Below are 144,179 nucleotides of genomic sequence, written 5' to 3'. Positions count from 1 at the left end.
TGTATACTGTGGGGGGCCTGTATACTGTGGGGGGGGGGCTGTATAGTGTGGGGGGCTGTATAGTGTGGGGGGCTCTATACTGTGGGGGGCTCTATACTGTGTGGGGCTGTATACTGTGTGGGGGGGCTATATACTGTGTGGGGGGCCTGTATACTGTGGGGGGCGTATACTGTGGGAGGGCCTGTATAGTGTGGGGGGCCTGTATAGTGTGGGGGGCCTGTATAGTCTGTGGGGGCTGTATAGTGTGGGGGGCTGTATACTGTGTGGGGCTGTATACTGTGTGGGGGGCTGTATACTGTGTGGGGCTGTATACTGTGTGGGGGCCTGTATAGTGTGGGGGGCCTGTATAGTGTGGGGGGGCCTGTATAGTGTGGGGGCCTGTATACTGTGGGTGCTGTATAGTGTGGAGTGCTATACTGCTGTACTGTATAGTGTGGGGGGCTGCATCGTGTATAGTTTGGGGTGCTGTATACGGTGAGGTACTATACTGCTCTACTGTATACTGTGAGGTGCTGTATACTGTGGGGTGCTGTATACTGTGGGGTGCTGTATACTGTGGGCTGCTATAGTGCTCTACTATATACTGTGGGGTACTGTATAGTGTGGGGTGCTATACTGCATACTGTGTGGTGCTGTATACTATAGGGTGCTATACTGCATACTGTGGGGTGCTGGGGTGCACTGTAACACTAGGGTGAGCCAAGCCCTGGTCTCCTTCCTGCAGAGCGGTGCCCACTTCCAGTCTGAGCCCAGAGCACTGATTCTGAGCCGCTGGAGTCTTCAGAACTGGAAGTATTTACAGTCATTCACTGTACTCTACCAGATGTGTGGATTTTTTGTGTGTGTGTTGTGGTGGAGGGCGTGATTGCTTGCTAGGGTGTGGGAAGGCGGGATCCAGGGGGCCCAAGAAAATTTTTGCCCAGGTTCCAATCAATATTAAAGACGGCCCTGCCTCTCAGCTCCACTCTCTGCCCAATGGGGATAAAGATGAACAATTGGGAACATTTCTTTGACACAATTTGGGGATCTGATCAACATTGGGTTCTGTTCCACTTTCCTCCTGTCCCTGAAACCAGAATGAACTCTGACCACACAATTCGTTGAGTAAGAACCTTTCTGCTTTTTATCCTTTATATTTTTATACTGTTTTGTGCCTGTTTATATATGACTTATTTCTTTTAACTTTTTGTAAATAAGTACTGTACCTTTTTAGTACATTAAAGCACATCTTTGTACCTTTTTAGTACATTAAAGCACATCTTTAATGGTTTTGCCTTGTGCCCTGAATGAGCCCAGTAACCTCCAGTCTATGAGTGCGGTTTGCGTTACCGTGTATTTGCTATACGCGTGACCCTGTGCCACTGTGGGCCTGCTTGCGAGTGGGGAGCTGTGGGGTTTTTCTATGAGCCCTTAATTAATCGGTGTATTGATTTAAATGTCATAGATGGTGGCGTGTTGGGGTGCATGAGAGGCTGTCAGGGTGTGATCGAAGCTCAATCTAAGGCCTGTGTGTAGGGGCGCGAGAGATTGAGTGCGCACCGGGTCACGTGACAGGGCCTTGGCAGTCGCACCCGGATCACGTGACAGGGTGGTTCCCGTACGTGACAATCCTCCTCTGTTAAACTAAAACCCAGGAACTGTGGGATTTGTGATAAGCGGTTACTGGTATCTTACGTCAAGCCTTTATGCAAGGAAAGTAAAAGAAGAATAAATGCTGTCTTTTTTTGTTTTGTTTACCCAATATCTGGGTCATGGTAAGAGAATCGATATAGCAAGACAGTGATATAAAGTTGAAAAGAGAGAAATCAGCAATGGAGGAATGTAAATATACAGCCACCTCTTGGAAAATAGCCCAGTACACAAGCTAACCGTAATATAATGTCAACTTAGATATTCGGTTACATAATGCACAAAGTGAGAGAGTAACCTAAGAGCCACATTGTTAGTAATGAAAACTTATCTAATTCCCAGCCACCAAGAGCCACATCAAGTGGTGAGTACATTTTCCAGCTGGGTCCTTACCCAAGAATTGAGTACTGAATAAAAGAGTCACCAGAGTAGGAAACTCATGGTTATATTAGTGAGTGTAACTTTAGCCAAAGGAAGTTTCCCAATGAAACTAGAAGAGCTAGTCGTGGGGATCTCTGGGGGAACCAAGCAGCAGAGGCACCACAGCCAAGTAGCCTAACCAAAAAGAAATTTCAACTCAACCGACAGTCATGGCCAATTCCGCCGTAGACTCCCCTGCTCATCTTTCTGGGGTGAGATGTCAAAGGGTTCATACAGCCTCACCACCCCACAAAGTCACGGGGCAGTGTACAGTGGTGGGCATAGTTTTAGCAAACGGCCCCCACTGGAAGATTGCAGATAATGAAAAGAAGGAAGCCTAACGTGAAATTTATCCTGCAATTCTCAGAGATAGTAGTTGTTTTTGTGAGGAAATCAATATAGATTCCATGGAGGCTATACTACAATGTTTCCAATCCAGAAATTTTTGGTGTGAGGTTCCCTGCTGAAACTGTCGATTTAATGTCAGGGTAAGGAAGGAAAAATATAGATTAATTTGTTTGAGAGTGTATATTTTATGCCACTTGTGCCAATTTGTAATAAGTAAAATGTTCAGCTGAAATGTTTTCTGTAAAGAGGAATGCAGCATATGTAGCAAATATGTCAAGGAGATATCGGGGATAAATAGTTGTTCCAGAGCCACATGTGGTCTGTAGTAGATTTCAGCAAATCAAAGATACCAAGCCCGAGCAGCGGGATTGTAACATGTTAGAAAAGTTAGGACCCCCCCACGCTTGAATGTGGATTGTTGTAGAACGTGGTAATGGATTCTTGCTTTGCCACCTCCCCAATTAAACAACCTGTACAAGAAGTTAATGTGTTTATCATCTCATGGGTATAGGTAGAGGGAAAGGCACTGAAATAGGTAGAGCAACCTAGGGAATTTAACCATTTTTAGAATTTTCCCTCTGTCCATGAAATATACACTGACATGCTGAGACATGCTTAAATCTGAACTAGAAAAACAAAGGTGGATTTACAAAATAATAAAAATGTTAAGTTAGAATTTTTAGGAGCAAAACAGTAACAATGCAATTGCATAACTATTCATATGCTAAATAGTTGCAAGTCCAATTTATGTATAAGATAGCCAAGACGATATATAGCGAGAGATATGATTATATAAATTTATCAGTGACCGTGTAATGTCTACTCCCAAGTATTAAATGGATTTTATGTTCCATTGTAGGGGAGTAGACAGGTCCCATGTGGAGACAGGTGGGTCCTTTAACTCCTTAACGACCCAGGACGAGAATGCTCGTCCTAAATGGCCGGTACTTTGTACCCCAGGACGAGCATTCTCGTCCTGCGGTCCTTCCTCCCCCCATATGCGCTGCTGCGATCAGCCGGATCAGTAACAGCCGGATCCGTGCTGCATCCACCAGCATCGGTGATAACGCCGATGCCGGTGGATTAACCCCTCATATGCCGCTGGCATATGGGAGGTTTGCGCTCCCTCTCCTTACTACTAAGACGCTGACAGAATGTATTGTACTGAATTGAAACAGGGATCAAACCCTGAAAAGGTAAGGTCCCACAGTGGGACAAATGTAAAAAGTTAAAAAAAAGTGTTTTTTTTAATAAAAAAATGTAAAGTTTCAAGTTAAAAAAAAAGCGTCCTTTTCCCCCAAAAAAAATATATATTTTTTTTAAATAGAGAAAAAAGAAAAGTAGACATATTAAGTATCGCCGTGTCCGTATCGACCGGCTCTATAAAAATATCACATGACCTAACCCCTCAAATGAACACCGTCAAAAAAATAAAATAAAAACTGTCATAAAAAATGGCTCAGACTATAGAGACACTAAAACATGATTTTTTTTTGTTTCCAACATGCTTTTATTCTGTTAAATATAAAAAATAAATAAAAAAAGTATACATATTAGGTATCGCTGCGTCAGTAACAACCTGCTTTATAAAAATACCACATGACCTAACACCTCAGGTTAATACTGTAAAAAAAATTAAACGATGTCAAAAAAGCCATTTTTTGTCTCCTTACATCACAAAAAGTGTAATAGCAAGCGATCAAAAAGTCATACACACCCCATAATAGTACCAATCAAACCGTCATCTCATCCCGCAAAAAATGAGACCCTACTTAAGACAATCGCCCCAAAAATAAAAATAAACTAGGGCTCTCAGTATTTGTAGACACTGAAAAATGTTTTTTTTTTTATTAAACAAATGCTTTTATTGTGTAAAACTTAAATAAAAAAAGTATACATATTAGGTATCGCTGTGTCCGCAAGAACCTGCTATATAAAAATATCACATGACCTAACCCCTCAGGTGAACACCGTAAAAAAAATATATATAAAAGTGTCAAAAAAGCTATTTTTTGTCACCTTACATTACAAAAAGTATAATACCAAGCGATCAAAAAGTCATACGCACCCTAAAATAGTACCAAACCATCATCTCATACTAAAAAAAATTAGACCCTACATAAGACAGTCGTACAAAAAGAAAAAAAAAAACTATGGCTTTCAGAATATGGAGACACCAAAAAAATTATTTGTTTCTAAATGCTTTATTATATAAAACTGATTTAAAGCATTATTGAACCTGTCAGATGAACATTGTAAATAACAAAAAAAACAGTGCCAAAACAGCTGTTTTTTGTTACCTTGCCTCACAAAAAGTGTAATATAGAGCAAACCTAAAATAGTACCAACAAAACTGCCACCAAATTTCCAAAATGGGATAATTTTTTGGGAGTTTCTATTCTAGGGGTGCATCAGGGGGTCTTCAAATGTTACATGGCAGCTTAAAATTATACCAGTGAAATCTGCCTTCCAAAAACCATATGGCGTTCCTTTTCTTCTGCACCCTGCCGTGTGCCTATACAGCAGTTTACAACCACATATGGGGTATTTCTGTAAACTACAGAATCAGGGCAATAAATATTGAGTATTGGAATATGGTATTAGGGTGGCTTACCCCCATCACTCTGGATAGGTGCTAAAACCCTGAAATTGAATCATCTTATTCAATACATGCAAAATAAATACAATAAAACTGGATGGGCAAACACTCAAAACATCATAGGACAGGCACAATATTTAATACTAACATAATTAAAAAAGACGTCAATAAAATGGACAACAATAAAATAAGCAGCAATGATAAAAAAAAAGCAGCAATGATAAAAATATCACAACAATAGATATCAACAATAGATATCACTCTGGAATAAGGTGCAAGGTACAGTGGGATGCGAAAGTTTGGGCAACCTTGTTAATCGTCATGATTTTCCTGTATAAATCGTTGGTTGTTACGATAAAAAATGTCAGTTAAATATATCATATAGGAGACACACACAGTGATATTTGAGAAGTGAAATGAAATTTATTGGATTTACAGAAAGTGTGCTATAATTGTTTAAATAAAATTAGGCAGGTGCATAAATTTGGGCACCACAAAAAAGAAATGAAATCAATATTTAGTAGATCCTCCTTTTGCAGAAATTACAGCCTCTAAACGGTTCCAATGAGAGTCTGGATTCTGGTTGAAGGTATTTTGGACCATTCCTCTTTACAAAACATCTTTAGTTCATTCAGGTTTGATGGCTTCCGAGCATGGACAGCTCTCTTTAAGTCACACCACAGATTTTAAATTATATTCAGGTCTGGGGACTGAGATGGCCATTCCAGAATGTTGTACTTGTTCCTCTGCATAAATGCCTTAGTGGATTTTGAGCAGTGTTTAGGGTCGTTGTCTTGTTGAAAGATCCAGCCCCGGCGCAGCTTCAGCTTTGTCACTGATTCCTGGACATTGGTCTCCAGAATCTGCTGATACTGAGTGGAATCCATGCGTCCCTCAACTTTGACAAGATTCCCAGTCCCTGCACTGGCCACACAGCCCCACAGCATGATGGAACCACCACTATATTTTGCTGTAGGTAGCAGGTGTTTTTCTTGGAATGCTGTGTTCTTTTTTCTCCATGCATAACGCCCCTTGTTATGGCCAAATAACTAAATTTTAGTTTCATCAGTCCCCAGCACCTTATTCCAAAATGAAGCTGGCTTGTCCTAATGTGCTTTAGCCCATCTCAAGCGGCACTTTTTGTGCTGTGGGCAGAGAAAAGGCTTCCTGTGCATCACTCTCACATACAGCATCTCCTTGTGTAAAGTGCGCCGAATGCTTAAACGATGCACAGTGACTCCATCTGCAGCAAGATGATGTTGTAGGTCTTTGGTGCTGGTCTGTGGGTTGACTCTGACTGTTCTCACCATTCGTCGCTTCTGTCTATCCGAGATATTTCTTGGTCTGCCACTTCGAGCCTTAACTTGAACTGAGCCTGTGGTCTTCCATTTCCTCAATATGTTCCTAACTGTGGAAACAGACAGCTGAAATCTCTGAGACAGCTTTCTGTATCTTTCCCCTAAACCATGATGGTGAACAATCTTTGTCTTCAGGTCATTTGAGAGTTGTTTTGAGACCCCCATGTTGCTACTCTTTAGAGAAAATTAAAAGAGGAGGGAAACTTACAATTGACCCCCTTAAATACTGTTTCTCATAATTGGATTCACCTGTGTATCTAGGTCAGGGGTCACTGAGCTTACCAAGCCAATTTGAGTTCCAATAATTAGTTCTAAAGGTTTTGGAATCAATAAAATGACAACAGTGCCCAAATGTATGCACCTGCCTAGTTTTGTTAAAACTATTATAGCACATTTTCTGTAAATCCAATAAACTTCATTTCACTTCTCAAATATCACTGTGTGTGTCTCCTATATGATATATTTAACTGACATTTTTTATCGTAACAACCAACGATTTATACAGGAAAATTATGACGATTAACAAGGTTGCCCAAACTTTCGCATCCCACTGTATGTTCCTGTCGGAATGAAATAGGTATTTCAAATTGTGTTCTTATTAGCGCATCTGATGTTACCGCTAAATTGGTAGCAGCCTATATGTCGTACACACTTTGGTCTAGCGTTGTATTGGAACCGCAAGCTAGGAAGTTTTTATGACTGCAGTATGGTGTTAATATGCGGATAAATTGTTGCTCAGTGCGCAACAATTTATCCGCATATTGACACTATACTGCGGTCATAAAAACTTCCTAGCTTGCGGTTCTGATACAAACTTGGCATTTTTTTAATAAATAAAAAAGACATTTTTGTACTCGGTTTTACCACTGTCATGAAGTACAATATGTGATGAGAAAACAATCTCAGAATGGCCTGGATAAGTGAAAGTGTTTTAAAGTTATCACCAAATAAACTGACACATGTCATATTTGCTAAAAATGGCCTGGTTCTTAAGGTGAAAAATGGCAGGGCCCTGAAGGTGTTAATATAAGGGCTTTGCATTTGCCTAGGTTAAAATAAATAATAAGGTACAGGTAGCAGATTAGAAAATCATGAGAAGGAGCTCATCCGCAAAAACAGTGATCTACAGTTCTGTGCGTTCTAGTTAAATTCCAATTAAAGTAGTAGTACAAAGTAGGCGAAATATAAAGGGGTCAGTAGACAATTAATGTGGAGAGGTGGATAGCCTTGATGGTTTTACAAAAGAGGTCAATGGGCAGGAAAATAATTTACCATTTATTATAAGAAGTGTAAGTTTATTCTCGTATGTGGGTCAAAAATGGGAAAAAGGTAGGGTTAATTCCCTATTTTGCCAAGCAGATAGTGAAAAAGGCCAAGAGACTGTGTCAAACTCCGTTTTGGTTTTTAGACTAAGCAGGTGAGCCGGGTCCTTTGCTGCCATTACAGTTTGTATTTTTGTTTGTTTTTTTGTGGAATAACAGTTAGTACTAAAACCTAGTTGACATGGATTAATGAGAAACGGGGAACAAGAATATTTTTAATTAGATCCAATTATTATTATTTTTACCTAATTTAGTCATTAGCCTTTTGGCAGGTTCGAGTTCAGGGTTTAAGTGAATTACGTAATGGATTCTATTCTCTCGAAATCCAGAGCGTAATTCAATGCCGGCATGCCAAACGGAATGCCTTTAGAGGCATTCTGTCATAATACAAGTGTATGGCCAGCAGAACGGAACACTAGGGGCTGGCCATACACTTGTATTATGCAGCAAGCCGGCATTGAATTACATGATGGATTCCATGAGAACAGACTCAATTACGTAATTCACTTAAACCCCAAACTTGAACCTGCCAAAAGGTACGTTCGCTCAACTCTAATATACCGCCACAGAGCAGTCTTTTCTGAGAAACATATTCAAAATACAGTGCAAGCTACATGCAAAAATCTGATCCAGCAGGATCAGATTTCATCAGCCCAAGAGGTGGCCACTGGTATATAAAGGGCCCTTAAAAAATTAGGCGGATCTGAGTTCTGAACAAAGAATGCCAGTCTAATGCCAGTTTTTAAGCTTATTGTTACTTCCAGAAATAATAAATTCTCAACCGTCATGATCTCTTTACTCCAGGCTCAATAGATCTCAGGACATCCGGAAAGATCTAGAGTATGGAGATTAGAGGACAGCTAGTAACACTAGAAGGAAAAGACCTGATTACAGATACTATAGAATAATCCTTTGGAGTAAAGTCTGGCAATACCATTAGCAAAGTATAGATCCACTGTTGACGAGACTAGGATCTCTGTCTTGGTAGATGTCATGGCCAGATGGAAAGCATTAGATGGAAAGCATTATTCAACATATGGGCAATTCTCTGCCCTTGAACACTATATATAAGGTGCCCCATTTTGCACAACGGAACACAACAACGGTCGTGTGCATGAGGCCTTACTGAGAAGTATTTCCTGAATAGTTGTCACCATGTAGAAGTGAAAGGAGATCAGCTGATTAATATTACCAAGGAAGCATCCATATGAGCTGAAAAATGGTAGAGACCTTAGCCTAACGGATTCCAGAAGCAATTTAAGGATCTCAATAATCCAGTACCTGAAACATAACTGCTATTTGACCACATTGTAGAGAGCTACCTAAAGTAGTCCTCCAAGGGCTCAGAGGCTAATATATATTTTTGTTTTGGTGGGTTTTCCACAGAGAAACAGGTTAGAATGACTCTGGAGAATAACTCGTTAGAGTATATGAACCAATACTGAGAGGAAGCAGATAATTCAGTAAACTGGGTTTTAAATGTAAAAGGGCTAGCAATATTCTCAACCCTTGTGTCAATTGAGAGGTGTACACCATCCAGAAAACTTTATTTCTGGAGGAAGAAAAATTTTTTAACAGACCATCTGGTCTGACTTAGGGCTCATTGACACGACTGTGGTTTAGTTCTGCATCCGAGCCGCTTTTTTTGCAGCTCGGGTGCGGACCCATTTACTTCAATGGGGCCACAAAAGAAGCGGACAGCACTGTGTGTGCTGTCAGCATCCGTTGCTCCATTCCGTGGCCCCGCAAAAATTATGAGTTATGTCCTATTCTTGTCCGTTTTAAGCACAAGAATAGGCATTTCTATAAAAGGCCGTCCGTTCCGTTAATTGCGGAAGAGACACGGGCGGCATCCGTGTTTTGCGGATCTGCAAAATACGGCACGTTTGTGTGAACAAGCCCTTAAGTTTTTTTTTTTTTGATGCATGAGACCATCCTTGTAATAATGGTAGTAGTATGAACCACCTACTGAAGGTTGACATGGTTGGTTTACTGAAACAACAAGATTTTTCCATAATTTATCTACATGAGTATAATAACCCACACACTGTTGGGTCAAATAAAATTATGGCTATGAGAGATGTATTGCTTTTAGTACTAGAGGAAAAACAGTCACCAGACTGATCCTCCATGGCAATGGCATCACATATAGCAGCATAAACTATGCTCCTTATATAGTCATGCACTAGAAGCTTGCCATACCACTCTTCTGAGTGTCCTTAAAAGATTTGCTGGTTAGCCTCTGATCAGGATTTTAAGGCCCCTTTCACACGGGCGAGTTTTCGGCACGGGTGCAATGCGTGAGGTGAACGCATTGCACCCGTACTGAATCCGGACCCATTCATTTCTATGGGGCTGTGCACGACCGGTAATTTTCACGCATCATTTGTGCGTAGCGTGAAAATTGCAGCATGCTCTATATTGTGTGTTTTTCACGCAACGCAGGCCCCATAGAAGTGAATGGGGCTGCGTGAAAATCGCAAGCATCCGCAAGCAAGTGCGGATGCGGTGCGATTTTCAGGCATGGTTGCCAGGTGACGATCGGGATGGGGACCAGATCTTTATTATTTTCCCTTAAAACATGGTTATAAGGGAAAATAATAGCATTCTTAAAGGGGTTGTCCCACTTTGCTTTTTTAATCTTATCAGCAGTAGATGTCCTGATAACTTCCTGGTTCTCAGGCAGTTGAGTGAAGGCCACGCCTCCTCATGACTCACCCTGCGTGCTCGTTCATGTGTATGAGGTCATCCACATGGAGCCGTATGTGAGGTCCCGCCCCCCCCCAGTATAATAAACATTGAGTGCGGCCCCCCCCCCCCCAGTATAATATACATTTAGTGCGCCCCCCCCCCCCAGTATAATATACATTCAGTGCGGCCGCCCCCCCCCCAGTATAATATACATTCAGTGCGGCCACCCCCCCCCCAGTATAATATACATTCAGTGCGGCCACCCCCCCCCCAGTATAATATACATTCAGTGCGGCCACCCCCCCCCCCCAGTATAATATACATTCAGTGCGGCCACCCCCCCCAGTATAATATACATTCAGTGCGGCCACCCCCCCCCCAGTATAATATACATTCAGTGCGGACCCCCCCAGTATAATATACATTGGTGGCGCAGTGGGAAGTGCCAATGAGGGTTAAAAAAATAAATAAAAAATTAACTCACCTCCTCCAATTGTTCGCGCAGCTGCCGGTCTCCTGTTCTATCTTTAGGACCTGTGAAAGGACCTTTGGTGACATCACTGTGGTCATCACATGGTACATCATATGATCCATCACCATGGTAATGGACCATGTGATTAGCTCAGTGACGTCACCAAAGGTCCTTTCACAGGTCCTAAAGATAGAACAGGAGACCGGCAGCTGCGCGAACAATTGGAGGAGGTGAGTTAATTTTTTATTTATTTTTTTAACCCTCATTGGCACTTCCCACTGCGCCACCAATGTATATTATACTGGGGGGGTCCGCACTGAATGTATATTATACTGGGGGGGGGGTGGCCGCACTGAATGTATATTATACTGGGGGGGGTGGCCGCACTGAATGTATATTATACTGGGGGGGGGGTGGCCGCACTGAATGTATATTATACTGGGGGGGGGGTGGCCGCACTGAATGTATATTATACTGGGGGGGGGGGGCGCACTGCGCCACCAATGTTAATACAAATGCAGGAGGTGGGTGCCGGAGTGAAATAGCCGGCACCCGACCTCTATGATAGGGGGCTGCGATCAGCGGCAGTTAACCCCTAAGGTCCCGCTCCCTGTCATAGAGGTCGGGTGCCGGCTATTTGATTCCGGCACCCGCCTGCTGTATTTGCGCATGCGCGGGCGTGCGCGTACTTGTAGGAATGGAGAGGCGGCCCGAGTACTTGTTCAGCCGTTGTGCGCAGGCGCGGCACAGCGATGCGGCCGGACGAAAGAGGCCGTATCCATGGGATACAGAAAACAACAAAGGAATCGCTTTACATGATTTTTTGAATGAAAGGTAGCTTTTGGATAATAACATGGATAGGAAGATATGTTGTGTGGGGGTAAATAGATTAGATAAAACCTATTTTATGAAGTGGGACAACCCCTTTAATACAGAATGCTAAGTAAATTAGGAATGGAGGGTGTGGCAAACCTAGCCACTTCAGGATATCAAAGACTCAGGTTCATGTGTCAATTTTACACTGTACAAGACTGAGGGCATTCATATGCTAGTTTCACGAACAGATGTGTATGTCACACATCCCCTCCCCCCTCAGCTGAGGGATAACCCAATTGACATTGTAGCCACTCTGTTTCTGCTGAATAGCCAGACGAGAGTTAGGCGGGTCCCTGATTACTTTTGTCTTACAAGTAACGAACAATGAGGGAATAGCATAGCAGGTTAAGTTTTCCACAGAGTCCACAGGGGAAAACCCCTGGAATGCCATTATGGAAACCCCGTGCATGGGGAAACCCCTTGCATGGGGACTTGTATATAAACATTTACATTTTAATAAAAGGTTGTTGACTCCCAGACTGTGTCGGCCAGTTCTTGGGACAAAGGGATTATACTTACGCTACCTGTATCTTGTATGCTGGATAGTACTACCAGCGGAGACACCGTGGATTATAATATTACTCCGCTACAGAAGGGTTAAAAAAAATAAAGATTAAACTCATCTCATTCACTTGTTCGCGCAGCCCGGCTCATCTTCATTTTTCTTCTTTGAGGACCTGGGAGGAAAAGGACCTTTGGTGAGGTCACTGCACTCATCACATTGTCCATCAACATGGTAATGGACCATGTGATGAGCGCAGTGACGTCACCAAAGGTCCTTTTCTCCCAGGTCCTCAAAGAGGAAGAAAGAAGACAAGCTGGGCTGCGTGAACAAGTGGATGAGGTGAGTTAAAAAAAATAATAATTAACCCCTCCATCCCTAATTTACTTAGCATTCTGTATTAAGAATGCTATTATTTTCTCTTATAACCATGTTATAAGGGGAAATAATAAAATTTACACAACACCGATCCCAAACCCAAACTTCTGTGAAGAAGTCTGGGTTCCAAACATGCCGATTTATCTCACGCATGTGCAAAATGCATTAAAACGCTTTGCACTCGTGGAGAAAAATCGCACATTTTCCCGCAACACACCCGCATCGCCCGTGTGAAAGAGGAAAAGTAGAAAAGAATGTATGGAGTCTCTTAAGCGGCTCTAGTCCTGTTAGCATGCAACAATATCATGTCATTTTGATATATAATATATATCTGATGGGGGGCGTGTCCGGACGCTGACTGAGATGGCCGTCTGAAAGACCAGCTCCTGCCCGCACCGCAGCTTTCTGGCTAGCGACTCCTCTGTTCCGGCTCTTATGGGGAAAAAAGTGGCTCTCAAGAAGACCCCTCTCCCTCCCCGATCCCCCTCACCTGCCAGGACTCTTGAACAGTGCTGGGATCACGCTCCGGGTCCTACGCTTCCACCGCACAGCACCAAGGCACAGAGGGCCTCCCGCCATTCCTCCCTTCCCCCGTCTGACTCCCGCGCTCTGAGCAGGGAGAGTGATCCAGCGCTGCAAACCTCTGGAGCTCTCCAAGGGATTGAATTAACGCTGGCGGTGTCCTCGCATGGATCCTCTGAGCTGGGGCTCTCACCGGCTGATTTTCGGCCAGCCGCTGCTGGAAGGAGGGATCCCGCCGTGATGGCTCCTGGACTCACCTCTCAGGGGGCGAAATCACTTAAAGGTACTGTGGCTCATGTTAGGGGGCGAGATATTACCCTAGGGGATCCTTGCATGAGCCCTGGCAAAATAAGCAGTCCCTAGCCCCACCATTGCTGGATCAAGGAGACAGCAGCTCTCCTCCCTTCTGATATCTGGGCCACATCTCCAAGCCCTTCATCACTTGCTGTTATGGACCCCCCACCCCTGTCTGAACCTCCACAGCCCTGGGCGAGCTATTTTAGCCGTTTTCCTACAAAAGAGGACTTTCGGGTTATTATCTTTGAAGTTACAGAAGCCTGAAGAGCTGAAATTGCGGCAGTTAGCACTGATATGGGTTGACTCCCTGGAAAATGCCCATGATGACACCAGGCAATATATATCCACTCTTCATGTATCCATTTCTGCCCAAACGGCAGTGCTCAGGGGCATGAGACGGCATTTAGAGGACTTGGATAACCGAGGCCGCCGGAATAATATCCGAATCACTCGGAATTCCTATCCCCGACATGTCAGATTGGAAGTTTGGGTCTCCAGCGCTTCCGCCACCACGCATTTGGTCTCCTGTAACCAGGAAAAGAAGGCCTGGTCCAAGTGCATCCTCTTCTCCGCGGTCTCCTCTGTCATCAGGGCATCGTCCATCTGCCTGACCGCCAATGGATTGGAGGACTTAGTCATCCGGAACTTTGCCCTTAATACTTCTCGCCCTCAGGATCGACGGTCTCTGATGGGCCCCCATAATGGTCGTTTATTACCTCTGTTAAGCCAGTTATTGCTTTCTTGTTGCTACATTACGGTGCAAGCTATCTGAAGGGCCCACCTCGTTGTTACTTGTTTTCTTTTCTCTCAGATACTTGCAGTTGGCTCCTTGGCCAGCCTCAATTTGTTGGTCTCTGACACTTACACCCCCAAAGGGGCTTCTTATTTGGCCCTAGCAGGGATTATATCCCCGGGAATAGTTGTTTACTGCTATCTGTTTGTCTGTTCTTGTGTTGTCTCGTCCTGTCTCCCCCCCCCCCCCCTTGTATTCTTTCTCCTGTTGTAGGTGCCTGAACTTTCTTCCCTGTGGAGATCGTGTACCTCAGTTTTGCCTTTGATCCATTGTCCAACTAGTGCGAAGCCACTGACGTATACGGACTCGCTCGGTGAGCTATACCCTACATATATTATATATCATCACATACTCACAGGCATTATATTATTCTCCGTTGACGTTTAGCAGATAAACCCATCACCTTATGTAACATTTATGCCCCAAACACTTCCCAGATCCGCTTTCTCGGCGGAATCTTCCACAAGGTTTTTGTTGAGGGAGTGGACTCTTCGGAGCCCCTGGTCCTCCTAGGTGGGGACTTTAATGCAGTGTTCTCTGAATCAATGTATCGCCTGGCCCTCCCGGGCAGACCAATACATTCGACACAGCAGCGCTTAGCCAGGGACTTTCGTAAACTGGTGCAGAAATACTCCCTGTATGACCTCGGGCGTCTCACTTATTCCACTGATAGGTCTTTCTCCTTTTACTCTGCGCCACATGGTTCACACACCCGTATTGATTACCTCTTTGGTACCATCTCGACCCTCAGAATATTGAAAGGAGCGGACATGGGTCAAATCACCTGGTCAGACCATGCTCCTGTACTAGTGGACATTAGTAGTGAGTCGGGCCATGTTCGCCATTGCCACTGGAGACTTAATGACTCCCTCTTGAAGCAGCCTATCATTAGGGAGGAACTCCGCGAACACCTGAAAACATACTTTTAACTAAATGAGGGATCAGTAGGGGATGTCCGATCTTTGTGGGAGGCACATAAAGAGGTCATGAGGGGACATTGTATTGCAATAAGATCAAAATTAAAGGACTCGACTGCTTTGGTCAAGACCCTTACGTCTCGCTTGCGAACACTAGAAGACAAGATGGCTGCTCACCCCTCCCGGTGCACACTCAGACGAATTGTTGATACCAGGGCCCAATTGAAGAGTCTAGCTTTATGTCATGTCAGCAAGTTATTACTTTACACACGACAGCGTTATTATGCTTGGAGGAACAAACCTCACACTGTTCTGGCCAGATAACTCAGGAATCACAATTCCCAAACGGGTCCGAGTGCTATTAGGGAGGCTGATGGAACAATCCACTATGACCCCAGAGTGATAGCAGAGAGGTTCTCTACCTACTACTCTTCCCTGTACAATTTACCCTCCGACCTCCCCTCAGATGAGATAGTACACTCCGGTCTTATTTGGCATGCTGTCACCTTCCTACCCTATCAACTTCTGATCTTGCCACCCTTAATAGTCCGATCATGCCAGAATAGATTGGGGAAGTGGTGGACCATCTACCTGAGGGTAAATCCCCAGGGCCTGATGGCTTTTCGTACAAATATTATAAGACTTTTAAGACTGAACTAAAATATTGTATTTTTTCAGTTGAGAAAGGATATGGAAGATACATCAAGACGCATGTGATTACATATGCGTCTTCCGTGTGTTTATATGGTTTTATGACATTCATATTGTTATGTTTTCTAATATGTTTGTACTATCTTTGATGGTAGTTTTGTATGATCAGATCCACTATATGGCTTGGGAGATTGATGATAATTGGACTCCATACCGGGCTTTCAGGATGCCCCAATTAGAACAGCCCTACCCATGGCTGGTCTCCTGGGAGGATATAAAATGCTGCCAAATGCTCACTGTCTCTACCACTGATGAAGGGGTGTATTCCCTGAAACGCGTTTGGGCTTGTTAGGACAGTGAGCGATTTCCCCCCAAGTAACTACAAGTGACCGAGAAGAAACAACGTCGGTCGGGGTGACCTGCACAGTGAATCTCTTATCGATGTGGTGCTTACAAGGAAAAACAAATATGTCAACCTTTGCCTCAGCCGGGGAGTCACGTGAGACGTCACGTTCAGACTCCATACCACGTGGGACGCCGCGTTGAGCTGTGATCGGTTGTGTCTCTGACTCACTTCATTGAATCCAGGGACGGCAGAGGGTAAGAGACGTTCCGTTACATTTTTGTTACAATATTTGAAAAGAGACTCTCCTTAGGATTGGATACAACCATTTTCCTCCTATACTAGAAGGTTGGAGTTGGAGAGTGTGCTATACCTGCTATCTGACGCTGCAGACATTGTCATTTGGAGCCGTATCTAGGTGCATTGACACCTGCTGGGACTGACTTTTACTGTGGGGAGTGTTCATATATATGAACTTTTGAACCTTTACCACCATCTAGCCATCTTCAGGACCCTGATCCTTGGACTTTTGTTTATTTTATACCCTTTGGAGATATATTTAATTGTTTCATTTATTCTCCATTTTAATTGCTAGTTTATATGGATGTCTTTTATTCATAATTGTCTGATGCCATGTTATTAGATTAAATATTAATCTTCACTACCGTTTCCTGTTCCCTTATATGGAGTGCCCCTCTAATTCTATTGCTTAATTTTGTCTACCGTGCGGTCTGGGTAGACCGAGAGGTGAGCACCCACATCCGTTCGGTCTATAGGTTGAGCCGCTGGTTTGCATTACTTTTTATTCAACTTCTGATCTTGCCACCCTTAATAGTCCGATCATGCCGGAATAGATTGGGGAAGTGGTGGACCATCTACCTGAGGGTAAATCCCCAGGGCCTGATGGCTTTTTCATACAAATATTATAAGACTTTTAAGACTGAACTAATCCCTCACTTTGTAACCCTTTTTAATAATTTTCTAGCTCGTAACGCAGTACCTTCCCCAATGTCTCACTCTTTTTTTTTTTTTTTATCAACAATTTTTATTGAGTGGTATATTATAAAGGAGACAGTTTACAAATTATGCATACTGAACATAAATAATATTACATACAAAACAAAGAATAACAGAAGGTACCAAAATGTGTATACTAAAATATACAATCAGAGTATGCAGCATGTGCCATAAGTATAAGCACTAGGTCTAGCGCTTCTTACACAGTATAGCAAGGAAATACGTCTCAAGCGCAAGTGTACATTATATGTATACCTGAAATCTAAAGCAGGTAGTGCGGGAGTGGAACCGCATATGTGCTGGACAACCAAAGTAACCATGTGATGTGTGTTGCTATTCTATTTTTCATAGAGGAGGCAAAGGTGAACTCCCACTGCATATGGTAATTAACCAAACCAACGACTTCGCTAGCTTTATAGGGACTGTAAACCTTTCCATTGACGAGCAATCACTTTTTTAGCTATCATTAGGTATGTCCCCTAGACCAATGCTAAGAATCGCCAACTCCGGGGTCAGTATCCCCTTGATCCCTGTAACCTCTTCTATTATTTTTGACACTGACGCCCAGAAATGAGTTAAGGCAGTGCAGCTCCACCATATATGATACGGCGTACCAACCTGACCGCACCCTCTCCAACACAATGGTGAATATTCTGGATTGGTATGAGCTAATCTGTTTGGAGTGAGGTACCATCTCAATTGGATTTTTCTGTTTTGCTCAGCATGGTTTATGCATTATGAGGATTTGATGGACCAAAATAAGGCGTCAATCCATTCATCTAGCGTAAATTCTTTCCCCATTTCAGTCTCCCACCTGGACATGAAGAGCTTTTTATTTTCTCCTTCTGATGATTGCATAAGAGAATACCAATAAGAGAGGCTGGAGTAAGGATGGGCACCCAAACTGAGAATCTTGCTAAGTGGATCTCGCTCATTTACTTCTATATCTAAAGTGAGTGATGAAAGAAAGTGACGAATCTGAAGATACTAGTAAAATACAGAGTTAGGTAAGTTAAAGCTAGAATGCAAAGACTCAAAGGAACGTAAGACAGAATGCTCAAACAGGCTCCCCAAAGTATCTATCCCACAATTTAGCGAACCGGTAAGTTGAAGCGTGGGGATGTGGTACTCAATGACTGATAAAAGAAAACTGCTTCTTCTCTATAGAGAAGGGTGTTTTATTTTTGAATGCATGGGCCCAGGCAAATATAGAAGCTTGCATCGTATCTAGTGGCAAGGGGAAAACAAAAGGTTTCAGTAAATATGCTGCCAGCAGCGACTTCAAAGATCTCCTCTTAACATAAACCTCCTCAATTGTTAACCATTTATGTGGTGAGGATGGGGACCACCATTCCATTAACTGATCCAATAAGTTGGGCAAATAATAACTGTAGAGGTCAGGAACCCCCAATCCCCCTTTCCTGAGAGCTGAAAATAACACACTTTTACTGATCCTGGGATGAGAACCTCCCCATATGAACCCCATCATGTCATCCTGCAACTGTTTAATATAAGCCCTAGGGAATTTCAACAGGATACATCTGAATATGTACAAGATCTTTGGGAGCACCAGCATCTTTACTATGCTAATTTTAGCTATCCATGAAAGTACCCCTTTGCCAAATTTGGAGTAGTCTTTTTGCAGTTCAGACCTTAATAGCTTATGATTAAGCGAAATCATGCCTGGTAATGAGCTGGATAGCTCCACTCCCAAATATCTTATCGATTCAGATGCCCAGTTGAAAGGATACCTTTCACCAAGGTCTTGATGCATGATAGCAGGTACATTAATTGAGAGTACATTGGTTTTACTAACATTCAGCTTATAATATGATACGGATGAATACTGGTCCAAAATTTCTAGTGCAGCTGGTAATGAGATTAAAGGGTTAGCGAGCGTCAGAATGACATCATCAGCATACAATCCAATGCAGTGCGAATACTTCCCCACTGCAATCCCTGACATCCGCGCACAGCTACGCATTTTCTCAGCCATAGGTTCCATCACTAGCGCAAATATCAGGGCTGACAGCGGGCACCCCTGCCTAGTCCCATTGGTAATTGAGAAAGGGGCAGACAAAAAACCTAAAGCTAGAACGTTCGCGCTGGGCACCGTGTATAGCCCCAATATAGCTTGCAGGAAATGGCCCTCAAACCCAAATTTCCTGAGAGTCTGGTCCAGGAACCCCTAGTGCACTCTGTCAAACGCTTTTTCAGCGTCTAAGGATACAAAGATCGTGGGGGCCATGGACCAACCTGCAATTTGGATTAGGTCTATCATTTTCCTAGTACCATCCTTGCACTGTCTTCCTGGCACAAAGCCAACCTGATCCTGATTAATCAGGGCTGGTAATACAGTGCTGAGATGAGTGGTGAGTAACTTAGCAAACAGCTTGAGATCAGCATTCAGTAGGGAGATTGGTCTGAAGTTTTCAGGGGCATCCGGGGATTTCCCTGGCTTAGGCAGAGTGACTACAGTGGCTTTAAGCATTTCTGGGGGGATATTCCCCGATAGCAGAAATGAGTTATACAGTTTGGTTAAATAGGGGATTAGTGTTGAGTGAAATGTTTTATAATATTCCACTGGAAAACCGTCAGGTCCAGGGGCCTTGTTAGACGGAGTGGCATTAATGGTTTTTAAAATCTCTTCTGGGGTGAATGGCCTATTAAGACCGCATAGTTCATGTTCAGAGACTCTGGGTAACTTAAGGGAGTCCAGATACGCGGATGGATGTTCAGTGTTACCGTCCGCCCGCAGATTATATAGGGAGGAATAGTACGACGCGAAGGCGTCAGTTATTTCTTGTGGGTGGGTAAATACTTTATCTTTGTATTTTAAGCTTGTTATTCTAGCTGCGGCTTTATTACTTTTCAGCCTGTGCGCCAAAAGCGCACCTGCTCTATCCCCAGCATGATAAAAGTTGGACTGTAACCGTTTCATCCCTAGTTCTTGTCGGCAAAGGAGGATAGTTCTCAGTGCAGATCTACACTCCTGAAGAGATGCTAACGTAATGTGATTATTATTTACTTTAGGACATTGTTCCGCATTTTGCAAGCGAATAAGGGCATCCTGTATTGCCTGATATCTGTTTCTATTCACTCTCGCCACTAGCTGCAGCAGGACCCCTCTCATAAATGCCTTGTGCGTGAGCCAAAGAGTATTTACACTGATGTCAGGAGATCATTAAATGCCAAAAATTCCTGCATAGTGTCTGTAATACCTTTGACCCTATCCAGACATTTGAGCAGATAGGTGTTCATTCTCCATTGTGGTCTGGGTAGGCCAGGAACTCCGTCATCTATAACAATACTAACTGGAGCATGATCTGACCAGGACGCTCCCTGAATGTCGGACCATACGACCCTATGCAGGAGGCCCCAATGTCTCACTATTATCTCACGATGATTCCGAAACCTGGGAGAGATCTGCACGAATTCCATAATTATAGGCCCATTGCCCTGCTTAATTCAGACCTTAAGATTTACACCAAAGCCCTAGCCTCCCGACTAAACGTTTTTCTCCCCTCCCTGATTCACAAAGACCAGGTGGGATTTTTCCCAGGTCGTCAGGGGGCTGACAACACACGAAGAAAGATTGACTTGATAGATGTCTTATCTCGCTCGGGTAAAGAGGCATTGCTTCTTAGTTTAGATGCTGAAAAGGCGTTCGACTGTTTAGGTTGGCCTTTCCTTTTTGCTACCTTGCAGGCTTATGGCCTTTCTGGTCCCTTTGTTAGGGCCATTCGTAGCCTATACTCCTCCCCCACAGCGACAATCGAACTACCTCATGCTCAATCTCGACCCATACGCATTGCTAACGGGACGAGACAAGGCTGCCCGGTATCTCCCCTACTATTTGCCATGTGTATCGAACCCCTGGCGGCCAAGATCAGGGCATGCCCAGATATCAGAGGTGTTATGGTCAAGGACAGGGAGTTTAAGCTATCGCTATATGCAGACGACATCCTTCTTACCCTTACCAAGCTTCATATTTCCCTACCAAACCTCCACTCCATCCTACAGGAGTTTGGTCGACTCTCGGGGTATAAGGTCAACACCCATAAAACTAAGGCCCTCCCTCTTAATCTTTCTCAGATGCCCCTGGGCTCCCTCATGGTTAACTTCCCTTTCCATTAGAAGACAGACTCCCTGCGATATTTGGGTGTTGACCTCACTCCCCGATATAGGGAACTTTATAAAGCTAACTTCCCACGTATATATGCAGAGATCAGGGGTTTTCTGGATAAGTGGCACGCTCTCCCACGGGACATATTGCTGCGACTAAAATGACGATCTTGCCCAAGCTTCTCTATCTTTTTGAGACCTTTTAACGATTATAGTTTCCCTCAAAGATCTGAGATCCACTCAATCTCACCTCCTTAGATTCATATGGGCGGGAAGGCGTCATAGAATCCCACGGTCAGTCCTTCTATCTAGTAGGCATCAGGGTGGACTAGGGGTACCGGATCTGTCCAAATATTACTGGGCGGCCCAGCTATGTTCTGTCACAGCCTGGGCTTCCGTGCACCCATACTCTGTCTGGATGCAGGTAGAAAGACTCTAACTAGCTCCTGTACATCCTAACTCAGGGATCAGCAACCTTCGGCACTCCAGCTGTTGTGAAACTACAATTCCCAGCATGCTTCATTCATTTCTATGAGTTCTTAGAAGAGCAGAATCAGTATGCATGCTGGGAGTTGTAGTTTCACAACAGCTGGAGTGCCGGAGGTTGCCTACCCCTGTCCTAACTCCATGTTATGGTCCGAACCTGACAGGACTCTACCAGCCAAGGATCTCCTAGGGCCCATGGCTTGTACCAGACGCATCTGGCAGCAGTGCAGTGGCAAATTCCCTCTGGTTTCCAATCACTCCGCCATGACCTCCTTCTTGTATCACCCTACGCTCCCTGCTAGTCTTACCATGTCCACAACAAGACCATGGTTTCAGCGGAGGGTTTTTCGGTTTGCAGATATTGTGGACCCCTTCACTAGGGACATTTTGCTGTTTTCTACCCTCCAGACCAAATATGATCTCCCCCCCCCCTCCTCCAACTACTTTTATATCCAGATTAGTCACTTCGCTCAGTTCATTTTTTCAGGGATCACAGTCTCCCTCTCGACTCCTTTTGAACGCCTTTGCAGGGAAGGGGTACATGCGAAAGGTCTAATTTCTGAGATTTACTTCATATTGCTGACTCCCTTCCCTGATCGGGTTCAAAGGCATTCCTACATGGTGTGGTGGGAGGAGTATCTGGGGAGGGCCTTACCGGACACACTCTGGCACCTTACATGGAGGAGGGCAGCGAAATCGGTACTTCACCGGGAGAACCAATATAAAATCTTAATGTACTGGTACCACACTCCTGGCCTCCTCCATAGAATGAACCCAGTAGTCCCGGGAGACTGCTGGAGATGCGGCTTACATAGGGGTACATTGCCTCATATTTTCTTGGACTGCCCCAATGCACCCTCCTGAGTGATGTTTTTGGAGTTGAAATCCGACCGGATCCTATGTCCTTCCTCCTTAATGTGGTCCCCATTCAAGTTAAAAAACACTCAAGTTATTACTATTGATACTAACAGTAGCTCGTTGTCTAATCTCCCGAGCTTGGAAAAGCCCCGAAACGCCACGGATTTCTGATTTGTATGCTAGGGTGATGGAGGTCCGAACAATGGAATATTTCACTGCTATCTTTCAGGACAAAATAGCACTCTTCAACGCCATATGGGACCTGTGGGATAATTACTGGGCCACAAGGCAACCTTAACAACCTCATGTGAAAGAGGTGTTCCCCCCCCCCTTAGGTCTCTATGTTATTTGTTTTGTCTTTTGGGTATTTGTTAGGTAAAGCATTACTAGCTGAGAAGCTCTGGGCTTTTGGGTCTTTAAGACTCTTCCGCGACTACCTGATGTCTTTTTGTCTAGGATACACCGCTAAGTAGTCCTTCTACGGACTGATTACAGATAGACACAGTCTCCATTAGTACACTTTATTGTTATATTTCTGCTCGGTCTCTCATTTTTCATCACTGATTATTATAGTGTTACAAGTGCTCAATCAATATGAACGTGATGTATTTCATTCTTTACCTTGTACTATTGTGCATTATCCTATTGTAAATGTGCATTTTCATATTATTTAATAAATACACAATTATAAAAAAAATATATTTATTATAGTGTTACAAGTGCTCAATCAATATGAACGTGATGTATTTCATTCTTTACCTTGTACTATTGTGCATTATCCTATTGTAAATGTGCATTTTCATTTCCATATTATTTAATAAATACACAATTATAAAAAAAATATATATATCTGATGATCCAATTGCTTGACGTTTGCTTACTTTTTTTGCAGAAATCATTGCCAACAGGAAGATAACCTTCCAAGAGAGAAGGGAGAGAGAGAGGATTCCTGAAAAGGCTCGCACAGCCTTCTTAGGGCCAACCAAAAATCCTAAGAGGACATATGTTGGACCACTCTGGCGGCGTATATAACAAACAGATCCTTAGACAGAATGGAACTTACCATTCCATTCTCGTCCTTTTGGGTAGAAGTGGGCTAGTCATGTTTCCGTCCAAAGGAGGGGCGGTAGGAAGTGTTTAATCAGTATTAGTTCTAGTCTATTCCCGTTTAGATTTGATAGTGGAGCTGAGAAGACATGAAAGATGGAGCAAGTAGGGGAAGCAGCTCATACAGCACCATGACTCCTTAAAGATTAAGGGCTCATGCACACAAATGTATTTTCTTTCCATGTCCGTTCATTTTTTTTTTTTTTTGGACCGTATGCGGAACCTTTAATTTCAATGGGACTGCAAAAAAATGGAAGTTACTCCATGTGCATTCTGTTTTTGTATGTCCTATTATTGTCCGCATTACGGACAAGGATAGTACTGTTCTATTAGGGGCCAGCTGTTCTGTTCCGCAAAACACAAAATGCACACGGCTGTCACCAGGATTTTTTGTGGAACACAAAATACATATGGTTGTGTGCATGAGCCCTAAGAGACAGAGTATTGTGAGGGGGTCAACAGCCAAAGATACCAGAATTGCTAGAGTCCAGTAACCAGATTGAAGCCGAGCTTAGCACAGCAGAGAGGTAAGGCAGAATACTCAAGTTTGCGTGTCAGTTTATCCCAAAACCTGCTAGAACCAAGAGAGAGACTGAATATTGTCGGGATGTAAGTTTATTCAAGTAAGGCGTCTATCACACTACCGTTTTTTTTCCTCCATTTTGCGGGCCGCTTTTTGCGTTCTGTATACGGAACCATTCATTTCAATGGTTCCACAAAAAAAAAACTGAATGTACTCTATATGCATTCCGTTTCCGTTGAAAGATAGAACACGTCCTATTATTGCCCGCAAATCAAGTTCCGTGGCTCCGTTCAAGTCAATGGGTCCGCAAAAAAAAGGAACACATACGGAAATGCATCCGTATCCGTTTTTGTAGAACCATCTATTGAAAATATTATGCCCAGACCAATTTTTATATGTAATTACTGTATATATCATACGGAAAAACGGAACAAAAACAGAAAAAACGGACCGCAAAACACTGAAATAGCCATACGGTAGTGTGAAAGAGGCCTAAAGCTGTTGAACCTTCAACAAGTCTGGACTCAACTTATTTTTTACCTCATACAACACACTCCCCTTTATTGCTCAGGAGCCCAACCCTGGGGAGCGACGGTATTCAGGTAGGAGCACCATGACACACAGAAACTATTAAGGCCGCACTACACTACTCAGCATTCCTATAAACCTGGGACATGATCGGCCCTAGGGGGGGTCGGCGCATGTTTGCTTTATGTTTCTTGATCCAAGTATGGGAAAAAGACTACATTCAAAATTGTATTGAGGCTGTACACTGCATATTTCATAGGAGACAATTAAATGGGACACATTTGTTTTGCCAGATTTATATGAATCCGACAGGAAAAAAACTCCATATAACAGTGGTGGGCAAACGTTTTAGTCAAATATCAACAAAACCGCGATTTAAATTTCTTTGAGGAGCCAATTTTTATTTCACTACCCTCGTCACTTCCTGTTGTGACGCAGCATGTTCCGACATTTATAAGGTGTGTACACCCTCGATTACTCCGGCTTCCTGTGTGATAATAGTGGGAGGAAATATGGGTAATATGAGATGTACAGGCCCTCTCCAGCTTTGCGGAACGCAAATGCGTTCTACAGGCAGGGCCGGTTCTAGGTGAAATGGGGCCAAGGCGAAAAACAATAGGGCCCATTTCTTCAGTCCAGTCCAAACAGAACCAGGGTGGCCACATTTCTACAGCAGAGCCAGTACATGCACAGACATCTCTCTCATGAACCTTAGATGTCTGTGCATGCGCTGGCACTGCTGGAGAAATGTGCATGGGGGGGGGGGTGTTTCGAATGACTCAGAGTCATGAGAGAGATGTCTGAGCATGTGCTGAAGAAATGCGCAATGGGGCCATGGCCGCCCTGGTTCTGTTTGGACTGAAGAAATGTGCATGGGGAAGTCATGAGAGAGATGTCTGTGCATGCGCTGGAGAAATGTGCCATGGGGCCGCCTTGGTTCTGTCACATCTCTCTCATGACTCTGGGTCATTCGCCCCCCATGCACATTTCTCCAGCAGTGCCAGCACATGCACAGACATCTCTCATGACTCCCGCCCCCATACACATTTCTCCAGTCCAAACAGAACCAGGGTAGGCTAATTACAGTACACTGGCTGGCACTACTGGGATGGGTGAGATGGTTGGAATGGGATCCAGTAACTAAGTTGTTATAATTAACCAACCTACCTACCAGTAACTGTTGGAACTTGGCTGCCTCCTGTCAGTCTCAGAAAGTCTTCTGTGGGTGGGTGGCTGGCTGCTGGTTCTTCTTCTCTGCGGGCAGAGCTGTGGCAGACAGACGCGGCATGCTCACTCACAGCCACTGCTCGTCTAGTCTCTTAAAGAGGTAGGCAGAGCGGCCACCGGCCCCCTCCTTTCCATGAGTCCGGACGCACGCCGCCCAGGACTCTATGCACAGCTGCGCTTAGCATGGCGACAGTAGCAGTTAGAAAACTTAGCAACGCCGCCACACAGGTCACCTGTAAGAGCTGCATTCAAGGGGCTAAAGAGCCGCTTGTGGCTCGCGAGCAGCGGTTAGCCGACCACTGCCATATAACATTGGAAGTATATATCAATGTTTTGTAAAAGTGGCAGAGCCAAATTTACAATAATACAGCCAAGTTTATACTTTTACAATTTAGTTTGCCTTTTCTTTGTAATGATAGAACTGCCCTGCATGTTGCCACTGGAGGCGAGTGGTCATCAGTTTCCATGACTCCAGGCAGTTTTAGCCTTTGGCAAAGTTCAGTGGCAGAGAGTAAAATGTTATTTTATTTCCAACACTTAATTGCAATCATATTTTTATTTTACAGATAAAATATGCACATTTTGTCGTAGCACTCTTTATTGAACAATAGGTTTTAACAGTAAAATGGCAAAAAAAAACATGACTAGTAGGTATGCTGTCAATCAAGATGTTCTGGTTTTCCTTCCTCTGCTGCTGGGAATCAGTCCCTTGTATTTTAAGAAAGGGCCTCTATCAAATCACCATAAATAGTTACTGTATTGGGCACAGGGAAGAGCCAGAAACTGGAGTTCAAAGACACTAGAGTAAGGTATGTAATTTCATCTGCGCCACCCCAATTCTTCAGTCTGGCATAGCTGTACTAGAACTTTTTTAGTGTAACAAAACTGCTGCGCCCAGTTGATCCAAGCGCTGTAATACCTTACTGCGCAGATATATACTTACACATTCTGGTCACATGCTATTGAGTTTAAATTGACAAGTAGCAGATTTGTTGCAGAAATGTTTATCTTCTGCTGTTGGCAACTTCTGAAAACATGTGAATACTGCACAGCCCCCCCCCCCCCCCCAGCCAAAAGGATCAATAGCTAAGGTTCACAATTAAGTTATTTGGAGCCAAAACCAGTTGTGGGTCCAATACACATAATAGATGCTGTTCCTTTTTTTTGCCTATAGCCTGGGGACCCATTCATTTCAATGGGTCATCAAAAAAAATGCTGATAGTTCATCTGTTTGTGTTCCGCGTCCTTGTTTCCCTTCAGCCCAAAGAATAGTGCATGTCCTACTTTTTTCACATTTGCGGACAAGGATAGGCATTTATTACAAGGGATCTGTGGAAAAAAACTGATCCTTAAAAAAAAAAAAAAAAAAAAGGGACGCCGCATCTGTTTTTTTTTTGCGGACGCAAAAAAACAACTGTCGTGTGCATGAGGCCTAAGTTAGAACATGTAACTTACAAGGTCTGTCCAATTTCAGGAGGAAACAAGACAACACAGGTGTTCTGCCTGCAATAAAGAAGCAATATTTACTTATCTGGCAGATCCTGCACTGCCGTTCTAATTCTCCTAGCCAGGATCTGTTTAGCTGGCAGTTGTGGTTGTCACGTCGACAATACGTGGCTGCTGCAGCCAACCATTGGCCTCTGCAGTGGACTGAAGAGGCCAGTGATTGGAGTAGCAGGCCTCCTACTGCCCAGTCCTAGTAACACCCTGGGCAATTTGCACGTTTCAAAAAATAAAGCATGTTGCAAAATCTACGTGTGACTCATGCAACTTTTGTTGTGGATCCTTAGTTTAACATATAGCATTACAACTTCTGAACGTGTGTAACCATTCCTCGGGGCATGTTCACACAAAAATTTAGGTGTTAACAATAAACCTTACACACTATATGGACAAAAGTATTGGGGCACCTACAAGAGATTTTATGACATCCCATAGGCATTCATAAGGAGTTTGCCCCCCTTTTGCAACTAAAACAGTTTCCTCTCTTCTAGGAAGATTTGCTAATAGATTTTGAAGTGAATTGCCCATTCATCAAGAAGAACATTGTTGGATGGAGTTGAGGTCAGGGCTCTGTGCAGCCAGTCAAGTCCTTCCACATTAACCACCCCCAACCCTGCCTTTATGGACCTTGCTTTGTGCACTGGGACAGAGTCATGCTGGAACAGAGAAGGGCCTTCCCCAAACCTTTACCACAAAGTTTGACGTATACAATTGTCTAAAATGTCTTGCTATGCTGAAACATTATGATGGTTCCCTTGAACAACTTCATAGCATTATCCTTTCTCCACCAAACTTTATAGTCAGGCAGCTAATGTTCTCCTGATTCTAATCCATCAGAGTGCCAGCTAAAGTGTGATTCTTCACTCCACAAAGCAATTCCACTGCTCCAGAGTCCAATGATGTGCTTTACACCCCTTCATCCAACGCTTGGCATTGTTTGGTGATGTAAAACTTGTGTGCATCTGACTTGGTCATGGAAACCCATGCCATGAAGATTCCAGCGCAGTTTTTGTACTGATATTAATGCCAGAGGATGTTTGGAGCTATGCAGTCTCTGAGCCAACAAAGCGTTACCCACTTTCATGCACTATGCACCTAAGCAGCTGCGGATCCCGCCCTGTAACTTTGTGATTGTGGAATATCTAAGATGGAAGAAATATTGCCAACTTTTTCTAGCGGTGGCATCCTAATATAGGACCACACTGGAATTCAGTGAGCTCTTTAGAATCAACCATTCTTTGACAATTGTATGTAAAGGCAGACTGCATGGCTAGGGGATGGATTTTATACTCCTGTGGTAATATAACAGAATGAAACACCTGAATTATATGTACCTCAATACTTTTGTCTATATAGTGTCTCCCCCACTGATTTAGATGGGATTCTGTGCTGTATAAACTATGCATGCAATTTGACGAGGTCTGCACAAATACAATGTTGCTGGAAAAGCTTTCTCTTGCCACTTTCCATTTTGTTTTAATTCAGTGACAGAGGAATCATTTTATCATTGAGGATATAATTGTGTTTCTCTCTCCCCCACATTTTAGAAGTCTGAACTCTGTCACAAGCATAAACTGCTGTTCTGGGATGGTGGTCAAAAGGAAGTTGTATGACATTTACACAAACTGGGAGAAAAGAGTTTAACATTTTCTTAGTGAGGGCCCAAAAATCAATGACATGCTACCCTGTTGTCACATGCACCATCGCAGTCACTCACTGGCCTTATCAGTGACATGTGCCTAAATGGCATGACTGCAAACCTCTGTGATAACCATAGATGGGTATGCTACACTTCCTGTCTGCTGGAGCCCAGAGGGGACAGGGCCCTCGTCACTGAAACTGAGCAGTATTCACTAGGCGAGTGCTTTGTTTTCATTCCTATAAACACTTTTAAGGCCCTCAAATAGTTTTGGAGTCAGACAACTGCTTTAACGAACCGGGCTCTCCTCTGGACTGCCAGGCGGAGGCTTCCACCCAGCAGTGAGCCCGGTGACGTCACCGGCACTGATGGGCGGGCTTTAGCGCTGCCTTAGCTTGTAACACGGCTAAGGCAGCGCTAAAGCCTGTGCATCAGAGCCAGTGACGTCACCGAATACACTGCTGGGTGGAAGCTTCCACCCGGCAGTGTGTTATAGTAAATAAAAGAGCCCTTGCCATGCACAATCCTGCACAGGGCAAGGGAGAGCATTGGAGCATGAACTGTTCCAATGCTGAAGTCAAGAGGGGATGCCTGGGTGAAATTATGGGCATGTCTGGGTTCAGCTCCGAACCAAGACAATCCCTGTAAGATATTGTCTTACAATAACAAACCCTTCCACATTGAAATTGCAACACCAAGAAGGACAAGCTGAAATGTTATGCAAATTGAGGAAGGAGCAAGCATTGCCAAAATATGCAGATAATCAAATCTTTAAGCTCCTAGTTGCAATCTGTGGCGTAAAAGCCAGATTGAAAGCAAAGTTCTTTAGCTAATAATCAGATCAAGTTGTGTGGGATATTTGTGCAATGCCTTCTGTTCATTAACCTGCCATTTATCGCCACTTGTCACAAATCAAGAGGTTTATCACTCTGGCAGATCACTACACTCCTGGGCCAAGATGTCAGGACGGTTCAATGCTGCCTGTCCCAGGGGTTGGGAGGAAGACAAGCTGGAATGACAGTAAGAGGTACATTAGGGCACTAAGTGTCTGCACGACACTGGGCTATAGGCCAGATGTTCAGCTACTCCATTGACCTAATTCCACTGTTATCAAAAGCCTGCATGGTACACAGCAAGACAGCACTCGAGGCTGGAATGGAGGTCTATCCTCTTCAGCAAGTTTTTGAGCAATGCCGTGAAGAATCCTTCACAAGGGAACATCACACTAGTCCTACTCCCAGGAATACGGTGGGTGGGTGGGTGGATGGAAAATGTTTGTTAGTAGGACCCCTAGTCCTAAATTCAGGTACAGTAACAGCTTTGCATTACATTTAGTCATAGAACCAGTAGTACAGCCATTCATCCAATGTGTACTAGAAGGCAGGACACCAGGCTGTATGTTGTTCGTGCTACTGTGCGCAGCCTGTGTGTCCTAAACATGCCACCATGGCCTGTGGCATTTCCAAACTTGGCTCCCATTGAGCACATCTGAGATGACATTAGTTGGTAATTGCAAAGGGAGCTGTCAGCAGTGGATCTTGATGATTTGTGTGTCCAAGTGCATTCAGCGTGGTACAACATTCCTCAATCATTAATATCCAGGTCTGTGGAGTTGGTAAGCCAAAGTTCTGTCTTCAACTCTGACTCCTTCATAAATTACCAATCATTTAGTAATACATTTAATGTAGAAAAATTGTAACATTTGCTTTTTCTTACTATCATGTAAGTAATCAGGCCACAATTAAACCATATTTATTGGAATAAAATTTCAGAAACTTTCTAAATTGTTTTAAGAATGCAATGCACTATTGACTGGAAAACACCGTTATACACTTAATGATTTTAAGAAATTATGACATTGTCCTCCGAAAAAAAAAGTTAGAAAAGCTAAATGTATGTCCCGGAAATGCAGAGAATCACATTCAAGCGTAAATGGGAATAAAACATTAAGGGAAACGGGCACCAGGATTTTGTGTATAGAGCTGAGGACATGGGTTGGTAGATGTCCGCTAGCACATCCACAATATCCAGTCCCCATAGCTCTGTGTGCTTTTATTGTGTAAAAAACTGATTTGATACATATGCAAATTAACCTGAGATGAGTCCTGTACGTGAGAAGAGTCAGGGACAGGACTCATCTCAGGTTAATTTGCATACGTATCAAATCTTTTTTTTTTTTTACACAATAAAAGCACACAGAGCTATGGGGACTGGGTATTGCAGATGTGCTAGCGGCCATCTAGCAACCCATGTCCTCAGCTCTATACACAAAATCCTGGTGACAGGTTCCCTTTAAGGTATAGCTGCTATATTCAGTGCTTCAACAAAAAGACTGTCTAGGAATAAATAACTTTTGACAGGCGCCACCAGCCAGCCTCTGCTATGGAAAGATTCATACTTGCCTTCCGTCTGCTGCTCTGGTCCTGTGCACAAAGGACAAGAGGGCAAGGGAAGAGGGAGTTTTATTCTTCCAATAAAAGAGGCAGGCTGTGGCCACCTGTGAAAAGTTACTGACTTCGGCCACCTTTAAAGGGGTTGTGCAAGAATGTGCAAAGGAATGAGAATTGCTTCCTTGTGCCAACTCCATGCTGCTTCTGCAGTGCTATGCTGGGCTCCATCAATAGCAACTTCCATTTTGACATCATCAATCAATGGCCTGCCCCCGCTGCATTATGACCACTCGTCAGGACGTAAAGGGAGCCAGACACTGCTGCAGCCAGTGATTGACTGCAGCACTGTCAAACCAGATGTTGACATTTATAGAGCCCAGCAGAGCATTGCAGGCCTGGAGAAGGTGGGAGATCCAATGCCAGGAAGCAGGCAAGTCATCTTCCCTTTGCAGGTCCAGCAGTGGTGGTTACCAAATTACCCTTCTTGCATAACCCCTTTAATGCTGTCTTCCTGTTCGGTTTAGCAGTTCTGAGATGACTGCAGGCATGCCTAGTATTAACTCAGAAGCACGTGCTTTTGGGCTTTTTGCCGTTTAATGATGCTGTGGCCACACTTAACCACAGCATCTGAAGGCTTAAATGACTGCAATCTGCATTATTGCTGGTCGCAGAGATTAGCCACGGGCGCAATGTTTAAAGAAGCTCCCAGCGCTGTACACGTATGCCACTGGCAGCATAAGGGTTTTAAAAAAAAACAAAAACATCCATTTCTCACGGTCAAGTCAATGTTGCCGTAAACATGCTGGGTCTGTGTACAGGATGTTCTCCCCCCCCCCCCCCTTCTCAGCTGTGTGCATCCTCTTTCCCCCTCCCTGCTGTTATCTCTAACACTAACAGAATGGAGGAGAGAACCAACAAAGACAAAAGTTGCCTAATTCTGCCTTTAGCCCCAAAAATAAACATGCAAATATTTCCCTAGCATTTAAAAGGATACCTACACATTCCGATAACTTTAAAAGCAGCACCATCTTGTTCAGTACCATTTACTGCCACCAGTATTCAGTGAGTTGAAAGAGCACTATCTGCCAGAATGAAAATCAGCACAAATCAATATTCTCTCTCTGTTCACAATACAGGTCCTTCTAAAAAAATTAGCATATTGTGATAAAGTTCATTATTTTCTGTAATGTACTGATAAACATTAGACTTTCATATATTTTAGATTCATTACACACCAACTGAAGTAGTTCAAGCCTTTTAACCCCTTAGGGACACAGCCTTTTTACACCTTAGGACCAGGCCATTTTTTGAAAATCTGACCAGTGTCACTTTAAGTGCTGATAACTTTAAAACGCTTTGACTTATCCAGGCCATTCTGAGATTGTTTTTTCGTCACATATTGTACTTCATGACACTGGTAAAATAAAGTTAAAAAAATATTTTTTTTTGCATAAAAAAAAGTCAAATTTACCAAAAATTGGGAAAAATTTGCAAATTTCAAAGTTTCAGTTTCTCTACTTCTGTAATACATAGTAATACCCCCAAAAATTGTGATGACTTAACATTCCCCATATGTCTACTTCATGTTTGAATTATTTTGGGAATGATATTTTATTTTTTGGGGATGTTACAAGGCTTAGAAGTTTAGAAGCAAATCTTCAAATTTTTCTGAAATTTACAAAAACCCAATTTTTAGGGACGAGTTCAGGTCTGAAGTCACTTTGCGAGGCTTACATAATAGAAACCACCCAAAAATGACCCCATTCTATAAACTACACCCCTCAAGGTATTCAAAACTGATTTTACAAACTTTGTTAACCCTTTAGGTGTTGCACAAGAGTTATTGGCAAATGGGGATGAAATTTGAGAATTTCATTTTTTTGCCCAATTTTCCATTTTAACCCATTTTTTCCACTAACAAAGCAAGGGTTAACAGTCAAACAAGACTGTATCTTTATTGCCCTGACTCTGCCGTTTACAGAAACACCCCATATGTGGCCGTAAACTACTGTACGGCCACACAGCGGGGCGTAGAGTGAAAGGTGCGCCGTATGGTTTTTGGAAGCCAGATTTTGCTGGACTGGTTTTTTGACACCATGTCCCATTTGAAGCCCCCTGATGCACCCCTAGAGTAGAAACTCCATAAAAGTGACCCCATCTAAGAAACTACACCCCTCAAGGTATTCAAAACTGATTTTACAAACTTTGTTAACCCTTTAGGTGTTGCACAAGAGTTATTGGCAAATGGGGATGAAATTTGAGAATTTCATTTTTTTGCCTAATTTTCCATTTTAACCCATTTTTTCCACTAACAAAGCAAGGGTTAACAGCCAAACAAGACTGTATCTTTATTGCCCTGACTCTGCCGTTTACAGAAACACGCCATATGTGGCCGTAAACTACTGTACGGCCACACAGCGGGGCGTAGAGTGAAAGGTGCGCCATTTAGTTTTTGGAAGGCATGTTTTGCTGGACAGTTTTTTTGACACCATGTCCCATTTGAAGCCCCCTGATGCACCCCTAGAGTAGAAACTCCATAAAAGTGACCCCATCTAAGAAACTACACCCCTCAAGGTATTCAAAACTGATTTTACAAACTTTGTTAACCCTTTAGGTGTTGCACAAGATTTAATAGAAAATAGAGATACAATTTCAAAATTTCACTTTGTTGGCAGATTTTCCATTTTAATATTTTTTTTCCAGTTACAAAGCAAGGGTTAACAGCCAAACAAAACTCATTATTTCTGGCCCTGATTCTGTAGTTTACAGAAACACCCCATATGTGGTTGTAAACTGCTGTACGGGCACACGGCAGGGCGCAGAAGGAAAGGAATGCCATACGGTTTTTGGAAGGCAGATTTTGCTGGACTGGTTTTTTTGACACCATGTCCCATTTGAAGCCCCCCTGATGCACCCCTAGAGTGGAAACTCCATAAAAGTGACCCCATCTAAGAAACTACACCCCTCAAGGTATTCAAAACTGATTTTACAAACTTTGTTAACCCTTTAGGTGTTGCACAAGATTTAATAGAAAATAGAGATACAATTTCAAAATTTCACTTTTTTGGCAGATTTTCCATTTTAATATTTTTTTTCCAGTTACAAAGCAAGGGTTAACAGCCAAACAAAACTCATTATTTCTGGCCCTGATTCTGTAGTTTACAGAAACACCCCATATGTGGTCGTAAACTGCTGTACGGGCACACGGCAGGGCGCAGAAGGAAAGGAATGCCATACGGTTTTTGGAAGGCAGATTTTGCTGGACTGGTTTTTTTGACACCATGTCCCATTTGAAGCCCCCCTGATGCACCCCTAGAGTAGAAACTCCAAAAAAGTGACCCCATTTTAGAAACTACGGGATAGGGTGGCAGTTTTGTTGGTACAAGTTTAGGGTACATATGATTTTTGGTTGCTCTATATTACACTTTTTGTGCGGCAAGGTAACAAGAAATTGCTTTTTTGGCACCGTTTTTTTTTTGTTATTTACACCATTCATCTGACAGGTTAGATCATGTGGTAATTTTATAGAGCAGGTTGTCACGGACGCGGTGATACCCAATATGTATACAATTTTTTTTATTTATGTACGTTTTACACAATAATTTCATTTTTAAAACAAAAAAAATGTTTTAGTGTCTCCATAGTCTAAGAGCCATAGTTTTTTAAATTTTTGGGCGATTATCTTAAGTAGGGTCTCATTTTTTGTGGGATGAGATGACGGTTTGATTGGCACTATTTTGGGGTGCACATGACTTTTTGATTGCTTGCTATTACACTTTTTGTGACGGAAGATGACAAAAAATGGCTTTTTTTACACCGTTTTTATTTTTATTTTTTTACGGTGGTCATCTGAGGGGTTAGGTCATGTGATATTTTTATAGAGCCGGTGAATACGGACGCGGCGATACCTAATATGTATACTTTTTTTTTATTTATGTAAGTTTTACACAATGATTTCATTTTTGAAACAAAAGAAATCATGTTTTAGTGTTTCCATAGTGTAAGAGCCATAACTTTTTCAGTTTTTAGGCGATTATCTTGGGTAGGGTATGATTTTTGCGGGATGAGATAACGGTTTGATTGTTACAATTTTGGCATAGATGCGACTTTTTTGATCACTTTTATTACCTTTTTTGGGAAGTAAGGTGGGCAAAATTCCAATTTCATCATAGTTTTTAATTTTTTATTTTTATGGCGTTCACCGTTCGGGTAAAGTAACATTACCGTTTTATAGATCAGGTCGTTACGGACGCGGCGATACCAAACATGTGTAGGGAATTTTATTTCTTTCATTTTTAATCAGTGATAAATGTGTTTTTTGATTTTTACTTTATTTTTCACTTTTTTCACTTTTTTTTTGACCCAGACCCACTTGGTTCTTGAAGATCCAGTGGGTCTGATGTCTACATAATACAGTACAGTACAATATATAGTACTATACTGTATTTTACACTTTGTCTGAACAGATCTATGCTTTCAGCACAGATCTGTTCAGAACCATGGACAGCAGGATGCCTGAGAAGGCGTCCTGTTGTCATGGGAACCTTCCCCGTCTGCTCAGTAGTGGCCAGAGCTGCGCAGACGGGGAAGGGTAAGGACGGGGCTTGGGGGGGCTGCCTGGGAGCTCTCTCCCTCTCCATTCGGGGGACTGCAAAGGCACAGCAGCCCCCCGATGGGAGAGGGAGGGAGCCGCAACTTACTGTTAACCTTTTCCATACAGCGGTCCGTACGGACCGCTGTATGGAAAGGGTTAAACGGCTGACATCGCATCACCGATGTCAGCCGTTTATACCAGGGTGCCAGCAATGTGCTGGCACCCTGGTATACCCACTAGACGCCAACGATTACGCAATGGGAGGCGGGCGGGGGATCGCGATCCCGCCTACCGCACCGCCCGCCTCCCGCACCGCCCGCAACCCTCCCCCTGCACCTCCCACCGTGCCCAAATAACTCAGGGGTGCAGGGGGAGGAATACTGGACAAGGTTTTGAATCCCAAAGTTTCTGATCCCCGCGGTCAGGGACCGCGGGGATCATAAACTGCAGATATCGCAGCAAACCGCAGGTCTGAATTGACCTGCGGTTTGCCGCGATCGCCGACATGGGGGGGTCACGGGACCCCCCCGCGCATTTAGCCTAGGTGCCTGCTCAATGATTTGAGCAGGCACCGGGTTCCGATCACTGCCAGCCGCACGGCAGTGATCGAAAATGCACAGGGCGTACATGTACGCCCTGTGTCCTTAAGTACCAGGGCACAAGGGCGTACCTGTACGCCCTGTGTCCTTAAGGGGTTAAATGTTTTAATATTGATGATTTTGGCATACAGCTCATGAAAACCCAAAATTCCTAGCTAAAAAAAAATAGCATATCATGAAAAGGTTCTCTAAACGAGCTATTAACCTAATCATCTGAATCAACTATTTAACTCTAAACACCTGCAAAAGATTCCTGAGCCTTTTAAAAACTCCCAGCCTGGTTCATTACTCAAAACCGCAATCATGGGTAACACTGCCGACCTGACTGCTGTCCAGAAGGCCATCATTGTCACACTCAGGCAAGAGGGTAAGACACAAAGAAATTTCTGAACGAATAGGCTGTTTCCAGAGTGCTGTATCAAGGCACCTCAGTGGGAAGTCTGTGGGAAGGAAAAAGTGTGGCAGAAAACGCTGCACAACGAGAAGAGGTGACGGGACCCTGAGGAAGATTGTAGAGAAAGACCGATTCCAGACCTTGGGGGACCTGCGGAAGCAGTGGACTGAGTCTGGAGTAGAAACATCCAGATCCACAGGCGTGTGCAGGAAATGGGCTACAGGTGCCACATTCCCCAGAAACAGCGGCAGAAGCGCCTGACCTGGGCTACAGAGAAGCAGCACTGGACTGTTGCTCAGTGGTCCAAAGTACTTTTTTCGAAATAAAGCAAATTTTGCATGTCATTCGGAAATCAAGGTGCCGGAGTCTGGAGGAAGACTGGGGAGAGGGAAATGCCAAAATGCCTGAAGTCCAGTGTCAAGTACCCACAGTCAGTCATGGTCTGGGGTGCCATGTCAGCTGCTGGTGTTGGTCCACTGTGTTTTATCAAGGGCAGGGTCAATGCAGCTAGCTATCAGGAGATTTTGGAGCACTTCATGCTTCCATCTGCTGAAAAGCTTTATGGAGATGAAGATTTCATTTTTCAGCACGACCTGGCACCTGCTCACAGTGCCAAAACCACTGGTAAATGGTTTACTGACCATGGTATTACTGTGCTCAATTGGCCTGCCAACTCTCCTGACCTGAACCCCATAGAGAATCTGTGCGATATTGGGAAGAGAAAGTTGAGAGACGCAAGACCCAACACTCTGGATGAGCTTAAGGCCGCTATCAAAGCATCCTGGGCCTCCATAACACCTCAGCAGTGCCACAGGCTGATTGCCTCCATGCCACGCCGCATTGAAGCAGTCATTTCTGCAAAAGGATTCCCGACCAAGTATTGAGTGCATAACTGAGAATTATTTGAAGGTTGACTTTTTTTGTATTAAAAACACTTTTCTTTTATTAATCAGATGAAATATGCTAATTTTTTTAGATAGGAAATCCGGGTTTTCATGAGCTGTATGCCAAAATCATCAATATTAAAACAATAAAAGGCTTGAACTACTTCAGTTGGTGTGTAATGAATCTAAAATATATGAAAGTCTAATGTTTATCATTACATTACAGAAAATAATGAACTTTATCACAATATGCTAATTTTTTTTAGAAGGACCTGTACAGAGGCTTCGTTGGATACAGAAATTATCTAAAGAATAGTACTTTTTCCTCCAATATGTTGATTTATAACCTGCTCCATTTGCATCTTAAGCGGGTTACAAGAGGCATCAACGGAGAGATGTAAGCACTTTTTTTTTTCTTTGTAATAGACTTCATGACTGACAACTCTTCCTGTATAATAACGGTATACAGGAAAAGCTGTTAACCACTGTGTGGGTAGGGCAGGCAGGACTCAAGCTCTATCTACAAAACAATCTATGCGAACATTTTGAATTAAAGGGAGTCTGTCAGCTACTTTTCAAAGTGCTTGAGTTGCATTATAATTCATATACAAGTTTCAGAAATGGTACCTTTGTCTGCTTTCTCTGCAGCTGTGATGCTGAGAACACAAAGTTTGAAGCAATGAGCTAATTAGCTTGCCAGTGCCCAGGGGCGTTTTCAATTGCTGCAAGTGCCCAGGCAACTCGGCATTACTAGTCAATAACTCCTTACCTGTGTCCTGCCTACGTCAGTGTCTCTGCTCCTAAAATCCGGTTCTTGTGCACATCACTGCCGGCCCGGGAATGTCCCATACAATACCCACTGTGGGCAGTAACATCAGCGATTGGACCACAAAAAGGCCCTTTTCGCACCCAGTAGTGAAGTGAATGGGATTTCAGAAGCAGACGCTGACATGTTGTACGTTGGGCTGGCTTACAGAAAGACAGGGAAGGAGTTACTGACCGAGGGGCATGTGCACTTGGCTGGCATAGATTTCAGTCTGCAGCTGGTCTCCAACCCGGCCCTTTTTCAGGAAAGTGGCGCAACCAGCGGTGTAACAGCATTTCCACACAAATTTTTGTACGAGTGCCACTGAAAAAGTCACAAATGTGCAGTTTGCAACTTTTACACCACAAAAGTATATAGCCATTGCCTAGTGAGGTGTGACCTGCAGTCATAGGCGTAGAATTTGCTGTGTAAGTGCTGCTGTTCCTGAAGTTATTAACCACCCAATAACTTTTTTTTATTATGTATGCAATTTAAACTAGTCTTGTATGCAATTTAAACTAGCACCCTTACATACCATAAATATGAGGTGAACCTGCCAATTTGAGTGGAGGATCCCCCATTCCCCAGCGCCAGGATCACGCTGTTGGAATTCAATTGCTTACTTCCGTTTGTTATAGGGGAAATAAGGCTTTACCAGGAGTCTGGCAACAACTTTTTCCCCAATTAGATAAAATGAACACAGCTGGGGGAGAGAGCCATCGGTCGAACAACTATTCAGACTGCTGCTGCTATTAAAGTGCACGGGTAACTCTTCCCTCATTTGTGAGAACTGTTAGGCCCCTTTCACACAAGCAAGTGTTCTACGTAAGTACAATGCGTGACGTGAACGCATATAGCACCCGCACTGAATCCTGACCCATTAATTTCAATAGGTCTGTGTACATGAGCGCCTTTTCTTTCACACATTAGTTCTGCTTTGCGTGAATAACTCTTCTATATTCTGCATTTTTCAGGCAGCCCTGGCCCCGCAGAAGTGAATGGGGCTGCGTGAGAAACGTATCGCATCCGCAAACAAGTGCGGATGCAATGCGTTTTTCACTGATGGTTGCTAAGAGATGTTGGCTGTAAACCTTCAGTTATTTTATCACGTGCGTGAAAAACGCATCAAAGCGCATTGCGCCCGCATGTGAAAAAAATAAAAATAAAATAAAATGAACGCAATTGCAAGCAAACTGACTGAAGTTGCTTGCAAAATGGTGAGTTTCACTGAACGCATCCTGAGCCAATCAGTCACACTGGTGTGAAAGAGGCCTTAGAGATTGCCTGGACAACGCCTTTTAAACTCCCAAGGTTCCACTACAGGCAAAGCAAAGCTCAATAATACCAATAAAGCTAAACAAAGGAGGCTAGCGGTCAGTTCCCCGTTTTCATTGGTAAACCATGTTAATGGTGGACTCCAACTGTATATCACAGCTTTTCTTCTTGGATATTTGGCCACACTCCAGCTGTGTCCTAAAGCTCTGTACATACTCTTTACCTCCCCCCTCTCCCTTGAAATTCATATTACAGATGAGATTGTTACATGAACTACAGACCCCAGTTCTTCCAGGTGGTGTTTTATTCCCAGATTAGAGAAAAATCAATTCTTCCCAAACCTTGTAGTCCAAGCAAGAGCACAGCAAGTGAGATCCAGTAGATGCTGCATTATATCTTGTAAGGAAAGAGACACACAAGGAAGACCTTCCCAGAGGCTGAGAAAAGCACCAGTAAGACCAAGGATCATGTAATGAAAGGTAAATATATGGAGTAACTTGGTGAGGAGAATCAGAACTGACTACTGACGTGGCTTTGCTCAGTGTGGCTGGAATTCTTTCATAACAAACTCTGAATATACCATGTGAGGTCCTGTTTTCCAACACAAAAAAAGCTAACATCTAGTCCGAATGGTCTGGAGGCTAAAATGTGTGTGCTTGATGTATTGACCTATTTGGCTTCATTTCAGTTCTAATAATTTGCCACAACCCTTTCCATGATTGGACAGTGATTTAAAGATGCAGGTGACCTGTATTCCTGGAGCCATATCAGGACATTCTTATGTTTGTATCTGAAATACTGTAGAGACGGGTCTTTCTCGGGGGTAAGGGCTACTAAATCAAAATGCTCTCATATGGCATGTCTGTGTGATGTATACCATAACTGTGGTTGTCCCCAAAATAAATTATCTTTCTACACCTTATTATAGACCATATCTCACAATATTATCTTGCTTTAGAATGCAAAATGGATTGGAAACAGGTTGCTAGAGTCCACCCACATCCGGTTTCAAGATGCATCATATTTTCTTCATCTCCTTTTTTGGGTCCAATGTTCAGCTTTGTTAACCAACTGCATAATTCCTGGAAAGTGGTGAAAATGTTAATTATGCTTTAGGGTTTTTATGGTGGTCGTTCAAAAGGATACTCAAGATTAATTTGCATGTCAATTGTTTCTTGAGGAATTCTTCATGGACATGACCGTATCACCACTGACTATAATGAAATGGTGCAAATTCCATTTATCTCAAACACCATGGTCTCCACTTAATTCTTTCACCAAGCAGTCAACTCTAGACAGCTGTACCTAACAAAACGTTCAGCTGTGCTTTCAAATGCACCATTGCTCACCTTTTAGTAACGTGATCCAGTGCAACTAAACATCTGAATGGAATTGGGCAAATATTCCCAATGACACAATGAAGCACAAAATGGGCCATTACCAACATCAGAAAGCTGCATCTACTGCGCTAGGTTTTAAAGTTAAATTAAAAAAAATTCTTACACATTCATGAATGTCTAGTTTCTGCGAGTTTTGAAGATCTCTCGTCTGCTTCTGTAGCTAAGCACCACCGTTTTATCCTGGATAAAGCCTTGGATTACTGCCATTCCTCCACCTATTCAAATACTTTATTTTGCCCATGACAAATCAGCCCTATCTAAAGTTGAAACTTAAGTCCGGCAAGCCGACGTGACCAAACCTGTACCTGAATAGTTGGTCTTTAAGCTGCATAGTGAAATGTGACATTCCTTTATTTAGGACTACAATGGGTTGTCCTCAAATCGGGAAAGGGACAATACATGTGTATGTATCATACATCTACAGAATAAGGTATCGTTCGCTACCTGGCAAATTTAACTTACACATTAATTGCATATGTATATATAAAAAAAATATAAAAAATACCTTGCTCACATCGGACCACAATATCACTGACTGCAATAATTACACCAATAACATTTCTAGCTATAGTAAAAGCAAATTGATCACAGATTTGCTTAGTTGGCAATGTAGGCTTTATAATTCCAAGGAAAGTCACACCCTATATTTAAATTGAGCAATACTAAACACTTAAAGAACAAAACTACAGCCCCTTATCAAGCAAAACAAATTGGTATATGTAACCAAGTTTTCTGCAAGTTGTTGGCTTTTCTGGTCAACAGCAATGTCGGGCAGCCTTGTCAAACCACTCTGTTCCATTTGTCACTGCAAACCGTATGGTAACAACCTGCTGATAATTCACAAGGTTATGGTTGAACTGTTTTCCAAAAACACCATAATGAGTGATGCAGCAGACTTAAGGTAGATTCCAGACTACATAGCGTCTCATAATTCCAAATCCTGTTTAAAACAAGGTAGAACAAAAGAACAGCGTAAACATAAGGGGACGAGGCTGATTTCGAAATGTACTTAGACTTCGCACAAAGCAAAAGCAGAATCCTCAAAATAAGACTTCGTCACACAATTTCTCCAACAGCCTAACAAAAAAAAAAAAAAAAAGCTATTAGAAACATTAAGTACACAAGCGATTCAGATAAAGAAACCAGACAGGCATCCGGGAACTGGTGCCCATAACCATCAACTTTGCAAAGTGTGGCGCCATAACTTCACATATGTAGTTGCACTACTACCCAACTGGCAGCAATTTATATTGCTAACAATATTGCAGGCTACTGATGTGCCATCTACAATACCCAATGCCTTAAACCTTCATCATGTAATCTAACCAACTAAATGTTTTTGGAAAAAATATTAAACAACTATTTGCAGGAGGGGAGGGGGTTGGGAGGAAGAAAAATCTCAGTTCCAGATATACACCTCCCAACTTGTACGGCATTGTCTTTGTTTATAAGACTGGTGTATTGAGCAATTATCAGCTAAAGAAATTTCCAGACATGAATGGTTGTATGTCAGCACTTTAATCCAAAAACGAACAAAGTAGCACAAGAATAACTGAAGACAGAATGTGGAATGTGTTCACTAACAAAAATCGATCTCGTTTCTCATTATGACCAACTGTTTAAAACTGAAAGTCCTGACTTTTAGAACAAAAACCTTCCAACTACTGTGAGAAACTTTTCTAGACATGCATAACAGTGGTAAACAGGAGCTTAAAACCAAGTCCATTGAGACCTTTCAGATCCTGTTCAAAGTCAAATATATCTTCCGTGATCCAATAGGTCTTTCATTTAGCTCATTCACGGCAGCCATTGCTTCATCATAATTGTTAGTGCAGGCGGTAGCATGTCCCGTGGCCATTCCTTTTCTATTAAACTTGATATCTATAGAATCTGGAATGACATTGTAACCATAGAAAAAGTCAGAAATTTCTGCAATGGTAATGGTGTATGGTAGGTTTTTCATGTGTATTACTGCTCCTGCTGACCTGCTATCAAAGTTGTGATGAGGAGCTGAAAAGTAATGATCGTAGTCAATATGATTGTTTCCCATGTCAAAAGACTCATCTCCACCAGCATACTCCATCGGATAAGAGCCACTTATCCTTTCTGGAGAACCTCTAAACTCTCTACGCTCAAATTCAGGCAACCCATAGGACCTGTCAGGGCCTTCTGGTAGCGGAATTCTTGTGTACTCATTTCTATACACTGGAACTGGAGCATCATTGAAGGGACTAAACTCTTTCATCTGTCCCTCAGAAATACGCCTCAAAAGAACTTCTGTCCCCAAAAACTGTTGACGATTCAAGCCTTCGGCACGCAGTGCTTGTTCTTCAGATGGGAACTTTACTAGGGCTTCTCCCAATCCAACTCCTTTGTTATCAAAAAGCAAGATTATATCGTCTTCATGCAAAAAAAATCCAGTGAAGAACTTCTGAACTTCAACTTTAGTTACATCAAAGGGAAAATTTCTTATGTATATGCATCTCTTTAGACTCGAGGGCTCTCCTCTTGCATAATCCTCGTATGGGCGTTCTTGTTTTGGCGGTGTCTTGGTTTCATATGATTCAATTATTTCCAGCATTGCCTTCCGAGGGACGGGGAGGATGAACAATGGCCGACCCTTAAAGTTGCTTTTGTGTAAACTAAGGCATTTCTCGTATTGCCACTCACTTTTTAACATGACAAAGCCTTCCCTTAGCCTGCTGCTCTGCTTATCAAACAGTAATTTGATCTGGGAATCTTCTATATCGGGTACTCCAAAAAATCTCTTAATATCTTCTTTCTCTACTACATACGGTAGGTTTTTCAGATGCACATAAAACTGTTGGTTTTGTGGTGATCTAGACCTTGTTCGTCTCCTGGGTTGTTTGGAGTAAGCTTCACCAACCTTTCCTCCAGCCATCACCCACTTTTCTTCACTTGCTTTAGATATAGATATAAACCTGTGACCTATATATTGATTGTGAAAAGCCAATGCTGCTTCAGCATCCTTTGCGCTTCTAAATTTCGCATAACCATTTCCATTCTTAAGACCGTTTGGTCGCAAAGTAAAAATAATATCAGCTACATCCAGGCCTTTAAAAAAATTTCTGATTTCTTCCTCTGTTGCACTGTATGGTAGCCCATAGAGAGATACGTAAACGTCATCACTGGAAGAATTCACCTCGTTTGTGTCGTATTTCTGGCCATATGATTCGCGGTGTTTCGGCCCACTGTTCTGCAAGTCAGAATCATAATTCTTTTTCTCAAATTTATTTTGATTTGGTCCTTTCTTCACCATTGCTGACCGGTTCATATCACCAGAAGGTGGTACAGCAGGATGCTTTGGATTCTTGTTAGTTTTACGGCTCATTTCTAGCGTATTCTGCATTTCTGTCTTGCTGCTGAGTAAGAGCTGAATTTGTGCGCTCTTAATGATACCCCCAGTCCGACTCATGGCTCGCCTGGCATCTTCATCTGTTGCAAATATGACGAAAGCCTCACCATGATTTCCACCAATAATATGCACTCCTCCATCAGGAATTTGCAAACCAGTAAAGAAATGCCTTATATCAACCGAACCAGCAACAACAGGAAGCCCCTGTAAGCGGATCACTACAGCCATTTTTAGGGTCTGAAAGAATGTCACCTGAAACCAAAAGTGTACAACAAAAATTGTAAATATATAGTAAAAATGTAATATTCATATATAACACATCTGACCTGTACAGTACATAAAACTAAAAAAAAGTTGGAGAAAGCAACTTACAAAGATCTGAGAAAAGGGAACGACAGATCCAAGACAGCTGCACCCAAAGCAAACCCGTATAACCTGATCACATACAGTAGAAAAGGTCACAGATGGACTGATGAGGACCTCTTACGTCCCCAAAACATTAAAAAGGCCACCATACCTTTATTACTAATTGTCCACTGTGTTTTTTCTAGGGGTATCCATTGTGTCACAATGAGCATTATTCTGTTCTACATACGAGATGCTAATTAACGAACTTCCCAGTGTCAAAGGGGCATAAGCCTCAAAGGGGTTCTGCAGTTTGTTTAAACCGATAATCTATCCTCTGATCGGCGGGGTTCCGACACCCGGGATCACTGCCAATCAGCTGTTTGAGAAGGTAGCGGCGCAGGCCTTCTCACTGTTTAACGCAGGCCCAGTGATGTCACGACTAGTATCAACTGGCCTGGGCACGGCTAAACTCCATTCAAGTGAACAGAGCTTAGCCCCGCCCAGGCCAGTTGATACTAGTCGTGATGTCAGTGGGCCAGCGGTAAACAGTGAGAAGGCCGCAGAGCTGCTGGAGCACTGCTGCCTTCTCAAACTGCTGATCGACAGGGGTCCCGGGAGTCAGACCCCTGCCGATCAGATGCTGATGATCTATCTAGCTCATCAGTTTAAACAAACTGTAGAACCCCTTTAAGGCTGTATTACGCCAGCCGATTGTTGGGCAGATCATCGCTGACAAGCATTCGTAGGAATGCTAGTTAGCGATGATTTGTGTAATACCAGATGCCGATTACCCAATGAATGAGCAACACTCGGTCATTGGGCAATCGTTATCTTTCAGCAGGTTTAAAAATCATCACTTGCCAGCGGCAGATCATGCTTTCTAAACACACTCTGCCGTTGGCAAACAATGATTCAGTATGGGGATGAAGGATGGCATTAGTGATCGCTCCTCTTCATACAATGGAAGTTGCATGTAATAGCAGTAGTCTCCTCCACTGACTAGCAGGGGAAGGAACACTTCCTGACAATCGTCTGTCTGATCGCCTGGTGTAATACAGCCCTTAGCCTCTGTTTCATTGTCCAATTATCACAGGACAACTCCGGTAGCTTGATCTGGCTTAAAGTTGGCCATACACATTACACCTAAAAGATCATTTTGTTCCCAGGAGAAGCCACTGTCAAGCAGAGCATACATTTGTATGGGAAGATTGAGAGAGACGGCCATCACCTGACAGTTCTCTTGTGTGTATACCCAGCTTTACATCATCTCCTTAGATCACACTCCCTTCAGACAGCAGCCAGTGGGATTCAGAAGCAGAGACCTATACAGCCAGGCCACTGCCACAAGGATAGCAGAGGAGGTCTGCATTGGAACCCTGCTTGCCCTCTGTGGCTTTATTTCCTGTTCTTCCCCTGCTACATGCAGGTTGCATGAGCCTCTGCTTCTGGATCCACTCTGCAAGGACTGTTGTCAGAAGGCAGCGTGATCTCGGAAAACAGCATAAAGTCTCACAAGATCTGCCACTGCTTGAGCTGACTGGACAGAGACAGATCCACTCAGCTTCATGCCCCTTGATACTGGACATTGGAGACTGCCTGGTTGTAAATGTATGCATTACTTAACATATTATGGAAAGTCATTGTAAATAACTGCAGGGGGAATAGGGAAAAACTGAAATTGCTCTGAATTCTGGGGACAATATAAAAAAATAATGGTTTGGTAGTAGTTTAACTTGTCTGGGGACAGGACAGGTCTTTTAAACGCTTCATGCTGCCCACTGCAAATACTAAGGACCCAGTCAAATGGTAGAATTTGCAGTCGTAATTTTGGCATTAACACTATGCCAAAATTCCAATGGCAGCCGCATGGTGCCTGCCGTTTTTCAATAGGAGGCAGCGATGCAGTTTGCAGGCCTCGACTGTGCCTAAAGCGGACTTGCACCTTATAGAAGCAGTGCCCAGACGGATTCCACTTGTGAGTTAGCGCCATTCAATGGAACTAAGCCATGAACGGCTCCTCAGCAAAGTGAACAACGGTGGTGTTCTGCCACAGAGTTTGAGGCAGATTTTGATAATGTCAAAATCTGATGTGTTAACGGGACCTAAGGGTTCAGTAATCAGCCTTCAAGATCATGTCCTGTCTTACCTGCTTAAATTCTGACGCTCGTTTGGAACTTAACTGTAAAAATAAAACAAAAACAGATATAAATTTCTGGGAAAGAAAAAAAATCTATACACTGCAAGGGCTGTCAAATAACAGAATAGTGGTGGATTCAGAAGCTGTGGATTTGAAGTGCAGATACCACGTTGCATCAAGTTACATGTGGAAAGACAAGCATGCTGTGGATTTTAAAGAGGACCTTTCACTTGTATAAACGATGTGAACTGAGTATGCTGCCATATAGAGCAGCGCCCGGGGATCTCACTGCACTTACTATTATCCCCGGGCGCCGCTCCGTTCTCCCGTTATAGGCTCCGGTACCTTTGCTCCTTAAGTTATAGTAGGCGGGTCTCCCCTTGTCCTGTGGGCGTCTCCTTCTCCTAGGCTGCAGCGCTGGCCAATCGCAGCGCACAGCCTGGGAGGAAAAAACCTCCCAGGCTGTGAGCTGTGCGCTGCGATTGGCCAGCGCTGCAGCCTAGGAGAAGGAGACGCCCACAGGACAAGGGGAGACCCGCCTACTATAACTTAAGGAGTAAAGGTACCGGAGCCTATAACGGGAGAACGGAGCGGCGCCCGGGGATAATAGTAAGTGCAGTGAGATCCCCGGGTGCCGCTCTATATGGCAGCATACTCAGTTCACATCGTTTATACAAGTGAAAGGTCCTCTTTAAGAAGTGCAATGTGCCGATTGTGTTATGGATTTTAGCCAATGTATGGGGTGAAATCTGCAGATAATCCACAGTAAAATCCATATGTAATGCGTACATATCTGAACCCAGGAATGGATGTGACTTGTTCTGCATCACAAAAATGCACCAAAACCAACTTGTGCTACCAACACTCTGACACAAGGGGACATTTGTAAAAGCCGCACCATGCTGTGTTTGTAGTGCCACTCGCCAGTACCAAAAGACACATGAACCCAGGACACCAGATATCACAAGAGCCTGCCTGTAACAAAGAAACCAGGCCTTTGGGACATCAATCAAATCAGAATGGGCGTCAAGACCGAGTAGCAATTGTCCCATGGCACACACTGGCCCAAATGTACTAATCCTAAACATGGCGTCAATTTAGACAGTCTGTCTAGACCTGCACCAGATTTATCACAGGGGTTCAGGCTGGATGATGAATGTGATGCGGGGGTAGATACTTTTCTCCGACTCTATACCAACTGTTGGCTGACTTAGGCTACTTTCACACATGTGGCACAGCAATTTGGCAGGGTATTCTGGCAAAGAACAGCCTGCCCAAGTTCTCTGGATTCAGCATAGCCGGACAGTAACGTGTGCTTACTGAACCCGGTTGAGCAGGAATCAGAGGGGATCCGGCCAGTCAAACATTGCTGCACGCAACATTTTTGTCTGACCGAATCTTGGCATTTACGCCGGGGAACACACAGCACCATCCACCTACACCGGATCCAGAAAACTTACCTTAAGGTCCCATTCACACGTCCGCAATTTAGTTCCACATTTTGCGAAACAGAATTGCTGACCCGTTCATTTCTATGGGTCCACAATTCCGTTCCTGAAAAAAATAGAACATGTCCTATTCTTGTCCGCAATTGGGGACAAGAATAGGCATATTCTATTAGTGCCAGCTATGTGCGGTCCGCAAAATGCAGAACGCACATTGCCGCTGTGTTTTGCTGATCCACGGAACTGCAAAACATGTTACGGACGTCTGAATGGAGCCTTAGACAGATTTTTTACACCATCATTGTGGAGCATCTTAGGCCTCGTACCTTTATCGAGCATGTCAGAAAGAGTGTAGTAACTTTAGATACGCCAAACTACACAATCTGTGCCACCTTTTAGACCGATTTTTTGGCACAGACACATTAGTAAATTTGGGCCACTATGTTCAATTTGTGGTGTACTTTTTTAAAAAAAAAAAATCTCTCACAGTACCGGACCTGTGGATGCAGAGGTCACACTTCATTTTATTTTTTTTCCGGTGTGAAAATACTCCTCTCGGCATTTTTGGCAAATATTCCTAGCCGAGGAGTAGGAAAGCTGCAGTAATTCTAAGAAATAATACATAGGCATACATATGTTAACGACTTGTTCACTTCTGCATAGGAGGCTCAGTTCAGGGTCTCTGTCACAGGTTCCATCAAAAACTCCGGCCAATAAGAGGCCTGCAAAGCAGGACTGGTCTGGTAAAAAGACAGGATCCTGAATGGACACTGAACGGACTGTATTACAAGCAATGGGGTTTATTCAGCTGCGGTCGTGTCAGTTATGTATCCCAGGCGGCACTTCCGTTATTTTCCTATAACAGAGCAGAACGGAACTAAATAGGGGTCATGTGAACTCACCCCTAAGGCCTATTTCAGATGAGCGTGTGCGAGTGTGATTTTCCATTACGGACACTGCTTATTCCACGGAATCACATGGCATCATACTGATTTATAATGCTGTGTGTTACTGCCTGATCTTGCTTCTACAGAATTATACTGAAAGTATTATGCATGAATACACATGAGTAATATGCTCTGGTGTCTATGATGCTTTCACTGGCGCTATACCCTCATGATCAGCATGTACATCTGGAACTTTAATGGCGTACTAAAGGCTGTACTACACCAGCCGATTGTTAGGCAAATCATCGCTGACCAGCGTTTGCAGGAACGCTGGTTAGCAACGATCTGGCAGTGTAATACTGCTGCCGATTACCTGACAAACGAGTAAACGCTTGTTCATTGGGCAAACAAAATCTTTCACCTGGTTTAAAAATCATCATTTGGCACTAGCAATCACTCCTCCCCATACTATGGAGGAGATCGCTACACGTAATTGTCAGGAAGGGAAGCTTCTCTTCTGACAATTATGTGCCTGGTGTAATACAGCCCTATGTGTGGACTAAAACACAATCTGAGTGCAGCCCTTGAAGGAGTATAGTGGTTTAATATTGATTACCCTCAGGATGGGTCAATATCAGATTGGTAGGGATCCGACACCCCCACGGTCAGCTGCTTGAAGTACTTGTGTAAGCGCTGATAATTACCTGTGCGTCATGTCACTGGTAGGTGATCAGCGGGGCTACTGGGAGTTGGACCCCTCAGATATATAGAGATGACCTATCCCGAGGTGAGACTACTCTACTGGTGCTTTCTTCACATATCTAGGCATCATTCACATCGGCAAAAACATTTCTGTTCTGATCAGTTACAATAGAAAAATAAAAAAGTGCTGCATCAGCTGCATTGTGGGTACAAATGACACCCAACACCCCCCCACGGGTCAGCTGAGCGCTCCATCATTTTACCAAACAAAAACGTTGTAGCATGCAGCCCAGGATTTTTGAGGGAATCTATGACGGTGCCTTCCACACAGATGTGAACGAAGCCTTATGCAAGCAAATAAAAAAAATATATAAACATCCTTCTGAAACAATAACATTTGTTATTTTTGATACAAAATATTCATCTAACACAAAGGGAGGGGGGGGGTGATCTGACTCACCGATGCGCGCGCGCGCCCCCCCCCCCCCCAAAAAAAATTAATAACATCTAACAAAAACCTACACCTGGGCCCACGCGTCGGCAGAGGACGCCCTACACCTGGGCCCACGCGTCGGCAGAGGACGCCCTACACCTGGGCCCACGCGTCGGCAGAGGACGCCCTACACCTGGGCCCACGCGTCGGCAGAGGACGCCCTACACCTGGGCCCACGCGTCGGCAGAGGACGCCCTACACCTGGGCCCACGCGTCGGCAGAGGACGCCCTACACCTGGGCCCACGCGTCGGCAGAGGACGCCCTACACCTGGGCCCACGCGTCGGCAGAGGACGCCCTACACCTGGGCCCACGCGTCGGCAGAGGACGCCCTACACCTGGGCCCACGCGTCGGCAGAGGACGCCCTACACCTGGGCCCACGCGTCGGCAGAGGACGCCCTATATCTGGGCCCGTCTGCATAAGCCTACTTTCAGACTAGCGTTTTTGCTGGATCCGGCACGGTTCAGCAAAAACGCCTCCGTTACTGTTTATAATGGATGCAGATTGTATTAACAGATTCAGTTGTATTATCTTTACTATACCCAAAACTGATCCGTCATGAATTAAACTGAAAGTCAATGGGGGCTGATTAATACTATTGCGTCAGAGAAAACACATCAGTCCACATTGACTTGCATTGTGGGTCATGACGCATCCGCCTTGCTCTGCATCCCAGGATGGAAAGCAAACCGCAGCATGCTCTCCGGTATGAGAACGGAACAGAATGCAGTTTAAAGCATTCCGTTCTTTTCATTGTCCCCATTGACAATGAAATGGGACAAAACGGAAGCGTTTTTTTTTCCCCTGTATTGAAAATCAAAAGCTAGTGTGAAAGTAGCCTAAAATACCCTATATCTGGACACATGCATGCATGCATACACAGTAAACCCTATATCTGGACACATGCATGCATGCATACACAGTAAACCCTATATCTGGACACATGCATGCATGCATACACAGTAAACCCTATATCTGGACACATGCATGCATGCATACACAGTAAACCCTATATCTGGACACATGCATGCATGCATACACAGTAAACCCTATATCTGGACACATGCATGCATGCATACACAGTAAACCCTATATCTGGACACATGCATGCATGCATACACAGTAAACCCTATATCTGGACACATGCATGCATGCATACACAGTAAACCCTATATCTGGACACATGCATGCATGCATACACAGTAAACCCTATATCTGGACACATGCATGCATGCATACACAGTAAACCCTATATCTGGACACATGCATGCATGCATACACAGTAAACCCTATATCTGGACACATGCATGCATGCATACACAGTAAACCCTATATCTGGACACATGCATGCATGCATACACAGTAAACCCTATATCTGGACACATGCATGCATGCATACACAGTAAACCCTATATCTGGACACATGCATGCATGCATACACAGTAAACCCTATATCTGGACACATGCATGCATGCATACACAGTAAACCCTATATCTGGACACATGCATGCATGCATACACAGTAAACCCTATATCTGGACACATGCATGCATGCATACACAGTAAACCCTATATCTGGACACATGCATGCATGCATACACAGTAAACCCTATATCTGGACACATGCATGCATGCATACACAGTAAACCCTATATCTGGACACATGCATGCATGCATACACAGTAAACCCTATATCTGGACACATGCATGCATGCATACACAGTAAACCCTATATCTGGACACATGCATGCATGCATACACAGTAAACCCTATATCTGGACACATGCATGCATGCATACACAGTAAACCCTATATCTGGACACATGCATGCATGCATACACAGTAAACCCTATATCTGGACACATGCATGCATGCATACACAGTAAACCCTATATCTGGACACATGCATGCATGCATACACAGTAAACCCTATATCTGGACACATGCATGCATGCATACACAGTAAACCCTATATCTGGACACATGCATGCATGCATACACAGTAAACCCTATATCTGGACACATGCATGCATGCATACACAGTAAACCCTATATCTGGACACATGCATGCATGCATACACAGTAAACCCTATATCTGGACACATGCATGCATGCATACACAGTAAACCCTATATCTGGACACATGCATGCATACATACACAGTAAACCCTATATCTGGACACATGCATGCATACATACACAGTAAACCCTATATCTGGACACATGCATGCATACATACACAGTAAACCCTATATCTGGACACATGCATGCATACATACACAGTAAACCCTATATCTGGACACATGCATGCATACATACACAGTAAACCCTATATCTGGACACATGCATGCATACATACACAGTAAACCCTATATCTGGACACATGCATGCATAGTAAACCCTATATCTGGACACATGCATACATAGTAAACCCTATATCTGGACACATGCATGCATACATACATAGTAAACCCTATATCTGGACACATGCATGCATACATAGTAAACCCTATATCTGGACACATGCATGCATACATAGTAAACCCTATATCTGGACACATGCATGCATACATAGTAAACCCTATATCTGGACACATGCATGCATACATAGTAAACCCTATATCTGGACACAAGCACAAAACGCTAAAAAAAACAACAACAACAACAAAAACTAAACTAAACTAAAACTCGACACAGGCATGCATAAAAAAACAAAACAACATTAATACATCCAGACACATTCAAACGCACAAAAAGGAAAACCTCCACCAGCCCCGGGCCCTGGAGGTCACCTCCACAGGGTGCACATCAGACGAGATCGCAAATCCATCCTAAAGATTGCATTCCCACGGGTCAAAGCACCACAAGTCCCAGCACGGTCTCCTGCACTCCAGATAGAACGCGTGCTGCAGCCACAAACCGAAAGCAACCTGCCCAGGCCGCGAAGAGGAGGCGGTGCACCCCCCACCCAAACACAGCTGCCACAATACCCGCTCTCCCCCTCTGAGCTACACCGCTAACGCCCAGCCCATCGTTACCGAATATCAGCCCCCGGTACCGAGAACAGATGAGCGCGCCGTCTCCCAATTCCCAAACGCCAAATTCAACCTGTTCCAAGATGGCGCCCGCCTTCCCCTCGAGTCCCACAGAACGACTAGAACGTTCTGGTTTAGACGCGCCAGTGACGTCACCGACTAGCCATTGGCTCCAATGAACAGTCGCCGATCAGAAGGTAGACATTTTGTTGGTTATCATCCGTTGTTTAGGCGGTAAAAGACAGCTCCGCGGTGTGCCAATTGACGTGGAGCATACGTAGACTGTACTTTCTAATCGAATTCTAACGTTTTACACGACGGCGTTGCACTTTTGATTCTGCGCATTTCCCTAGGAAGAGCGGGAGGCAGCGCGCATGCGCAGTTTTGAGAGTACGCTCTGCGGCCGCCATTTTGCTCAGACGTCGCAGCCGGTAGTGAGTGAGGAGCCGAGACGTTCACGGTGACTGGGCCCATGGTCAGTATTAGTGTGCTGATTATTGAGTTTGCTGTTTCCTTCTTTAATCGCCGTTTTAAGACCCAGATATGTGACGGGGAAGGCAGCGGCTGCAGGGAGACGCCATAGACGTAGTGTTACCTCCTGCAGCTCATATACCGGGTGATATAGTAGTTTTTCGGGTCACCGCTTACCCCATCGGGGTGTCCTGCTGGCCTCTCTGCATAACCGCCCAGCAATGGAAAGTTAGCTAAAATGTGGTGGTTGCCCATAGCAACCAATCTAGTTAAATGCATTGTCTGAGATAGATGCATGCATCCCCATGTGCTCCGTGCACCTAAAATCAAACTTGCGCCCATGAGGATAAATCTGCCAGGGCCTGTAGTCGTGCTTACTTTGCAGAAAGTGGTGAGGGTGGCGTACAAAAAATGCTAATTTTTGCAAAAAATTTTGTGCAAAAGGTGTTTGTTTTTTTTGCAACTTTTGTCTGCTGCAAAACTGGCATAGGGACTTAGGGTCCGTTCACACTAGCAGTTTTATCCTAATGCATTCTGAATGGAGAGCAATCCGTTCAGGATGCATCAGTTCAGTGCCTCTTATGTTTTTTGGACGGAGAAAATACCTCAGCATGCTGCAGTTCTCTGTCCGGCCAAAAATCCCGACCACTTGCCGTATCCGGCATTAATTTCCATTGAAATGTATTAGTGCCAGATCTGGCGTTAAAATTTCCGCATTGACTGATCCGTTCTTCCGGTCCGGGCATGCGCAGACCTTTAAATCTATGAAAAAAGAAAATACTGTATCTGTTTTTCCAGATGAAAGACGGATCCGGTATTGCAATGCATTTGTGAGACGGACCTGAATCGGTCTGACAAATGCATTCATTTGCGGCCGGACCTGGCAGGCAGCTCCGGCGGCAGAACTGCCTGCCGGAATACTCAGCCGCAAGTGTGAAAGAAGCCTTAATAAATGACCCCCAGTGTGTTATACCACCTGGCAATCATTCATAGCATTTTTGTTTTCTGCATGCACTGTGATAAAAAGAAGGAAAAACAAGCCCAAAAATGCCCAGGGGTTGAGAAAAGCTGCATATACTGTGTTTAAAGGGCATCTGTCAGCAGTTTTGTACCCATAAAACTGGATGACCTGTTAGGCTACTTTCACACTAGCGTTTTTGCAGGATTCAGCAAAAACGCTTCAGTTACTGATAATACAACCGTCTGCATCCGTTATGAACGGATCCGGTTGTATTATCTTTAACATAGCCAAGACGGATCAGTCATGAACTCCATTGAAAGTCAATGGGGAATGGATCCGTTTTCTATTGCGTCAGAGAAAACTGATCCGTCCTCGTTGACTTGCATTGTGGGTCATGCCGGATCCATTTTGCTCTGCATCCCATGACGGAAGGAAACCCGCCGTTTGCTCTGCGGTATGGGAACGCAAACAAACGGAATACATTTTGGAGCATTCCGTTCTGTTCAGTTACGTTTTGTCCCCATTGACAATGAATGGGGACAAAACAGAAGCGTTTTTCTCGGGTATTGAGCCCCTATGACTGATCTCAATGCCGGAAAAGAGAAACACTAGTGTGAAAGTAGCCTAAGTCTCCTTTCACACTGGCGTTTTGGTTTTCCGGTTGTGAGATCCGTTCAGGGCTCTCACAGGCGGTCCAAATGGATCAGTTTTGCCCTAATGCATTCTGAATGGATAAGGATCCACTCAGAACGCATCAGTTTGCCTCCGTTCCGTCTCCATTCCGCTTTGGAGGCGGATACCAAAACGCTGCCTGCCTGACGAAGCAGAGCCAAACAGATCCATCCTGGCACACAATGTAAGTCAATGGGGACGGATCCGGTTTCACTGACACAATATGGTGCAATTGAAAACGGATCCGTCCCCCATTGACTTTCACTGGTGTTCAAGACGGATCCGTTTTGGATATGTTAAAGATAATACAAAACGGATCCGTTCTAAACTGATGTTTGTACTATCTGAACAGATCAGCCTGTGCAGATCCGTGACGGATCCGCACCAAACGCGAGTGTGAAAGTAGCCTTACATGTGCGCTTGTCAGCTGAAGGCATCTGTGTTGGTCCCATGTACATATGTGCCCGCATTGCTGAGAAAAATGATGTTTTATTATATGCAAATGAGCCTCTAGGAGCAACAAGGGCGTTGCCATTATTCCAGACACCTACGCAGTCAAACCTATATTTTTTCTGTTATGTAAGATGTTTATGTTTCAGCTTTATCTCTTTTATGTTTGCAGGTTCTACTACAAACGTTATAACCCACAAACTGCTGCCAGACATATCATACAGGTACGGGATTTTGGCATGTAACCTCTGTAATTGTTGTGTGTGATATAGACACTTCCATTGTTCTGCTGATGTCATGAATGCCAAGTATTTGTGTGTGTATGAAAAATATATATTTTACATAGATATATATATATATATATATATATATATATATATATATATATCTATCTATCACTGACAAGTCAAAATAAAAACTCATTGCTCATCTCGGACAAAGCCTTTTAGAGGGTTTGTCTGAGATTTTGATAGTGATGGCCTAGGCACAGCTGAGTGAAAGGAGCTGAGCTGCAGTACCAAGCATAGCTACAAGGTATGGCGCTGTGCTTGGTTAGCTGCCTTCTCAGGCATATGATCAGCATGGGTGCCTGGAGTCAGACCCCCACATCCTGATATTGATGCCCTATCCTAAGGATAGGTCATCCATATTAAACACCAGGACAGCCCCACGTGGCCACATCACCGCTGGCTGAAGTGGTGCGTGTGACCATGCTTATGGCCAGCTGGAATCAAACAGTGCAGGGACCAGAAGATGGCGACAGCAGAGGACCGGAGCATCGTGGAGCAGGTAAGTATGAATCCTCTTTTTCAGGAGGAAAGATGCAAGCTATACATAATACATACATAAAATATAATTATAACTGGAAAACCCCTTCAAAGGGGGAGGAGCAGACTGACGTAATGAATTTATGCATTTAAACCCTTGCTATTTCTGACTTCATTGTCCATGTGGGAGATGTTATAAGTGACTGATGACATTGTCTGTGTAAGGCCTCATGCACCGACAGTAATCAGGAGCCAGTAACCAGGGTCCGACCATGGCTCCTGACCTGAACTGAAAAAAATCTTGTATCTCCCAGGATTCAAACCTGGGATCTCTACATGCAAAACCAATCACTTACTCACCAAGCTGTAACATTACCACGCAAAAATGTCAGTTTTTCCCATGCTAAGGCTACATTCACACGTCAGTATTTTCCTATATCCCGATTTTCGGTCCGTTTTTTGCGGATCCGTTGTTCCTGAAAATGTTTCCGTATGTCATCCGTTTTTTGCGGATCCGCAAAAAAACGGAAATATGTATAAATTTCAATAATCAAATAAAGTTGTTTGGATTTCTTTGAAAAAAAAATTTGTTATGTGTTTCCAGGAACGGATTCCGCATAAAACGGATGACATACGGAATGACATCCGAATGTCTTCCGTTTTTTGCGGATCCATTGACTTTGTATTGTACCAGGATCCGAATTTTGCGGAAAAGAATAGGACATGTTTTATATTTAAACGGACATGCGGAATGGAACAACGGAAAATGTGCTGTCCGATTTTTTCCAGGACCTATTGAAAATGAATGGGTCCAGATCTGGTCAGCAAAAAACGGAACAGATCAGGAAAGAAAAAACGGACGTGTGAATGGACCCTAACACATCTTACTGGTGTCTTTATAATGATATATTGTGTGGGGATAAACCAGTAATGTGTAGATTAGCTTACTGAGCCGATCTCAGTGTGGTGAAGCTACAGTACAGGGGTGGCAAACCTTACAGACACAAAGAGCCAGAAAGAAAAATCATATGACTGCCAGGAGCCACAAGCGATCCGTTTACACAAATATGCGCGCACACGACAGTATTACTGCAACTGAGTTATCAAACATTTAAATGTAGACGGCTTTAGTGAGGCTTCTGGCAATCTTTGTTTTTCTCAATGTGTTTCAAGATTTCTCCGACCGCCCCATGCTCAGATGGCCGCCATGTGTGTGGGGGGGGGGGGGATTTGACATAGGGGAGATGTGAGCATAGGGTGTCTGATTTTTGGTGTCTTATGTAAGCACTGGAGAGGCTAATTTTGTGGGTCTGATGAGGATTTGGGGGTCTTATCTGAGCTCATACTACCCCCATGTCAGATAAGACCCCCATGATTTAATAAAATAAAACTGTGTAGGAGCAGGCTTATCCTGCAGCTGCTGCTCTGAAGACTTTGGCGCCCTCTCCGCAGTGACCTGACGTGCACAGCATCAGGTCAGAGCGCGGGCCTGCACATATTAAGGGGGGGGGGGGGGGTGCACTGCACTCTCATAGAGGTCGGGTGCGGGCTATATGATTCAGCACCCGCCTCCTGTATTTGAATACATGAGTGAGTTACCTAGCGGACATCAGTAAAAGCATTGAAACGTGAACGAGGCGTAAGGCCCTGCACCTGTCACTTGCCTTTAATATATGTTCACCACTAGGTGGTGGTATTTCATGGCTCATCTTTCAGTACATGATCCTGCACTGCACTCTTGAGTATAAATTGCTGTCCTCTTTTAGTCTTTGAGCAGAGCGCTCTTCTTTACCTTTGCAATGAGTCTGAAATGCATTGTTGTTCCCCCGATGTCCTCTTCATGTAAGCACATATGTTCTTTTTCTTGTGATTTTCTGTGGGAATCATCCTAGTCCCTTCATTGGTGGCGCAGTAGCCACAGCCCCTCCCCTTCCCTCTGCATTCTCATTGGTGGCAGCGGCCACAGCCCCTCCCCTTCCCCTCTGCATTCTCATTGGTGGCAGTGGCCACAGCCCCTCTCCTTTCCCTCTGCATTCTCATTGGTGGCAGCAGCACGGGGGGGGGGGCTGCTTTCTTCTTCCTTCTCACCTGTGCTGATATTTAGAAACCTGCGACATCCCTGGCCCGCTCCCCGGTGCGAGCCGCATATGTAGAGGAGAGCGTGCTCCTCTGAGAGCCGCAAGTGAAGGTGCGAGGAGCCGCAGGTTGGCCACCCCTGCTATAGTACATGTAGTATCTAATATGTGCATGCTAGGACACGGCTCTGTCCTCAGCGTGTTTAGCCCTGTCGGTCAAAGGGAGAAGGGGGAGTGTGCAGTGCTCAAAGGATTCAGCCCCTCCTCCTAGTGCTCCAATTGTTCATTTGCATATGAATAAAAACACCTCTACAGCTATTTATTGTACAGACAAAAGAAAGGTATCTTTTTAATGATCGTGATGAGCCCTACCAGGCAGTATGTCTAGTTTAATAGGGTTGATCCTGTTGACAGAGCCTCTTTAAAGGGGTTATTATCCCATCTTAGACAATGAGGGCATATCGCTAGGATATTGTCTGATAGGTGCAGGTCCCACCTCTGGGACCCGCACCTACAAGGAGAGCGGAGAAAGTTGAGGAGGGTGCACTGCGCATGCACCACAGCCACCCTCTATTCATTTCTATGGAGCTGCTGAAAATAGCCGAGCGCTGGCTCGGCTATTTCCGTCTGCCCCATAGAAATGAATGGGAGCGGTGGTGTGCTCCTATACACTTCAATGGGAGAGGCGGGGAGCTGCGCCTGGTGGTGGACGGACCCCAGGAAACTCTCCCCGTCTCCTTGTAGGTGCTGGCCCCAGAGGTGGGACCCACACCTATTACACAATGGGGGAATATCCTAGGGATATGCCCCCATTGTCTAAGATGGGATAACCCCTTTAAGGTATCTTCCAGTTTATGGCGCATGGGCCTCCTGAGATGCATCAAAATTACCGCTTAAGGGTACTTTCACACTTGCGGCAGGATGGATCCGACAGGCTGTTCACCATGTCGGATTCGTCCTGCGGCTATTTCGCTGTGCCCGCGGACCGCCGCTCCGTCCCCATTGACTATAATGGGGGCGGAGCTCCGGCGCAGTACAGCGCTGCACGGAGAAAGGCCGCCGGACTAAAATTACTGCATGTCAGGCTTTTTAGTCCGGCGGCTTTTTCCGTGCCGTGCCGGAGCCCCGCCCCCGTCCCCATTGTAGTCAATGGGGACGGAGCGCCGGTCCGCGGGCACGGCGAGATAGCTGCAGGACGGATCCGACATGGTGAACAGCCTGTCGGATCCGTCCTGCCGCTAGTGTGAAACGAGCCTAATAAATTTGGCACATTTTACACCCGTAGGGGCATAACAACCAGCAATTACTCACTTGTATATCTGATAATATCATGGCAAACTGAACTGTTGGTACTAGGGGTGGGCGATATGGCCTAAAATCTATATTGCGATATAATTTTAAGCATGTGCGATATATATCGTGATATATTGTTTTCTATATTTGGGGGGGGGGGGTTAAACTTTTTTTTTTTTATTTAATAACTATTAGCCTCCTTAGGGGCTAGAACCCTTGTCATATTCACCCTAATAGAGCTCTATTAGGGTTAGGGCTGAAACGATTATTCGAATAACTCGATTAAATCGAGTCAAAAAATTCATCGATGCAGTTTCCCTGCATCGATGAATCGCTCAGATCACGTGATCACGGAGCGGGAGTGAAATAAGCGTCTCACTCACCGCTTCCGTGTCCTCCGGAGCCAGAGAGGCAGGACTGAGCGGCCGGCACAGCTGAGGGAGGAGGAGGGAGTCTCTCCCTCCCCACTGTGCGCGGCTGCCGCTGAAGACCAAGGGGGAGGGGAGGAGGAGGGGAGGGGAGGGACTGTGCCCACTGCACCACCAATGAATGTGCCGGCCATATCCCACAGGGTCCCCCTCCTCCCCCCCATCATTGGTGGCAGTGTCAGTTCCGATCGGAGCCCCAGCAGTGTAATGCTGGGGCTCCGATCGGTTACCATGGGAGCCAGGACGCTCTTAAGCCCTGGCTGCCATGGTATGTTAGTAGTGAGCAGAGAGCAGCGCATTATACTCACGTGCGCTGTGGCCGGCGGTCGCTCCTTCTCATAGGTCTGTACGGCGCATTGCTAATGCTGTAAGCATTAGCAATCCGCCGCACAGACAGAAGGAGCGACCGGCGGCCACAGCGCACGTGAGTATAATGCGCTGCTCACTACTAACATACCATGGCAGCCAGGGCTTCAGTAGCGTGACTCCTGGCTGCCATGGTAACCGATCGGAGCCTCAGCATTACACTGCTGGGGCTCCGATCGGAACTGACACTGCCACCAATGATGGGGGGGAGGAGGGGGACCCTGTGGCCACTGCCACCAATGATTAATACTGGGGAGGGGGGTTGCGTTACCAGAGGGGGCATATCAGAGGCTGGGGGAGGCAGATCAGAGGCTGGGGGGAGGGGGGGAGAGGCAGATCAGAGGCTGGGGGGAGGGGGGAGAGGCAGATCAGAGGCTGGGGGGAGAGGCAGATCAGAGGCTGGGGGGAGAGGCAGATCAGAGGCTGGGGGGAGGGGAGAGGCAGATCAGAGGCTGGGGGAGAGGCAGATCAGAGGCTGGGGGGAGAGGCAGATCAGAGGCTGGGGGGAGAGGCAGATCAGAGGCTGGGGGGAGAGGCAGATCAGAGGCTGGGGGGAGAGGCAGATCAGAGGCTGGGGGGAGAGGCAGATCAGAGGCTGGGGGGAGAGGCAGATCAGAGGCTGGGGGGAGAGGCAGATCAGAGGCTGGGGGGAGAGGCAGATCAGAGGCTGGGGCGAGAGGCAGATCAGAGGCTGGGGCGAGAGGCAGATCAGAGGCTGGGGGGGAGAGGCAGATCAGAGGCTGGGGGAGGGGGAGAGGCAGATCAGAGGCTGGGGGAGGGGGAGAGGCAGATCAGAGGCTGGGGGAGGGGGAGAGGCAGATCAGAGGCTGGGGGAGGGGGAGAGGCAGATCAGAGGCTGGGGGAGGGGGAGAGGCAGATCAGAGGCTGGGGGAGGGGGAGAGGCAGATCAGAGGCTGGGGGAGGGGGAGAGGCAGATCAGAGGCTGGGGGGAGGGGGAGAGGCAGATCAGAGGCTGGGGGGAGGAGGGGGAGGCAGATCAGAGGCTGGGGGGAGGAGGGGGAGGCAGATCAGAGGCTGGGGGGAGGAGGGGGAGGCAGATCAGAGGCTGGGGGGAGGGGGGAGGCAGATCAGAGGCTGGGGGCAAGCAGATCAGAGGCTGGGGGCAAGCAGATCAGAGGCTGGGGGGAGGCAGATGGAGAGTGGTTAATGGAGGCTGCAAGCACCACCTTGTCATGTATAAAGTTATTGGTTTAGAGAGGGGTTAATGAAGGCACCTCCAAGGTGCTTTCATTAACCTCTTCAGACCAATAACTTTATACATGCCTAATGCCAAGGTGCTTCCATTAACCCCTCCAAACCCAATGGGCATGTATAAAGTTATTAACCCCTTCAAACCAATAACTTTATACATACCTAATTACGTACGTTATTTTAAGTAGCTTTTTCTTATTAGATTACTCGATGAATCGAGAAATATAATCGATAGAATACTCGATTACAAAAATATTCGTTTACTGCAGCCCTAATTAGGGTGAATAGGACTTTACGCTCTCCCTGCTGCCCTGTGCTTTGTGCCAGCCTCTCATGTGCCCCCCAGCCTCTCCCTCCCTTGGTGGCAGTGGGCAGTTCCAATCGGAGTCCCAGCCGATGACGTCTTCTCTTTCGGTGATGTCAGCGGCGCAGGCGCACTGAGGGAGTTCTGAGGAGACGAGCCTCCTCATCTCAGAGCGCCTGCGCCGAATGAACAGAGGCGCGCGATTTTTAAAATGCTGACAGGGCCGGCCGGAGGAGGAGATTGCGGCTGGCCCTGTCAATCAACACGACGAGGGGGCGTTTTTTTGCGACGGCTACCAGCAAGTAGACGCCCTACTTGCTGGTAGAGACCTGATTTTACATATTATAAAACTTAGTTTTTATAAGAAACGGCTGAATGAAAGTAAGTAACACCATTCTATTTGCATATATCGCACTATAAGGAATGTAACTAGCCCAAAAAAAAAAAAGACTTTAGTGGGGTGACAGAAGCCCTTTAAACCGAATATTGCCACTACTTCTACTGCCAGGTCGTTAAAATTATGGTTAGAAGAACTGGAGTCCCAAATCCAGAATAAAACCTCCAGAGAACAGTTACTAGCAGTGTTCCCCACCATCCTTAAAGCAGTAGACTTCATCTCTAATGCTTCTGCGGATGCATTAAAATGAAATGCAAGGTCAGCGGCTCTATCTAATTTCGGCAAGGAGAACTATTTGGCTTAAAGGGGTTACCCCATCTTAGACAATGGGGGCATATCGCTAGGATATGCCCCCATTGTCTGATAGGTGCAGGTCCCACCGCTGGGACCCGCACCTACAAGGAGAACGGAGCAGAGAAAGTGGAGGAGGGCGCACTGCGCATGCGCAGCCGCCCTCCGTTCATTTCTATGGAGCCGCCGAAAATAGCCGAGCGCTGGCTCGGCTATTTCCCTCAGCCCCATAGAAATGAATGGGAGCGTCGGCCGCGCATGCGCGGTGCGCTTCAATTTACTTGAATGGGAGAGGCAGGGAGCTTTGCCTGGTGGTGGACGGACCCTGGGAAACCCGGGGTCCTCCAGCCACAACTCTCCCCGGCTCCGTTCTCGTTGTAGGTGCGGGTCCCAGAGGTGGGACCCGCACCTATCAGACAATGGGGGCATATCCTAGCGATATGCCCCCATTGTCTGGATAACCCCTTTAAGGCATGGTCTGGTGACACGGGTTCAAACTTCAAAGAATAAACTCTGCTCTATTCCGTGCCATGAACATTATCTCTTAGGAACAGTTTTGGATGACCTTCTAGAGAAGGCCTCTGATAACAAAAAAGGGTTTCCTGTCTCCAGACCTCCCAAAGGACAGCATTTTTTTTTCGGAAAAATAAGAAAAAAAATTCAGAAGACAGAATTTCCGACGAGAACAGAAATAAGAAGGGGTTTCTGTTTAATTCTTAGTCCACTTCAGGGTCCAAGGCTAGTCAACAATGACGGTTTCTGTCCCATGGGGGGGAAGACTCTGTTTTCTTGGGCTTGGGAAAAAATCTTGTGAAGCCCTTGGATTCTTGGTATTATAAAAGACGGGTTCCATCTAGAGTTTGTCTCCTCCACCGGAAAGATTAAAAATCTTATGCAGATTTCTACAAGAAACTTAGCATTCAAAAAAGACGTTTTTTCCCTTCTAGAGAAAAAGGTTTTAGTTTCTGTTACGGACTCAGAAAAAGGGAGGGGGTTTTATTCGTCCCTTTTCCTTGTACCCAAGCCAGACGGCGCATTCAGAATGATCATAAACCTGTGAGACTTAAATCAATTCCTAAGATACAAAAAATTCTGAATGGAATCTTCACAAGCTGCAATAAAACATCTATTCAAAGACTCTCATGGCCACCATAGACATAAAAGATGCCTATTACCACATCCCTATCCGTGCAGATTTCCAAAAATATCTGAGTGGCAGTTTCCATGGAAGGCCAAGTCCATCATCTACAATACAGAGCAGTTCCGTTTGGAATATCTTAGGCCCCCATGCTCTTTACAAAGATGATGGCAGAGATTATGGCCCACATAAGGGAAAAATACATTTTGGTTATTCCTTATTTGGACGATCTTCTTGTGGTGGCAGAAACAAAAACAAAAAAGTTTAACCTCGCATCTCCAAGAAGTATTACAAATTTTGACAAAACTAGGATGGCAGATAAACTGGGGAAAGTCAAAACTGACCCCTTCCCAAAGTTGCATATTTTTAGGACTGATTCTGGACTCAGTAAACCTACAGTGTATCCTTCCTCAGCACAAGAAATCCCGATTTAAGAGATGTGCGGTCACTGGTACCCTCAAAAGATCGAAACCTTCAGACATGGAATGTGGCAGTATTGGGCAGAATGACCTCAACGTTACCCGCAGTCAATTGGGCCCAGTTTCACTCCAGAACACTTCAATGGCAGATTCTAAAAGAGTGGCATTGGATGCCCCGCTTCCTCTCACCTCTCAGGTGATACAATCCTTAATCTGGTGGCTGGATCCTTCAAACCTATCTCGGGGTCTCCCTTGGCATCTATAGGCGCAGATAACAATCACCACAGACGCCAGTCTAACCGGGTGGGGCGCCTATTGTCAGTGGGGCATTCGACAAGGGGTATGGAGCTCAATGGAGAGTCAGGACTCCCAGAACATGAGAGCTCAGAGCAGTTCTATTTGCCTTAAGAGAATTCCTACCCATAAACAAGGGAAAGGAATACAAATCTTCTCAGACAGTGCCACTGTGGTATCCTACTTAAACCGACAAGGAGGGACCAGATCAAAAAAATCTTATGTCCTTAGCCGCAGACATTTTTTCCCTGATTATTCCTTAAGTTTTATCAAAGCAGTACACTTAAAGGGAACAGAAAACAAGGTGGCAGACTATCTAAGCAGAAACCTTCTAGACCAGGGAGAATGGTGTTTAAACCAAGAAGTCTTCAACCAGATAATTTAGCTCTGGGGCCATCCTCAAGTAGACCTATTTGCAACCAGGGAAAACAAAAAATGCAACCTATTATTTTCCCTAAATTCAGAAGATTCTCCGGCAGGGATAGAGGACTCCTCCCTTCCGTGGCCGAATCAACTTCTGTACGCCTTCCCCTCGGCTGAGGCTTCTTCCGAGAGTTCCCTCCCAGAATTCAGAGAAGCATGTATGCCCTATAAGTCTCCTGACACTGATTTAAGGTGCTATCTCCTTAAGGAGAGTTAGTTCCCCCCTGACCTAAAAAAATCCAAGACAGGAACAGACGAGGATCATTTTGATCGCCCCCTTCTGGCCAAGGAGAACATAGTTCACTTGGTTGCGGAAGCTTGCTTTAACCCCTTAGTGACCAAGCCTGTTTGGGCCTTTATGACCAAGCGTTTTTCTTCCTTTTTTCATCGTCGCGTTCCAAGAGCTATAACTTTTTTATTTTTTCGTCTATATAGCTTTATGAGGGCTTGTTTTTTACGGGACAAGTTGTAGTTTTTAATGGAACCATTTTTGGGTACACATAACTTTCTGATTAACTTTTATTAACTCTTTCTGGGAGGGAGATGGGGGAAAATAGCAATACTGCCACTGCGTTTTTACATTATAAATTTTACGGCGTTCATTTTTCGGTACAAATAACATAATATCTTTATTCTCTGGGTCAGTACGATTACAGTGATACTAAATACTTACAATTTTTTTTACGTTTTACTACTTATTTTTCCAATAAAACCCCTTTTATTAACCAAAAAAATGATTTTGCATTGCCACTTCACAAGACCCATAACTTTTTTTTTTCTTTTTCTATGGAGTTGTGTGAGGGCTTGATTTTTGAGGGACAACTTGTATTTTTCATTGGTATCATTTTGGAGTAAATGGCGCTTTTTGATCGCTTGTTATTACGTTTTTTTCGGTGGAAACTAAGAATAAATTAGAAATTCTTTATTTTTTTTATTTTTTTTTTTTACGGCGTTCACCATAGGGGATAATTTATGTAATATTTATGTAGTCCGGGTCGTTACGGACGCGGCAATACCAAACATATGGGGGATATTTTCTTTTTGCAATTTTTTTCATTGAAAAGCGTATTTTCAATGAAAAAAAAAGCATATTTTTTTATTTTATGGAATTTTTTTTATTTAATAAATGTGTATTTATTTATTTTTTTACTACTTAAAAGTCCCACAAAGGGACTATAATATACAGTATTTTGATTGCTTTTAAAATGTAATGCATTATCTCTATAAGGCATTACATTTCAATAGCATTTCAATAGCATTTCAATAGCGATGCTATTCAAACCTTGACCAGCAGGTGGCGCCAGAGAGGCACGGCCTGCTGGAAATAACTGAAGACAGGCTCGGGGCCCTGATCGGAAGTGAGGTAAGCTTCCGAACACATCAGCACCCCGCGTTCTTATTTTCGGGGTGCTGATGGGAGACAGAGGGAGTCCGCTCCCTCTGTCACCACTTTACATGCAGCGGGCGCCATTGCGCCCGGCATGTAAAGGGTTAAACAGCCCGGATCGGCACTCCTGCCGGTCCGGGCTGTTAGAGCAGGGTCCCGGCTCTCATGTGAGAGCCGGGTCCGTGCTCCCCGCTGCACGGGGGAGCCGTGCAGCGCTTAGACCGGGCCGCCGTAAAAACGCGGCAGCCCAGCCTAAGGCCCCTTAGTGACCGCCGTAAAAACACGTATGGGTGGTCACTAAGGGGTTAACCGGATCCCTGTATTCTTCCAGACAGGCAGGATCTGTTTCATGGTCCTGTCTTCCATCCGGAAGTGAGACACCTTCATCTAACAGCCTGGTATTTGAAAGGGAAATCCTAGAGCGCAGAGGTTTATCTAAGGAAGTTGTATCTACCCCAGGGCTATTTCCTAGGAATCTATGAGCCAGCTAAAATAGTTAGGAGCCCCCCTCCCCGGTATTAAAATCATTGGTGGGCAGTGCGCCCCTCCCCGGTATTAAAATCATTGGTGGGCAGTGCCCCCCTCCCCAGTATTAAAATAAAGTATTAAATTATAGCAATGCGCCGCACAGACCTGTGGCGAGTTACAAGAAGGAGCGCCGGGCGGCCACAGAGCATGTGAGTATATTGCTGCAGAGTAACTGGCCAGGACTTCAGTAGCGTCCTAGCTGCCATGGTAATAGATCGGAGCCCCAGCATTACACTACTGGGACTCCGATCGGAACTGCCGCTGCCACCAATAAGGGGGAGGGTGCACTGCCCACCAATGATGGGGGGGAGGCCGCCCTCTATCGTACCGTCACTCGCCACAGTTCTGAGGAGACGCGCCGCAGCGATGAGGCGCCTGAGCCAGTAGCAGTCCTCTTCACTGTAGTCTGGGGAGGGAAGCGTGAGGGGCGGACCTAGTAGACGCGACGTCATGCAGGAGTCCGTGTCTACTCTAAACCTAGTGCTACTGCGCCCGGCTGCTGGTGTGCTGGGCCTATTTTCAAGCAGGGCAAATACCCAGGCGCCAGGACAAAATTCCTGATCGCCATGGCGACCACAGCGCATGGGATTTGTCTAGCCCTGATCTACCCTATTATTATGTAGGAGAAAGTAACCTCTTCCATGTACCTCAGAATATGGAAGACTTAAACTTCTCTAAAAACCCGGTAGACCCCTTGAGTTCTCCTTTGTCTAAAATATTAGATTTTTATTTTATTTATTTTTTACAAAGGGGTCTTGATAAGATCCTAAGACCTAGCACTCTTAAAGGGCTTCTGTCACCCAACTAAAGTCTTTTTTTTTTGGGGGGGGCGGGGGCGAGTTAAATTCCTTATACTGCGATATATCCCTGTCAGCATTTCAAAAAACGCGCTCCTGTGTTCATTCGGCGCAGGCGCTCTGAGATGAGGAGGCTCGTCTCCTCAGCGCTCCCTCAGTGCGCCTGCGCCGATGACGTCTTCTCTTTCGGTGATGTCATCGGCGCAGGCGCACTGAGGCAGTTCTGAGGAGGCGAGCCTCCTCGTCTCAGAGCGCTTGCGCCGAATGAACACAGGCGTGCAATTTTTGAAATGCTGACAGGGCCGGCCGGAGGAGGAGATCGCGGCTGGCCCTGTCAATCAACACGACGAGGGGGCGTTTTTTTGCGCTGGCTACCAGCAAGTAGACTCCCTACTTGCTGGTAGAGACCTAATTTACATATTATAAAAGTTTGTTTTTATAAGAAACTGCTGAAGGAAAGTAAGTAACACCATTATATAGGGCTGCAACGATTAATCGATGTAATCGATTATATTCGATAACTGGATTCGTTGTCGATGAATCCAGTTATCGAATAATCGCCGATTCGTTGCTATGCGGGCGGGCGGGCGCTGCATCTTTATTTTACCTTTTTACAATGACGCTCCTGTAACAGCCAGGCAGAGCGGACGGCGGCGTAACGTCACTCACTCACGTGACACGCCTGCTCCGCCTCCTTCATTCATGAGGTGGGCGGAGCAGGTGCGTCACGTGAGTGACGTTACGCCGCCGTCCGCTCTGCCTGGCTGTTACAAGAGCGTCATTGTAAAAAGGTAAAATAAAGATGCAGACGTGATTAGTCCGACTTATAAGCATCGGGGCCGGGGCTGTTATGGGGAGGGGGGAGGATCTGTCTATGGCACTGCTATGGGGAGGGGGGGGTCTGTGTATAGCACTGCTATGGGGAGGGGGGAGGATCTGTCTATGGCACTGCTATGGGGAGGGGGGTCTGTGTATAGCACTGCTATGGGGAGGAGGGGGGGTCTGTGTATGGCACTGCTATGGGAAGGGGGATCTGTGCACATATCCCCCTCTCCATAACAGCGCCACCCACAGATCCCTCTCCATAACAGCGCCATCCACAGATCCCCCTCTCCATAACAGCGCCATCCACAGATCCCCCTCTCCATAACTGCGCCATCCACAGATCCCTCTCCATAACAGCGCCATCCACAGATCCCCCTCTCCATAACAGCGCCATCCACAGATCCCCCTCTCCATAACAGCGCCATCCACAGATCCCCCTCTCCATAACAGCGCTGCCCACAGATCCCCCTCTCCATAACTAGAGAGGGGATCCACAGATCCCCCATAAGTGTCGTCCACAGATCCCCCAGAAGTATCGTCCACAATTTGTTTTAATATGGCATTTGAACACATTTTTTCAAGTAAGATCATATAAACCTCTGTTTTGTAATTTTGTCGTTTTTGTCGATTAATCGTAGAAATTAATCGGCAACTAATCGATTATTCAAATAATCGTTAGCTGCAGCCCTACCATTATATTTTCATATATCGCAGTATAAGGAATTTAACTACCCCCCCCCCCCTCCACCAAAAAAAAAGAATTATGACTTTAGTGGGGTGACAGAAGCCCTTTAAGGTACAAGTTTCTGCCCGTAGTGCTTTTTTTTCTTTTTCTTTTCCCATTTGCAAATCATCCATGGATCAGGAGATTCTTTAAAGCGATTAGTAGGATGAAACCTGTAATCAGACCCTTTGGCATGCTCAACCTGCAGGCCCCCCAGCTGTTGTAAAACTACAACTACCACAATGCCCTGCTGTAGGCTGCACAGGTATGCTGGGAGTTGTAGTTTTGCAACAGCTGGGGGGGCCGCAGGTTGAGCATGCCTGCCTTAGCCTATTCCACAGCGGGGGAATTTGGGTTTTGGTGCTCACTCAACCAGATCCATTTCTACCTCGTGGGCAGAGAGGGCTAATGAATCTCTAGAACAAATTTGTATGGCTGCCACCTGGAAGCCTCTGATCTGCCTCCCCCCCCCCCAGCCTCTGATCTGCCTCCCCCCCAGCCTCTGATCTGCCTCCCCCCCAGCCTCTGATCTGCCTCCCCCCCCAGCCTCTGATCTGCCTCCCCCCCCAGCCTCTGATCTGCCTCCCCCCCCAGCCTCTGATCTGCCTCCCCCCCCAGCCTCTGATCTGCCTCCCCCCAGCCTCTGATCTGCCTCCCCCCCAGCCTCTGATCTGCCTCCCCCCAGCCTCTGATCTGCCTCCCCCCCAGCCTCTGATCTGCCTCCCCCCCAGCCTCTGATCTGCCTCCCCCCCCAGCCTCTGATCTGCCTCCCCCCCCCAGCCTCTGATCTGCCTTCCCCCCCCCCCAGCCTCTGATCTGCCTTCCCCCCCCCAGCCTCTGATCTGCCTTCCCCCCCCAGCCTCTGATCTGCCTTCCCCCCCCAGCCTCTGATCTGCCTTCCCCCCCCAGCCTCTGATCTGCCTTCCCCCCCCCAGCCTCTGATCTGCCTCTACCCCCCCCCCCCCCCCCCCAGCCTCTGATCTGCCTTCTCAGGTAACGCAGTGGCCACAGCGTCCTCCATTCCCCCCCCCCATCATTGGTGGCAGTTTACAGTTCTGATCGGAGCCCCAGCAGTGTAATGCTGGGGCTCCGATCGGTTACCATGGCAGCCAGGAGTCGCGCTACTGAAGCCCTGGCTGCCATGGTATGTTAGTGAGCAGAGAGCAGCGCATTATACTCGCGTGCGCCGCCGGTCATTCCTTCTTCTCATAGGTCTGTGCGGCGCATTGCTATTGCTGTAAGCATTAGCCATCCGCCGCACAGACAGAAGAAGGAGCGACCGGCGGCCACAGCGCACGTGAGTATAATGCGCTGCTCTCTGCTCACTAACGTACCATGGCAGCCAGGGCTTCAGTAGCGTCCTGGCTGCCATGGTAACCGATCGGAGCCCCAGCATTACACTGCTGGGGCTCCGATCGGAACTGCAAACTGCCACCAATGATGGGGGGGGAGAGGGGGACCCTGTGGGATATGGCCGGCACAATCATTGGTGGCGCAGTGGCCACAGTCCCTCCCCTCCTCCTCCTACTCTGTCCTCATTGGTGTTCAGCGGCAGCCGCGCACAGTGGGGAGGGAGGGACTCCCTCCTCCTCCCTCCGCTGTGCCGGCCGGCTCAGGAGAACATGGTGCGCGCCATCATATTGCGGTCCGGCGATATGGCGAAAATCCATATCGTGGCCCAAATGCATATCGCCTATACCGCCCACCCCTAGCCCTGTGTATTTGAGATTTCATGCACCAATGGGCGAATCTGTATGTAATCTCTCCAGTTTACAATGTGGATATCATGCACATTTTGCTGAATAATAGTCAGCATGGGAAAATACTATTCTAACAGTTGGCTTTATCAAAATGATTCCTGTTAATGATGCAAGCTCTGAGCTAAACTGTGTTTAATACACGGATAAAAATGCATTGTCACACACCTAGTTCCTCTGAAGGGCCAGGTGACTACAGCTTGGGCTACTTTCACTCTTGAGGTAGCCATTTCCGGCATGTACCTTGCTCCGGCCGCTTCTCGTCATGTATGCCGTGCTGCGGCCGGACCTCTGGCCTGACCCCATTATAGTGAATGGGGCCGGAACGGATTTCCGGCGGCATGGTGGACTTGCGATAGCACGGATCCGGCAGGCTGTTCCCCTGCCGGAAAAGGCTACCGTAAGTGTGAAAGTAGCCTTACACATTACTTGGAGTGTTCATATGATACCGTTCAGTAGAAGTAAATTGTGACTTGGAATTTACATGGGCCAATACACAGGGCAATGATCAGGAACATACTCTCCATTCCCAATCATTGCCAGCTCGTTCAGCTGCATTTACTTGCAACCATCACCTCCTTGGTATGGGATGAATGATCACTACTATTTATTTATCTTATGCACATACAGCGCTGACATATTGTGCAGCGTTTTACAGATAATGGCATCATGCTCTCCCCAATGGGGCTCACAATCTAAATGTACAAGTCATTGCTGGTCAGTAGCACAGGTTGATGCCAACAATGATTTTATGTGCTACCTAAACAATGAATGGCTGGACAGACTAACGCTTTAGGCTACTTTCACGATTCCGCTATTGAGATAGGGGAGAAATAGTTTTTGGTCAAACGCACATTTAGCTGACAGCTGTCTAAGGTGTATGGCTACCGTAAAGGGTTTTTCTGAGATTAAAAAATTGATGGCCTTTCCTCGAAATAGGCTATCAATATCTGATCATCGTGGGTCCAACATCCCGCACTACTGCCAATCAGCTGTTCTACAGTCGCTCCAGTGCCAAAACTCAGTCCGTTGTGTAGTGGACTGAGCTTGTAACTGCAGCTGTAGTCCCCGTCACTTCAGTGGTGGCAGCCCTGCAGTTACCAGCTCTGTCCACTTCTCAGCGGACAGAGGTGTATAGTTCTAGAGCTGCTGGAGAACAGCTGATCGGGGGGTGTCGGACCCCTGCCGTTCAGATATTGATGGCCTAAGTTGGATAGGCCATCAGTATTTAAATCCAAGAAACCCTTTTCAGGTAATTTCACGCAATTGTGTTCATTGTCGGAAATATTGCCCCGTGTGTCAGCAGTATTTCCCTACTGAAAGCTGCTCCTGGGACCCACTCCTATCATCAGCAAACCTTTCATTCACCGCTGTGAAAGTTCCAAAAACATACAAGCGCTAAATCAGCTATTTTAAGCAGTCCCATAGTTGTGAAAGGAGAGATGTCCGTGCATGTGCAGGTACCTCCATGCACTGCTATGGGAGTTACAATAGCTGATCCCCCGCTTGGCTATTTTTGAATATCCCAAAACGGTGAATAGAGGGTGGCTGCCCTTGCACAGTGCGCTCTGCTTCACTTAGGAGGGACCATTTTGGACATTGGTGCAAGTCTCACCTCTGGGACTTGGTCCTATCTGACATTGGTGGCAGCCGCCAATGTCTGAGATGGGAATACCCCAGTTCAGCAGCAAAACTGTATACAAATACATGCTGTGAGTTCTGGTGTACCGTATTATTATTCTGTACCAGATTCTTTTTACATGTTGCAAATTTTTATAATTTTTTCCTTGGCCAAGATATCAATTATTTGGGTCATATTGTACCAAACCTGCGATGTGTAAACTCAGATTTGGGAGCTTATCCAGTATACTGCTTATCGTTTATACCTTTTGAAATATGTATAGGTTTTAATTTATTTTTTTTCTCAACAGGATTTCATTGAGGCATGTTTTTTTAATTTTTTTTATTGCGAGAAACTTAGACATAACACTTTTTTCCTATCTACAGGTATAATTTCTTTTGACCCGAAAATGTCACTAATCATCCGGCTGCAGGGTCTTTCTGCTGTAGCAGATTCTTTTGACATTCGGCAGTTCTTTTGCGGATTGAATATTCCCAGAGGAGGCGTGTACATCACCGGTGGAAAATACGGTGAGGCTTATATTGTATTTGCAACTTACGAAGATGCTCGGTACGCCTTGGGCCTGTCAGGCCGTCCTCTTAAGGATTCATATGTCCGCCTCACGTACAGCAATGAAGAGGAAATGAGACGTGCGTTGGAGCTGTACCAAATAGGTCTAAAGCCATCATTGGGTGCTTCAAATTATCCAGAGGTTAATTCAAGAGGTCTTGGGAGACCAACATTTTCATATATATACATACATGGGATGCCAATCAAAGTCACAAAAGTGGAATTACGAGAGTTTTTTAGAGGACTCCTCGTGGAAGATGTCTTGTTTTTGAAATTTGTAAATGGAGTTAGGAATGGAAATGCCATTGTCAAGTTCGGAAGAAGCACTGATGCTACTGAAGGGCTGAAACTCCACAATCTAGCCCTTTGTGGTTCACCAGTGACTCTCAAGCTTTCTAGTGAGCTTGAATGGGCCAAACATGGTGGAGAAAATTCTGCAAAGAGGCAACGGTCTCCTCCTCCACGTTTCCCTAGCTATGCAAGGCGACGGAGCAGGACCAGGTCCAGGTCAAGGTCAAGGTCCAGGTCCAGGTCAAGGTCAAGATCACCAGTAAATAGAAGACGACGACGTGGATCACCTTATGTGCGTGAATACTTTGTGCATCTTATTAATTTGAGTTACAGAGCTGAGAAAAAAGATATCAAGAGGTTCTTTTTTGATCTTGACATGAAAGACTCTCACATTAACTTTCTAGTTGACAAAGAAGGTAAAAGGACAAGAGAAGGTTTTGCTATGTTCACTACCGAAAAGGATTATAGAAGAGCGCTCAGCCTGAACAAGGAAACCTTCAAGGGCCACAGTATAAATATATTACCGATCTCCAAAAGGGATATGCTGGGACTGATCGATCGTATGAAAGTCAGAGTTTGTAAAGATCGCTCAGATAGGAAAAAGTCTCCAAGTCGGTCCTCTAAAGAACAGAAGTATCTATATCTGCGAAATTTTGCTTTTAACATCACCAAAGCTGACGTTCAGAAATTCTTTACTGAGCAAACTTTGAAAGAGGATGACATTACTCTGTTACTTGACAGTAAAGGCGTCGGGCTTGGGGAAGTATTGGTAAAGTTTGCCAATGAAAAAGAGGCATCCAAAGCTGAAAAACAAAATAAGCAAACATATCTAGGGATTAAAATACTCTTGAGCCGAATTACCGAGGAACAAATGAAGTCGTTACAGACGGTTAATCAAGCGGATGACGACATAGTCACCGAAGCAGATGATCCTGATTTCACTTCAGATGCATTACCCAATTTGGTTACCGTTGCGGATGCTCCACCGGAGAAAACCAATGGCGAGTCCCCGGCGCCAGACTCCAGTGAAGTAGATATTCGCTCTGAATCGGAAACTGTGCCACCTTCGGATAAAGAACCGGAAGTCACACCAGAGACCGATTCCGTACAGGAAGACCCTATGGTTCAGAGCGACCTTCCAGAGGAAAATCTAGATGATGCAAATGGTTGTGTCGAGGAAATGCCCTGCGAGGCCGAAGCCACAAAGAAAAGTGAAGTAACACTACTGTTTGTTAGGAACTTGCCCTCTTCGGTCACTGCTGCCGAGGTTTTAGACTTTTTCCATGACTACAAAGTGAGCTCTGTGAATCTGAAAAATATTGAAAGAGGCATCGCCACAGTGCGCATGCCAAGTTACGCAGAAGCCGAATCTGCCATAAATACCCTTAACAAGAAAGAAGTGGGCCTTAAGCAGGTGTTCCTCAGTTTAATTTGAGTTCTGGTGCAGTTTCTTTGGTAAGTCTTTGCCTTTGGTAATTGCCTATTTTCCAACATTGGGGGTTGTATCCAATTCCAGTTTTGTTAATATTGGATAAAAATCTAAATCCTGGAATTTGTACAAAGTGAAATAAGAAAGGAGTTTTTTTTTTTTTTTAAGCACAGTTTATTGTAGATTAGCCTATAGCACATGTTGAGTGTCAGTTATGAAAATTGTTTTTTTTTCTAATGTCATTTTGGTAGGACTTCACCAAATTTTCTCTGTTGGAATTAAAATTGCTTTAATGATCACATATGAGAGGCAGGATGTAAGCTAATGCTTTAGTTGTATTTTCCATAGCTTGCATTTTGAGGAATAGTTAGTTGGAAGCAGACGGACTATGGACATCACCCCACAGATGTTATGTGTACATAGGATTATTAGTCAGCAGCCAGTGCCTCGTGAAAATGCGATGTTTGCTTTGTATAAATAAATGTGAAAGTTGGAACTTAATTATGTTAGAAAGTGGAAAATTCTTGCTAAAAGGAATGCAGCAACTTAACCCTTATCAACAGGATAGGGGTCTTAGGGGATGTCGGGCAGGGATCTGACTGCTGGGCCCTGATGCCTTTTCAGAGAATCTCTCCTGATCCTGTTATGCTCAAGCATATGTAGTGAATGGGGAGGGAAGAAAGCCAGAGGCCAGACACTTTTGGCAATGGGTTATCTCCTGAAAGTCACAATAGACCCAGTCATCAGGGGGCCACATGCACATTAAATGGTTTATAAAGCATAGATTTAATGTTTATCGCTATTTGAAGATGGTCAGGTAATCCAGCCAAAATCTGAACTAATGCTTATGACTAGCTTTACATTGGCCTAGCCCAGGGATGGGCAAACTCTGCCCTCCAGCGGTTTTAAAACTACAAATCCCATCATGCCCTGCTGTAGGCAAACTGGGAATAATGGGATTTGTAGTTTTACAACAGCTGGAGGGTCGGGTTTGCCCATCCCTGGCCTATCCAAATCTTAGCCTGATCTATGAGAGCCAGCAATCATGAGCTGTAGATCTGTATCCACATAATGACATACTTGTTAGAGTGGAGTTCCACTATGTCAACCCCCCCCCCCCCCCCGCCCCTTTCTCTCTAGTAAAAATGGTTCCCCTATCACTACATCACAGCAGCCTGCTCCCACCACCACTTTCGCAGTAGTCAAGTACTGTTAAGGGTGGGTTCACGTCACATTTTTAATCTATGTTTAGTGTGTACATCATGGAACCTCCTGTGGTTATATGTCTGACGGAAGGCTCATAAGGTGATGTGAACCTACCCTAAAAATGCAGAATTCTAAAGTGTATGTCCAAAATAAGAAGTATTCGTTATTCATGGGATCCTTAAAGAGTACCTCCAATTATAAACAACTTTTGAAAGATGAATAGTGCATGTGAATATAAGAAACTTTATAATACATCTTATTAAAAAAAAGAAATGTCCTCTATTTACTTTTATAATTTTGCTTTGCTTTTTCCCCTGCTTTTAACATTGAATTCTATGGTGGAGGTGAAGGGGGCTTCTGGATGAGAGAGACACAAACTGCAGTTTCTTAGCTCTGACACCTAGCACTTTTTGTTCTGATATCTAGTAAGATAAGCATCTAACAGTGTGAGGTGATAAGTCACTTACTAGCTGGCAGCAGCCTCCTCTCTCCATACACGTGTGTGTGGCTGAAAACAGTTGGGAGCTAATAGAGATAAGAGGGTGAGCGCATGGAAAGAGGAGGGCAGCAGTCTGAGAAACCCAGAAGAAAGAATGATTCTTTAGGCTAGTTTCACAACTCTGGTGTGAACCTCCAGCACACTCTTCCAGCAGACAAACTGAGAATTGTCTGGACACAAACCGCAGCATGCAACGGTTTATGTCTGCCAGAACAGCGTACGGATCTCCGCCGGACCCCAGTAAACTCCGGGAAGCTTTTCTCTGCCTGACCAGCCTGCCGGAATTCACACCGGTGGTGTTATGGTAGCCTTAATGAGATATATTACAAAGTTTCTTATATTCACCTGTACTAATTCATTTATGAAAACCTGAGGCATGCGTGAATCTTTCTGAGGGGTATTCTTACGTTACATTTCTGGCATACCCATAGGCTAGAATTTTAAGATGAAAGATTTATTTCTCTTTTGGCTCTAATTTATATTAATAAAATGCATGCAGTAAATTGTGTGAATGTAGTCTGATATTCAAGCAGAACAGTAAGGACTGTAGAACCACTTACAGAAGTATATTGGCCTGCAATGCGTAAGAAGGGTGCTATTACATGTAGTATTTGTAATGCATTTTTATTTTTTTTAAATCTGCTCATAAAAAAACTGGTGTGTTTCTTGGAAGCCTACATCTTTTGTTTCCAATAATTCCAAGGCCTCATGCATTTGACCGTATCCGTTTTGTGTTCCGCATATTGCCCTCCGTATTTTGAGTATCTGTTGACTTCAATGGGTCCACAAGCACCTTGTTTTTGAACCAGAATTGTTCTATAATTTGGGGAACGGACATACGGATGTGACATCTGTGTTCTGTCCTCGTCCTTATTTCTGTTCAAGAAATTATAGAACATGTCCTATTCTGGTCTGTAAAATGCGGGATATGGACCCATTAAAGTTGGGTGAGGCGGACGGCACACAGACAATATCCGTATTACTAGAATCAGTGATTTGCAAAACCGATGCAGTTGTGTGCAGGAGGACTTAAAATGCAAAGCACATGTATATTTTCATAAAACGCAGACACATTTTTACCAGTATGTGTTTTTAAACGTAAAAAATGCTATATGAAATTACACCCTAACTGTGTTACAACCCCTTTATATCAGGCTCGCCAAGTCTTGTTTTGTTGAATTTTAGGAGCTCCTTCTCCAGGCAGAATATTGCTTTTTACATCCATGCCAACAAAACTACTTGAAAATTAAATGAACCCTTTACAGTCGGTGTCTGAGATTCATCAAAACTACTGCAAAGGAGAATTGGCAGATGTCGGTACTAAGCAATTTGAGTTCAGATGCACTTTTGAAAAAGGTAATCCTGATGCAATGGATTACACATCAACATTTCTTTGCAGCAGTTTAGAAGAATTTCTCTGTGTGTTTGTTGGGGTGGGTGGGAGGTTATTTAATAAAAAAAAATATATATTCGGAAATCTGCCTTCTGTGAAGCAACACCACCAGCATGTGGAGACTTTGAAAGGAGTGATAGTCGAGGAAGATTTCCAAGGACCTCCTGAGGGATGAAGGACGTGAGCTGTGGGTGTATTTCACATTGGCGTGGTGCTACGGAGGAGGACAAATATCAGAGGACCATGTCACTTCCTCAAGGATCGTGATATCTGTGGAGTGTGAGTATCGTCATAGGGCACAAAAAAAAAAAACATTGCATCAAACTATTGATGCCTGTTCTCACATGCCTTTATACATGTTGCAGTTTTGCTATTTTTTTCTAACTTTTCACAGTATTAGAAAGCTATTTTCAATCAGCTCCTAGAACTTGTGTAGTATAAAGTCAGCACAAGTGCATGCAAATATAGCCAATAGCCTTACTAATTGTCTAATAGGGAAAGGCCAACTTTTTTTTATTTTTTAAGTTCCAAATCTAAAATGAAATGTGAACCAACTTTTTAAATAGTCTTAAAGGGAATCTGTCAACAGATGTATGCTTCCCCTGTATGAGGGCGGCATAAGGCCTTGTTCGCACCTCAGTAAATCACAGACTTGTGCTGTTTGTGTCCTCAACGGACCAGCATCCATGTTCTGTCAGTGGTCCCTGTTCAGACTATTGGTAGGCGATGCTCTGGAAATTTTCAGCTGAGCCGTGTCTGTGGAATATGGATGACACATGGTCCAAACACAGATTCTTTGTCACCACAATCATAATGACCCATATAATAAAGCAACACTTTATTTAACCCTTAAAATTACAGTACTGGCGGGAGGTCTAGCGCCATACTAAAGCTCTCCGATCGCTTGGGCACTAAAACAGTTTAACATTGACATGCATAATACACTGCAGTACAGAGATATTGCAGTGTATTATGTGAGCGATCAAGTGTCCAAATGGAACTGGAATAAAATGTATGAACAAATACAAATATTTACAAGAAACCCCTTTTTGCACATTAAAGAGGTTGTCTCACTTCAGTAAGTGGCATTTATAATGTAGAGGAAGTTAATACAAGCCACTTACTAATGTATTATCCATATTGCTTCCTTTGCTGGCTGGATTCATTTTTTTATCACATTATAGACTGCTTGTTTCCATGGTCCCGGCCACCAGAGAGGCTGATGCTTTTTTCTATAGTGTTCAAGCACGACCACCACTGATGGATTGCAGGGTGGTCTGTAACCATGGAAACGTGCAGTGTATAATGTGATGGAAAAATGAATCCAGCCAGCAAAGGAGGCAATATGGGTAATAAGAATACATTAGTAACTGGCTTGTATTAACTTTCTCTACATTATAAATGCAACTTACTGAAGTGAGACAGCCCCTTTTAATTGGTTTAAGTGAAAAAAATGGCGAAAGTACTTAATGAGGACCTGTCCCTTCTCCTGACATGTCTGTAGTGACCACTTGCATTCCTCATGTAATAATAATTCTGGAGAATCTATTCTTATGACTCTGTTGGATCATTCCTCTGTTATTTCTACTAGAAGTTTATGAATGAATTGGAAGCAGTAAAGATCCAGCTGGGTGTTACCAGTTGGAGGTGGGTCCCTCACAGTCGGACACAGTAGCTACTGGGAACACCCAGCAGTACCTTTACCCTGGGTTCAGACCTGAGCGTTTCTGAGACGCGCGTATTTGTCGCGCGTTTTTTGCAATAGTAAATGCGCGTTTAACGCGCGTTTGTGTGATTGACTGCAGTGTTGTCCAATGAGTCTATGGGCCAAAACGCGTGACAAACGCCCAAAAAAAAAGCTCAAGAACTTGTTAATGCGTCGGGCGTTTTACAGCGCATTCAAACGCGCTGTAAAACGCTCAAGTGTGAACAAGGGCCATAGGGAAGCATTGGTTTTCACGTGTTGAGCGTTTTACAGCGCGTTTGAACGCGCTGTAAAACGCTCACTTGTAAACTTAGGGTTACTGCAGACTGCTGGCAATTTATTTGTAAACTTTTAGCAGGAATAATACATGAATGGTACAACACAGTCATACAAATGTGTGACAGGTCCTCTTTAATGACACAAACTATAAAATGATCACATTTAACCTGCATAAATCGTATTTTTGCCCTATAAGATGCACCTAAATTTTAGAGGAGGAGAATAAGAAAACATTTTTTTTTTCAATAGACCTCAGATCAGAGCCCCAATCTGACCCCCAATGTTAATCAGGCCTAATCAGACCGCCGTTGTTAATAAGACCCCAATGTGAATGAACCCCAATGAGATCAAAGCTCCAATGTAAAGACCCCCCCCCCCCCCAATTCAGACCACTGACAAGACCTCAACTTGAATGACCCTTAGAGAAGAGCCCCATTATAAATAAGACCCCAACCCTGCCCCTTCAGACCACAGATCAGAACACCATGCTCAAACCAAATAATAATATTTAAAAAAAAATAGTAGCGCTCATTATTATTCACCCATTAAGACGCAGGTGCATTTCCCACCCACTTTGTTGGAAAAGAAAATGCGTTTTATGGGGCGAAAAATATGATGCGCTGTGCTCACATATGGGTAGAGTTGTAGAGCAGTTTGAACCTTGCAGGCAACCGTTAATCGGTGAACAAATAAGAAACAGTTTATTCAGCATTCATTGTTAATGATCGTGCAGTAACCTGCAAAACCCAATAATAAAAAAGTCTCCGATACATTGCCTGTAAATATTGCGCTGCAGGTCCCAAAGTGAAGTGGGTAAAATTCACACTAGTCAATATATACGTTATATAGGACCGCGCTGCTTTTCAATTTTTAGGAAGGATTCCTCCTATGTTCCGGTCATGGGTGTATTGCAGTATCAGAAGGTCGCATAGATAGTGAAGCAACATCGACAGAATCACATTGCGAGTATAAATAAAACCCTTTATATATGATTCTGTCGCTGGTGCCTCACTATCTATGCGACCTTCTGATACTTCACAGAGCCACTTACCCAGAGGGACAGTGTCTTGTGTGAAGATTGATGTTCTTTTCCCTGGGTCTGCAATACACCCATGACCTGAACATAGGAGGAATCCTTCCTGAAAATGAAGAAGCAGCGCACGGTCCTATAGAACGTATAACCTGAAAAACCGATGAAAGCTGAATAAAGTGTTTCTAATGAGTTAATTTAATACCACCACAGTTTACTTGGCCGTGGGGTTCTAGTCTCACAGCCACTTCGTGTGACTGTATCCCGAGGCATAATACTGGTGACAGATTCCCTTTAAGTAATGCTGATGATCATTTGCTCTTTAACCCCCTAACCCTATTTTCAGGCATTAGAAGTAAGGCTGAAAATTGTTGGTCATATTCCCAGCACTTACTGACGGGTTACCAAATGGAAAAAATATTTTTCATTTTAAGAAATTGAGTTTATAAAGTTTCAGAAAAGTTAAGCCTGTATTACACCTTCCTATTTTTCAGCAGATGATCAGTAACGAGCGTTCGTATGAATGCCCGTTAGCGATCATCTTGCAGTGTAATACTGAGGCTGATTGCCCGACAATCGTCTGTCACATCAGGCTCTGTAAGGCTACTTTCACACTAGCGTTCGATCGGATCAGTTCTGAACAGATCCGATCATAATAATGCAGACGGAGGCTCCGTTCAGAACGGATCCGTCTGCATTATATTGGCATATAAAAGCTAAGTGTGAAAATAGACTCGGACGGATCCGTCCAGACTTTCAATGTAAAGTCAATGGGGGACGGATCCGCTTGAAGATTGAGCCATATTGTGGCATCTTCAAACTGATCCGTCCCCATTGACTTACATTGTAAGTCTGGACGGATCCGCACGCCTCCGCACGGCCAGGCGGACACCCGAACGCTGCAAGCAGCGTTCAGCTGTCCGCCTGTCCGTGCGGAGGCGAGCGGAGCGGAGGCTGAACGCCGCCAGACTGATGCAGTCTGAGCAGATCCGCATCCATTCAGACTGCATCAGGGCTGGACGGAAGCGTTCGGGTCCGCTCGTGAGCCCCTTCAAACGGAGCTCACGAGCGGACCGACGAACGCTAGTGTGAAAGTAGCCTAATACAGGCTTTACTCTCCAGTTTCTCCCACCCCCATCCTCCATTCATTTGACAGAGATTCTTAACCCATCACACCTTAGACTTTTGTCCTTATTAATAGCAGAAGTATCATGTTCATCACATTGCTGAACCGCTCTGTTATGTTGCATTCACACGACCGTATCTGTTTTGCCTTCCACAAATCAGCAAAATGTGGATACAGGCCGCGCGCATCAGTCAGGTTCCATTCTCAAAATGCCTGTTCTTGTCCGCCAAACGGACAAGAATAGGACAAGTTCTATCATTTGCTGCACGGCCGCATGGATGTGGACAGTGCATGAATGACATCCGTGTGCTGTCTGTATTTTTTGTGGTCCGTGTGCAATCTGCAAAAAATGCGGATTGGACGTAGACTGGAAAAAAATACGGTCGTGTGAATAAGGTCTTACTATGGATTATTAGTATGTGGTAAGTGAGGCACTCCTCATTTTCACTGCTAATAGCAGGATCAGAAGACTTGACTGCCAACCAAAACTTTCGAAGTTTTGGCTTTGTCACATGACATCAGACCTTAGCAAAACCCTTAATGGATGTGGCCTGGACCTCACAGATGACGCACCGCCGGCAGATGTTGCTGATCCAGCATGACAAGAAATGACACCTGATGGAGCGATGAACTACGGTGAGCCTGGGAACATATTCTGAAGCAGATGCAGCCATTCGTCTTGCAACTTTGTTTGGTTGGCTTTTTTTTATTTTTTTTAAATAAAATATTTATAAACTTTTTTTTTTCTATATTTCATAAACGCTCCTTGTTGACTATCTTCATTGGTTCACTTGCAGGATGGTAGTGAATGTGCAGAAGTATTGTGTCCTTTATAAGAATCTGCTCTAGCTTTGGTGTGACTCTAACCATTGGACTTTATAATATTTTTGATATTCAAATCCATGCTAGAAAGTAATGCCGCATGGCCCTATTGTGGCTCCATACAAGCTGTACGAGCACTTAGGGTAGGTCCACATGGGACTGTGTCTGCGCGACATCAAGATTGCAATTTTGCGCTGCTAATTCACAACTAATGGTGAATGTAGTTGCATTGTGGCAGATACCAGGACATGACACATTTGTATGACACATGTCTGTCATACAAAACGGTTTGATTTCATCACGACTACGTTCATGATTGTATTGATTTTAGGCTAGTTTCACACTAGCGTTCGGCTGTCCGCTCGTGAGCTCCGTTTGAAGGGGCTCACGACCGTCCCGAACGCTTCCGTCCAGCCCTGATGCAGTCTGAATGGATGCGGATCCGCTCAGAATGCATCAGTCTGGCGGCGTTCAGCCTCCGCTCCGCTCAGCAGGCGGACACCTGAACGCTGCTTGCAGCGTTCGGGTGTCCGCCTGGCCGTGCGGAGGCGTGCGGATCCGTCCAGACTTACAATGTAAGTCAATGGGGACGGATCCGTTTGAAGATGCCACAATATGGCTCAATCTTCAAACGGATCCGTCCCCCATTGACTTTCAATGTAAAAGTCTGGACGGATCTGCTCAGGCTAATTTCACACTTAGCCATTTTTTGCCAATATAATGCAGACGGATCCGTTCTGAACGGAGCCACCGTCTGCATTAATATGAGCTGATCCGTTCAGAACGGATCCGATCGAACGCTAGTGTGAAAGTAGCCTTAGCAGTGCAACATTGTGATGTTAATGTTACGTGGCCAAAGTCGCCCAACGAGGTTATAAAATTCATTTAAAAATGATCCTTGGTCACCAGTGGTTGTATTATGGCGCTATGCTCCTCTAGATCTTTCGTGGTGGAATAGATCCGTTAGGAGTCCTCACATTTCCTCCATGTCCATGATCCTTTACCTTGTAAGGCCTTCCTGCAGAAACATGCAGAATGGTAAAAGTAGATGTGGATGTCAAAATCCCTGGATTTAATCGCTGGATCCTCTACATTTCATGGAAGTGCCCCACAAGGCAATGTCTACACGTAACGTAGAATGGATGGGGAAAAAAAATCTGTTGCAGATTTGCTGCAGAGCTTACAGTGAAATCTGTGCGAAATTCACATTTCATATTTGCATTTTGGGGCAGATTTGCTGCACTTTTCACCCTACGAATTAAGAAAATGTGAAATTCTCAAAGAATTTTACATTCTACTAATTTAAAATCTGTGCTATGTCTCAATTTCTGCACAGATTTTTCTCCGCAGTATTTGGATGAGATTTGTTAAAATCTCAAACTTTGCTGCTACTGTAATATTCTGCTGATTTAATGCCAACAAATATGGGCAGAATATCTGCAGTGGGACTGCTACATGTGAACAGATCCACTTGAAGGTGTCTGATTACTGCCTATGAGCAGTAGCACCTCCAAGTTTCCCCCCAAAAAGCAGTACACCAAAGCCTGGACATTTCCCTTCACCTTGTTCTGCCTTTGTTTTTACACACCATTAGTCTCAGGGCTCATGCACATGGCCATAAGTGTTTTGCGGTCCGCAACCTGTGGATCTGCAAAACAGAGATTCCGCCCTAGGGCATGCCACCATTTATTTTTGGTTCCTGCAGAAATGTCCTATTCTTGTCCGCAAAATGGACAATAATAAGACATACGGAGACAGAATGCACACAGTCATTTCTGTTTTTTTGCGGTCTCGTTGAAATGAATGGTTTCGCATATAGACTGCAAAGGAGCAGAAACGGACAAAAACAAGTTCCCTTACGTCCTAACCAGTGGCACAGATGGGGTATTCTGCCCCTGTGGACTGGTTAGGACAGGTGGAAGTTTAATGAAACATAAACATAAACACTGGCATGCACACGCCCTCCCTGCCCCCTATAAAGAGGGGCGTAGCCCTCATGCTGTTGTGTTTTTTTCTGTCCTGCGGACAGGACGGGACGGGTGGTGCACTCCTCCATCCTTGTGGTGGAGAGAGTGCGATTCCCTTTTTTCTTTTAGGTTCCTAGGACCTGTGCCGCTCCCCCTATGCGGCCGGAGGATACCCTCCGGCCTTAGCTGGTCTCCTTATGCCCTGTCTAGGTCGTACCTCTGTTCGGGCTGGAGTGGCTGGAGCGGCAGTAGCGGTGCCCGCATGTTCGGCTGGGCGCCGCCATCTTGCGGAAGTGACGTCGGGAAGCGTCATCGTCCCTCCTCCCCCCATCGTGCGATGGAGGTCTCGGGGGGTCAGGAGGCGAGGGAGGGCTCCGCTTCCTCCTCGGACGAGGAGGATGGTTTCTCCTATTTTTTCCCGCTGGAGAAGGCCCAGCGGCTACTAAAATCCGTCCGGTCGGGGGACCAGGACGTTGACCCGGGGGAAGCCTCAACCTCTGCCTCTAGGGGGCCTAGGGCCTTCAAAGCGGATGATTCTCTCCTGGCTCTGATGAAAACAGAGTGGAGAAAGCCAGAAAAAGGTCCAGTGCTGACCAAAAGGTTTAAGGCCGTGTTTCCGGTCAAGGAGGATCAGGTATCTTCCTGGGGGCCTGTCCCTAAGGTGGACATGGCCATCGCGAAGCTTTCCAGGAGGACCCTGATCCCTTCAGACGACGGGTCAAGTTTGTTGGACCCGATGGACAGGAAGGCGGACTGCGCCCTTAGGCGCGCTTATTCTTCAGCCTCGGCCTCCGCCTCAGTCGCGATTGCGTCGTCCGAAGTGGCGAATTTCTTAAAAACGAGGTTTTCCCAAATTGAGTCGGACCTGGACCAGGGGGTCGCTAGGGATGACATTCTGGCCTCATGCAAGACGGCCAGCCTTGCCATTGACTATTTGTGTGACGCAGCTCCACAACAACTTAAGCTGGCATCTAAGTCTATGGCTCTGTCAACCGCGGGCAGGCGTCCGCTTTGGTTGAAGCCCTGGAAGGCAGATACGACCTCTAAGCACAATCTTTGTGCCATGGCGTACGAACCCGGCAAGCTCTTTGGTGCAGAGCTAGACCATATAATGGAGGGGCTGTCGGACAAGAAGGGCAAGTCCCTTCCCCAGCAGTCCTTTCGTGGTCGGGGCAGAGGGTATGGTTCCAGAGCGGAACCGCAACCCAGACCCCAGAGGAATTGGGGTTCCCGTAGAGGAGGGAAATCCTCTCGGGGTTCTAGACCCCCCAAGAAGTCCTCGGCGCTCTGATTGCGGGCCTCCTCGAGGCTCTTGGTATTTTGCCGGTCTGACTGGAGATCTCGGGCTCCCTTCTCCCCACATTCCCGTAGGCGGTCGCCTACGACACTTTCTACCTTGTTGGCAGGATCATATCCAGGACAGTTGGGTCCTGCGTGTAATCTCCCAGGGCTACCTTGTAGACCTGAGCAGTCGGCCTCTGGACAAATTTGTCCAGACAAGGCTTCTTCCCAGCAACAAGCAGAAGATTCTAGAAAGTTACGTACTAGAATACTTCCAGAAGGGGGCCTTAGAAGAGGTTCCTCTCCTAGAGAGGGGAACAGGTATCTACTCCCCAGTTTTCCTGGTACCCAAGAGTACAGGAGGGTGGAGAATGATTATAGATTTGAGGTTCTTCAACCGTTTCATAAGACAAAAGAAGTTCCGTATGGAAACTATCCAGTCAGTGACCAATCTTCTTATGCCGGGAGATTTCTTGGCAACCTTGGACCTCAAGGATGCTTATCTCCATATTCCCATCCATCCTGGGTCCAGAAGATTTTTAAGGATCGCGGTAAATATCGGGGGGGTCCTAAAGCATTTTCAGTTTGTGGCCCTCCCGTTTGGGATCTCTTCAGCCCCACACACTTTCACCAAGGTGGTGGTCTCTGTGGTGGCCGCACTAAGGCTTCAAGGCTTGAGTATAGTTCCATACCTGGACGACTGGCTCCTCAGAGCCCCTTCCCAAGCGATCCTGTCCCAACACATCCAACAGGCTGTTACATTCCTACATCAGTTAGGATGGGTGATCAATTGGGACAAATCCCAGCTTCAACCAGCCACCTCAGTAAGGTTCCTGGGGTTCATGGTGGATTCAGTCAGGATGATGATTCATCTCACTCCCGAAAGAAAGCAATCCGTGCAACAGACAGCCCATTCCCTCTCTGTACCCAGACGGGTAACAATCCGAACATGGATGAGGATGTTGGGACTAATGTCTTCAACCGCGGAGGCGGTACCTTGGGCATTATGGCATCTACGTCCGCTCCAGTCGGAAGTATTAGCCAAGTGGAATCACAGTCCAAGGGGACTCAATTCCGTGCTCTCCCTGCCTTACAAAGTCCGGTCCTCTCTGAGGTGGTGGTCCCACCTCACGGACGGCAAGTCCCTGATCCAGCCCTCTTGGATCATACTTACTTCAGACGCATCCCTAGTAGGCTGGGGTGCGCATCTTCAGGACAAGACAGTCCAGGGAACCTGGACACCTCAGGAGAGGTTATTGTCATCGAATCTCCTGGAGATCAGAGCAATCAGGCTAGCTCTTCTTCATTTTGCTCCCATCATTCGGGGGAAGGCAGTGAAGGTACAATCAGACAGCATGACCGCTGTGTTGTATATCAACAAGCAGGGAGGCACGAAGTCACAAAGTCTCCTGAGAGAGATGGGGGTGATTTTGGATTGGGCAGAACTGAACCTCACCCACTTATCAGCCGTTCACATTCGCGGAGTTCACAATGTGATTGCGGATCGCCTGAGCCGAGGACTTCCAACCGGAGAATGGTCACTTCATCCAGAGGTCTTCAAGGAGATAACACTCAGGTGGGGCATGCCAGAGATCGATCTCATGGCAACGAGGTTCAACACCAAAGTGGAGAGGTATTGCTCCCTTTACAGGGAGGACAACCCGGTGGCAATAGATGCACTGTCAATCCCATGGAGGTTCAGGCTGGCCTACATCTTCCCTCCAATTTCCTTGATACCAAGGGTCTTGATGAAAATCAGGCAGGACCAAGCGTCAGTTATCGCCATTATCCCATACTGGCCGAAAAGAGCTTGGTTTACCCAACTCCTACAGATGAGTCGGGGTCAATTTCTGAGGCTTCCCCCAGAGAGAGCACTGGTGTCGGGGGGCACCCAGGTCTCCTCAAATCTCCAAATGTTCAACCTGACAGCCTGGAGGTTGATCAGTCCCTTCCAAGGATAGAAGGGCTATCGGGGTCTGTCTTGAGAACCCTGGAGCACTCCAGATCGGAAGCTACCAACAAGGCCTACTCCAGAATCTGGAAGATTTTTTCGTGCTGGTGTGCTAGGCATCAGCAAACATCCGCTGAAGCTTCCATCCCGATGATCCTACAGTTTCTACAGGACGGTCTGGATAAAGGGCTATCACCTGCTACCCTTAAAGTGCAGATTTCAGCAATCTCTGCTTGTCTCAACAGAGCGGTTTCTCAAGACCCCCTTATCAAGAGATTCCTGAAGGGAGCCTCAAGATTAAAGCCTACAGTAATCAGACCTATCCCGGTTTGGGATTTATCGGTCGTGCTCAGGGGGTTAACATCTCCCCCCTTTGAGCCCCTAGAGGAGGCGGGATTCAGGTTCCTGACCTGGAAGATCACCTTCTTGTTGGCTGTTACCTCTGCAAAGCGAGTTGGGGAACTCCAGGCTTTTTCTGCCTTTGAGCCTTATACAAAGTTCCTGCAGGATCGGGTACTCCTCAAATTTTTACCCACCTTCATCCCAAAGGTTCCCTCCTTTGATAATATTAACCAGGTGATCTCCCTACCAACATTGGCTCCATCCCCCTCCTCTGAGGAAAGAGGGCTCCATACCCTCGACATTGCGAGATGTCTTAGGATTTACCTGGAACGCTCCAAGGTATTTAGGAAGGATGAAAACCTCCTTATCCTTTTTTCCGGTACCCATAAGGGGAGGAAAGCCTCTAAGCCCTCCATCAGTCGCTGGATTAAAGAGGCAATTCGGGAGTCTTATATGTCTCAGGGCTCGGAGCCCCCTGAATTTGTAAGGGCCCACTCTACTCGAGCAGTGGCCACTTCTTTTGCAGAGAGAAGCTCGATCCCATTGGATGTGATCTGTAAGTCAGCTTCTTGGAGTTCTCACTCCACTTTTATCTCACACTATAGAGTGGATACTAGAATACATAGTTATTCCTCATTTGGCCGGACAGTGTTATCTTCCGCCAGGCATGAGGACCCTCCCATGGGGGTTTCTACTTGCTAAATCCCCATCTGTGCCACTGGTTAGGACGTAAGGGAATCGTTAATTTCTAACGATAATTTGTTTTCCCTTAGTCCTAACAGTGGCACACAAATTTCCCCCCCTTGTTTTTTAATTATGGGTTTTGTCTACTTGTTACTACACAACAGCATGAGGGCTACGCCCCTCTTTATAGGGGGCAGGGAGGGCGTGTGCATGCCAGTGTTTATGTTTATGTTTCATTAAACTTCCACCTGTCCTAACCAGTCCACAGGGGCAGAATACCCCATCTGTGCCACTGTTAGGACTAAGGGAAAACAAATTATCGTTAGAAATTAACGATTTGTGTGCATGAGACCTTATGGTGACTTACCTGAGGGCGACTTTCAGTGACATGTACAGCTGCATGGTAGGATCTATCTTGGACTTCGGAGACACACTGGTCCTGGTCATTGCTTATCTAAAGTTGCAGTCCATTTGTGAAGGAAAGGCTGATGTAGCAGATGCCAGGTAAGTTTAATCCCACCTAAAACTGGCTGTGGACTCAAGGTAAGTGTAAAGCATGCCTTGAAAAGCCAAAACACAAAAAAAAAAAAAAAAAGTTCATTAAGCAAGCACTCTAGGGATTTATTTATTTACACCTTCCTACTCACAGTAGCATCTATTATTGAAAATGGTAATCAAGAAGTATAACTTGATTACCAGCTTCAAGTTTCATGGCAGAAGCTCTGTATTGTGCCTGTTAACCCCATAATATACTCTGAAACCAGGGGTTGGAGTCACACAGCAGTGATAGTCTGTACCTCAGAGGAGGAGAAGACACTTAACACATCAGGGAGGAAGACAGAGTGGAGGAAAAGACCAGGACAGGGCCAGTAGTACAACAGTGCTGATGTGAGGTCAGACACGTCGTGGGATACCGAGCTCCAGTCTGCAGAAACTCAAGTACCTGCTGGAGAGTCAGACTGAAGTAGTCTCACCTCTTGGGTTGCATTGAGCAGAAGAAAACAAAGAGGTGATTACACACACAACTAATATATTGATGGTGAGTACTATACAGATAATAAAAGGAAAAATCGCCAGAGTGCTTCCTTAACGGGAGTATACACTGTATGTGTTTACTTAATATATTCATCCTACTCTTTCCTGCTGCCATCACAGGTACAAAGAAAGTATCATAATTCAACTCAGTAACAGGTTCTTCAAGTCTTAATTACTGTTCTACCACTTTCCACTTTCAGGGCTCTATTAGATTATTGCTTAAATTCTCCGAATTTATAGTAGCAGGTACTAGCGTGCACCAATGATACATTGTTCCATTTTTGTAGATCAGACAAATCTGCCTGATCGTTAGTGACCATAAATCTGGCAGTGGCATGTGAATGTAGTGGCGAATAAGTAACGTACGCAGTTATTAGCAAAGAGCAAAAAATATTTAGTGATTGTTTTGTGTAATTGAACATCTTTTGAACGCCAGTGAACCTCTCAATTGGCAATCGCTGCTCGGTAATGATTTCTAACTTTGTCACTAAAGCAGCCTATAACTGGGATGAAGAAATGTATACAATCTTGCAGTCTGCAATTGTAAAAATAGTCATAGGTCGCAAGTGACTTATTAGGAAAACCACTAGACGCAACTGTATTTGCACTTAAAAGTTTGATAATTGGTGCTTGTACAGACTGAACAGAATGTGTGCCGAGATCCTCTGGGAGCTAAAAGCGTGGCTTAAGGCCTCTTTCACACGGGCGTCATATTTTTGGCCCGGATAAGAGGTGGGTGCGTTGCGGGAAAATGCGTGATTTTTCTGCGCGAGTGCAAAACATTGTCATGCATTTTGCACTCGCGTGAGAAAAATCGCGCATGGTTGGTACCCAAACCTGAACTTCTTCACAGAAGTTCGGGCTTGGGATTGATGTTCTGAAGATTGTATTATTTTTCCTTATAACATGGTTATAAGGGAAAATAATAGCATTCTGAATACAGAATGCATAGTAAACTAGCGCTGGAAGGGTTAAAACAAAATAAAAATGGTTTAACTCACCTTAGTCCACTTGATCGCGGCTCAGCATCTGTCCTTTGTTGAATAGGACCTGTGGTGAGCATTGCAATAATTACAGGACCTTTGATGGCGTCACTCCGGTCATCACATGGTACGTCACCATGGTAAAAGATCATGTGACGTATACCATGTGATGACCGGAGTGACGTCATCAAAGGTCCTGTAATTATTGCAATGCTCACCACAGGTCCTATTCAACAAAGGACAGATGCTGAGCCGCGATCAAGTGGACTAAGGTGAGTTAAACCATTTTTTATTTTGTTTTAACCCTTCCAGCGCTAGTTTACTATGCATTCTGTATTCAGAATGCTATTATTTTCCCTTATAACCATGTTATAAGGGAAAATAATTCAGTGAATAGACTGTCACCTAGCAACCATGCGTGAAAATCGCACCGCATCCGCACTTGCTTGCGGATGCTATGCGATTTACACGCACCCCATTCACTTCTATGGGGCCTGCGTCGCGTGAAAATCGCACAATATAGAGCATGCTGCGATTTTCACTCAACGCACAAGTGATGTGTGAGAATCACCGCTCATGTGCACAGCCCCATAGAAATGAATGGGTCAGGATTCAGTGCGGGTGCAATGTGTTCACTTCACGCTTCGCACCCGCATTCAAAACTCGCCCGTGTGAAAGGGGCCTAAGGGTTTGGGTTCTTGGAGCACTGGGTAGACTTTTCATTGGGATACAAACTGTATTTGGCAGATAATGTACCTGAATGGAAGGGGGTCTGCTGTGCTGGGGGAGAGAATTGTAGTAGGGGCGAGGGTAAGGCAGAAAACTGAAATTGTAGACGGTTCAGAATATATTGTTAGGTGGAGAAATGGATTATGGAAGGTTTTTAGGTCAGTGGATGGGGAGATCTGCATGTTACAAACTAAAACCAAAAACCAATGTGCCAACAAGTGTCCTCAGGAATTCACATTCCAGAAACTGAATGTGGAAAATGAAATAGTAGAATGTATGTTCACATTTAGCAAGCAAATTAGGGAAGCTTCAGTCCGTTGTACTGGAGGAACGCAGAGACTTGGTTGGATTACACAAAACAATCACTAATATTTTTTGCTCTTTGCTAATAACTGCGTACGTTACTCTTCACATGACTGGGTTGTTAATCTTCAGGGTTCTACACTTTAGGAAAGACAGGGCAAATAGGAAAGGTGGTGAAGTGTGTATGGGTGGAATGATATGGAAAAGAAGCAGTTGTGGGTAAGGATGTTGAAGAAACTTGTAGGTAGAGTTACAGATGGGAACAAACACTGAAGAAGTAATATTGGTGTAATCTATAGATGACCCTCCCGCTCCCCCCATATCACTGAGGAGATAAAGCAGCTGTATAACGAAATGGAGCAGTCTGTAAGGCGGGTACATTAGTCATAATGGGAGATTTTATCATCCTAGATATTTATTGGGGTCCTGGTTCTGCTTCATCTGCAAAGGGTAGAACATTCCTCAACTTGCTGCAGGCTGACTTTATAGGCCGGTTTGTAAAAGATCCTGTTAGAAGTGATGCTCTGTTGGAACTGGTAATGCAGTCTTGTTGGGAATGTCATTGTTCATGTTACACTTGGTAATAGTGATCACAACACGCAAAATCTTTTAGACCAGTTTCACACAAGCATATTTAGTTTGTGAAACATTTGTGAGAGCATTATTTCCGGGACTGAACATGGCTCTTGTGACACGGACTGACAGCATTATATTGCTGTGAAGCCCAGTCTGCCCACTGCTGCCCTGAATTGTCCTAACAGTATGATGTGAGTGCAGTTCAGTAGATCTTGGGTTGGGCAGGAACCCACAGCATTATAAATCATAATTCTGGCAGGTCGTGTCACCGGAGCAGTGTTTATCCTGAGAAATACTGCTCTCACACGGAGCTCGTTTCCTGGGCTGAATACCCTCATTTGAAACTGGCCATAATTTTAAAAAGGCCAACTATCCCGGGTTGAGGGCAGCACTTCAAGGCATAGACAGAGATGTACTATTTTCACCTTAAAGGGTTTGTCACCAGATTTAACCCTATTAAGCTAGCTGACATTAACGATGTGCTAATGTCAGCTGAACCTAACTAGTTTATTCCTACTTTTATCTATGCCCCCGTTACGCCAGAAATCTAACTTTTATAAAATGCTAATTAGGGGGGGGGGGGGCGTTCCTGCTCCTGGAGGCTCCATTCTCCCACCTCTGTCTCCTCCCTCCAAGTCCTGATTGACAGGGCCAGGCCGCGCTCGCATCTGTCTGCCAGCCCTGTGCTCTGGTGAAATCTTGCGCCGTTCAGTATTATACTGAACGGCGCAGGCGCAATAAGGAAGCTGGCAGCCTGCGAGCGTCTTTCCCCATTTAGAATGTTATTTCTCAGCTCCCTACTGCATTATATGGAATATTAAGTGGTGCCATTAGAAAGTACTAGTCTTATGAAAAAATCACATGGCTATATGATTATGAACGGAAAAATAAAAAAGTAGTTGCTCGTGGAAAGCATAGAGTAAAAAATTGAAAATAGCTGCGTCAGGAAGGAGTCTATGGGCAGTTATTTTTATGATTTTTAGAGGTTACCTTATTGCTCATTCAGATAAGCATTGTTCACATCTGTGTGATAGCACACGGACTGAATACTGACCCATTATGGTGAATGAGCCAATTCACTTGTGTAATTGCTGTGCATAGAGAGAGAAAATCGCATCATGCAGAACTTAGCTCCCATTTTTGTGCAAGACTTACCAATTAAAGCAAATGGGTACAAGATAAAAACAAAAAAAAAGGGCCAGCACATGCATGCTACTAGGGATGAGCGAACTTCATATTTTGAAGTTTGTATTCGGGTATATGCTGAATAGCGTTATGGATTCCGTTACCACGGACCATAGCGTAATTCTATGATGGAATTCCTTTAGAGGAAATCCGTTATTCATTCCTTCATAATAGAAGGCTATGACCTGCATAACGGATCCGTTTGGTTTATGTTATGCTGGAGTCCTCTCCTGCATAACATAAACCGGACGGATCCGTTTTGCAGCTCATAGGCTTATATTATAAATAACGGAATGCCTCTAAAGGCATTCCGTCATCTATTTGCGTTATTGTCCGTGGTAACTGAATCAATAACGCAATTTAGCATATAGCCGAACACAAACTTCAAAATATGAAGTTCGCTCATCCCTAGATGCTACCGTTCCTTTTTTTATTTTATTATTATTATTTTTTTATGATGATTTTTAGATTGCTTGTCTGAAAGAGCCCTTAAAAAAAATACATAGTTGCAGGCTGCATTCTCCTTCGTTCATTTTCAGATGCTTAATAAACAATTTTAGAGGTTTTTTCTCTTCCATGTAAGCGTGGCCCTCCCAGTAATGCATACTGGATCTGTGTGTCCAGGATGCTGCTGTCTTTCCCTTGCAAACTGCCTTACAAGTGCCGTTCTCCCTCTCTACAGTCTGTGTGTGCTGCTCTTCTTTGGATGTTCTTCACTCCCTCCACACACAGCCTTTGTATTCAACCGCCTGTCAGTATCTCTAAGGCAACATGCACATGACTGTGTCAGTATTGGGGTCCGCAATCTGCAAAATAAGGACACTTTCCGTGTACAATCTGCATTTTTCTCACTTCCGTTGTTAGAAATTACTATAATAATTAGCATAAGGCCCCATGCACACGGCCGTGTGCGGGCCGTGGAACCGCGGCCTGGATCCCTCCTGAGAGCAGGAGCGCACGGCGTCACTGGTTGCTATGACGCCGTGCGCTCCCTGCTGCCGCCGCAGTACAGTAATACACTGGTATAGATCATACTAGTGTATTACTGTATTGCGGCGGCAGCAGGGAGCGCACGGCGTCATAGCAACCAGTGACGCCGTGCGCTCCTGCTCTCAGGAGGGATCCAGGCCGCGGTTCCACGGCCGTGAACAACGGCCGTGTGCATGGGGCCTAATAGACACACAGATGTGAACAGCACACAGATTCCTTTTTTTTTTTTTTTTTTTGCAGACCCTTAGAAATGAATGGGTTTGTGCGGTCTGCAAAAGAACATGGAAACAAGATACGGATGCCTTAGGCCTGTATTGACGAAATACAGATAATGTCCATGTTGCATTTTATTTTATTTTTTTCCTCTGACCCATTGACTTCTGTGGGACATGCAACCAAGTATAGGGCATGTTCTCATTTTTTTTTCTTAAGTCGATGGGTCTGCAGAAAAAGTTGCTAAATTATGCATTTAGGAAGCAAATGAAAAATTAGTCCAATAACAAAACAGTAGTACAGTAACTTCCATTTTAGGGCTGTGCATACTTGATAATAAAGCAGTATTATAATATCTTTAAGGTTGTAGAAAAGAAAATCTGTAGGTTGTGTAAGAATAAATCCCTGAGACATCAAGTGCAAAAGACGACCGATTGAGGCCCCATGCACACGGCCGTTGTTCACGGCCGTGTGCGGGCCGTGGAACCGCGGCCTGGATCCCTTCCTGTGAGCTGGAGCGCACAGCGTCACTGGTTGCTATGACGCCGTGCGCCCCCTGCTGCCGGCACAGTACAGTAATACACTGGTATAGATCATACCAGTGTAGTACTGTATTGCGGCGGCAGCAGGGAGCGCACGGCGTCATAGCAACCAGTGACGCCGTGCGCTCCAGCTCACAGGAAGGGATCCAGGCCGCGGTTCCACGGCCCGCACACGGCCGTGAACAACGGCCGTGTGCATGGGGCCTGAGGCAGCTTCTTTAGAGAGTCTAGCTGTCGACTACTCAGCCATCTCCAATCAATGAATGTCAGGGATAGGCAAGTCCTGCTGTTAACTATATGTGACACAATGCTATACCATGGTTGCTCTTAAGAACCGGGCCATTTTTCACCTTAAAGGGAACCTGTCACCGGGATTTTGGGTATAGAGCTGAGGACATGGGCTGCTAGATGGCCGCTAGCATATCCGCAATACCCAGTCCTCATAGCTCTGTGTGCTTTTATTGTGTAAAAAAACTATTTGATACATATGCAAATTAACCTGAGATGAGTCCTGTATGTGAGATGAGTCATGGACAGGACTCATCTCAGGGTAATTTGCATATGTATCAAATCGGTTTTTTTTACACAATAAAAGCACACAGAGCTATGGGGACTGGGTATTGCGGATATGCTAGCGGCCATCTAGCAGCCCATGTCCTCAGCTCTATACACAAAATCCCGGTGACAGGTTCCCTTTAACCACCTCCCGACCGCCGTACGCGTATATGCGTCCGGGAGGTGGTTGCTTTATTCCTCCTGGACGCATATACGCGTCTTCTCGCGAGACGCGAGATTTCCTGTGAACGCGCGCACAGGCGCGCGCGCTCACAGGAACAGAAGGTAAGCGAGTGGATCTCCAGCCTGCCAGCGGCGATCGCTCGCTGGCAGGCTGGAGATCCGAATTTTTTAACCCCTAACAGGTATATTAGACGCTGTTTTCATAACAGCGTCTAATATACCTCCTACCTGGTCCTCTGGTGGTCCCTTTTGTTAGGATCGACCACCAGAGGACACAGGTAGGTCAGTACAGTCCCACCAAACACCACACTACACCCCCCACCCCCCGTCACTTATTAACCCCTTATAAACCCCTGATCACCCCATATAAACTCCCTGATCACCCCCCTGTCATTGATCACCGCCCTGTCATTGATCACCCCCCTGTCAGGCTCCGTTCAGACGTCCGCGTGATTTTTACGGATCCGATCCATGTATCCATGGATCCGTAAAAATCATGCGGACGTCTGAATGGAGCCTTACAGGGGGGTGATCAATGACAGGCGGGTGATCACCCATATACACTCCCTGATCACCCCCTGTCATTGATCACCGCCCTGTCAGGCTCCATTCAGACGTCCGCATGATTTTTACGGATCCGATCCATGGATCCGTAAAAATCATGCGGACGTCTGAATGGAGCCTTACAGGGGGGTGATCAATGACAGGCGGGTGATCACCCATATACACTCCCTGATCACCCCCTGTCATTGATCACCCCCCTGTCATTGATCACCCCCCTGTAAGGCTCCATTCAGACGTCCGCATGATTTTTACGGATCCGATCCATGTATCCATGGATCCGTAAAAATCATGCGAACGTCTGAATGGAGCCTTACAGGGGGGGTGATCAGTGACAGGGGGGTGATCACCCTGATTACCCTGATCACCCCCTGTCATTGATAACCCCCCTGTAAGGCTCCATTCAGACGTCCGCATGCGTTTTGTGGATCCGATCCATGGATCCGTAAAAAATCATGCGGATGTCTGAATGGAGCCTTACAGGGGGGGTGATCAGTGACAGGGGGGTGATTACCCTGATCACCCCCTGTCATTGATAACCCCCCTGTAAGGCTCCATTCAGACGTCCGCATGCGTTTTGTGGATCCGATCCATGGATCCGTAAAAAATCATGCGGATGTCTGAATGGAGCCTTACAGGGGGGGTGATCAGTGACAGGGGGGTGATTACCCTGATCACCCCCTGTCATTGATAACCCCCCTGTAAGGCTCCATTCAGACGTCCGCATGCGTTTTGTGGATCCGATCCATGTATCCATGGATCCGTAAAAAATCATGCGGATGTCTGAATGGAGCCTTACAGGGGGGGTGATCAGTGACAGGGGGGTGATCACCCTGATTACCCTGATCACCCCCTGTCATTGATAACCCCCCTGTAAGGCTCCATTCAGACGTCCGCATGCGTTCTGTGGATCCGATCCATGGATCCGTAAAAATCATGCGGACGTCTGAATGGAGCCTTACAGGGGGGGTGATCAGTGACAGGGGGGTGATCAGGGAGTCTATATGGGTGATCACCCCCCTGTCATTGATCACCCCCCTGTCATTGATCACTCCCCCCCTGGTAAGGCTCCATTCAGCCATTTTTTTTGGCACAAGTTAGCGGACATTTTTTGTTTGTTTTTGTTTTTTCTTACAAAGTCTCATATTCCACTAACTTGTGTCAAAAAATAAAATCTCACATGGACGCACCATACCCCTCACGGAATCCAAATGCGTAAAATTTTTTAGACATTTATATTCCAGACTTCTTCTCACGCTTTAGGGCCCCTAAAAAGCCAGGGCAGTATAAATACCCCACATGGGACCCCATTTCGGAAAGAAGACACCCCAAGGTATTCCGTGAGGGGCATATTGAGTCCATGAAAGATTGAAATTTTTGTCCTAAGTTAGCGGAAAGTGAGACTTTGTGAGAAAAAAAACAAAAAAAATCAATATCCGCTAACTTATGCAAAAAAAAAAAAAATTCTAGGTACTCGCCATGCCCCTCATTGAATACCTTGGGGTGTCTTCTTTCCAAAGTGGGGTCACATGTGGGGTATTTATACTGCCCTGGCTTGTTAGGGGCCCGAAAGTGTGAGAAGAAGTCTGGGATCCAAATGTCTAAAAATGCCCTCCTAAAAGGAATTTGGGCCCCTTTGCGCATCTAGGCTGCAAAAAAGTGTCACACATGTGGTATCGCCGTACTCAGGAGAAGTTGGGGAATGTGCTTTGGGGTGTCATTTTACATATACCCATGCTGGGTGAGAAAAATATCTTGGTCAAATGCCAACTTTGTATAAAAAAATGGGAAAAGTTGTCTTTTGCCAAGATATTTCTCTCCCCCAGCATGGGTATATGTAAAATGACACCCCAAAACACATTCCCCAACTTCTCCTGAGTACGGCGATACCAGATGTGTGACACTTTTTTGCAGCCAAGGTGGGCAAAGGGGCACCTTTTGGATTTCGCAGGCCATTTTTTACACATTTTGATTTCAAGGTACTTCTTACACATTTGGGCCCCTAAATTGCCAGGGCAGTATAACTACGCCACAAGTGACCCCATTTTGGAAAGAAGACACCCCAAGGTATTCCGTGGGGGGCACGGCGAGTTCCTAGAATTTTTTATTTTTTGTCACAATTTAGCGGAAAATTATGATTTTTCTTTTTTTTTTTCTTTTTTCCTTACAAAGTCTCATATTCCACTAACTTGCGACAAAAAATAAAAAATTCTAGGAACTCGCCATGCCCCTCACGGAATACCTTGGGGTGTCTTCTTTCCAAAATGGGGTCACATGTGGGGTAGTTATACTGCCCTGGCAATTTAGGGGCCCAAATGTGTGAGAAGAACTTTGCAATCAAAATGTGTAAAAAATGCCCTGCAAAATCCGAAAGGTGCACTTTGGAATATGTGCCCCTTTGCCCACCTTGGCAGCAAAAAAGTGTGACACATCTGGTATCGCCGTACTCAGGAGAAGTTGGGCAATGTGTTTTGGGGTGTCATTTTACATATACCCATGCTGGGTGAGAAAAATATCTTGGTCAAATGCCAACTTTGTATAAAAAAATTTGAAAAGTTGTCTTTTGCCAAGATATTTTTCTCACCCAGCATGGGTATATGTAAAATGACAGCCCAAAACACATTCCCCAACTTCTCCTGAGTACGGCGATACCAGATGTGTGACACTTTTTTGATGCCAAGGTGGGCAAAGGGGCACATATTCCAAAGTGCACCTTTCGGATTTCACCGGTCATTTTTTACAGATTTTGATTGCAAAGTACTTCTTACACATTTGGGCCCCTAAATTGCCAGGGCAGTATAACTACGCCACAAGTGACCCCATTTTGGAAAGAAGACACCCCAAGGTATTCCGTGAGGGGCATGGCGAGTTCCTAGAATTTTTTATTTTTTGTCGCAAGTTAGTGGAATATGAGACTTTGTAAGAAAAAAAAAAAAATCATCATCATTTTCCGCTAACTTGTGACAAAAAATAAAAAGTTCTATGAACTCACTATGCCCATCAGCGAATACCTTAGGGTGTCTACTTTCCGAAATGGGGTCATTTGTGGGGTTTTTCTACTGTTTGGGCATTGTAGAACCTCAGGAAACATGACAGGTGCTCAGAAAATCAGAGCCGTTTCAAAAAGCGGAAATTCACATTTTTGTACCATAGTTTGTAAACGCTATAACTTTTACCCAAACCATTTATTTTTTGCCCAAACATTTTTTTTTTATCAAAGACATGTAGAACTATAAATTTAGCGAAAAATTTATATATGGATGTCGTTTTTTTTTGCAAAATTTCACAGCTGAAAGTGAAAAATGTCATTTTTTTGCAAAAAAATCGTTACATTTTGATTAATAACAAAAAAAGTAAAAATGTCAGCAGCAATAAAATACCACCAAATGAAAGCTCCATTAGTGAGAAGAAAAGGAGGTAAAATTCATTTGGGTGGTAAGTTGCATGACCGAGTGATAAACGGTGAAAGTAGTGTAGTGCCGAAGTGTAAAAAGTGGCCTGGTCATTAAGGGGGTTTCAGCTAGCGGGGCTGAGGGGGTTAAGGACCAGACAGATTTTTGCAAATCTGACGTGTCACTTTGTGGCAATAACTTTAAAACACTTTTACTTCTGAGTTTGTTTTCTCGTCACAAATTGAACTTCATGACAGTGGTAAATATATTAAATATTTCATTTTTATTTGTAAAAAAAAAAAAAAAAAAATTAAATAGCAAATTTACCAAAATTTTTAACCCCTTAAGGACACAGCCTTATTACACCTTAGGACCAGGCCATTTTTTGCAAATCTGACCAGTGTCACTTTAAGTGGTGATAACTTTAAAACGCTTTGACTTATCCAGGCCATTCTGAGATTGTTTTTTTCGTCACATATTGTACATATTTTTTTTTGCATAAAAAAATTACAAATTTACCAAAAATTTGGAAAAATTAGCAAATTTCAAAGTTTCAGTTTCTCTACTTCTGTAATACGTAGTAATACCCCTAAAAATTGTGATGACTTTACATTCCCCATATATCTACTTCATGTTTGAATTATTTTGGTAATGATATTTTATTTTTTGGGGATGTTACAAGGCTTAGAAGTTTAGAAGCAAATCTTGAAATTTTTCAGAAATTTACAAAAACCCAATTTTTAGGGACAGCTCTGAAGTCACTTTGCGAGGCTTACATAATAGAAACCACCCAAAAATGACCCCATTCTATAAACTACACCCCTCAAGGTGTAGTTTATAGAATGATTTTACAAACTTTGTTAACCCTTTAGGTGTTGCACAAGAGTTATTGGCAAATGGGGATGAAATTTGATAATTTCATGTTTTTGCCTAATTTTCCATTTTAACCCATTGTTTTCCACTAACAAAGCAAGGGTTAACAGCCAAACAAGACTGTATCTTTATTGCCCTCACTCTGCCGTTTACAGAAACACCCCATATGTGGCCGTAAACTACTGTACGGCCACACAGCGGGGCGTAGAGTGAAAGGTGCGCCGTTTGGTTTTTGGAAGGCAGATTTTGCTGGACTGTTGTTTTTGACACCATGTCCCATTTGAAGCCCCCCTGATGCACCCCTAGAGTAGAAACTCCCTAAAAGTGACCCCATCTAAGAAACTACACCCCTCAAGGTATACAAAACTGATTTTACAAACTTTGTTAACCCTTTAGGTGTTGCACAAGATTTAATGGAAAATAGAGATACAATTTCAAAATTTCACTTTTTTGGCAGATTTTCCATTTTAATATTTTTTTTCCAGTTACAAAGCAAGGGTTAACAGCCAAACAAAACTCATTATTTATTGCCCTGATTCTGTTGTTTACAGAAACACCCCATATGTGGTCGTAAACCGCTGTGTGGCCACGCGGCAGCGTGCAAAAAGAAAGGAACGCCATTTGGTTTCTGAAGGCAGATTTTGCTGGACTGTTTTTTTTTTGACACCATGTCCCATTTGTAGCCCCCCTGATGCACCCCAAAAAAGTGACCCCATTTTACAATCAATCTGCACTACTTAAAGGGAACCTGTCACCGGGATTTTGTGTATAGAGCTGAGGACATGGGTTGCTAGATGGCCGTTAGCACATCCGCAATATTCAGTCCCCATAGCTCTGTGTGCTTTTATTGTGTAGAAAAAACGATTTGATACATATGCAAATTAACCTGATATGAGTCCTATGGGGACTGGGTATTGCGGATTTGCTAGCGGTCATCTAGCAACCCATGGCCTCAGCTCTATACACAAAATTCCGGTGACAGGTTCCCTTTAATGTATTCAAAACTGATTTTTACAAACTTTTATTAATCCTTTAGGTGTTAAAGAATTAATTGAAAATGGATATCAAATTTCAGAATTTTACTTTTTTGGGCAGATTTTCCATTTTAATAATTTTGTTCCTCTAACAAAGCAAGGATTGTGGTCTTATGCACACAAACTTATTTTCTTTCCGCTTCCGTTCCATTTTTTTTTTTTTGGGGCGGACCGTATGCCGAACAATTCACTTCAATGAGGCTGTAGAAAATACAGAAGTTACTCCGTGTGGTTTCCGTTCATCTACATGGCCGTTCCGCAAAAAAGTAGTGCATACATTCGTATGTCATCCGTATTTTGCGGATCCATACTGTAGAAATTATATTCCCAGCCCATATTGCTCATGTATTTGGTGATTAATAAGTTACTGTTTCTTTATACGATCCACAAAAAACGGATCAAATACGGAAACCATACGGATATGTTTTGTGCAATAACGGAACGGAAGAGCGGATCAGTGAAAAAGGGACCGCAAAACAACAGTCGTGTGCATGAGCCCTAAGCCAAACTAAACTCAATGTTTATTGCCCTGATTCTGTAGTTCACAGAAACACCCCATATGTGGTTGTAAACTGCTGTAAGGCCACATGGCAGGGCGCATAAGTAAAGGAAAGGAACTCCATATTGTTTTTGGAAGGCAGATTTTGATGGACTGGATTATTCACACCATGTCCCATTTGAAGCCCCCTGATGCACCCCTAGAGTAGAAACTCCAGAAAACTGACCCCATCTAAGAAACTACACCCCTCAAGGTATTCAAAACTGATTTTACAAACTTTGTTAACCCTTTAGGTGTTCCACAAGAATGAATGTAAATTGGAGAAGAAATTTCAGAATTTGGCAGATTTTCCATTTTCTGCCGCTAACAAAGCAAGAGTTAACAGCTTAATGACCCAGGACGAGAATGCTCGTGTGGTGCAGAGATCCGGCTGACAGCCGGATCCCTGCTGCACCCACCAGCATCGGTGATGATGCCGATATTGGTGGATTAACCCCTCATATGCTGCGGTCAGTGCTAATCATGGCATTTGCGCTCCCTCACCTCATCTATTGGTCCCCGCGCTGCTGTGGCGGGGACTCGGTGGTTGCCATGGCAGCCCCAAGCCATTCCAAGGCTTGGGGCCTGGCATGTACAAAGGCTTAAGAGGCCCAGCCCCAGGCTGGGTCTCCTAAGCAACTGTTAGCGGCTTACAGTGTAAGACACTAAGGCCTCTTTCACACGGGCAGGTGCGTTGCAGGAAAATGCGCGATTTTAAAACTTTGTCATGCGTTTTGCACGAGCTTGAGAAAAATCGGCATGTTTGGTACCCAAACCCGGGTTTCGGTTAGGTGCTGGGTAGATTGTATTATTTTCCCTTATAACATGGTTATAAGGGAAAATAATAGCATTCTTAATACAGAATGCATAGTACAATAGGGCTGGAGGGGTTAAAAAAAATAAAAAATAATTTAACTCTCCTTAATCCACTTGTTCACGCAGCCCGGCTTCTCTTCTTTCTTCTTTCTTTAGGACCTGGGTAAGGGACCTGTGGTGAATTCACTTATCACATGGTCCATCACATGCTCCTTTTTTTACCATGTTGATGCATCATGTGACGGACCATGTGATGAGCGCAGTGACATCATCACAGGTCTTTTCCCAGGTCCTGAAGAAAGAAGACAAAAGAGAAGCCGGGCGATCAAGTGGATTAAGGTGAGTTAATTTTTTTCAAATATTTATTTTTTAACCCCTCCAGCCCTATTGTACTATGCATTCTGTATTAGGAATGCTATTATTCTCCCTTATAACCATGTTATAAGGGAAAATAATAATGATCGGGTCTCCATCCCGATAGTCTCCTGGCAACCGTGCGTGAAAAATTAAGAATATAGAGCATGCTGCGATTTTCACGCAACGCACAAGTGAAAGCGGATGCGGTGCGATTTTCACGCATGGTTGTTAGGTGACGATCGGGCTGGGGATCCGATCTGTATTATTTCCCCTTTATAACATGGTTATAAGGGAAAATAATAGCATTCTGAATACAGAATGCAAAGTAAAATAGTGATGGAGGGGCTAAAAGAGGACCTTTCACTAGAATAAAAAATCTAAACTAAGCATACAGACATGGAGAGCGGCGCCCAGGGATCTCCCTGCACTTACTATTATCCCTGGGCGCCGCTCTGTTCTCCCAATATAGGCTCCGGTATCTTCATATGTTCAGCTCAACTGGGTGGAGCCTGCCGGCGTCTCCTTCTCTCAGGCTGTAGCGCTGACCAATCGCAGCGCTCAGCTCATAGCCTGAGGAAAAAAAAAACCTCTCAGGCTATGAGCTGAGCGCTGCGATTGACCAGCGCTACAGCCTGGGAGAAGGAGACGCCGGCAGGCTCCACCCAGTTGAGCCGAACATATGAAGATACCAGAGCCTATACTGGGAGAACGGAGCGGCGCCCAGGGATAATAGTAAGTGCAGGGAGATCCCTGGGCGCCGCTCTCCATGTCTGTATACTTAGTTTGGATTTTTTTATTCTAGTGAAAGGTCCTCTTTAATAAAAATAATTAACTCACCGAGTCCACTTGATCGCGTAGTTGTGCATCTCGGTCTTCTGTAATGTTGAGCTGCCGGCTAAGGACCTGTGCTGATGTCCAATCACATGGTCCCTCACCATGGTGATGAACCATGTGATAAGCACAGTGACGTCACCACAGGTCTTTTGCCAGGTCCTGAAGATGGAACAGAGACCTGCAGCTATAGAGCAGGTAAGTTAACTTTTATTTTTTAACCCGTCCATCCCTAATTTACTTTGCATTCTGTATTAAGAATGCTATTATTTTCCCTTTATAACCATGTTATAAGAGAAAATAATAAAAATCTACACAACACCTAAACCAAACCTGAACTTCAGTGATAAAGTCCGGGTTTGGGTCTGGGTCTTGCACACACGTGCAAAACGCATTAAAACACTTTGCACTTGCGCGGAATAATCGCACATTTTACCGGAATGCGCTCACATCCTATCCGCCACGCTCGTGTGAAAGAGGCCTAACAGTTCAGTACAGCACAATACAGATGTATCGTGCTGCATTGAAACAAGGATCAGACATCAGACCCTGTAATGTTGAAGTCCCAGAGTGTGACAAATAATAAAGTAAAAAAAAAAAAAAAAAAAAGTTTTTTATATATATATATATATATATATATATATATATTTATTTATTTTCTAAAAAAAAATTTGATTTTTTTTTTTTTTACTTTTATTCTATTAAGTTTCAAGGGAAAAAAACAAGTCCTTTTCCTAAAAAAAAATTGGCACCTTACATCATAAAAAGTACAGCAGCAAGCGATCAAAAAGGCGTACACCCACCAACCAAAATAGTACCGATCTAACAGTCACCTCATCCCGCAAAAAATGAGCCCCTACATGAAACAATAGCCCAAAAAAAAAAAACGCTCAGAATATGGAGACACTAAAACATCATTATTTTTTTTTTCTTTTATAAAAGCTGTATTGTGTAAAACTTACATAAATAAAATAAAGTATACATATTAGGTATCGCCGCGTCAGTATCGACCGGCTCTATAAAAATATCGCATGACCTAACCCCTTAGGTAAACACCGTAAACAATAAAAACTGTGCTAAATAAACCATTTTTTGTCACCTTGCATCACAAAAAGTGTAATAGCAAGCGATCAAAAGGTCATATGCACCCCAAAATATTGCCAATTAAACAGTCATCTCATCCCGCAAAAAATGAGACCCTACCTAAGATAATTGCCCAAAAATTGAAAAAACTATGGCTCTCAGAATATGGAGACACTAACAGGAGGTCCAGACCTGAGCGTTCTGAAACGAGCGCTCTGTATGCGCGATTGTACGGGCGTTTACAATCGTGCATACAGAGACAGGCGTGCACACATTGTCGCGCGTTCCCGAATATCTATGTGCGGGAACGCGTGACAAACGCCCAAAAAAAAGCTCAAGCACTTGTTTGAACGTCGGGCGTTTTACAGCGCTATCGTACACGCTGTAAAACGCCCAGGTGAGAACCATTCCCATAGGGAAGCATTGGTTTCTCCGTGTTGAGCGTTTTACAGCGCGTAGGAACGCGCTGTAAAACGCTCAGGTCTGAACTTAGGGTAAAACATGATTTTTTACATATTGGGTATCGCCGCTTCCATGACAACCTGCTCTATAAAATTAACACATCATCTAACCTGTCAGATGAATGTTGTAAATAACAAAAAAATTATAATACGGTGCCAAAACAGCTATTTACCTTGCCTCACAAAAAGTGTAATATAGAGCAACCAAAAATCATATGTACCCTAAACTAGTACCAACAAAACTTCCACCCTATCCCGTAGTTTCTAAAATGGGGTCACTTTTTTGGAGTTTCTACTCTAGGGGGGCTTCAAATGGGACATAGTGTAAAAAAAAAAAAAAAACTGTTCGGCAAAATCTGCCTTCCAAAAACTGTATGGCATTCCTTTCCTTCTGCGCCCTGCCGTGTGCCCGTACAGCAGTTTACGACCACATATGGGGTGTTTCTGTAAACTGCAGATTCAGGGCCATAAATATTGAGTTTTGTTTGGCTGTTAACCCTTGCTTTGTAACTGGAAAAAAAATATTAAAATGGGAAATCTGCCAAAAAAGTGAAATTTTGAAATTGTATCTCTATTTTCCATTAATTCTTGTGGAACACCTAAAGGGTTAACGACTTTTGTAAAATCGGTTTTGAATATCTTGAGAGGTGTAGTTTCTAGATTGGGTCATTTTTGGGTGGTTTCTATTATGTAAGCTTCACAAAGTGACTTCTGACCTGAACTAGTCCTTAAAAAGTTGGTTTTTGAAAATTACTGAGAAATTTCAAGATTTACTTCTAAGCCTTGTAACGTTGGGGCCCCCCCCCCCCCCCCAAATAAAATGTCATTCCCAAAATGATCCTAACGTGAAGTAGACATATGGGAAATGTAAAGTAATAACTTAATACTTTTGTAGGCATTAATATATATTATAGAAGTAGAGAAATTGAAACTTTGAAATTTGCAAATTTTTCCAAATTTTGGGCAAATTTGGTATTTTATATAAATAAAAATGAATTTTTTAACGACCGGCTCTATAAATATATCACATGATGATCCATCCCGCCCGATAAACACCATTAAAAAATATTATAAAATCTGTGTCAAAAAAGCAATTTTTGTCACAAAAAGTGCAACACCAAACAATCAAAAAGGCTTATGTCCCACAAAATGGTACAAATAAAACTGTCCCCTCATCCCACAAAAAATTAAGCCCCATGATTGGAAAATCGCTTAAAAAATAAGAAAAAACTATAGCTCTCAGAACATGGAGACATTAAAACATAATTTGTTTTTGTTTCAAATATTCTACTATTATGTTAAAGTGAATTAAATAAAAAAAAATGTATACATATTATGTATTGCCGTGTCCGTAACAACCTGCTCTATAAAAATTTTACATGACGTAACCCCTCAGGTGAACACTGTAAAAAAAAATAAAAGCAGTTCCAAAATAACAATTTTTTTTCACCTAGCATCACAAAAAGTGCTACGCCAAGTGATCAAAAAGGCATATGCCCCCCAAAATAGTACCTCTCAAACTGTCTCCTCATCCCGCAAAAAAATGAGACTATACCTAAGACAATCGGTCAAAAAATAAAGCTATGGCTATGGAGACGCTAAAACATTTTATTTTTGTTTCAAAAATGCTACTATTGTCTAAAACTTAAATAAAATAAAAAAGAAAAAGTATATATATTCGGTATTGCCACGTCCAAAACGATCTGCTCTATAAAAATTTCACATGACCTAACCCCTCAGATGAACACTGTAAAAATAAATAAATAAAAACTGTGCCCCTTGCCCCATAGAGTGTAATAATGAATGATCAAAAAATCATATGTACCCAAAAATGGTACCAATAAAAACATCAACTCTTCCTGCAAAAAAACGAGCCTCTGCAAAAGACGATTGGCTGAAAAAATAAATATGGCATTTAGAAAATGAAGGCACAAAAACATAATTTTATTTTCAAAAATGCTGTATTATGTAAAACTGAAACTAGCAAAGAAAGTAGACATATTTGATATAATCGCGTCCGTAACAACCTGCTCTGTAAAAATAGTACATGATCTACCCATGTTGTAAAAAAATAAAAACTGTGCCAAATTTTTGGTTTGCCTTGCCTCACAAAAACCTTATATAGATGTCACAAAGAGGGGTAGAGGGTAGGGGGTAGGGACCACTAGCTCCACCCACACCCCTGTCCCTGCCTACTTGCACCACTCGTCCTAGGCAACGAGGTACAACTGGTCAACGTTTTCTAGCCTGGGTAAGTGCGGAGGGACATGCCAGACAAACAGATATGTCAGCAAACTGAGTCAGAACCAGGATGTCGCTGGTACAAAAGTACAAAAGGATAATCAAAGAGAAGTCAAGTCCACGCCAAAATTCAAACCAGGAGAAGCCAATAAATGCAGGGAGCAACCGGGGAAGAAGTCGCGAACGGAGCCGGGAATCTAGCCGCATGTCACACTGAACGTGTTCAGGAAGAGACTGAATTCACAGGCAACCTGTGGCCAGCAGGCTGCCTGTTAAATAGTGGAGAAGAGGAGTCATGTGACATGGCCAGCGTCACATGACTCACTGTCCTGAATCCAGCCGAGCACCGAGTGATCAGCTCGGCGCTCAGGCTTACCGCAGTTGCCATGGACGCAAAGGACCCTGACTGCGCCAAGGGAATACGTGTGGCCAGATCCTCCCCGTCCCTCTTTGCTGTGGAGACGAGGGCGTAGCGCACGTCCTTGTTGCGTATGAACCGCAGAGCACTGACGGCGGTGAATAGGGGGAATCTGCTGTCGGCGCCCCGTGACAATAGAGCAATTTCAAATCATATCTACCCCAAAATAGTACCCATAAAACTGGCACCTTATCCCCTAGTTTCCAAAATGGGGTAACTTTTTGGGAGTTTCTACTGTAAGGGTGCATCAGGGGGGCTTCAAATGGGACATGGCATCTAAAAACCATGTGGAGTTCCTTTTCTTCTGCACCCTGACATGTGCCCTTAAATCAGTTTACGACCACGTGTGGGGTGTTTCTGTAAACCGCAGAATCAGGGTAATAAAAATGTAGTTTTGTTTGGCTGTTAACCATCGATGTGTTAAAGAAAGAATTGGATCAAAATGGAAAATCTGCCCAAAAAGTGAAATTTAAAAATTTGATCTCCGTTTTCCTTTAATTCTTGTGGAACGCCTAAAGGGTTAACAAAGTTTGTAAAATCGGTTTTAAGTAACTTGAGGGGTGTACGGTAGTTTCTACAATGGGTCATTTATGGGGGTATCCACTATGTAGGCCCCACAAAGTGACAATTAGACCTGAACTGGTTCTTAAAAAGTGGGTTTTGGCAATTAAAAAAATGTGAAGAATTGCTTCTAAGCCTTCTAACGTCCTAATAAAAAAAATGACATTTCCAAAATGATGCAAACATAAAGTAGACATATGGGGAATGTTAAGTAATAAATATTTTATGAGGTTTCATTTTCTGTTTTAAAAGCAGAGAAATTAAAATTTAGAAAATTGCGAATTTCTCAAATTTTTGGGTAAATTTGGGATTTTTTCATGAATACAGGTGAAATATATTGACTCAAATTTATGACTAACATGAAGTACAATGTGTTACGAGAAAACAGTCTCTGAATGACTTGGATAAGTAAAGGCGTTCCAAAGTTCTTACCACATAAAGTGAGATATGTCAGATTTGCAAAATCAGGCCTGGTCAGGAAGGGGGCAAATGGCCCAGATGGGAAGTGGTTAATATAAAGACACCAGTAACAGCTTATACTAACCAAAAAAAAAGACCCTAAATCTACTTTCACACTGGCGTTTTGGCTTTCTGTTTGTGAGATCCATTCAGGGCTCTCATAAGCGGTCCAAAACTGATCAGTTTGCATTCTAATGCATTCTGAATAGAAAAGTATCCGTTCAGAATGCATCAGTTCAGTCTCCATTCTGCTATGGAGATGGACACCAAAGCGTTGCTTGCAGCGTTTTGTTGTCTGTCTGATGAAACTGAGCCAAACGGATCCGTCCTGACACACAATGTAAGTCAATGGGGACTGATCTGTTTTCTCTGGCACAATAGAAAACGGATCCGTCATCCATTGACTTTCAATGATGTTCAAGACGGATCTGTCTTGGCAATGTTAAAGATAATACAAACTGATGCAGATGGTTGTATTATCTGAACGGATCCGTCCATTAAATATATGTGATATTCTCCCTTAAAACTTATATAAAAAGATTTATACTCTTAGGCCTCATGCACACGACCGTTGTGTGCATCCGTGGCCGTTGTGCCGTTTTCCCGTTTTTTTTTTCACGGACCCATTGACTTTCAATGGGTCCGTGGAAAAATCGGAAAATGCACCGTTTTGCAGCCGAGACCGTGATCCGTGTTTCCTGTCCGTCAAAAAAATAGGACCTGTCCTATTTTTTTGACTGACAACGGTTCACGGACCCATTCAAGTCAATGGGTCCGTGAAGGAACACGGATGCACACAAGATTGGCATCCGTGGTCGTAGGTTACTTTCATACAGACGGATCCGAAGATCCGTCTGCATAAAAGCTTTTTCAGAGGTGAGTTTTCACTTTGTGAAAACTCAGATCCGACAGTATATTCTAACACAGAGGCGTTCCCATGGTGATGGGGACGCTTCAGGTTAGAATATACTGAAAAACTGTGTACATGACTGCCCCCTGCTGCCTGGCAGGTGCTGCCAGGCAGCAGGGGGCAGACCCCCCCCCCCCCCCACCCTGTTTTTAACTCATTGGTGGCCAGTGCGGCCGCCCCCCCCCTGTAGTTAACTCATTGGTGGCCAGTGCGGCCGCCCCCCCCCCCCCCCCCCCCCTCCCCTGTAGTTAACTCATTGGTGTCCAGTGGACCCCCCTCCCTCCCCTGTAGTTAACTCGTTGGTGGCCAGTGGGCCCTCTCCCCTCCTAATTAAAATCGCCCCCCTATCATTGGTGGCAGTGGAGAGTACCGATCGGAGTCCCAGTGTAATCGCTGGGGCTCCGATCGGTAACCATGGCAACCGGGATGCTACTGCAGTCCCGGTTGCCATGGTTACTTAGCAATTTGTAGAAGCTTCATACTTACCTGCGAGCAGCGATGTCTGTGACCGGCCGGGAGCTCCTCCTACTGGTAAGTGACAGGTCTGTGCTATAGGCAATGCGCCGCACAGATTGTTCCTTATTGTTAGTGACACTAATAATTCGTAATAACTTATGCAATTGGCCAAATAATATGACACACCCAGGTTAGCTGGCGAAACATGTGAGGGGAGGGGGGGGGCAGTGCCTATAGAATGAGATAAAATTATAGTGCTGTATGAGACAAGAAGGGATTGAAGATAGGTGGAGAGGTTGGAGCCAGCGCTCGGCGGCTGCGGCCTGCCCCTATCTGAAATTAGTGTCGCTAACAATAAGGAACAATCAGATATAAAAAAATAGGCAACACAACTGATAATTTTTAAATTTTTGTTTAATGGTCGAGACTAAGAGTATAAATCACAATAAAAGTAAACACAAAACACTATTCTCAATATAGAAAGGCCTCATTATTATTTGATTATATATTATAGTATAGCCTTTTAATATGGTTTTAAATAAGAGAGAAAAAAAAATAACAGGAAAAAATGAGGAAACTTACATCTCTTCTGGGACTCGAACCTAGGTTCTCTACATATGCCACAAAGCTATAACATCACCACATAAAGAAGCATGTTTTTTTTATTTATTTATTTTTTATTTATTTTGTATTTTATATTATATGCTTAAAAGCTATCACACATTACTGGTGTCTTTATAATTATATATGGTGCCTGTAAATACAGCAGTAATATGTAGATTAGTTTTCTGAGCAGATCTCAATGTGGTAAAGCTATAGTACATAGTTATATGATATTGCTAGCACACAGCTCTGCCCTCAGCCTGTTGTCTAGCCCCTGACAATCAAAGGGAGGGGGGAGTGTGCAGAGCAAAGGGGGTGTCACATAGCAGTGCTCAAAGGCTTCAGCCCCGCCTCCTGGTGCAATTGCTCATTTGCATATGAATAACAATGCGGATATTTCTGCAGCTATTTATCGTACAGCCAAAAGAAAGGTATTGTTATGATCAGCCCTACTTCAGTATGTCTGGTTTAGTAGTGTTGATCCTGGTGACAGAGCCTCTTTAAGGAAGGTTTTGCAAATTATCAAAATAATTTTAAATGTGTTACATACTAAAGGTCACAAAGATTTGGTTATGAGATTCAATCATGTCAGTCTTAGCTGGGAAAGTTCCATTTTCTGTGGTTGATTTAGGTATACTTTTGACATCTTCAATAGCTAGAACACACTTCAGTCAACCTTTCTAGGATATTTTTTAATATTACAGCTAAATGCAACAAATATTACTAACAGTCAATTTTGGGAAAACAAAAGCACCTAGATAACCTATATTTATCCCACATTGCTGAAACTGTAGAAAGATAATGCACTATGACCCATCAGTAGCATATCCAAAGTTTATTACCACAACTGAATGGTTCAGAAGCACCTATTAAGGCCTCCTTCACATTTCCATATCCGTTTGACACCCGTAAAAAAATCAGTCCGTGTTTCATCCATGTTTGGTCTGTCATCCATATTCCAAGGACACTGTTCAGCTGAAAATTAATTTCTGGAACATCTATCAGTGGACAGTGAAAAATGGGCCAAACATGGATGCCATCCGTTTTGTGTCAGAGATTATTTATGGACCCATAGACTTAAATTGGGGGTGTCTGGTCCGCATCATGGACCAAAGTAGTGCATGTTTCCGTGATTGTTTTCACTGACCCATGGTCAGTAAAAAAATGTTTATGTGAACAGACACACGTGTGCTGACCGCAAAAAATGCAGACCACACATGTCAGTAAAAACAGAAACGCGAACAAGGCATTAAAGGAGTTGTCCAAGTTATTCTTATTGATGACCTATTCTCAGGCTAAGGCCTCCTGCACACGAACGTGTGCGCCCTGTTGCTGTATTGCAGACCACATTTGCGGATCCGCAATACACGGGTGCCGTTCCGTGGGCATTCCGCATCACGGATGCAGACCCATTCATTTCAATGGGTCCGCCAATCCGGAGATGCGGGACGGAAGCACAGAACGGAACCCTACCGGAGCCACTATGGAGTGCTTCCACGGGGTTTCGTCCCGTACTTCTGTTCCGCAAAAAGATAGGACATGTTCTATCTTTTTGCGGAACGGCCGGATCGAGAAACCCATTAAAGTGAATGGTTCCACGATCCGCTACGGCTGCACCACGGATGGTGTTCGTGCATTGCGGCCCGCAATTTGTGGGCCACGGGGCGCACACGTTCGCGTGCAGGAGGCCTAAGTCATGAATATCACATCGGCGGGGGTCAGACACCCGGATCAACTTGTTTGACGAGAAGGCCACTCGCCGTGCCAGCGCAGCCTTCACTTTGTTGTTTACCTGCTGCAGAGGTGAGCAGATGTAATTACAAGAAGCCGTCCCTTTAATTTCAATAGGATGGCTTGTTCTTAATTGCTAGGTCATCAAAAAAAAAAAAAAAACTTGGACAACCCCTTTAAACAATAGTGGAACAGTGGGTATTTTCAAGAGGAACTCTATATATATTTAAAGATGGCGCCCGCTTACGAGTGCGGCTGGCACCATAGTCGCCAGGTGCCTGCTGTTTTAAACAGCGGCCGGCGGTAATGCCACCTGCGGCTAATGCATTAGAGAATATGGGAGAAGTAATCTCACGATTGGTTGTTAGGCCCCTTTCACACGGGCGAGTTTTCCGTGCGGGTGCGATCCGTGCGGCGAACGTATGGCACCCGCACTAAATCCTGACCCATTCATTTCTATGGGGCTGTGCACATGAGCGATGTTTTTAACGCATCACTTGTGCGTTCAGTTGAAATCGCAGCATGCTCTATATTTTCCGATTTTGACGTGACGCAGGCCCCATAGAAGTGAATGGGGTGTGTGAAAATCGGATGGCATCCGCAAGCAAGTACGGATGCCGTGCGATTTGCACGCATGGTTGCTAGGAGACCATCGGGATGGAGACCCGATCATTATTATTTTCCCTTATAACATGGTTATAAGGGAAAATAATAGCATTCTGAATACAGAATGCATAGTACAATAGCGCTGGAGGGGTTAAAAAAAATATATATAATTTAACTCACCTTAGTCCACTTGCTCGCGAAGCTGGCATCTCCTTGTGTCTCCGCTGCTGATGAACAGGACCTGGGGTGAGCTACTCCATTAAATAGAGCTTAAGGACCTTCGATGACGTCACTCCGGTCATCACATGATCTTTTACCATGGTGAATCACCATGGTAAAAGATCATGTGACGTACCATGTGATGACCGGAGTGACGTCATCGAAGGTCCTTAACCTGTATTTAATGGAGCAGCTCACCCCAGGTCCTGTTCATCAGCAGCGGAGACACAAGGAGATGCCGGGCTTCGCGAGCAAGTGGACTAAGGTGAGTTAAATTTTTTTTTATTTTTTTTTTAACCCCTCTAGCGCTGGTTTACTATGCATTCTGTATTCAGAATGCTATTATTTTCCCTTATAACCATGTTATAAGGGAAAATAATACAATCTTCAGAACATCAAATCCCAAGCCCGAACTTCTATGAAGAAGTTCGGGTTTGGGTACCAAACATGCGCGATTTTTCTCACGCGAGTGCAACGCATGACAATGTTTTGCACTTGCGCAGAAAAAATTGCGCATTTTCCCGCAACGCACCCGGCTCTTATCCGGGCAAAAAAACTCACGCCCGTGTGAAAGAGGCCTTATAGTTCCCTATGGGAAATATATTTAAAAAAAAATAAATAAGTTTTTTAAAATTCAAATCACCCCTTTCCTCCAAAATGAAAAAATACATAAACAATAAATAAATACACATGATGGGCATTGACGCATGCGAAAACATACTATTAAAATATAAAAATATTTCGCCATACAGTGAAACTGAAAAAAAGTCAAAATGGACAATTTACAGGTTTTTTTTTGGTCGCTTCACCAAAAGATTTAATAAAAGTGATCAAAAAGTCATACACACCTCAAAATTATATCCATGAAAGAAAATGGGCCCCTATATACAGCTCCAAACATATAATTACAAAAAAAGTTATAGGGGTCAGAGTATAGCAATGAAAAAAAAAAAAATTCAAGATTTTTATTTTTCAGTATTAAAATGCAAGAAAAACTATACCTATGAGGTATCGCCGTAATCGCACTGACCTGGAGAATGAAAGTAACAGGTTAGTTTTACCGCATAGGGAACGCCATAAAATAAAAACCCATAAAACTTGCAGAATAGTTTGTTGTTTTTTTTCACCCCCATTTGCTAATTATTTTTTTCAGCTTCCCACTACATTATACGCAATATTAAATGGTGGAATTAGAAAGTACAACTTGTCCCGCAAAAAAAAAAAAACAAGCCCTCACAATGCTATGTGAACACAAAAGTAAAAAAGTTATGGCTCCAAGAATTCAGGGAGTGAAAGACCAAAAAAAAACTTCCAGGGCTGAAAGGGTTAAGGGTGTTTTATTTGTATATATGCATGATTAATTGTAGTTAGCTTTTTTGCACACACAGTACTATGTGTAATTATTGGACATTGATGCCATAGAGTTCCTCCTGTAAAAGCCCACTGGCCAATTTGTGGTTTAGTGGGTGCTTTTAAATTGTTCCTGCAGTTATGGTAATAACATTGTGTATATAATATTGGGCCATAAAGCTTTTTCTTACAGTTGTAGTAATGTGGGATGAATATAATTATCTAAATGCTCATTACAAACAAATGTTAAAGCTAATATAATATAAACGCCTAAGGAATAGGTCGATATCACTACTTTAGTTACATGGCACCAGTAGCAAACAGGTTTTACAAACTAGATCAGGGATCAGCAGCCTGAAACTACAACTCCCAGAATCTTCCGTTCACTGCTGTGGGAGTAACAAGAACAACCGAGCAAGTGTGTATGCTGGGAGTTGTAGTTTCACAGCAGCTGGAGTGCCGAAGAATTCTGATCCATGAACTAGATGATGCAACTATCTCACATTTTAAGGGCATGCAATTTTTGTAAACTTCCTGAATCCCTTAAATGATGCTGCGTATATTTCTAGGAAGATGATTTTCTTTACTTATTTTCTTACAGGTGGTCTTGTGTGTAGTCCATACTCATTGTGGCAGTGCTGAAAGCAACAAACAACTCTACACGTGCCAGCTTCCCGGTGGCATCACCGTACACTAGTGTTCATGCCGGTGAAGACACTACAGGTCCATGCTGCAACTTATTTGGTAGGCTTTGGGTGGACAAAACAGATTCATACTGTATTAGGCCCCTTTCACACGAGTGAGTATTCTGTGCGGCTCCAATGCGTGACGCGAACGCATTGCGCCCGTGCGGAATCTGGACCAAATCATTTCAATGGGTCTCTGTATATGAGCGTTGGTTTTCATGCATCACTTGTGCGTTGCATGAAAATCGCAGCATGTTCTATATTCTGCAGTTTCAACTAAACGCATTTTCGCGAATGGTTGCTAAGAGATGTTTGTAAACATTCTGTTTTTTTTATCACGCGTGTGCAAAATCGCATTGCACCCGCGCTCTAAAAACTGAACGTGATCACAAGCAAAACTAAATGGACTTGCTTGTGAAATCGCGCCTTTTTCGCTGAACGCATCCGGACCTAATCCGCTCACTCTCGTCTGCAAGGGGCCTTACATGTGCATGAGATCTTAGACCTGATTCACATGATCGTGCTTGGTCTGGGAAACATGGCCTGCGTCTCAGACGCATCTACCATACTGACCGCATCCAAGTGATTTATGATTTATCAGTGTCTATCTGATTGCAGGTCTATTGTATTCGTATGATGTGCTGCAATACAAAGCATAAGGGGGGCACAGGGCAGCATCTCGGGATGAGTTTCAGACTACCTCAGACCCCGGTACAGAATGCAACTAAGCTGCAGTTACTACTCATGGCATATACCAACACTAAAGAAAATAAATGGACTGGCATCAGCCAAACTGAGTTTTTGAGCCTGAGCTAGAATTTTGTGTTTATTACTGGTTGGAGCTAAGGCTACTTTCACACTCGCGTTTTGGCTTAAGTCAATAGGGACAGATCGGTTTTCACTGCCACAATCTGATAGAAAACTGATCCGTCCTCCTTTGAAATGGTGTTCAAGACGGATCCATCTTGGCTATGTTACTGAACGGATGCAGACGGTTGTATTATCTGAATGGATCTGCCCAAAACGCGGGTGTGAAAGTAGCCTTAGTGTATTTCCTGCAGAGCCCTGTTTCCACAGTCACTGGGTTGTTAAAATATATTTAGCCTGTGCTTATTGAGAGGCTGCGTTCACACGGCTAAAATCTACTGCGTACAGAAGAGTGGCGGATCAGTAGACACTATCTGCCTTTTGTGAGCATTGTGTTTTTTGCATTGGAAATCTGGCTGTTTTAGCCCTTCCCTACTTACTTCCGGGAGAAACGCAACTAAAATCCACTTGAAAGAAGTAAAATGCCCCTTCTGAAGTGGATTTAATTTCAGCAGCAGAAATAAACGGCCCCCTGTGCACAAGGTGGTGTTTTTCTCACTGAAATCAGTGAAAAGTTGTTGGTGTTTTGTTCGTGGTCTACGGTTTTCTGCTGCAAATATTTGCTGTGAACATAGCCTTAGGAGCCTGAATGGCATGTGGCTCTCAATAAACCAGCTGCCGTTAGACTGCTGCAACACCACTTATTTCTGTAAAAATGATAGGCCAGGACAGGGAAATGAATCTAGTTGTATCCTTGTTTTCACGAAAGCTTGCAACTCAAAAACATAGGATAATATATTGAAAAGGAGAAACGGAAATCACATCGCAGACGTGAACATAACCAACACTGCGTTAAATGTATAGAGCATGAACCACTGTGCCATAAGCGTTTGCGTAACTCTGTTTTTTTTCATTCTCTCTTTTTTAGGCTCTATCATAATGGTAAGTAATCGGCATTGTGTTTCTGTAAGTATTGAACATGGAGTGACCAAACTGTGAAAAGGAGCTCTTCTCAGTATAGTCCAATGGTATTTGCCAATGTAGTTTGGTGGGGAGGCATTTATACCAATACACCCATTAGTAATGGTAAGATGATGTAACTGTAATATCTTTTCTTTCAGGACATGTTTAGCTTCTCATTCGATTGCAATAAAAGAGTTTTTTAAAACCAAACCTGTGGTTTATTTTTTACATTTAGCAGCATGTAGTCCTCTGATAAATAGAAAATACACATCCTTCCACTGAGATCGATGTACAGAGCCGTCCATAATGGGGCTGGTCACGTATTACCCCATGAACACGAACAATAAAAGGATGGGTATCTGCAAATGCTTAGACATACAACTGGACAGATGTCTGTCAGACTATGCTAGAGTTTTACTAGGTAATAATTGTCATTTACTGTACTTCTACATAGAGATGGGTATACCAGTATTCCAATAACTATAACACATATAAGAACATACAGCACAGGGAAAATGTAAAAGGTGGTCTTATTCAATGATTGATTTAAAACTCTTTTGGCTCTTGGAATGGTCTTTTAAACAAAAGGCAAATTGGAAATCTCAGTAATAATAGATTATACAGGGTGAGTCAAAAGTCGCAGGACACCCTTTTATTTCAGAAAGAAAAGGATTCAATGAAATATTTGAATACCCGGCAAGTAATGGGTGAGGGGACCCTTTAGGCTATGTCTGGAACGTGGCCGCCATCTTGAAAGCCGCAATATTGGATCAAGGGCAAATTTGGGAAGGGGGTCCTGTAGCATATCAGACCAGGGTTTTCCCAGAAATCAATTGCCGCAATTAGATTTGCAATATCTCTTGTGGTTCAAAAGCTAACAACACAAAGTTTAAAATGTCAAAGTTCTGTGTTCAGCACCATGGCCAAAAAATTGGACATGTCAAAAAGCTGTGCATCACAGGGAATGTTCCCAGTTGTTGCAACTTTCTGTGTTGATAACTATTGAACCACAAGAGATATTGCAAATCTAATTTCGGCAATCGATTTCTGAGAAAATTCTTGTCTTTGATATGCTACATGGACCCCTTCCCATTGGAAAAAGATGTCGGACAGACAAGATACTCCCCCCTCACACATTACTTCCTGGAGTATTCAGATGTTTCATTTTCCCTTTCGTTTCTGAAATAAAAGGGTGTCCTGAGATTTTTGACTCACCCTGTATATCACCATATTCAACTCAGAAATCATTAAAATCAAAAACTCCAGCAAGGGAAACAATGTCCTCCTGCCATCCTAACCTCAAGATTAATATAATAGTTAAAAATCTGTAGCCCAGCTCTGTGCCCCCAATGGCTTCTCCCTAGCTGATGTGACATGTTCCAGGTTTTCTAGTCATTGGGCACATTGGCATACATGCCGTGTGCCAGATTTATTGTGGTGTTTTAGGCACTTTGCCTCACGTTTTGAATAGGGCAAGAAAGGGGCATAGCTTAAAATGTGGAAGAAATGTTGGTGCACTATATTTGTCTAAAGTAAGCAGAGATGGCGTAAAAAAAAAAAGTGTATCATGTATAGCAAGATGTGCCAAGTCTATCACACAGTGTGAGCCACTGATAAAACTGGTGAATCTTCTGTCTGCCTGGTTTAATTCTAAGTGGCCTAAATTTAAAGGGATAGTTCCATCAGAATTAGTGGGTTTTTGTTGTTTTTTTTCAACTCTATATTCATAGAAAACTATTAGATTTTTATTTTGTCTGCATTTCCTTTTCATTTTGGCAGTACTATGACTGAAAATGAAATGCTAAATATATTCCTTCTATGGCAGTTAACACAAATTAAAAGACCTCCTATGTACACAGGGAAATCATTGTCTGTTTACTGCTGCTGCGAGAGGAAGATTTTTATCTACAGAGTAATCCTCATGCAAATAGCAGATGTAGAATTGGGATGACAGTATGACAGCTCTATTGTTCTCTTAATATGCCTAGTTAAAGATGCCGACAGAAGAGCATTGCATTAATTAATGGTCTGTGCTAAATTCCAAACAAAGTGCAAGTTAAACCTTTCCCGTCCTCCGCTGCACATGTACAGCGGAGATGGCACCCACCTAGAAGCAGAGCAGGCACCGTGGCCGTCGGGTGCCTGTTGGTTTACACTGCAGACACCTGGAGGCAATGCATTTAACTCCTAAGATGTGGTGTTCAGTTGCGATGAGATCAAGGGAGCCAGTATCTATCTGTGCCAGCCTCTGGCCCTTCTGAAGGATCTGAGGTCTGCTGTAGCAGTTTTCCAGGGGAGCAGGGCTTCAAAGTAACACAGTGAATCTCCCATAGGCTGCAGTGTTAAATCACTGCAGTCTATGGGAGAAGCGATCAGACAATCATATGTTAGTCCCCTAAGGGGGTATAAAAAAAAATAATATATATATATATATATTATATATATAGAAAAAAGGGCAGCACTCCCCCCAAAAATTAATAAAACAACTTTTATTCACCTATGTGGCACAGCGACGTTTCAGCTCAACAATAGATCACATACATGATTAACAATTAATCATTCAATAGATAAGAAAGAATCCATACATAATGCAATAAAAATTGTACAGTGAAGAAAAACCAGTGACCATGATTAAGACAAATGTGATTACCAGTGATGGCCAGTTTGCCCGCGAACACATGCGGGCTTCCATCTTAACAATTCCGGCGATGCATAGGTAAGCCCTTACCTATGCTGCGAGCCGGTCTGAAAAAAATGCGGTCAGCGGGAGCAGGCAGTTCTGAAAACAGCCGCCGGGGGTCTTCATCGGGCTGTTCTCGGAACTGCCTGCTCCCGGTGACCGCATTTGTTTCAGACCGGCTCGCGGCACAGGTAAGGGCTTACCTGTGCATCTCCGGACTTGTGAGTTAAGATGGCATCATGATAATATGCTAGATTAAGGTGGGGGAGGATCAGTAATACACATACCATATGTACAGCAACTCAGTGCCCATACCGCGCCAAACTCTACATGTAGGAATCACCACTGCGCATGCCCGGGTTTTGCCCTTAGTAACTGTGACACTGTTACGTCATGCAGTTATCGGAGTATGTGCTCAAAGGCTCCAGTGGCTATATTGGAAAGGGCAAACAGCAAGAGTATATTGGCGCAGGCGCAATGTGATTAACAATAGCAGACTGTGCCATTTTGATCGCTGGTAGATAAACTGGCACCTATACAATACATGGGCTAATAAAGTCCAAATAAGGGACTATGGCGAAACGGGATCCAAAAGGGGCACAGGAGTGTGCACCATTTGGGACCCCCTCCCAAACTGAGGAACGGACCATACAGGTGTTCCCATTTTCATGGGACAACTGTCAAAAATTCACCCATGAGGGATCTCCTCTAATGTATTATAAGAAAGGTGATAAGGAAATAATGACATATATTGTTAGCACAAACCGGGAAATGCAGTAGATCATATAACAAATAATTTGCACTGTAGTAGTAAAAAAGACATCTGGCGAATGTATTCATGATTCCTATATCCCCTCCTCTCATCGACCTTTAACAGATCATCTGAAAAAAAAAAAAGAGAAAAGAAAAAATATAAGATCACCATGTATATTATACATATTCGTCCTAAATAAACCACCTATTACACAGGAGTAGAGGCAAAAGTTCCCAAAAGGGCAAACCAACCACTCACAATATAGTCCCAATTTTGTAATCAACATTAAGACCAGAAGGTTTAAGTGTGTTTAGCTTCTAGATCCACAGTAGTTCTTTTTTCTTTAACATATTAACTCGATTGCCCCCTCTCCTAGGCAAAGAAACATGGTCAATAATGCGACAACTCAAGTCTCTTTCTGTGTGTTTAAAATCAAAAAATCGAAACTGGCAAGTCAAGACGTCTTTTGCGTATCGTATAACGCTGATTATTAAGACATGTTTCCATATCTGTACAGGTCTAACCTACATACATCAGTGTTGCAAGGACATAAAAGTACATAGATAACAAAAGTCGAGTCACAAGTGAGATGAAAATGAATTTGGTGTGAAACTCCAGTGATAGGATGAATAAAGGCACCACCTTTATGTATAAATCTGCAATTGACACAGCTGAGACACGGAAAACAATCAAGTCCAGCATGTGTCAGTGTCGTTTGTCTAGTCCAGGCATGCTCAACCTGTGGCCCTCCAGCTGTTGCAAAACTACAACTCCCAGCATGCCTGAACAGCTATCAGCCTACAGCAGGGCATTGTGGGAGTTGTAGTTTTACAACAGCTGGAGGGCTGCAGGTTGCGCATGCCTGGTCTAGTCTGTTTTGCAGGTCCAACATCTGCCCTGACTAATTGGTCACTTAGACTACTAGATCTGCAGTATGAAAAAAGTGGTGGAGATTTAAAGTCAGGGATACTTCTATGGCAGTGATGGCAAAACTACGACTCCCAGCATTCTCCATTTATTTCTATAGAGTTCTGAGAGCAGCCAAGCAAGGGGGGCATCTTGGGAGTTGTAGTCTTACCACAGCTGGAGTGCCAAGGTTAGCCAACCACCTAATATACTCCAATGGCGTCTGATGATTTTACTAATATTAATACATAATTCTGTATATGTGGAGATTAAAGGAATCCTAAACATTTGTGTCAATTTTTTTTTAGTAAATGAAGTACTGTCTCTGTCCAGCTTACATACATACAGTGTCCCTATGTAGCTGCAATAAATTGCGAGGGTATCCACGTTGTATGAACTTGTCAGACAAAACATCTAGTATATTATTCAAAACAGATTGATCAGATACAATCAGTGTAGCTCTCAAAAATTGTGAATATGGAAGATGTTTGACCATTTTTCTTGGGTGGCAACTGTTGTAACGCAAGACGGTGTTCCTATCAGTGGGCTTTGTATATTGCTCAGTACCACCTAATTTGCCATTGGAGAGAACAACCACCCAAAAAATTTTAGTTGCCAAATTTAAAATACATATGATTATGATAAAAAGACTTGGAGGAGAGGATGAGATGCAGGTCACAGTAATGAGCCAGCTCTACATATAGGGGAATAGAGCACCACATACCTGTTACATCCAGTGACTTCTCCTGTCATGTAGATCTTCTCTTTCCGCTTCTCCTCCGTTTGGCCCAGACCGCCATGACAAATTCTTTCAGCCGCATCTCGTCTCTACAGAGTTTGTTACACAGACACATTAGATTTCTCATAATTGGGGTCATTTATCAAACTGGTGTAAAGTAGAACTGGCTTAGTTGCCCATAGCAACCAATCAGATTCCACCTTTCATTTTCCATAGGAGCCGTGAAAAATGAAAGGTGGAATCTGTTGCAATGGTTAACTAAGCCAGTTCTACTTTACACCAGTTTGATAAATTACCACAAAGGTCCATATAGTGTCTACAGCAATTATAATGTCCCCTAGAGTGCCCCCAGTAATAAAAATACCCAATATTGTGCTCCAGGTAATAATGCCTGTATAGTGTCCCAAAAAATAATGTCCCCTAATATAAACGCCCCCACACTGCCCCCATATAGTAATTTCCCCCACACTGCCCCATATAGTAATTTCCCCCACACTGCCCCATATAGTAATTTCCCCCACACTGCCCCCATATAGTAATTTCCCCCACACTGCCCCCATATAGTAATTTCCCCCACACTGCCCCCATATAGTAATTTCCCCCACACTGCCCCCATATAGTAATTTCCCCCACACTGCCCCCATATAGTAATTTCCCCCACACTGCCCCCATATAGTAATTTCCCCCACACTGCCCCCATATAGTAATTTCCCCCACACTGCCCCCATATAGTAATTTCCCCCACACTGCCCCCATATAGTAATTTCCCCCACACTGCCCCCATATAGTAATTTCCCCCACACTGCCTCCATATAGTAATTTCCCCCACACTGCCCCCATATAGTAATTTCCCCCACACTGCCCCCATATAGTAATTTCCCCCACACTGCCCCCATATAGTAATTTCCCCCACACTGCCCCATATAGTAATTTCCCCCACACTGCTCCCATATAGTAATTTCCCCCACACTGCCCCATATAGTAATTTCCCCCACACTGCCCCCATATAGTAATTTCCCCCACACTGCCCCCATATAGTAATTTGCCCCACACTGCCCCCATATAGTAATTTCCCCCACACTGCCCCCATATAGTAATTTCCCCCACACTGCCCCCATATAGTAATTTCCCCCACACTGCCCCCATATAGTAATTTCCCCCACACTGTCCCCATGTAGTAATTTACCCCACACTGCCCCACTTAGTAATTTCCCCCACACTGCCCCACTTAGTAATTTCCCCCACACTGCCCCATATAGTAATTTCCCTCACACTGCCCCATATAGTAATTTCCCTCACACTGCCCCCATATAGTAATTTCCCTCACACTGCCCCCATATAGTAATTTCCCTCACACTGCCCCCATATAGTAATTTCCCTCACACTGCCCCCATATAGTAATTTCCCTCACACTGCCCCCATATAGTAATTTCCCTCACACTGCCCCCATATAGTAATTTCCCTCACACTGCCCCCATATAGTAATTTCCCTCACACTGCCCCCATGTAGTAATTTACCCCACACTGTCCCCATGTAGTAATTTACCCCACACTGCCCCATATAGTAATTTACCCCACACTGCCCCATATAGTAATTTACCCCACACTGTCCCCATGTAGTAATTTACCCCACACTGCCCCATATAGTAATTTACTCCACAATGCCTCCCATATAGTAATTCCCCCCCACACAGTAATTTGACCCGACACTGCCATCCATATAGTAATTTGCCCCCACACAGCCATCCATTAAGTAGTTTGGCCCCACACTGCCCTTCATTAAGTAATTGGCCCCGACACTGCCATCCATTAAGTACAAACCGGATTCCCAAAAAGTTGGGACACTAAACAAATTGTGAATAAAAACTGAATGCAATGATGTGGAGATGGCAAATGTCAATATTTTATTTGTAATAGAACGTAGATGACAGATCAAACGTTTAATCCGAGTAAATGTATCATTTTAAAGGAAAAATACGTTGATTCAAATTGTTACGGTGTCAACAAATCCCCAAAAAGTTGGGACAAGTAGCAATAAGAGGCTGGAAAAAGTAAATTTGAGCATAACGAAGAGCTGGAAGACCAATTAACACTAATTAGGTCAATTGGCAACATGATTGGGTATAAAAAGAGCTTCTCAGAGTGGCAGTGTCTCTCAGAAGCCAAGATGGGTAGAGGATCACCAATTCCCACAATGTTGCACAGAAAGATAGTGGAGCAATATCAGAAAGGTGTTACCCAGCGAAAAATTGCAAAGACTTTGCATCTATCATCATCAACTGTGCATAACATCATCCGAAGATTCAGAGAATCTGGAACAATCTCTGTGCGTAAGGGCCAAGGCCGTAAAACCATACTGGATGCCCGTGATCTCTGGGCCCTTAAACGACACTGCACCACTAACAGGAATGCTACTGTAAAGGAAATCACAGAATGGGCTCAGGAATACTTCCAGAAACCATTGTCAGTGAACACAATCCACCGTGCCATCCGCCGTTGCCAGCTGAAACTCTACAGTGCAAAGAAGAAGCCATTTCTAAGCAAGATCCACAAGCTCAGGCGTTTTCACTGGGCCAGGGATCATTTAAAATGGAGTGTGGCAAAATGGAAGACTGTTCTGTGGTCAGATGAGTCACGATTAGAAGTTCTTTTTGGAAATCTGGGACGCCATGTCATCCGGACCAAAGAGGACAAGGACAACCCAAGTTGTTATCAACGCTCAGTTCAGAAGCCTGCATCTCTGATGGTATGGGGTTGCATGAGTGCGTGTGGCATGGGCAGCTTGCATGTCTGGAAAGGCACCATCAATGCAGAAAAATATATTCAGGTTCTAGAACAACATATGCTCCCATCCAGACGTCATCTCTTTCAGGGAAGACCCTGCATTTTTCAACAAGATAATGCCAGACCACATTCTGCATCAATCACAACATCATGGCTGCGTAGGAGAAGGATCCGGGTCTGCAGTCCAGATCTTTCACCTATAGAGAACATTTGGCGCATCATAAAGAGGAAGGTGCAACAAAGATGGCCCAAGACGATTGAACAGTTAGAGGCCTGTATTAGATAAGAATGGGAGAGCATTCCTATTTCTAAACTTGAGAAACTGGTCTCCTCGGTCCCCAGACGTCTGTTGAGTGTTGTAAGAAGAAGGGGAGATGCCACACAGTGGTGAAAATGGCCTTGTCCCAACTTTTTGGGGATTTGTTGACACCATGAAATTCTGATTCAACATATTTTTCCCTTAAAATGGTACATTTTCTCAGTTTAAACTTTTGTTCCGTGATTTATGTTCTATTCTGAATAAAATATTAGAAGTTGGCACCTCCACATCATTGCATTCAGTTTTTATTCACGATTTGTATAGTGTCCCAACTTTTCTGGAATCCGGTTTGTAATTTGCCCTCCACAGTATTAATTTCTCCACACTGCCCCCAGAGTACTAATTGTCCCCCACACTGCCCCCAGAGTACTAATTCCCCCTACACTAGTAATTTTCCCCCACGTAGTAGTTTGCCCCCACCCCCCAGTAATGTCCTCCAAAGATGGCACACCAAAAAATAAATAAAAGCTAATACTTACCTGTGTCCAAGTTGGCGCTCACTCGTCGATGGTGCAGGCGTGCTGCGCACACACATCAGTGTGCTGTTTCCGGGCACAGGTGCGGCGATGACGTCATCACACCTGCGCCGGGATTTTACTACCGCATAGGCTTCAGGCCTACGGCGGTGATCGGCGGACGGCTGCGGGGCAGGGAACTATGCTCCCGTGCCCCGCCGTTGTTTGGGTCGGTGTTGGGCCCCAATTATAATCCGCCACTGCAACTAGCTCCTCACAGGAGCAGGCAGCAGTATGAAGAGGAGCTAGAGGTGAAAGGTCACAGAGTGAACAGAGGTGTCACATATTTTATCCCTTCTTTATGAACATGTGGCAAAAATCTAAGAACAATAATTAAATCAGATTTTTTTAAAAGTTTTATTTAATTCAATTAGGGGAATGAAGACAATTTTATTGTAAAAGAAAAGGGAAATTTGATGTTGTAAAGTCAATTTTGGGGTTGTGTGGGGAAAATGGGAAATTAGAATTTTCATCTTTCTTCTAACTCCTCCTCCTCTTGCTCTTTCTCATTTCTATCTTTCCTCCGCTCCACCATCCTCCTCGTCTTCACTTTCGTTCCTGATCTTCTCCATCTTGCCATCAGCCTCCTCTGTAAATGAAAAGATTTCTATTAGTAATAAATACATGTCAGGTAATAGATCTTGTGTACCCCCTCATACCCTGTGTATCATCAGATCCTCCACTGCTATGGGGTGGGATTTTCTTACATCTCCTCTATACCGGGCTCTGTGGTGACTATGTACTATGGGTGTTGTGTAACTGTTACCTGGCTGATGGATCAGAACTTCTTTAAGTTCATTGTCATCTTTGTTGCATCTTTCCTTTTTTATTCTAAAATAAAAAAATTAATATACATCAGTAATAATCCAATATAAAAGACAATGCGGCCATGTGGGGGAAGTGAGACAGTGGAGAGCTCTCATATAGACTCTTAGCTGCTTCTACCCTCCTGGACAAGGTAGACAACCTGGTTTCTTCTAAGGGGATACACATTTCCATCTTGTACTTATGACGGAGAGGGGAAGGGATTTCTAGTACATTATTGTCTGTATAGAGGACATCATTCACTTACCTCAGGAAGAAACTGATGGCACCAAGTACGATGCAAAAGTAAAAGACAAATATGATTGTGAGCACATTGGCAAGTATCAAATCTACAAAAGTAGAAGAATAATATGTATTAATGAGAAGTATTCCATATATAACCATATTATACAAGAAAGTCATCATCCTCCACCACCCTATAGATCTCTACATAGGTTGGGAGACATTGGTTGGCATTGTGGAGGCAGCTGACCTCCTCCCAGGAGGAAACAGATTTATTATGGCAATGCATCATAGGAACTAACTATAAAGAATCAAAAGTCTTTTCATTCTATCACTTTATGGCTGTAAATAAGACTGTCCTAGTAGAACATTTTTTCTGGATGTGGAATCATGAGTTACATGTATGATGCACCCAATGAGTCTCAACACCAAAGAAGGAAGGACAAATCCATGGTGTGGACTACTGAGAAGAAGACACTGCAACCCACAATCTATGAAGAACAGATGTGGAGAGATAAAGCTGTGAAATCCAGGACTTACTAGTATCCATGTCGACTCTTCTCCTTTACTCTCTATCAAAGAATCTGTTGACCGATCATCGGGTGTAGAGCCGACACGGCATTGTGACATCATCACTCCTGATAATAGTGCCCCTTCTAGAATGACAGCAAAATTGTGACATCATCATTAACCCTTGAGTAATCATGTACTTAATGTGATACACTGGGGAGGTATACTAAGTATAATGCACGGATGACGTGCCCCAAATGTATTATGTGTATTAGATAATTTCCACAAAAGAGGCCAGAAAAGCGGAATTGTAAAATGTATTATGTGTTACAGTTATGAGCCATTTTGCCACACAACAGGGTGAGGCAAACGTCTGGACACACCCTTTGCTGGTGTAATTTGTAGAAAATGTACGTTCAGTGTGTGAAATTAATAATTGGGAAGGAAGCTGCATTATTTGGCGGAGAAAACTATTTGGGATTTTTTGAAATCCCTCATGTTGAATTCTGCTCAAGTTTTTCCAATGGGTAGGGTGTCATGTGATATATCAATCTTGGCTAGAATTTACTCATAAACACACTGGAGGTGTTAGTTTTGACCTATTTTTACCTATTTAGGGATTAAGTAAGCTCAAAAGGAAGCACACTGCAGAGTTCCTGCTCCTGATAAAGGTTCTCCAGAGAGATCAACATGATTGTGCTCAAGGGAATCTTCAAGGAGACAGCAGAGTGAACAGCTACAACCAGCATTAAACAAGACAATGCTCACATATCACCAATAATACTACTAGGCCAGTACAATACAAGTTCTAAACTGCAGCCATCCAACCTGCCTCCATATTTCTTACTGGTGCCTGAAAAGTGCTAATTAACCGCCTCCGGACCGCCTAACGCAGGATCGCAGTCCGGAGGTGGCTGTACCAGGCAGAGTCACGCATCTACGCGTCATATCGCGAGACTTCCTGTGAACGCGCACACACAGGTGCGCGCGTTCACAGGATCGGAAGGTAAGAGCGGATCTACAGCCTGCCAGCGGCGATCGTTTGCTGGCAGGCTGTAGATGCGATTTTCTTAACTTCTAACAGGTATATTAGATGCTATTTTGATAACAGCGTCTAATATACCTGCTTCCTGGTCCTCTGGTGGTCCCTTTTGCTTGGATCGACAACCAGAGGACACAGGCAGCTCAGTAAAGTAGCACCAAGTACCACACTACACCACAGCCCCCCCCCCCCCCCCCCCCCCGCACCAAGTACCACACTACACTACAGCCCCTCCCCCCCGTCACTTATTAACCCCTGATCACCCCATATAGACTCCCTGATCACCCCCTTGTTAGGCTCCATTCAGACTTCCGTATGTGTTTTTCGGATCCGCAAAATGCATACGGACGTCTGAATGGAGCCTTACAGGGGGGTGATCACCCCATATAGACTCCCTGATCACCCCCTGTCATTGATCACCCCCCTGTAAGGCTCCATTCAGACGTCCGTATGTGTCTGAATGGAGCCTTACAGGGGGGTGATCAATGACAGGTAGTATATATGGGGGGGATCACCCCCCTGTCATTGATCACCCCCCTGTAAGGCTCTATTCAGACGTCCGTATGTGTTTTGCGGATCCGATCCATGGATCCGTAAAACACATACGGACGTCTGAATAGAGCCTTACAGGGGGGTGATCACCCCATATACACTCCCTGATCACCCCCCTGTAAGGCTCCATTCAGACGTCCGTATGTGTTTTGCGGATCCATGGATCGGATCCGCAAAACACATACGGACGTCTGAATGGAGCCTTACAGGGGGGTGATCACCCCATATACACTCCCTGATCACCCCCCTGTCATTGATCACCCCCCTGTAAGACTCCATTCAGACGTCCGTATGTGTTTTTCGGATCTGCAAAACAAATACGTACGTCTGAATGGAGCCTTACAGGGGGGTGATCAATGACGGGGGTAATCACCCCATATAGACTCCCTGATCACCCCCTGTAAGGCTCCATTTAGACATTTTTTTTGGCACAAGTTAGCGGAAATTTTTTATTATTTTTTTTCAATTTTTTCTTACAAAGTCTCATATTCCACTAACTTGTGTCAAAAAATAAAATCTCACATGAACTCACCATACCCCTCACGGAATCCAAATGCGTATTTTTTTTTAGACATTTATATTCCAGACTTCTCACGCTTTAGGGCTCCTAAAATGCCAGGGCAGTATAAATACCCCACATGTGACCCCATTTCGGAAAGAAGACACCCCAAGGTATTCGCTGAGGGGCATATTGAGTCCATGAAAGATTTAATTTTTTGCCCCAAGTTAGCGGAAAGGGAGACTTTGTGAGAAAAAAAAAAAACAATTTCCGCTAACTTGTGCCCCAAAAAAATCTTCTCTGAACTCGCCATGCCCCTCATTGAATACCTTGGGGTGTCTTCTTTCCAAAATGGGGTCACATGTGGGGTATTTATACTGCCCTGGCATTTTAGAGGGGCCCTAAAGCATGAGAAGAAGTCTGGAATCCAAATGTCTAAAAATGCCCTCCTAAAAGGAATTTGGGCACCTTTGCGCATGTAGGCTGAAAAAAGGTGTCACACATGTGGTATCGCCGTACTAAGGAGAAGTAGGGCAATGTGTTTTGGGGTGTCTTTTTACATATACCCATGCTGGGTGAGATAAATATCTTGGTCAAATGTCAACTTTGTATAAAAAAATGGGAAAAGTTGTCTTTTGCCGAGATATTTCTCTCACCCAGCAGAGGTATATGTAAAATGACACCCCAAAACACATTGCCCAACTTCTCCTGAGTACGGCGATACCAGATGTGTGACACTTTTTTGATGCCAAGGTGGGCAAAGGGGCCCACATTCCAAAGAGCACCTTTCGGATTTCACAGGGCATTTTTTACACATTTTGATTTCAAAGTACTTCTCACGCATTAGGGCCCCTAAAAAGCCAGGGCAGTATAACTACCCCACAAGTGACCCCATTTTGGAAAGAAGACACCCCAAGGTATTCCGTGAGGGGCATGGCGAGTTCCTCAAATTTTTTATTTTTTGTCACAAGTTAGCGGAAAATGATGATTTTTTATCTTTTTCTTACAAAGTCTCATATTCCACGAACTTTTGACAAAAAATAAAAAAATCTAGGAACTCACCATGCCCCTCACGGAATACCTTGGGGTGTCTTCTTTCCAAAATGGGGTCACTTGTGGGGTAGTTATACTACCCTGGCTTTTTAGGGGCCCTAATGCGTGAGAAGTAGTTTGAAATTAAAATGTGTAAAAAATGCCCTGTGAAATCCTAAAGGTGCTCTTTGGAATGTGGGCCCCTTTGCCCACCTAGGCTACAAAAAAGTGTCACACATGTGGTATCGCCGTACTCAGGAGAAGTTGGGCAATGTGTTTTGGGGTGTCATTTTACATATACCCATGCTGGGTGAGAGAAATATCTCAGCGAAAGACAACTTTTCCCATTTTTTTTATACAAAGTTGGAATTTGACTGAGATATTTATCTCACCCAGCATGGGTATATGTAAAATGACACCCCAAAACACATTGCCCAACTTCTCCTGAGTACGGCGATACCACATGTGTGACACTTTTTTGCAGCCAAGATGGGCAAAGGGGCACATATTCCAAAGAGCACCTTTCGGATTTCACAGGGCATTTTTTACACATTTTGATTTCAAAATACTTCTCACACATTAGGGCCCCTAAAAAGCCAGGGCAGTATAACTACCCCACAAGTGACCCCATTTTGGAAAGAAGACACCCCAAGGTATTTCGTGATGGGCATAGTGAGTTCATGGAAGTTTTTATTTTTTGTCACAAGTTAGTGGAATATGAGACTTTGTAAGGGAAAAAAATAAATCATAATTTTCCGCTAACTTGTGCCAAAAAATAAAAAGTCATATGAACTCACTATGCCCATCAGCGAATACCTTAGGGTGTCTACTTTCCGAAATGGGGTCATTTGTGGGGGTTTTCTACTGTCTGGGCATTGTAGAACCTCAGGAAACATGACAGGTGCTCAGAAAGTCAGAGCTGCTTCAAAAAGTGGAAATTCACATTTTTGCACCATAGTTTGTAAACGCTATAACTTTTACCCAAACCATTTATTTTTTCTACCCAAACATATATTCTTTTTATCAAAGACACGTAGAACAATACATTTTGAGAAAAATTTATATATAGATGTCGTTTTTTAAAAAAAAAATTCAACTGAAAGTGAAAAATTAAATTTTTTTGCAAAAATTTCGTTAAATTTCGATTAATAACAAAAAAAGTAAAAATGTCAGCAGCAATGAAATATGACAAAATGAAAGCTCTATTAGTGAGAAGAAAAGGAGGTAAAATTCATTTGGGTGGTAAGTTGCATGACCGAGCAATAAACGGTGAAAGTAGTGTAGTGCAGAATTGTAAAAAGTGGTCTGGTCATTAAGGGTGTTTAAGCTAGGGGGGCTGAGGTGGTTAATGTACTTAAAGTTTCATTTTGCAGTTATTAAAATGCTGTTCTATTTACTTCTCGCCTCAATCTTCAAATCTACCTTTCCATTGCACCAATCCCCAGGGAGGAACAGGTGTATACCATGACACAACACTTCATCAGGACCACTACCACTCCCATTCTCTGCATCGACTCCTCAGGGGCTCACTGGATGTGTGCCAATGCTGTGGCTGTGCACCTCTGATTATATCAATTGGAGCAGAACATCTTGTAGGAACAACAAGGTTCCTGGGCTCCAGATCATTTGTGAAGATGTTTATTTGGAGCTTTTTGGTTTGACCAAGACTATTTTCTAGTCCTACTTTTTATCATGTTGCATGAACTCTGCCATCACTGACCTCGTCTATGTACAGTACGCCCACACTTAAATACTTTCTGCAAGCCATCAGCATTTATTAATAGAGTCCACTAGGGGTATGTCACCTGTGCAAATTCCATACCCAGCTACACTGATGAGCTGAAGGGTAACAAATAATGTTTTGAACTTTTGACTTTCAGGCTCCATATCTTATCATCCACCACAGCTTTGAACATAAGACTACCATCATTTTATATACAATCATCTTGGCTATCTCATACATGAACTGGACTTGCAACTATTTAGCATATGATTAGTTATGCAGATTCTTGTCATTTAACTGCATTGTTACTGTTTTGCTCCTAAAATTCTAAGTTTGTATTTTTATTATTTTGTAAGTCCACCTTTGGCTTTCAACACTGCCTGTATCCTTTTCAGCATGCTCTCGATCAGATTCAAGCAAGTCTCGACCTAAATCTGTTCCCAGGTCTTTTCTACATGTTCCCAATGTTGGTGCATACTGGTCGACTCACTTGGGTACGAATATAACTTTTTCTTCAACTCTTCCCACAAGTGTTCGATTGGGTTGAGGTCTGGGGACTGTTGGAGCCAATCCAGCACCTCTACTTCTTTGTTATTGAACCATTTCTTCGCCAGTCTCGAAGGTGGTTGTCAGGTGGTTGTCCTGCTGGAACACTATGACGTCCTTGAGTACTTGAGTTTATGAAGTAACTCGTCTTGTAAGATACTCACATATAGCTCAGCATTGAGACCACCATCAATCCTGGTCAGGAATCCGAAGCCTTTGGCTATGAAACAACCCCATATCATCAGGCTTCCTCCACCGAACATGACAGTTCCTTCAATTTCTCAATCCGTTAGCCCCCTTTTTCCTTATTTCTTCCAGACCCATTTGCACCCATCAGAGCCCAGTCTATTAGCTTTCATCTCATTGCAGCAAATCACTAGTTTCCAATCTTCTGCTGTCCATTGTTCGTACTTTTTTTTACAAACTCTATAGTACATTACATATAGTAATTTGCCCTCACACTGCCATCCATTAAGTAATTTGCCCTACACACTGCCCTCATCAAGTAATATCCCCCCACACTGCCCCTCATTAGATAATTTGCTCCAACACTGCCATCCAATAAGTAATTTGCTCCCATAGTATTAATTTCTCCAAACTGCCCACACAGTATTAATTTCCCCCATGGTAGTAAATTGCCCTCACAGTATTAATTGTCCCCCACACTGCCCCCAGAGTACTAATTTCCCCCACACTAGTAATTTGCCCCCACGTAGTAGTTTGCCCCCCACTGTCCTTTCCAGTGATATTCTCCTGTGCTCCCCAGTAATGTCCACCAAAAATAAATAAAAGCTAATACTTACCTGTGTCCCAGTTGGCGTTCACTCGTCGATGGTGCAGGCGTGCTGCGCACACACATCAGTGTGCTGCTTCCGGGCACAGGCGCGGCGCAATGACATCATCACACCCGCCTGCGCCGGGATTTTACTACCGCATAGGCTTCAGGCCTACTAGACTTGAAGCCTATGTCGGTGATCGGTGGACTATGCGCTCCCGTGCCCCGCCATTGTTTGTGGGAGTTTGGGTCGGCATTGGGCCCCCAATTATAATCCGCCACTGCAACTAGCTCCTCACAGGAGCAGGCAGCAGTATGAAGAGGAGCTAGAGGTGAAAGGTCACAGAGTGAACAGAGGTGTCACATATTTTATCCCTTCTTTATGAACATGTGGCAAAAATAGACAATAATTGAATCAGATTTTTTTTATTATTTTATTTAATTCAATTAGTAGGGGAATGAAGACAATTACTTTATTGTGAAAGAAAAAAGAAAAGGGAAATTTAATGTTGTAAAGTCAATTTTGGGGTTGTGTGGGGAAAATGGGAAATTTGAATTTTCATCTTTCTTCTAACTCTTCCTCCTCCTCCATCCTCCTCTTGCTCTTTCTCATTTCTATCTTTCCTCCACTTCACCATCCTGCTCGTCTTCACTTTCGTTCCTGATCTTCTCCATCTTGCCATCAGCCTCCTCTGTAAATGAAAAGATTTCTATTAGTAATAAATACATGTCAGGTAATAGATCTTGTGTACCCCCTCATACCCTGTGTATCATCAGATCCTCCACTGCTATGGGGTGGGATTTTCTTACATCTCCTCTATACCGGGCTCTGTGGTGACTATGTACTATGGGTGTTGTGTAACTGTTACCTGGCTTATGGATCAGAACTTCTTTAAGTTCATTGTCATCTTTGTTGCATCTTTCCTTTTTTATTCTAAAATAAAAAAATTAATATACATCAGTAATAATCCAATATAAAAGACAATGCGGCCATGTGGGGGAAGTGAGACAGTGGAGAGCTCTCATATAGACTCTCAGCTGCTTCTACCCTCCTGGACAAGTTAGACAACCTGGTTTCTTCTAAGAGGATACACATTTCCATCTTGTACTTATGACGGAGAGGGGAAGGGATTTCTAGTACATTATTGTCTGTATAGAGGACATCATTCACTTACCTCAGGAAGAAACCGATGGCACCAAGTACGATGCAAAAGTAAAAAACAAATATGATTGTGAGCACATTGGCAAGTATCAAATCTACAAAAGTAGAAGAATAATATGTATTAATGAGAAGTATTCCATATATAACCATATTATACAAGAAAGTCATCATCCTCCACCACCCTATAGATCTCTACATAGGTTGGGAGACATTGGTTGGCATTGTGGAGGCAGCTGACCTCCTCCCAGGAGGAAACAGATTTATTATGGCAATGCATCATAGGAACTAACTATAAAGAATCAAAAGTCTTTTCATTCTATCACTTTATGGCTGTAAATAAGACTGTCCTAGTAGAACATTTTTTCTGGATGTGGAATCATGAGTTACATGTATGATGCACCCAATGAGTCTCAACACCAAAGAAGGAAGGACAAATCGATGGTGTGGACTACTGAGAAGAAGACACTGCAACCCACAATCTATGAAGAACAGATGTGGAGAGATAAAGCTGTGAAATCCAGGACTTACTAGTATCCATGTCGACTCTTCTCCTTTACTCTCTATCAAAGAATCTGTTGACCGATCATCGGGTGTAGAGCCGACACGGCATTGTGACATCATCACTCCTGATAATAGTGCCCCTTCTAGAATGACAGCAAAATTGTGACATCATCATTAACCCTTGAGTAATCATGTACTTAATGTGATACACTGGGGAGGTATACTAAGTATAATGCACGGATGACGTGCCCCAAATGTATTATGTGTATTAGATAATTTCCCAAAAAGAGGCCAGAAAAGCGGAATTGTAAAATGTATTATGTGTTATAGTTATGAGCCATTTTGCCACACAACAGGGTGAGGCAAACGTCTGGACACACCCTTTACTGATGTAATTTGTAGAAAATGTACGTTCAGTGTGTGAAATGAATAATTGGGAAGGAAGCTGCATTATTTGGCGGAGAAAACTATTTGGGATTTTTTTGAAATCCCTCATGTTGAATTCTGCTCAAGTTTTTCCAATGGGTAGGGTGTCATGTGATATATCAATCTTGGCTAGAATTTACTCATAAACACATTAGAGGTGTCAGTTTTGACCTATTTTTGCCTATATAGGAGTTAAGTAAGCTCAAAAGGAAGCACACTGCAGAGTTCCTGCTCCTGATAAAGGTTCTCCAGAGAGATCAACATGATTGGGCTCAAGGGAATCTTCAAGGAGACAGCAGAGTGAACAGCTACAACCAGCATTAGACAAGACAATGCTCACATATCACCCATAATACTACTATGCTCACATATCACCCATAATACTACTAGGCCAGTAGAATACAAGTGCTAAACTGCAGCCATCCAACCTGCCTCCATATTTCTTACTGGTGCCTGAAAAGTGCTAATTAATGTACTTGAAGATTCATTTTGCAGTTAGTAAAATACTGTTCTATTTACTTATCGCCTCAATCTTTAAATCTACCTTTCCATTGCACCAATCCCCAGGGAGGAACAGGTGTATACCATGATACAACACTTCATCAGGACCACAACCACTCCCATCCTCTGCATTGGCTCCTCAAGGGCTCACTAAATATGTGCCAATGCTGTGGCTGTGCACCTCTGATTATATCAATTGGAGCAGAACATCTTGTAGGAACAACAAGGTTCCTGGGCTCCAGATCATTTGTGAAGATGTTTATTTGGAGCTTTTTGGTTTTGACCAAGTTTTCTAGTCCTGCTTTTTATCATGTTGCATGAACTCTGCCATCCCTGACCTCATCTATGTACAGTACGCCCACACTTAAATACTTCCTGCAAGCCATCAGCATTTACTAATAGAGTCCACTAGAGGGATGTCACCTGTGCAAATTCCGTACCCAGCTACACTGATGAGCTAAAGGGTAACAAATAATGTTTTGAACTTTTGACTTTCAGGCTCCATATCTCATCATCCACCACAACTTCGAACATAAGACTACCATCATTTTATAGACAATCATTTTGGCTATCTCATACATGAACTGGACTTGAAACTATTTAGCATATGATTAGTTATGCAGATTCTTGTCATTTAACTGCATTGTTACTGTTTTGCTCCTAAAATTCTAAATTAGTATTTTTATTATTTTGTAAGTCCACAAGTCCACCTTTGGCTTTCAACACTGCCTGAATCCTTTTCAGCATGCTCTCGATCAGATTTAAGCAAGTCTCAACCTAAATGTGTTCCCAGGTCTTTTCTACATGTTCCCAATGTTGGTGCATACTGGTCGACTCACTTGGGTGCGAATATAACTTTTTCTTCAACTCTTTCCACAAGTGTTCAGTTGGGTTGAGGTCTCGGGACTGTTGGAGCCAATCTAGCACCTCTACTTCTTTGTTATTGAACCATTTCTTCGCCAATCTCGAAGGTGGTTGTCAGGTGGTTGTCCTGCTGGAACACTATGACGTCCTTGAGTACTTGAGTTTATGAGGTAACTCGTCTTGTAAGATACTCATATATAGCTCAGCATTGAGACCACCATCAATCCTGGTCAGGAATCCGAAGCCTAAGCTATGAAACAACCCCATATCATCAGGCTTCCTCCACCGAACATGACAGTTCCTTCAATTTCTTAATCCGTTAGCCCCATTTTTCCTTATTTCTTCCAGACCCATTTGCACCCATCAGAGCCCAGTCTATTAGCTTTCATCTCACTGCAGCAAATCACTAGTTTCCAATCTTCTGCTGTCCATTGTTCGTACTTTTTTTTTTACAAACTCTATAGTACATTACATATAGTAATTTGAGCCCACACTGCCATCCATTAAGTAATTTGCCCTACACACTGCCCCCATCAAGTAATAACCCCCCACACTGCCCCTCATTAGATAATTTGCCCCAACACTGCCATCCAATAAGCAATTTGCCCCCCATAGTATTAATTTCTCCACACTGCCCCCACAGTATTAGTTCCCCCCATGGTAGTAAATTGCCCTCACAGTATTAATTGTCCCCCACACTGCCCCCAGAGTACTAATTTCCCCCACTTAGTAGTTTGCCCCCCCCCCCCCCACTGTCCCTTCCAGTGATATTGTCATCTGCCCCCCAGTAATGTCCTCCAAAGTTGGCACACAAAAAATAAATAAAAGCTAATACTTACCTGTGTCACAGTTGGTGCTCACTCGTCGATGGTGCAGGCGTGCTACCGCATAGGCTTCAAGCGTAATAGGCCTGAAGCCTATGGCGGCGATCGGCGGATGGCGGCGGGGCAGGGAGCTATGCGCTCCTGTGCCCCGCCATTGTTTGTGGGCGTTTGGGTTGGCGTTGGGCTCCTAATTATAATCCGCCACTGCAACTAGCTACTCACAGGAGCAGGTAGCAGTATGAAGAGGAGCTAGAGGTGAAAGGTCACAGAGTGAACAGAGGTGTCACATATTTTATCCCTTCTTTATGAACATGTGGCAAAAATCTAGGAACAATAATTAAATCTGATTTTTTAAATAGTTTTATTTGATTCAATTAGTAGGGGAATGAAGACAATTACTTTATTGTGAAAGAAAAAAGAAAAGGGAAATTTGATGTTGTAAAGTCAATTTAGGGGTTGTGTGGGGAAAATGGGAAATTTGAATTTTCATCTTTCTTCTAACTCCTCCTCCTCTTGCTCTTTCTCCTTTCTATCTTTCCTCTGCTCCACCATCCTCCTCGTCTTCACTTTCGTTCCTGATCTTCTCCATCTTGCCATCAGCCTCCTCTGTAAATGAGAAGATTTCTATTAGTAATAAATACATGTCAGGTAATAGATCTTGTGTACCCCCTTATACCCTGTGTATCATCAGATCCTGCACTGCTATGGGGTGGGATTTTCTTCTATCTCCTCTATACCGGGCTCTGTGGTGACTATCTACTATGGGTGTTGTGTAACTGTTAACTGGCTGATGGATCAGAACTTCTTTAAGTTCATCGTCATCTTTGTTGCATCTTTCCTTTTTTATTCTAAAATAAAATAAATAAAAATACATCAGTAATATTCCAATATAGAAGACAATGCGGCCATGTGGGGGAGGTGAGACAGTGGAGAGCTCTCATATAGACTCTCAGCTGCTTCTACCCTCCTGGACAAGGTAGACAACCTGGTGTCTTCTAAGGGGATACACATTTCCATCTTGTACTTATGACGGAGAGGGGAAGGGATTTCTAGTACATTATTGTCTGTATAGAGGACATCATTCACTTACCTCAGGAAGAAACCGATGGCACCAAGTACGATGCAAAAGTAAAAAACAAATATAATTGTGATCACATTAGCAAGTATCAAATCTACAAAAGTAGAAGAATAATATGTATTAATGAGAAGTATTCCATATATAACCATATTATACAAGAAAGTCATCATCCTCCACCACCCTATAGATCTCTACATAGGTCGGGAGACATTGGTTGGCATTGTGGAGGCAGCTGACCTCCTCCCTGGAGTAAATAGATTTATTATGGCAATGCATCATAGGAACTAACTATAAAGAATCCAAAATCTTTTCATTCTATCACTTTATGGCTGTAAATAAGACTGTCCTAGTAGAAAAAAAATTCTGGATGTCGAATCATGAGTTACATGTATGATGCACCCAATGAGTCGCAACACCAAAGAAGGAAGGACAAATCCATGGTGTGGACTACTGAGAAGAAGACACCGCAACCCACAATCTCTGAAGAACAGATGTGGAGAGATAAAGCTGTGAATTCCAGGACTTACTAGTATCCATGTCGACTCTTCTCCTTTACTCTCTATCAAAGAATCTGTTGACCGATCATTAGGTGTAGAGCCGACACGGCATTGTGACATCATCACTCCTGATAATAGTGCCCCTTCTAGAATGACTGCAAAATTGTGACATCATCATTAACCCTTGAGTAATCATGTACTTAATGTGATACACTGGGGAGGTATACTAAGTATAATGCACAGATGACGTGCCCCAAATTTATTATGTGTATTTGATAATTCCCCAAAAAGAGACCAGAAAAGCTGAATTGTAAAATGTATTATGTGTTATAGTTATGAGCCATTTTGACACACAACAGGGTGAGGCAAACGTCTGGACACACCCTTTACTGGTGTAATTTGTAGAAAATGTATGTTCAGTGTGTGACATTAATATTTGGGAAGGAAGTTGCATTATTTGGCGCAGCAAAATAATTGGGATTTTTTTTTAAATCCCTCATGTTGAATTCTGCTAAAGTTTTTCCAACGGGTAGGGTGTCATGTGATATATCAATCTTGGCTAGAATTTACTCAAACCTTTTTTTACCTATTTAGGAGTTCAGTAAGCTAAAAAGGAAGCACACTGCAGAGCTCCTGTTCCTGAAAAAGGTTCTCCAGAGAGATCAACATGATTGTGCTCAAGGGAATCTTCAAGAAGACAGCAGAGTGAACAGCTACAACCAGCATTAGACACGACTCTGCTCACATATCCCCCATAATACTACTAGGCCAGTACAATACAAGTGCTAAACTGCAGCCATCCAACCTGCCTCAATATTTCTTACTGGTGCCTGAAAAGTGCTAATTAATGTACTTGAAGTTTCATTTTGCAGTTAGTAAAATACTGTTCTATTTACTTCTCGCCTCAATCTTCAAATCTACCTTTCCATTGCACCAATCCCCAGGGAGGAACAGGTGTATACTATGACACAACACTTCATCAGGAAAACTTCCACTCCCATCCTCTGCATCGGCTCCTGAGGGGCTCACTGGATGTGCGCCAATGCTGTGGCTGTGCACCTCTAATTTTATCAATTGGAGCAGAACATCTTGTAGGAACAACAAGGTTCCTGGGCTCCAGATCATTTGTGAAGATGTTTATTTGGAGCTTTTTGGTTTTGACCAAGACCGTTTTCTAGTCCTGCTTTTTATTATGTTGCATGAACTCTGCCATTCCTGACCTCATCTATGTACAGTACGCCCACACTTAAATACTTCCTGAAAGCCATCAGCATTTACTATTAGAGACCACTAGGGGTATGTCACCTGTGCAAATTCCATACCCAGCTACACTGATGAGCTGAAGGGTAACAAATAATGTTTTGAACTTTTGACTTTCAGGCTCCATATCTCATCATCCACTACAGCTTTGAACATAAGACTACTATCATTTTATAGACAAGCATCTTGGCTATCTCATACATGAACTGGCCTTGCAACTATTTAGAATATGATTAGTTATGCAGATTATTGTCATTTAACTGCATTGTTACTGTTTTGCTCCTAAAATTCTGAATTTTCTATTTTTATTATTTTGTAAGTTCACCTTTGGCTTTCAACACTGCCTGTATCCTTTTCAGCATGCTCTCGATCAGATTCAAGCAAGTCTTGACCTAAATCTGTTCCTAGGTCTCTTCTACATGTTCCCATTGTTGGTGCATACTGGTCGACTCACTTGGGTACGAATATAACTTTTTCTTTAACTCTTCCCACAAGTGTTCGATTGGGTTGAGGTCTGGGGACTGTTGGAGCCAATCCAGCACCTCTACTTCTTTGTTATTAAACCATTTCTTTCCCCCACACTGCCCCATATAGTAATTTCCCTCACACTGCCCCCGTATAGTAATTTCCCCCACACTGCCCCATATAGTAATTTCCCTCACACTGCCCCATATAGTAATTTCCCTCACACTGCCCCATATAGTAATTTCCCTCACACTGCCCCATATAGTAATTTCCCCCCCACACTGCCCCATATAGTAATTTCCCCCCACACTGCCCCATATAGTAATTTCCCCCCACACTGCCCCATATAGTAATTTCCCCACACACTGCCCCATATAGTAATTTCCCCCACACTGCCCCATATATTAATTTCCCCCACACTGCCCCATATATTAATTTCCCTCACACTGCCCCATATAGTAATTTCCCTCACACTGCCCCATATAGTAATTTCCCCCCACACTGCCCCATATAGTAATTTCCCCCCACAATGCCCCATATAGTAATTTCCCCCCACACTGCCCCATATAGTAATTTCTCCCCACACTACCCCATATAGTAATTTCCCCCCACACTGCCCCATATAGTAATTTCCCCCCACACTGCCCCATATAGTAATTTCCCCCCACACTGCCCCATATAGTAATTTCCCCCCACACTGCCCCATATAGTAATTTCCCCCCACACTGCCCCATATAGTAATTTCCCCCCACACTGCCCCATATAGTAATTTCCCCCCACACTGCCCCATATAGTAATTTCCCCCCACACTGCCCCATATAGTAATTTCCCCCCACACTGCCCCATATAGTAATTTC

The 144,179-nt window shown here is 44.0% G+C and overlaps 2 protein-coding genes across 6 annotated transcripts; one reads left to right on the top strand and one right to left on the bottom strand.

The window, feature by feature from the left end:
• Positions 1-42,969: 42,969 nt before the first annotated feature.
• Positions 42,970-54,008, bottom strand: LOC122938221 (RNA-binding protein 12B-like). 4 transcript variants are annotated; one of them, XM_044293596.1, is made up of 4 exons: positions 53,920-53,997; positions 47,343-47,375; positions 43,458-45,100; positions 42,970-43,362 (listed from the first exon to the last, which is right to left on the bottom strand). In XM_044293596.1, exons 3-4 carry the CDS (start codon positions 45,074-45,076, stop codon positions 43,341-43,343), a joined length of 1,641 nt encoding a protein of 546 aa, XP_044149531.1. In that variant the 5' UTR covers positions 45,077-45,100; positions 47,343-47,375; positions 53,920-53,997; the 3' UTR covers positions 42,970-43,340. The 4 variants fall into 4 exon arrangements, with proteins under 4 accessions (XP_044149531.1, XP_044149528.1, XP_044149529.1 ...); XM_044293593.1 differs by having other exon boundaries at positions 42,970-45,100; positions 53,900-54,008; XM_044293594.1 differs by having other exon boundaries at positions 42,970-45,100.
• Positions 54,009-54,277: 269 nt separating this feature from the next.
• LOC122938220 (RNA-binding protein 12B-like) lies at positions 54,278-119,494 on the top strand. 2 transcript variants are annotated; one of them, XR_006389990.1, is made up of 5 exons: positions 54,278-54,371; positions 56,623-56,674; positions 73,883-75,812; positions 117,467-117,609; positions 119,287-119,494. XR_006389990.1 is itself a non-coding variant. In XM_044293592.1 (3 exons), exon 3 carries the CDS (start codon positions 73,906-73,908, stop codon positions 75,790-75,792), a length of 1,887 nt encoding a protein of 628 aa, XP_044149527.1. In that variant the 5' UTR covers positions 54,278-54,371; positions 56,623-56,674; positions 73,883-73,905; the 3' UTR covers positions 75,793-76,287. The 2 variants fall into 2 exon arrangements, 1 of the variants encoding a protein (XP_044149527.1); XM_044293592.1 differs by lacking the exons at positions 117,467-117,609; positions 119,287-119,494 and having other exon boundaries at positions 73,883-76,287.
• Positions 119,495-144,179: the final 24,685 nt, after the last annotated feature.

Source organism: Bufo gargarizans, chromosome 5 (assembly GCF_014858855.1).
Source record: "Bufo gargarizans isolate SCDJY-AF-19 chromosome 5, ASM1485885v1, whole genome shotgun sequence".
Taxonomy (NCBI): Eukaryota; Metazoa; Chordata; class Amphibia; order Anura; family Bufonidae; genus Bufo; species Bufo gargarizans.
This window is presented reverse-complemented; position numbering and strand designations above follow the sequence as displayed.

What these genes read in the sequence shown, in the direction of transcription:
- LOC122938220 (XM_044293592.1), top strand. Translation starts at nt 73,906, where the DNA reads ATGTCACTAATCATCCGGCTGCAGGGTCTTTCTGCTGTAGCAGATTCT.
- LOC122938221 (XM_044293593.1), bottom strand. Translation starts at nt 45,076, where the DNA reads ATGGCTGTAGTGATCCGCTTACAGGGGCTTCCTGTTGTTGCTGGTTCG.